This window comes from Leucoraja erinacea, chromosome 14, assembly GCF_028641065.1.
Source record: "Leucoraja erinacea ecotype New England chromosome 14, Leri_hhj_1, whole genome shotgun sequence".
Taxonomy (NCBI): domain Eukaryota; kingdom Metazoa; phylum Chordata; class Chondrichthyes; order Rajiformes; family Rajidae; genus Leucoraja; species Leucoraja erinaceus.
In genome coordinates, this window is record NC_073390.1 from 15,477,147 (window position 1) to 15,600,565 (window position 123,419).

Sequence of the window (123,419 nt, forward strand, 5' to 3'; positions counted from 1 at the left end):
TTATAAATTCCTGAACATAGGAACACAAGTGGCTGCAGAGAGTGGTGAACGTCAGCATTTCTCTTTATATAATGGCAAGCATGGATGTGAAAATTGTAAAAAATATCTGGAATCTGTGACTACAATTTCTTTCTACCATGCAAAACGGTGGTCAAAATTGTGACACCTCTTGGAAACAGCAGGATATAGTGCACACCACACGTGTGGGAGTTTCATCAAAGACATTTAGAACTGTTTTGAAATCCTTTTTCTACATTGCCTTTTAAAACTTACACTTTTCAGCACTTCGTCAGTTTTGTTTTCCCCATTGTTTTTGGTTGGGCAGAATGGGAGAGAAGGAATGAAAGGAGAGAGAATGGAGGGCGGAACGAGGAAGAGATAATTGTCAAAATGGAAAGAATGATGATAAGGATGAAACGATAAAGAGGAAATAAATAAAGGGATGGGTGGATAAAAGAACGAGCGCTACAATGCAGAGAGAAGGCCAGGCAGGATGATCATGCGCACAGGGCGCTGGAGCCGTCACTACCACTGCCACTGCTTGGTGTGTTGAGAGAGAGAAGGGCTGATCTTGCAGCTGCCGGGCTGCTCCGCTACCGGGGGACAAGGGACAGATGCGGGGACCGCGGCGCGGCTGAGGGCGCCGACATGCACCGCTGAAGGGGGCAGCTCCGCTCGCCATGGCCAGCCTGTACCAGAGCACCGAGGCCGCCGCCGCCTCCCCCAACAGGTTCCTCACCTTAAAGGACGTGCGCGAAGTCAAGGAGGAGACCACCATGGACGAGAAGCTATTCATGCTGGCGTGCGAGAAAGGTCATCGCACTGCAGCCTCGGGGGAGGGAGGGAGGGAGATAGGGGGAGAAATGGAGGAGAGAGAGATAGGGGAGGAGAGGGAGAGCTGTGGGAGGGATGGGGATGGGAGGGAGAGATGATGGGAGAAGGGGGGGGGGGGGGGGTGAGAAATATGGGGAGAGAGAGATTGGGGAGGGGTGTGATTGTGGGGGGGGGGGGGGGGGAAGAGGTGATGTGGAGGGAGAAAGATGGGGCGAGAGAAACAGAAAGGGGAGAGGGTGAGATGATGGGGCAGATATGGAGGGGGGGGGGGGGAGAGGGCTGGTTGGTGGGATTGGCTCTGGCAGATGGGGAGAGGAAAGGATGGGGGGTGGATCATGAGCTGGTCTTGATGAGCATGGAGATCTGCTTTTGTCAAAATATGTAAACTTGCTATTCCTACATTTATGATGACTTATTTTAAATCAATGGGGACAAAAATCAGCATTTACGATTTGAACCTTCACATTTCCCCTTAATAACTTATTGCATTCTCTGATGGGATGCTCATGCTAAATATGGTGTGCAATAGCATGCATTATTTGGAATAGCATAACCTAATTCCAGTATATGTGTGCTGCCAGCAGTAAAATGGGATTTTGTAATATGAATAGTTAGTGCAAAATTACATTTTTATCCAGCAGACAGTGCATAATCCAGAGACAGTGCATAATAGCTAAAGCAAAACAGATAATTGTAATATGTTATCCCCTCCTCTCTACCCAGTACACCACCATAGGTGCACCTGTTTCTTCTCCTCACTCCCCCCACCTATCTCACCCAGTTCCTTTCCCCTCATCTCCCAATTGTCACTGATTTGGATCCGCCACTTTCATCCGCCACGTTCCACATTTTCTTTCACCCATGTCCCCTTTTCCTTTCATCCCCCTCCCCTTTCCCTTTCACCCCATTCCCCGACCCTTTCACCACCATCCTTCCTCTTATTCTACATTTCAACCCCTGCCTTTTTTCCACCGATTGCATCCTTTTGTCTTCTTCACTTATCACCTCCAGCAGTGGTTATTATGACCGTCCATCTCTCCTCCGCTTGACTAATCTACCATTCAACCACACCTCACCCGAATTCACCCTTTCTATCCTTCCCCTCTCTCTATCAACAAACTTCCTTCTATTCCTTATATCCAGAGATGCTGTCTGTCCTGCTGAGTTATTCTAGCACTCTGTGTCTGTCTCCCTTCTATCAGGTTGAAGAAGGGTCCCGACCTAAAACATCACGTTCATTTCCCTCCACGGATGTTGCCTGACCTTCTGTTCCTCCAGCAATTTGCTAGTTTACTCAATATTTCTGAAATTTCAGCATCTTGTGTCTCAAAGACAGTTTATCAACAATATTTAATGTACCTGATAGCTTTTAATGAATAACAATACCCAATCCTACTGAGAAATTTAGATAACATCACGACTTGGAAAAACAAATCATAACGGGTCCTTTTCAGAATGGCAGGCAGTGCCGAGTGGAGTGCCGCGAGGATCGGTGTTGGGGCCGCAACTATTTACTATATATATTAATGATTTGGAAGAGGGATTTAGGCGCAACACTGGCAAGTTTGCGGATGACACAAAGCTGGGTGGCAGTGTGAACTGTGAAGAGGATGTTAGGAGGTTGCAGGGTTACTTGGACAGGTTGAGTGAGTGGGCAGATGCGCGGCAGATGCAGTATAATATAGATAAATGTGAGGTTATCCACTTTTGCGGAAAAAACAAGGGGGCAGATTATTATCTCAATGGGGTTAGGTTAGGTAAGGGGGAGGTGCAGCGAGACCTGGGTGTCCTTGAACATCGGTCACTGAAAGTTGGCTTACAGGTACAGCAGGCAGTGAAGAAAGCTAATGGAATGTTAGCCTTCGTAACAAGAGGATTTCAGTATAGGAGTAAAGAGGTTCTTCTGCAGTTGTATAGGGCTCTGGTGAGATCACATCTGGAGTATTGTGTACAGTTTTGGTCTCCTAATTTGAGGAAGGACATCCTTGTGATTGAAGCAGTGCAGCATAGGTTCACGAGATCGATCCCTGGGATGGCGGGACTGTCATATGAGGAAAGATTGAAAAGACTTGGCTTGTATTCATTGGAGTTTAGAAGGATGAGGGGGTGTCTTATAGAAACATATAAAATTATAAAAGGACTGGACAAGCCAGATACAGGAAATATGTTCCCAATGTTGGGTGAGTCCAGAACCAGGGGCCACAGTCTTAGAATAAAGGGGAGGTCATTTAAGACTGAGGTGAGAAAAAGCTTTTTCAGCCAGAGAGTTGTGAATTTATGGAATTCCCTGCCACAGAGGGCAGTGGAGGTCAAGTCACTGGATGGATTTAAGAGAGAGTTAGATAGAGCTCTAGGGGCTAGTGGAGTCGAGGGATATGGGGAGAAGGCAGGCATGGGTTATTGATAGGGGATGATCAGCCATGATCACAATGAATGGCGGTGCTGGCTCGAAGGGCCGAATGGCCTCCTCCTGCATCTATTTTCTATGTTTCTATAACCCAGTTTACTATAAACTAAATTTCGATTTTAGATTATTATCTATAATTTATAGTGAGCCGGCGTTATTATCGAGAATACTCTGAAAGTGGATTGTCTTTTTCATAATTGACATTGATAGCTGCCAGATTTAATTTTACAAGTGCTCTTATTAAATAATTTGAGCTGTCAAAGGTGGATTTACTTATCAGAATCTGACCATTCAAAAAAGTTATACACAGAATTGTTTAATATGGATTGTAAATTCACTTTCCCGTTTATGTCATTTTTAACAAGCAAATTAAAATTTGAACGAAACTGAGTACTGGAAACCTGAAATGGAAATTGCAGGAAATAGTTGTGCAGGCAGCAGCTATAGGGAAAGAGGAATTAACAGCTTGGAGAATGGAGTCTGTGTGACCATCAGCAATGGTGGGCAGCACTGAAGATGTTGTGACTGTGACAGGGCCGTGCCGTATTTTGCAGTAGAACATATTTGTTCATTGCGACCGTCATGGAGTGTTGGTATTCTTTCGCTCTATTTGTGCCCAGGTGCCTTGACGTCAGTGACAAAGTGACAACAGTGGGAATTTCTAGAGGATTAGGGAGTCCAGATCAGGAAATCTTGGATTGAGGCATGTGGAGAGTTGAATCAGATCATCTGACTGGAGGTTCTGATGTATGTTGAGAGGGGGCAGTTGGCATCGTGTGGGGGGGTGCATAGGGTATGGTTGGTAATTAGGGTTGGGATGATATAGATTCATGATCAGCTACTAGGAGGAGGATACAAGTGGAAATCTGACAGGTAGAATGTATTTGGGGTTGGTGGTTCAATGCTACTTTATGGTTCAATGGTACTTTATTTGTTACCTGTACCGAGGTACAGTGACGTCATTTTTGTATGCAATTCAGCGCAAGTATCACTATATATAAGCACTTAGATACATCTTGATGCTGATAGTCAGAAGTTTTAGAACAAAGGCCTTGTTGAGTGAGAATGAGAGGCATATGGTGGCGGTGAAGATTAGTTCAATGCCCAATTCAGTTTCGATACAAATCCAAGTGGAAAATCCTGCCCTGTGTGGGAGTGCTTTCCAGCTTTACGGTTGTTCTGGACTGGCTTCCAACCTATTGACAGCCACTCAAAGAACGACACGATTCAATTTACTACATATTGTTACAAATATTAGTTACAAGATTGGCACAGCAGTGAAGTACCCAGTTGAATTTCTGTTGCAGTATTAAGTTTAACAAAAAAAAATTCCTGCTGCTATTTTGGCAAATTATTGATTTTTCTTGGATTTGATTACAGTTTAAAACAAAAACACCTAGGCCGATCCAAATTCTTGGCCTTCGTCTCACATTGATGAACATTTGTGATAAATGAACACTTGCAATGACGTTGTTGCGTACATCTTTGTGCTAGTTGGTTCAGCTGAACTGAAGGAACAATAAGACTCCAGGTCAACAACAAGATTCCACCAGCTCCTGCTAATGGTTTATTTTTGTCGCTTTTTTTGCTCCCTTTGAATTTTTGTAATACCTTCCCCTTTCAATCAACTTTTGCTGAGCAGATTTACCTCCCAGCAAGTACTGGGAGATGGGATTAATACAGAAGGGTCCTCATTGGTCAGTGTGGATGAGTTAAGTTGAATGAGCTGTTTCCATGCTGCACAGCTCAGTACAGGTATTTCTATTTAGGAACATTTTTGATTTAGGAGTTGATTATGAGTAATAATTCCACCTCTGTTATTCTTATCTGATCCAAAGAAACTGTTCTGTTAATTGTCCAAACATATTCAACAGATAGAGTCTGAGGAAGGGTTCCGATCCAAAATGTCACCTATTCCTTTTCTCCAGAGGTGCTGCCTGACCCTCTGAGTCACTCCAGTATTTTGCAATTGCATCTGCAGTTCCATCCTCTTACATATTTTGCCGTTATTGACTTGAATTCAATTGAAAGGTAGAGCATGGAAACAGGCCCTTCTTCCCACCGGGTCAATATAAACCATCGATCATCCATTCACATTCGTTCTAAGTGATATCTTTCCAATCCACTCCCTACACACAATTTTTCAGAGGCCAATTAACCTGCACATTTATGGGATGTTGATGAAAATCCATGTGGTTACAGGGAGAATGTGCAAACTCCACATGATGGCACCTGAGGTTAGGAGTGAACCTGGGTGTCTGGTGCTGTGAGGCAGCAGCTAGCTCTACCATCTGCATCACTGTGCTGCCTTTTCCCCTACGCTGATTTGCTCCAATTTTGAACAGCTCTCTCACCTCTCTATGTATTTCAGTACATTTTGTTCCAGCCATTTCCCTGCCCTGTCTAATTTCATTTTTGTATCTTTCACCCTCCCTTCTTTGCTCTGTTGCCTCGATCAGTTGTCTTTCTCGTCTAATGCTATGGTAGCACGGAAAGCAGTTGAATGTTTTCTTTTGCGAAAGTCTTGCCAATTGATTGTGCATCATCTGAAGGCCAAAGTACATGACAGCTAATTCGGCTCCATCTTGTGCTCTGAACATGACATTTATGGCTTGCAACTATTAAAGTGTACCATCATTCTGCAGTCTCTCTGACCTGCATTGGGGAGTCAAGCATAGTACATTAATAACATGCAAACATTCATCTACATAACCACTTCAGATGCGTCATAGAGTCATAATAGGACAAGAATTGATACGGAGCCAAAAAAGTTCAAAACAGCAAGTTTGACATTGCAAAGATTTATTCTTTGCTGGAAATGTTTGAAGATATTGAGAGCCTTGTGGTATAGGAAGGGAATTAGGCTCTGGATGGTGAAAGCCAAGAATAGCACTGCTGGAGCAGAGGAGTCGGAGGTGGGTTCATGTGGCAAGACTGGGAACAACACTGAGTTGTTGCAGCTTGAGGAAGGTGCAAAGAAAGCAGGAGAGAAGATCATGACTGGATTGGAACACGGGGATGAGAATTTTTTAATTTGCATTGATAAATCAGGAACCTGTGTAGGCAGAAACGGCAGGTGTTTTTTTATTAATTCAAGGGACGTGGCCTTCTCAGGCTGAGCCAGCATGCAATTTCCAGTCCCTAATTCCCTTGAGAATGTGGTAGTGAGCAGCCTTCTTGTACTGCTGATGTATGTAAGGCACAAGTGTACCCAAAATGCTGTTAAGGCGGTAGTTCCTGGATTTTGCTACGGCAACACTGAAGGAACGGAGATATATTTCCAGGTCAAGGTGGTGTGTGCCCTGGAGGGCATCGTCTAGGCGATCGTGTTCCCATGCATTTGCTGACTGTCCTTCAAGCTGGTAGAGGTTGTGGATTTGGAAGGTGCTGTCTAAGGAGACTCGTGAGCTGCTAAATTGCATCCTGTAGATGGTCCAGACAGCAGCGACTGCTTCAATGGTGGAGTGAGTAAACGGTGGATGGGGTGCCTATCAAGCAGGTTCCTGGATGGTGTTGAGCTCCTTGAAGCTGCACTCTTCCAACCAAGTGGAGAATACTCCCACTCATTCGCACAACTGACGTGCTTTGTAGATTGTGGACATGATTTGGAGATATACGAGATGAGTGTTTTACAGGAAGATTCCTTTTAGATAGTCAGTCTTTTCCAAGGATGCATTTGTAAAATGCGAGAGGGCATAGGTTTAAGGTGAGAGGAGGAAAGTTTAAAAGAAGTTTGCAAAGGAAGTTTTTTTTACACAGTGGGATGCAGGTGCCTGGAATGCCTTGCCAGGGAGAAGTGGCGGAAACAGATACGATAGCAGCATTTTAAGAGGCACGGGATTAGAGTGATGAAGGCAGGTGAGACTAGGTTAATGTGGCATCAACCAAATGAACGATCATTAACCTGAAATCTGAACACCATTTCTCTGTCCACAGATGCTGTCCAACTGCTATTTTTGATTTTGATTTTAGATTTCCAATGCCTGCTATTTTTGATTTTGATTTTAGATTTCCAATGCCTTTCAGAGGCTGCTGCAGTTTGAATCAATAGATTTTTAATGAGTTTTGGTTTTAAATGGGAAAGGACAAGCAGTGCAGTGTATCATGTGCGCTGCAGATTTTTCCTGTCAGAAATTCACGTGCCATATTGACCGTACAAAGTCCACCCCACTACAATCACACATTCCTACATCTCACTGTTACTGATGTTGCTGCATTTGCCTTTTGATTACGTCTATTTTAAAAATGAAAAAGGACAACACTTAGAAAGACATGGAGGCGGAGTGGATGTGCCTGGAAACAATAGTCACAAATAAAATCATGGATATATATTGCTTCAAAAAAGCAACCTCAGATGCATTACAGCTGAAAAACCTTATGTATTACTGCAATGATCTGAAGGATCATTGCAGTAACAAAAGATTGTCCTAGAGGTCCTTCCAGTTCTTCAAGTTTCTACCTGTGTAATTTCATATCTCGTAACATATGCTTTTTACTGCAACCATTCTACTTTTTGTTTCAATTGGAAACATGAAAGGTTGTATTGTAAAATATGTGCGCACACAGATCATTATTTAATTCTCAAGGTAGACACAAAATGCTTGAGTAACTCAACGAGACGGGCAGCATCTCTGGAGAGAAGGAATGAGTAACGTTTTGGGTCAAGACCCTTCTTCAGACTGACGGTCAGAAGAAGGGTCTTGACCTGAAATTGCAGCCATTCCTTCTCTCCAGGGATACTGCCTGTCCCGCTGAGTTACTCCAGCATTTTGTCCATCTTTGGTATAAGCCAGCATCTGAAGTTCCTTCCTACACATGATTTAATTCATCCTCTTATTAAATGTTGTGACTTTCAGACTAACCATCAATTGAAATAGCCATTGCAATGGATTTAAGCACATTACTCTTTTTAAACAAATTCTATGTCTCTTCTGAATTCCTTGTATATTTTTTTAAGCAATGCTCATGTATCAAATTCCAAGTAAAATGGCAACAATCTGAATTTTTCATCTTTTTAAACTAATAAAACTTCTAAGATGCCTCACAGGAAGATCATGTAGTGTGCTGTGGTCTCAGTATCTGCAGGCACTGATTCAGCAGTTGGGCAGGGGGAATTAGAGATTGATCAAGAGGTCGTGGAGGTCAGAAATGATTGACGCCACAGAAATAGATGAAAACAATGAAATTAGTAAATTTGTGGTATTGTGGAAATCAAACGTTACCTGAGTCTGGGTGAGTGAGTCTGTATCATTTTTGTATTAATAGAAAACATTTGCACAATTTCTATATGTGTGCCACTTTGTGCTTTAAACATTCAAGTACATGACTGATTCCTTCTTCACTGGTAACCTTGTTCAGAGGGGTCAAAAGGGCATGAAAACAACAGGAGAATCGAGGACTCGGAGAGCATGAATCATTGACACACAAAGCTGATCTCTAAGTAATTATTGTACAAAAGATTTAGCAATTTATTTTCAAGTAATTTCCTTTCTCCAGAGGCTGTTGCTGATGACATCATCTAACTGGCTTTGTATCTAATGAATTTTTAAAAAGAATTCTGATAGCAAACTTGGCAGAAAGCTAATTTTTAATAACATAGATCTTTTGCAGAATGCTAAATATGATTGAAATGTGCACCAGTGGTGTTGATGGAGATGTTGAAATAGCAAGACTGTTTATGAAACTAATTTATCTTAAAAAACCCTTAATGTGAAATTTAATGTGAGAACGTATGAATTGGATCAAAGTTTTTTTTGTGCCAGTTTGTTGGGTAAACGAGTCATTTAAAAACCACATTCTGGTAGCTATTTGTATTTAGTTATTTTACAGCTGGGCTAATTATAAAGTAACATAAATTTTCAATGGTTTGTGTGATTTCCATTGAATGCACTGGAAAAGAGGAAAGTAGTGTAGCCCATGCAAGAGGTTTTAGTGGCCGGTGGTAAATTTGATTTCTGAGATAAATGACATATTGGCTCAGTGGTAGAGTTGCTGCCTCACAGTGCAAGAGACCCGGGTTTGATTCTGACTTCGGGTGCTGTCTGTGTGGATTTGTGCGCTCTTCCTGTGACCACGTGGGTGTTTCCGGATGCTCCGGTTTCCTCCCACACTCCAAAGACGCACAGGTTTGTAGGTTAATGCTTTGGTAAAATTGTAAATTGTCCCTACTGTGGATCGCTGATCGGTGTGGATACGGTGGGTCCAGACTCCCGGAGAGCAATGAGCATGAGCATGGCAGTGTCTAAAGAAGGGTCCTGACCAGAAACATCAATCATTCATTTCCTCCAGAGATGCTGGCTGACCAGCTGAGCTACTTCAGCACCTTCTGTCTATCTTCAGAGTTAATGTCCTGTTGTTGCATTACCGTTAACTTTTATTGTTTTGAACATTACAGGAGACAATTACATGGTCAAAAAGCTCCTTGATGAGAAGTTCAGTGAGCTGAATATAAACTGTGTGGACGTGCTGGGGAGGAATGCAGTAACCATTGCAATTGAAAATGAGAATCTGGAGATCCTAAAGCTACTACTGGAGCGGGGTTGTCAGGTGCCAGTGTTCATTATTGCTAAACTCTTTGTAAAATGGTTACTTCAGATATAATGTTGCAGTGTCGTGAAGCGTCTTCTTCCCATTTGTTTTAGACTACGGATGCACTGCTGGTGGCTATTGGCTCTGAAGTTGTCGGTGCTGTGGATATTCTTCTAAACCATCGCCCCAGACGGACATCCAAACCAACTATAGCAGTTAGTAAACCTTGGTTCCTTTTACATTCAGTGTAAATTTCATTCCCACTATGAACCCTCCAGCATTTTCCAGCGGTGAGATAGGTGGAGGTGATGTGAGAATCACTGCTTTGGATACCATCTTTTTATAGCCATGGCAAATATAAAAGGATCCAAGTTTGCTAACCATTCAAGTAGCAAGCTGGTTAAATCCAAAAGCTGGTAAGTCGCAGATAGAAAATATCTAAAGGGGTTGTCCCACTGCGGCGACCTAATCCGCGAGTTAAGACGAGTGTCTTCGACCTTCAAACTCGAGGGCACACGCCTAGAAAACCTTGAGCTGGATCGACCGTCAGCGTTGAAACAGCGAGCTGGGTCGACCGACCACACACATACACACACACACACACACACACACACACACACACACACACACACACACACACACACACACACACACACACACACACACACACACACACACACACACACACATCGCAAAGGTGGGGGCCAGGGAAAGCGGGGGAGCGCTGTCTGAAATTCACACCCACGATGAAGAGGAAGGAAAGACAGCTGCACAGTGTACGGTAAGTCCTTTAGAGAGCGCGGAAGGGAGGGGGGGGGGGCGAGAAGGGGAGAGAAAGGGGGGAGAAGGGGTGGAGACACTTTTAAGAAGTATATATTAAGTTTAGCGGGCATTTTACCTACCGGTTGGTTTTCCTGGGTTCTGAAAACTCCAATGAGCCAATAAAAATGTCCAGTCAGCAAATGATATTGCCTACGGCTGCCCTCGACTTCCTGTAACTAAATAACGACCCCACTCCACTGAACTACGAGTTAAAAAGAACCATGCCAACCAAATTTTACTCGCCGAAAGATTTTCAACATGTTGAAAATATTTCCGTGACCTAGCTGAGGCTGCAAGTATTCGGGAACTTCCCTCGAGCATGAAAGAGAGTTCCAGTGGCCTCGTAGGACCTCCTAGGACCATGTGTCGACCATGCTGCGAGTTTGAGTCGAGGGAAAACTCATGTAAACTTGCAGATTAGGTCGCCGCAGTGGGACAACCCCTTAACTCCACCTTAGCAAAAGTATGGAACAGGAGATTTTTGAAGTGAATGCGGCTCATTAATGTTGATATTCAGAAGAACGTTTGTACCCAAATCACTATAGACAATAGGTGCAGGGATAGGCCATTCGGCCCTGAGAGCCAGCACCACCATTCAATGTGATCATGGCTGATCATCCCCAATCAGTACCCTGTTCCTGCCTTCTCCCCATATCCCCTGACTCCGCTATTTTTAATAGTCCTCTCTAGCTCTCTCTTGAAAGTATCCAGAGAACCGGCCTCCACCGCCCTCTGAGGCAGAGAAATCCACAGACTCACAACTATGTTTCCGCATCTCCATTCTAAATGGCTTACCCCTTATTCTTAAACTGTGGTTCTGGATTCCCCCAACATTGGGAACATTTCCTGCCTCTAGCGTGTCCAAACCCTGAATAATCTTATATGTTTCAATAAGATATCCTCTCATCCTTCTAAACTGAGTATACAAGCCCAGCCGCTCCATTCTCTCAGCATATGACAGTCCTGCCAACACAAGGTTAATGTAATGGTACAGCAGGTAATTAAATGTGTGGGAAGGAACTGCAGATGCTGGTTTCAACCAAAGATAGACACAAAAAGCTGGAATAACCCAACGGGACAGGCAGCGTCTCGGGCGAGAAGGGATGGGTGACATTTCGGGTTGAGACTCTTCTTCCGACTGACTGACTGACTGACTGATGGGAAATAATATGGTAGTTGGTAGTACAAGGGGTTTGGAGAGTAACAGTTCATCACTATTATACTCGAACCTTCATCTACAATATAGTCTCCAGCCTCAGAGTGACATGATGGTGCAACCAGACAAGCTGCTGCCTCATGGTTCCAATGATTCTAGTTCAATCATAAACTCTAGCACTGTCAGTGTGGAGTTTGCATCCTTCGATGATGTGTTCTTCTGGGTGCCCAAGTTTCCTCCCTCATCTCAAAGATCCTCATCCCTCATCCCAAAGACGTGTGGATTGCTAAATTAATTGGTCATTCTTGGTGAGAGGGGGGATTGATGTACATTTCATGTAAATGAGTGTGTGATGATTGGCGTGGACTTGGTGGGCATGGGGCCTGCTTCTTTGCTGTATAACACGTAATGCAGTATTGTGCATTTGAAACACTGTACTTTTTTGATTTCCTTGCCTGAGAATCTCCTGAATGAGAAAGGATATATTTGCATAAGAGGGTTAAAGGCCTGTCTCACTTAGGCGTTTTTTCAGCGGACTGCCGGCGATTGTCAAGTTGCCGGCAGTCGCCTGAAAAACCGGCAACTGGAACGGCGACTCTCAGAGTGGAACACGCACTCACATACATCGCTTCCTTCACCAGCCCGTTATGCAGGTTGGGGACAGAGCAAGCTGGGGGAGTGCAGTCTAAAACATTCACACAGTGCAAAGTCAGGGTGAAAGACACATATGAATAGGAAGGTTGGCGCTGTAAAAAGATGGCTAAAGCACAGTGTACGGTAAATCCTTTCAAAGAGGGAGGGAGAAGGGGGGAGAAGGAGTGGAGACAACTTTTAACAAGCCAGAGATACACGGGTGTGAAGCTCCGCGGACATTTAACATTACCGGTCGGTTACCCTTGGTTCTGAAAACAACTGCTTACCTTTTTTCTCCCAACGAGCCAATGAAATTCACCGGTCAGCACCGGCCACAACCTACGAAAACCTCAGAGAACCTTCGACCTCCTGGCAACCCATCAGGACCTACCTTCTGGCGACCAACCCACGGCTCGAGAATTCTCGTTACTCTCCATGGTGGCTTCTTTCTGGTCGCTGCTAATTTTTCAACATTTTGAAAAATTCACGCTGATCATAATGAGGCCGCGACTAGTTCACAGAATGCGGGAACACCTCACGACCATGAGGGTGACTCCCCGGCAACCACCCGCGAACATGTGAGGACTGCATAGTCTCCTGCAATCGCCTAAAAAGTTGCCTAAGTGGGACAGGCCCATTACTATATCGATTCCTTGGACCAGAAGTGTATCTTACAAGAGTTAACTAAGGGTGGACCATTTATGCTTGAGATGAGGGAATGTATCTTTGTTTAGAGATTTGTGAATCCATGGCATTCTCCTAAACACTGTTGATGCTCAATCATTGCAAGTTTGTGAGACTGAGAATGCTAATTGAGAATGCAATAACGAAAAGAGGATGAGGCTGAAAATGTTGAGGCTGTAGACATTATTGGATAGCAGACATTGCTCAATCGGCTTTGTCCTATTTATACCTCCTTTATTCTCCTGTCCCTCTTCTGTTGATTCTCTTGTGAATCTTTGACCATCAATTAACTTTGCTTATTTTCACAAGGTGGATCATTTAAAGAGTGGTTTTAATTACAAGGCATGAGAACGTTTGATCCAGCGTATTAAACCATGCGTGCTGTTACTGTGCTGCCTGTGCTCATCTATAACAGTTATGACTGCCTCCTCATGCTTCACTGTAAAATATGGCATTTAAAACCATGTATAGATGAGAAAATAAGCTGGCTAAATATTCATATTGGAATAAGTCTCGTAGATTGCTTTTTAAAATAGATTTGCAAATGTTTCTGGTAAATTGAAATCCAATTTTGTGGGAAAAATTACCATGGCAAAGGAAATGACACCTGGCCAATTCTATAAAATCACGTTTAAATTAAAAGGGGAAAACTTTCATCTCTGAACTAGTGAGCCATGGTGACCCATGCAGCCGATGCTGCACATATAATTATGAACTAACAAACAGTGAAAGGTCTATTTGTATTACTAACTTAATAGAATTTTCCACATCACTTTTTTTCTGTAACAAATTAAAATAAGCTAGAATTCGTGGAAATTTCTTACTTATTTAATTTGGCTCAAGTTCCAGATGTTTATCGAAAAATCAATGTAGATTTTGTGTGACATTAGCAAGTACAGTCCATTGATTAATCAGCAAACACATGCAGTTAGCACAATAAATACTATCTCAAGCACTTGAACCCTTACTTTATTGGATAAACACACTCTTGGACTGTTACATAACGAGTACTTCTTTTAGCCATTTGCAACACTGACTAAATAGAAATTCTGTACTATTAATTGCACTAATAAATCTACATAGATTTTTTCCAAAACAACTGTCATCATTGCTAATGTAATCAGTTTGCTGAGTAAACAGGGACTCCATGCCCTCTCGTATATAAGAAGCCCTGTGTATTAACTGCAATGACAACAAACAGGTAAACTCTGTCAAGTCATACAAAAAATGATGATTCAATTGGTTTAATCCTTCTATTAATTTGAAGTCCATCAATTTTTTGCCATTCATTTAAAAAAAACCTTTCGCGCACAGATATTTTGTGAAATGATCTACTTTATTAATTTAACTCTGGGGAAGGTTCCCATTCACCTGACGCCTTCCATTTTATTTGCTTAAACAGAAATTAATGCAGAGAATTCAGAATCCCGAATACTCCACCACAATGGACGTGGCTCCTGTGATTCTTGCTGCTCACCGCAATAATTATGAGATCCTTACCATGCTTCTCAAACAGGATCTCTCATTGCCAAGACCTCATGCTGTAGGGTGTGAGTGCACCCTATGCAATGCTAAGAACAAGAAAGATAGCCTGCGGCATTCGAGGTATGTATTTTACATTATAATATAGAAAATATGTTAACAAATGATATTTATAAATCTGACTGTGAGAAGTTAGCTCTTTGTAACCCATATCATGTAGATTCCATGGTTCCAATTTATTTGAATTAAAGACACATATTGCATGATTTATATTGCCTAGAATTTTTTTATTTTACCTTTGTGCTTACTGAAAAAGTGAAGTCTTTTGAGACAATATTTTGATACCAAATTAGATTTATTCAGATCCACAACAATTGATTTTAAAATTTGGGAAAGTAATTCACTATCTAATCAAATGTACAATTCTGTTCCCTAACAATTTGAACATTTTAAAGCGTCATTTTTTTTATTTGACCATTTCACTCCAAAACTCATCTGTGACTTTTCCATTGATTGATTGAAATGTACAGTGTGGAAAAAGCCCCTTCGGCCCTTGATCACCGACCATTGATCACCTGTTCACACAAGTTCTATGTTATTCCAACTTTATGCATCCACTCCCAACACAGCAGGGGCAATTTACATAGGCCAATTAACTTAATAAACCCAGGTGTCTTTGGAATATGTGAGGAAACCGGAGCAGTCGGAGGAAACCCTCGCGGTCACACGGAGAACATACAAACTCCACACAAACAGCACCCAGAGGTCAAGATTAAACCTGGGTCTCTGGTGCTGAGAGGCCAGCAGTTCCATCAGCTCAACCACTGTAATGCCCTAACTTGAAATTGCGAAGCGCAATTAGTTTAACTCACAGGGCTGTATAGGTAGAGCATGTTTGAGCTTAAAATAACATTTCCTTGATTACTGTATCAGCTAGTGTGAACACTGGATCAAATTCCGTTAATTTTACTTTTGAAGATTTATGGCAAAAGATGGATCTGAGTTGAGTGAAGGATGGAATTTTCTTTTTGCAGGTTTCGTCTTGACATCTATCGCTGCCTGTCCAGTCCATCACTGATCATGCTTACAGAGGAGGATCCTATCCTCAGGGCCTTTGAACTCAGTGCCGATCTGAAGGAATTGAGTCTGGTGGAAGTGGAGTTTAGGTACATGTGATGCTTCTCTTGCACGTAACACAGCCAAGAAATGTATCAAAGGGCAATTACACTTTGACAACAAATATGCAATGGATACAGGGCTGCAGTGTGGGATCCCTTAATTGAACTGAACTGTTGCTTCACTGCAGCTCTGACGTATTTGCTCTCTAACCTTTTATTGCTCGATGAACCAGTTAATGGAGCAGAACACTAACAAATGAGAATGAAAAACACTCAAATATTTAACAAAATAAACTTGGGTGACATTCTGCTGTACTGGAACATGGCAGTAAGAATTTTTATTTTGTTTTCCTATATTGTATGCACTCAAAATTAGAATAACTGTGATCTTGTCCTAGTTATAAGGCAGTGAGTGCACGAGCTTACAAAGTAAGCTATAGCACAATTTTGTACTTGACCAGTTAATTGTTTTCTATGGTTGGTTGAGAAATTAATGTTGATTGTAACAGTGGAAGAACCCCTACTCTTGATGGTTTGAATCAGATGGTTGTTTATTCTAATGTATAATCAGAAGAAAAAAAATCCCCAGCTACACTAGACCCACTTGCCTGCGCTTGGTCCATATCCCTCCAAACCTGTCCTGTCTATGTACCTGTATAACTGTTTCTTAAACGATGGGATAGTCCCAGCCTCAACTACCTCCTCTGGCAACTTGTTCCATACAGCCACCACCCTTTGTGTGAAAATATTCCCCCTCGGATTCCTATTAAATCTTTTCCCCTTCAGCTTAAACCTATGTCCTCTGGTCCTCGATTCACTTACTCTGGGCAATAGACTCTGTGCACCTACCTGCCTGCAAGCCACTGTATAAGCAGGAGGAGGTGTTAGAGGTCCTGTAACTCTTAAAGGTGAGTAAATCCTTGGGGCCATATTAGGATGTTATGGGAAGCAAGGGAGGAGATTTTTTAAACCTTATTAACCACATGCGAGGCACTAGAAGACTGGAGGAAAGCTAATCATGTACATTTATTTAAGAAGGGCAGCAGAGATAAGACAGGGAACTGAAGACGGGTGAGTCTTGGACTAACGGTGAAACGAGTTTTGGAAAAGATTCTGAGAGATATGATTTGTTTGTATTTGGAAAGGCAAGGACTAATCAGGGATAGCCAGCATGGCTTTATACATGGGAAATCGTCTGAAATATTTGAGTGTTTTTGAAGAGGTGTCCAAGTGGTTGAAGATGGCTGGTCAATAGATATTGGCTAAATATGTTTTTGACTGCCTTTGACATCATCCTGCATGGTAGGCTGGTGCTGAAGGTTAGAACACATGGGGTCCAGGGCGAGCTAGTCAATTGAATAGAATATTGGAGAAATCTTTCTGGAGGAAAGATAGAGGATAATAGAAGAATGTGTGCTGCAGAGCCTGGTGCTGGATCCACTGTTGTTCGTCATATAAATGATATGGATGTAGTTGGCTTGATTAGTCGGTTTGCAGATGACACCAAATTTGCTGGTAGTGGAAACCGTGAAGGAGGTTGTCTAAGGGTTCAACATGGTCTAGATCAATTGAAAAAGCGGGCAAAGGAATGGCAGATGAAGTTTAACTTGTGCAAGGGCAAAGTGATAAATTTGGGAAGTTAAACCCAAATTAAACCCAGGTTAATCCAGGACAGGACTTGCATAGTGAATGTCAGGGCCGGCCACTGAGTGCAAGTACATAGTTCCCTGAATGTGGCAACACAGGTAGTTTTAGTTTGATTTATTATTGTCACGTGTATCGAGGTACAGTGAAAAGCTTTTTGTTGCATGTTAACCAGTCAGCGAAAGGCGATACATGACTACAATCAAGCAGCCCACAGTGCACAAGGTGAAGGGCATGAAGTTAGAGCAAGATACAGTCCAGTAAAGACTGATTAAAGATAGTTTGGTCTCCAATAAAGTAGATGAGAGGTCAGGAACACACACTAGTTGGTGGGAGGATGGTTCAGTTGCCTGATAACAGCTGGGAAGAAACTGCCCTGAATCTGGAGTTACAAACCTCACCATAATGTTTGGGACAAAGACCCATCATTTATTTATTTGCCTCTGTACTCCACAATTTGAGATTTGTAATAGAAAAAAAAAATCACATGTGCTAAAAGTGCACATTGTCAGATTTTAATAAAGGCCATTTTTATACATTTTGGTTTGCACCATGTGGAAATTACAGCAGTGTTTATATGTAGTCCCCCCCATTTCAGAGCACCATAATGTTTGGGACACAGAAATGTCATGTAAATGAAAGTAGTCATGTTTAGTTTTTTGTTGCATATCCTTTGCATGCAATCACTGCTTGAAATTTGCGATTCATGGACATCACCAGTTGCTGGGTGTCTTCTCTTGTGATGCTATGCCAGGCCTGTATTGCAGCCATCTTTAGCTTAAACTTGTTTTGGGGGCTAGTCCCCTTCAGATTTCTCTTCAGCAAATAAAAGGCATGCTCAATTAGGTTTAGATCGGGTGATTGACTTGGCCACTCAAGAATTGACCATTTTTTTAGCTTTGAAAAACTCCTTTGTTGCTTTAGCAGTATGTTTGGAATCATTGTCTTGCTGTAGAATGAACCGCCGACCAATGAGTTTTGAGGCATTTGTTTGAACTTGAGTAGATAGGATGTGTCTGTACACTTCATAATTCATTATGCTATTACCATCAGCAGTTGTATCATCAATGAAGATAAGTGAGCCAGTACCTACAACCAGGCCATAACACCCCCACCACCATGTTTCACAGATTATGTGGTATGCTTTGGATCTTGGGCAGTTCCTGCTCTCCTCCATACTTTGCTCTTGCCATCACTCTGATATAAGTTAATCTTCATCTCCATCACTCTGATCCAGAATTGTGGTAATCTTTAAATACCTCATGGCAAACTGTAACACAAGCCATCCTATTTTTTCGGCTAAGAATGGTTTGTACAGTGTAGCCTAGTATTTCTGTAAATGCCTCTTTTCAGTGGACACTGGTCATTGACCTAGCCACACCTGACTATTTTTTGCGGCTAACCAATGGGGATTTTTCTTCTTATAGTGTAGCCTTAGTATAGACATTCTGTTCATTCGGCCCTTCGAGCCTGAAGTTTTCAGTGGACAGTGGTCAGTATCCCGTGACAAATCCACACCTGACTCATGGCCAGAGTAACTCCCTTCTGATCTGAAGTGGCCTCAACTACCCTCTTGGGGATTTTTCAGAGATTCATTATCTGGGAAGAAGTTCTTCTCATTCTGTTTTCAGGAAGCTCACCAGCTGACCCCTTGTCCTTTCTTCCTAATCGGGAACAATCTTCCAAACAGTTGATTTTGGTAAGAATTTTGTAATTTTATGATCCCCTCTCAATCTTCTCTAACAGAGCTCTCAAGTCTATCCAGTCTTTCTTCATAAGACAGTCCTTCATTGGCACAAATGTTTGGTGAACCTCCTGTTGATAAACAGCAATAAAGGTTCAGATTTGGGAAAGACTGGAGCAATAGTAAGCTACTGTAAGCTGACTGTAAGCTCTCAGTTATCTCTTGCTTCTTAAGGAGGGAAGTTGATTTTGGTAAGCCTAATGTTTGAGCTAATTACAAATGATAAACAGCCTGTGACTGGAGGAAAGACTAGGTGCTGAGAGCTCTCTTATACCTGCATTAAGAAGGGAATTAAACATACCTGAGCAATTACAAATGCCTGTGAAGCCATGTGTTCCAAACATTATGGTGCCCTGAAATTGGGGGACTATGTATAAACACAGCTGCAATTTCTACATGGTGAAACCAAAATGTATAAAAATGGACTTTAATAAAATGTGACAATGTGCACTTGAACCACATGTGATTTTTGTCTATTACAGATCTCAAATTGTGGAGTACAGGGGCAAATAAATAAATTATGGGTTTTTGTCCCAAACATTATGGAAGGCACTGTAGTTGGGCCTCTTAGTACTGGGCAATGTCAAGCTCCTTCAGTGAGTACAAAATGCATACCATGTGCTGTCTAATTTGACAACACCTCTCAAACCCTTGCACTCTACTACCAAGAAAAACAAAGGCAGCAACTGTTGGAGAACAGCAGCAGGAGCAACTCTAAATTTCTGCCCCTGACTTGGGAAAATATCACTTTTCCTTATGTTGCTTGAGTCCAAATTACTCACCCATCTGCCTTGCAGACATAGCTGTACCTGAAGCACTGTAGCTTTACAAGAAAGTGACTCATTATCTTGCAAACAGGGATGGGCGTGCCAGCAACGATCACATTGAGAAAAATAAATAACTAAGTCCATGATTCTTCCTGGTTTAAATTCTTCCCTCAACCAGTACAATTGAAATCAACTCTTGTCATTATTTATTCCATTGTTAATTTATGGAATGCTTGTTTTTATCTATATCGTTAATTTTAAATAAACCATTGGTTTAAGTACTTTGTGAAGTCCTGAGAATACAAAAAATATGACTGGAATACATGCATTTTACTTCTATCTGATACAAATCTTAAACATTTTCAGGAATGACTATGAAGAACTAGCACAGCAGTGCAAGACCTTTGCCAAAGATCTCCTGGCACAGGCCCGGAATTCCCGAGAACTGGAGGTTATTTTAAATCACACGTCAAGTGACGAACCAATTGATAAAAGAGGATTGCTTGAGGAGAGGATGAATCTAAGTCGACTTAAACTAGCAATTAAATACAACCAGAAGGAGGTACATGAACTGTCACTATATCGTTGCTATCTCAGTCTGGTGTGAAACTATGAATATTGATAAATGTGAGATGAGTATAAGCTGGAAAAACAATCAATCTTTGAGATGTATGATCAAATTGTTAGCGTATCAGGTGCTATGTTGCCTGTTAAGGCCTTCATTTTTTTAACTGTTATCAATATAAGCCTTCGAAAAGCAGCAGTAAGTCCTAATTGGGCAATCTTTGCTTTCACCAATAAAACTCTGCTGGCAATAAATATCAACCATGCAAAAGTCAAATTTTCATCCATTTTGTTTTAAGAAAGCCACAGGTAACTTTCACAATGCCCACATAGGCCATTAACCAACAGCACTTATTTGTGGGACAAGTTGGTTGGCAGGTGGCATAAGTAAAGAAAAAACAAAAAAGAGAATGTCATCTGAAAACAAAACATACACAATTATGTGAAAGAAAATGATGACTTTATTGAGAAATAATTAAAGACTGAATTTGTTTATCAATGTTATTTATGTTAACAGATTTATTATGTAATTGAGACCAAAATTTGATGGAAGTTTTGACTAGTTTCTTAATATTCAAAAATTATCTATTTCATGGTCGAGGTCAAAGTATTCTATATGGATGTGCGAAGTATAAGAAATGAAGTGGATGAGCTTGAGGCTCAGTTAGAAATTGGCAAGTATGTTGTTGTGGGAATTACGGAGACATGGCTGCAAAAGGACCAGGGCTGGGAACTGAATATTCAAGGGTATACCTCCTATTGAAAAGACAGACAGGTGGGCAGAGGGGGTGGGGTAACTCTATTGGTGAGGAATGAAATTCAGTCTCTTGCAAGGGGTGACATTGAAACAGGAGATGTGGAGTCAGTTTGGATAGAACTAAGGAATTATAAGGGTAAAAAGACCCTAATGGGACTTATCTACAGGCCCCCAAACAGTAGTTTGGATATAGGGTGCGTTGAATCAGGAGTTAAAATTGGCATGTAGTAAAGGTAATGATACGGTTGTTATGGGAGATTTCAACATGCAGGTAGACTGGGAAAATCAGGTTGGTACTGGACCCCAAGAAAGGGAGTTTGTGGAGTGCCTCCGTGATGGATAGAGCAGCTTGTACTGGAGCCTACCAGGGAGAAGGCGATTCTGGATTTAGTGTTATGTAATGAACCGGATTTGATAAAGGAACTTGAGGTTAAGGAGCCATTAGGAGGTAGTGACTATAATGTGGTCATGTTTAATCTACAATTGGAGAGGGAGAAGGATAAATTGGAGGTGTCAGTGTTAGAGTTGAATAAAGGGGAATATGGAGCCATGAGGGAGGAGCTGGCCAAAGTTGACTGGAAAGATACCTTAGCAGGGTTGCCAGTGGAACAACAATGGCAGGTATTTCTGGGAATAATACAGAAAGTGCAGGATCAGTTCATTCCAAAGAGGAAGAAAGATTCCAAGGGGAGTAAGGGGCGACCGTGGTTGACAAGGGATGTCAGGGACAGTATAAAAATAAAAGAGAAGTACAACGTAGCAAAGATGTGCGGGAAACAAGAGGATTGGGTAATGTTCAAAGAGCAACAGAAGATAACTAAAAAGGCATTACGGGGATAAAAGATGAGGTGCGAAGGTAAGACAAGAATATAAAGGAGGCTAGTAAAAGCTTCTTTAGGTATGTGAAGAGGAAAAAATTAGTTAAGACCAAAGTTGGATCCTTGAAGACTGAAAAAGGTGACTTTATTATGGGGAACAAGGAAATGGCAGATGAGTTGAACGAGTACTTTGGATCCGTCTTCACTAAGGAGGACACAAACAATCTTCCTAGTGACCAGAGGATCTGGGGTGACAAAGTAACTAAAGGAAATCCACATTAGGCGGGAAATGGTGTTGGGTAGACTGATGGGACTGAAGGCTGATAAATCCCAAGGGCCTGATGGTTTGCATCCCAGGGTACTTAAGGAAGTGGCTCTAGAAATAGTGGACGCATTGGTGATCATTTTCCAATGTTCTATAGATTCACGATCAGTTCCTGTGGATTGGAGGGTAGTTAATGTTATCCCACTTTTGAAGAAAGGCGGGAGAGAGAAAACAGGGAATTATAGATCAGTTAGCCTGACGTCGGTGGTGGGGAAGATGTTGGAGTCAATTATAAAAGATGAAATAGCAGCATATTTGGATAGCAGTAACAGGATCAGTCTGAGTCAGCATGGATTTACGAAGGGGAAATCATACTTGACTAATCTTCTGGAATTTTTTGAGGATGTAACTAGGAAAATGGACAAGGGAGAGCCAGTGGATGTGGCGTATCTGGACTTTCAGAAAGCATTTGATAAGGTCCCACATAGGAGATCAGTGGACAAAATTAGGTCACATGGTATTGGGGTTAGGGTATTGCCATGGATAGAGAACTGGCAATAAGAAGCAAAGAGTAGGAATTAACGGGTCCTTTTCAGAATGGCAGGCAGTGTCCAGTGGGGTGCCACAAGGCTCGGTGCTGAGACCCCAGCTATTTATAATGTACATCAATTATTTAGATGAAGAGATTCAAAATAACATTAGCATATTTGCAGAAGACACAAAGCTGGGTGGCAGTGTGAACTGTGAGGAGGATGCTATGAGAATGCAGGGTGACTTGGACAGGTTGGGTGAGTGGGCAGATGCATGGCAGATGCAGTTTAATGTGGATAAATGTAAGGTTATCCACTTTGGTAACAAAAAGAGGAAGGCAGATTACTATCTAAATGGTGTCTTTGGGGAAAAGGGGAAGTACAACGGGATCTGGGGGTCCTTGTTCATCAGTCACTGAATGTAAGCATGCAGGTACAGCAGGCAGTGAAGAAAGCGAATGACATGTTGGCGTTTATAACAAGAGGAGTTGAGTATAGTGCAGTTTTGGGCCTCTAATTTAAGGAAGGACATTCTTGCTATTGAGGGAGTGCAGCGTAGGTTTACAAGGTTAATTCCCGGGGTGGCGGGTCTGACATATGCTGAGAGAATGGAGCGGCTGGGCTTGTATACTCTGGGGTTTAGAAGGATGAGAGGATATATAAGATTACTAAGGGTTGGACAGGGTAGAGGCAGGAAACATGTTCCCGATGTTGGAGTCCAGAACCAGGGGCCACAGTTTAAAAATAAGGAGTAAGACATTTAGAACAGAGACGAGGAAACATTTTTTCTCTCAGAGAGTTGTGAGTCTGTGGAATTCTCTGCTTCAGAGGGCGGTGGAGGCCAGTTCTCTGGATACTTTCAAGAAAGAGCTAGATAAGGCTCTTAAAGATAGCGGAGTCAGGGGGTATGGGGAGAAGGCAGGAACGGGGTACTGATTGGGGATGATCAGCCATGATCACATTGAATATGGGGTATTCATGGGAATAAGGGGTACTCCTTAGAGGGAGTACAGAGAAGGTTCACCATTCCTGGGATGTCAGGACTTTCATATGAAGAAAGACTGGATAGACTCGACTTGTATTCGCTAGAATTTAGAAGATTGAGGGGGGATCTTATAGAAACTTACAAAATTATTTGGGGGGTTGGATAGGCTAGATGCAGGAAGATTGTTCCCGATGTTGGGGAAGTCCAGGACAAGGGGTTACAGTTTAAGGATAAAGGGGAAATCCTTTAGGACCGAGATGAGAAAAACATTTTTCACACAGAGAGTGGCGAGTCTCTGGAACTCTCTGCCACAGAAGGTAGTTGAGGCCAGTTCATTGGCTATATTTAAGAGGGAGTTAGATGTGGCCCTTGCGGATAAAGGGATCAGGGGGTATTGGAGAGAAGGCAGGTACGGGATACTGAGTTGGATGATCAGCCATGATCATATTGAATGGCGGTGCAGGCTTGAAGGGCCGAATGGCCTACTCCTGCACCTATTTTCTATGTTTCTATGTTTCTATGAATGGCTGGCTCGATGGGCTGAATGGCCTCCTCCTGTACCTATTGTCTATTGTCATTCAACACTTAAAATACAAAATAAAAAGTATTATGTGGAAATGTAACTCCATTGTTAACTACACCCTTCCACTTTTCTGTGTCTCCTACAGTTTGTGGCTCAGTCAAATTGCCAGCAGTTTTTGAACACGGTCTGGTTTGGGCAGATGGCAGGCTACAGACGGAAGCACACCTGTAAGAAGATTCTGACTGTTCTATCAGTTGTTGCCTTGTGGCCAGTACTGTCCCTTTGTTACCTGCTGGCACCAAAGTCTCGAGTGGGAAGAGTCATTCACACTCCGTTCATGAAATTCATCATTCACACTGCATCATATTTCACATTTCTACTGTTATTGAACTTGTACTCACTGGTGTACAATGAAGACAGGAAAAACACCATGGGTCCGGCACTAGAGATGATCGATTACCTCCTGATCATATGGATAATTGGTAAATCAAGTTGTTATTTTCCATTTTATAATGTTATCTCTTATTCTCTGTTCCTTGTTCTTTGTATGAGACTGGTGAATGGTGGCAGATGCAAAACGGGCTATTTGTTCTATATTACCTACTGGAATTTAAATTATGTTTCACATAGGTTGGCTGCAACTTCTTAAATTGATGAATGCATCAGTTCCAGAATCAATGAAATGACCTCGGGTAATTTTCAGACTGTCGATTGTTTGGGGGAATTTGTGTTGAGTCTAGTTGAACGTACTTGCATCTGGTATTACAAATGGTATGAAATAATTGAAAGGGAGAGAAATGGGACCATTTTAGGATTGGATAATATAGAAATGCATTACTGACTGCAACTTCCTTCCAGTTATTTAGTTGTGGGTGCTTTTCATACTTGAAGATTGCTTTGCATTTCTTAATAGATATATAGTTAGCAATCTGCTTGAGCTGAAAAGATTACAATGTCTTAAAACTGAGATGAAAAGATCAACTTTCAAAAACTAAGTTGGAAAGAGATATAGAAAGTGTAATCAATAAAAATGCAAGTGGGCAGAGAGTGAGACAACTTGGATTGGCTTTCAAAGAGTTAGCTCTGGTACAAGAGGCAAAATACTTTTTATGCTGTACAGTTTTATAATAACCTATTGAACATGTGTTGATACGAGAAGCAAAGTTTGATGATACCTCCCTTGTTATTAACATTTAGTGATGGGTTGTATCTACCAAGAATTGTTTGGCTGGGAGAGTGTCGGAGAGTAGAATGGAAAAATAATCTCACTGGATCAGGAATCTAGACCAAAACACCAAACTGCATCTGTGGAAAGAAATGGACAGACAATGCTTCAGGACAGGAACCATCTGCTCCCCCCAGATGCTGCCTGACTCATTGAGTTCCTCCATTTTTTTGCTCAATATTACAGCATCTGCAGTCTCCTGTGTCTCCATCATCAGGAACCAAACCGCCCTTAAAGATGCACAATTCCAGCTTGTTGATTTTAACTGCAGGCATCTGGGTTTCCCAAACCTGAAGGGAGACTTGGCACCAGGACAAAGATTAAATCAATGAGCACAGTCAGGAGAAACGGTAGAGTATCCTCCAGATTCAAAAATACCACCCTAGATATATGATATATTACCCTAGCATATGATGAAATTTCCTGGAAATGGTGAATTGCCTGCCTATTATGAAGCCAGTTGTAAATCCCATAGAAAGGCTTTGACAGGTGGTTAAGCCATGGGCTGCCTAGCTGAAAGGTCAATCAAAAAGCTGGAATTTCTGAATGTCTCTAACATTAATATACATTTAAAATCTATCAAAATATTAAACATGCTATTAAAATGAATACATAAATAATTGGACACATTTGAATTGTTTTTGCTGGAACATCGGAGGCTGAGGGAGGACCTCAAAGAAATGAGGACCTCAAAGAAGTAAAATTATGAGGGGAATAGATAGGGATTTCCAAGGTGGAAATGCCAAAGATTAGAGGGTATAGCTTTAAGTTTAAGTTTAAGGGGGAATGTTTAAAGGAGACTATTTTGAGGAATGACATTGAGGGAGTCATATGCTGAGAGAATGGAGCGGCTGGGCTTGTATACTCCAGTTTAGAAGGATGAGAGGGTATCTTATTGAAACATATAAGATTATTAAGGATTTGGACACGCTAGAGGCAGGAAACGTGTTCCCAATGTTGGGGAAGTCCAGAACCAGGGGCCACAGTTTATGAATAAGGAGTAAACCATTTGGTATGGAGATGAGGAAACACTTTTTCTTACAGAGAGTTGCTCATCAGCCACACTCAATGTGGCTGATGAGCAAGATCTCAGTGTCTTTTACAGGGAGCCCAAAGTTGTTATGAGAATCCCTCATAAATGCATTATGGAATTAGAATGAATTCTGTAACTATGAATGAATTGAATGCGAGGCGGAATATAGTGGAGGTGAGATGGCAGTCTTTAAGGAAAAGCTGGATAAAAGACAAAATGGGTGGATATACTGAAGGTAGACAAAATGCTGAACTCAGCGGGACAGGCAGCATCTCTGGAGAGTAATAATAATAATAATAAATTTTATTTATGGGCGCCTTTCAAGAGTCTCAAGGACACCTTACAAGAAATTAGCAGGTAGAGGAAAAACATGTAAGGGGAATGAAATAAATAGTAGAGACATGACTAGTACACAAAGTAAAGACAGAATTCAATTCAAAACAAAATATGAGGCAATTAATGCACAGATGAAAAGGGAGGGGGACGTGGGGCTAAGGATAGGCAGAGGTGAAGAGATGGGTCTTGAGGCGGGACTGGAAGATGGTGAGGGACACGGAATTGCGGATCAGTTGGGGGAGGAAGTTCCAGAGCCTGGGAGCTGCCCTGGAGAAGGCTCTGTCCCCAAAACTGCGGAGGTTGGACTTGGAGAGGAGACTGGCTGATGTGGATCTGAGGGACCGTGAGGGTTGGTAGGGGGAGAGGAGGTCAGTGAGATATGGGTGAGCCAGATGGTGGAGGGCTTTGTAGGTGAGGATAAGGATTTTGTAGGTGATCCGGTGGGAGATGGGAAGCCAGTGAAGTTGTTTGAGGACTGGAGTGATGTGATGCCAGGATTTGGTGTGGGTGATGAGTCGGGCGGCTGCGTTCTGGACCAGTTGGAGTCGGTTGATGTAGGTGGAGCTGATTCCAAGGAGAAGTGAGTTGCAATAGTCCAGTCGGGAGTAGAATGGGTGACGTTTCGGGTTGAGACCCTTCTTGGTTTAGATGAAGCAAGGTAGGAGGGTTGGATGATGGAGAACGCAAGGAGATTAACTTTGAGCATTAGCTCTGACAGTTTTTGGAGAGGCATGTTAGAGATGCAGCCCGTTACATGGAAGCATATCATCAAAAAGGCAGGTAGAAAGAAATGCTGGAGAAACTCAGCGTGTGAGACAGCATCTATGGAGCGAAGGAATAGGCAACGTCTTCAGACTGATGTGGGGGTGGGGGAAAGAAACAAAGAGTTAGAGACAGTAGGCTGGGGAGAGCTGGGAAGCAAGGACTACCTGAAATTGGATAAGTCGATGTTTATACCGCTGGGGTGTAAACTACCCAAGCAAAATACGAGGTGCTGCTCCTCCAATTTGTGGTGGGAAAAAGGCATTGTGTTCTTGTTGAATTTTTCACCCTTAATAATGGGCATTGGGCAAAAGCCTTATTACTCTGCTGTAAAATCTGTGTAACCTCCAGCAGGGCTGGCTGTTGGTGCAGCCTAGATTATGTGATTGCATTCCTAAAAAGGGATTCAACTTTTTAGTTGTCAGGAGTTCTGGACCTTTGATTCGGAGACACAAGTTCATACCCCTTCTTGCCAGATGAAGAATTTAAATTCAACTGGAGAATTAAATTCTAGTACTTAAAAGGATATGGGTTTTAAAAAAAAAGTTAGATTGAGTCATGGTGACAATAAAATTGATGCATTGCCATAAAACCCAATAATAATAATAATAATAATAATAATAATAATAATAATATATTTTATTATCATTGCACATCAATGCAACGAGATTTAGGATGCAGCTTCCAACCGATGTAAAAAAATAAATGGCCAAGATTTTTACAATTTCTTGGCCATTGGACATATTGGGAATATAGAACCCAGCAGGTGGAGATCACAGCATGTTCACAGACATTGAAACGTGACAATTCTGTTGGCCAAGGTACGTTTCTTTTGAAAAATGCTGTTGAGCTAAACTACTTACTTCAGATAGATTTAGATTCCAGAACTCAAACCTTAATTTTTTTTTATTGTTTGGAGATTTTCTGGAAGAAAGGAACACGAGGAGAAGAATAGCCTGAGTAAACATAGTAAATTATGGAAACATTATTTAAAAAATAATTTGACAGCATTGAAATGCTTCTAACCATGGTAACGTTATGCAAAGTTAACCAGCCGTCCAATTTGACAAGTTAGTAGATATTTATTATGTTATTCTTTTGAATCAAATTTCTGTATCACTGATGTAGTTTCTTAACAATTCTAGAATATAGTCCTGACATTTTACATTTGGTCGATTTTCTATTGAAAAGTTATTTTTTAGTTAGCATAAACATGGTGGGCCGAAGGGCTTATTCCTGTGCTGTACTGTTCTGGGTAGTGCTGTATAATTCTCCAAGTAACTAAGTGTGGTATTTAGTTTATCCTTTTAGCATTGTCGAGCTGAACATCAGTGCCCAATTTAGTGCCCAAGTGAATCTTATGTACAGAGAAGGCAGGGTTCAATCCTTTGCAGGTATCAGCTGGGCGAATGTCAAAACCCCTGCAGTTGCTCCTGGTGTGTCTCACACAAAGGAACATAATATCTATCAAAGGATTTCTGCTGCAAAGGATACATTTGCAGATGTTAAGTACTAAGAATGGACTTCACTCCCATTTCGTTGATCCTGAATTGGATCAGGAAACACTTCTTCACAAAGGATTACAATGGATTGTGCAGAAACAAGTTATTCAGCCAACCAGTCCTTTCTTCAATCAAGCCCTCTCCAGTCTGAATTTAACTTTGTCAGCCAGACCATTTATTCTGTTCTCCCTCACTTGCTTCTTCAGCATCTTCTTAAATGCATCCACACTTATTGTAAACACTGATCCCCGTGGTGAAGAGTTCCACATTCTCACAATACTTTGGAATTCCCAATTGGATCTCAAGGGTGTTCAAAATACGTAACACTTTTCCCACAAAAGCTTGGGAATGATAGGGATAAACTGAATATTTACAATGTGATTGATAGAATTTTAGAGTAGGAACAAGGAAGAGTGGATGCTGGTTTACCAAGGAAAGACACAAAATGCTGGAGTAACTGGCTCGATCGTCCGTCCGCACGCGTGTCAGTCGATGTTGGCTTCTGAAGTTGTGCAACATGTTGACAGAACTGTCGCCCGACGTGTCACAGAGTGCATTGCGTCGTTGCATCCAGGGATCGCCACAAAGAGGAGGCTTCTGTCATGATCCCCCAAAACTCAGTAACTCAGCTGGTAACACACCATCCTTGGACCCAGTGAGTTACTCCACATTTTGTGTCTTTCCATTCACGGAATTTTATTAGGTTAGAACAGTGGGTAAGGAAGTGGCTCCAGAAATCGTGGACGCATTGGTGAAATCGTGGAAGCATTGGTGATCATTTTCCAATGTTCTATAGATTCAGGGAGCAGTGACCTGAAAAAGTTTGGAGGGTCGCTAATGTTATCCCACTTTTTAAGAAAGGCGGGAGAGAGAAAACAGGGAATTCTAGACCAGTTAGCCTGACATCGGTGGTGGGGAAGGTGCTGGAGGCAATTATAAAACATGAAATAGTGGCACATTTGGATAGCAGTAACAGGATCGGTTCGAGTCAGCATGGGTTTACCAAGGGAAAATCACATGTAGAAGGATGAGAGGTGATCTTATTGAAACATATAAGATTATTAAGGGTTTCGACACGCAAGAGGCAGGAAACATGTGCCTGATGTTGGGGAAGTCCAGAATAGGGGCCACAGTTTAAGAATAAGGGATAAGCCATTTAGAACGGAGACGAGGAAACACTTTTTCTCACAGAGAGTTGTGAGTCTGTGGAATTCGCTGCCTCAGAAGGCGGTGGAGGCCAGTTCGCTGGATATTTTCAAGAGAGAGCTAGATAGGGCTCTTAAAGATAGCGGAGTCAGAGGATATGGGGAGAAGGCAGGAACGGGGCACTGATTGGGGATGATCAGAAAAGATCACATTGAATGGCAGTGCTGGCTCGAAGGGCTGAATGGCCTACTCCTGCACCTATTGTTTATTGTCTATTGTTCTCAAACTTTTTCAGGTCACTGCTCCCTTGGCTCCGTAAAGTCACCCCTGCCCCCTCTGTGCCCCCTACCCTGCCCTGTAAAAGCATTATTCAGAATAGCGGTATGCTCATCCCACTAAGGAGGATGATAACACGATAAAATTCAGAACACTAATCATTAATCGAACATTTATTCAAAATCCAACTACAAGTTCTTAGTTTAATTAATTTATCATAATTGATTAACTGGATCCAGTAATAATTTTCAAAGTATGATTATTATTTACCAAGTCCTAGATCCGTTTACTATTAGCAAAACAGTGCGTGCTTTTAGAGGGAGGATCGGTGAAGTGTACGGCAGAACAACCACTCTCTACACATGTCCTGTGTATACAGGCACCTCTCTTCCCCAATGCCCCGGCCACCTCCCTGCCACCACCCCCCTGCCTCTTAGTAGCCCCCCTAGGTAAATCCACAGTCCCCCTGTGGGCAGTTGGGCCAACTTTGGGAACCTCTGGGCTAGAATATGAAAATGATTTGTATATATATGTATTTGTAGACGGTTAGAATCATTTGTCGCAGGTGGAAATGTCCAACACTGGAGGGCATGGCCATAGGCTAAGAGGTGGAACGTTTAATGGAGATGTGCAGGGCAAGTATTTCACACAGAGAGGAGTGGGGACCTTGAACACATTGTCAGGGGTGGTGGTGGAGGCAAGTACGATAATGGTGTTTTAGAAGCTTTTGGATAGGCACATGGAGGTGCAGGTAATAGAGGGATATAGATCATGTACGGGCAGATGAGATCAATTCAGCTTGACATCATGTTCAGCACAATAATTGTGGGCCGAAGGGTCTTTTCCTGTGCTGTACTGTTCTATGTTCTTGATATGTAACAACAGCACATAACCAAATGATGATGCAGATCTGTGGTGATTACTTGTAAAATAGAACATACTTTGGGGGGTAAATGGCCCTTCTCATGGTCCAAGGATTCTGCATTCAGGTTTTCAGATAAATATCACCACAATCCAGTGCGATGGGAGGTTAAATGTTTGACTCTGAGAGAGAAGTTTACATTTTTGAACTGTGCACCGTGGCACCACTCTGACATGTCGTAACACCCAGTAAAGAGCCTTTAAAGAATCATGTTTTAGGAATGTCATAAAGCAGACTTGACTCCATCAGCATCAGGTACAGCACGGTGGCACAGCAGTACATTTGCTGCCTTACAGCGCCAGAGACCCGGGTTCAATCCTGACTACATGTGCTGTCTGTATGGAGCTTGTTTATTCTCTCTGAGACAGCGTGAGTTTTCTTCAGGTGCTCTGGTTTCCTCCCACACTCGGTAAAAATTGATTGGCCTCTGTAAAAATGGTAAATTGTCCTAGTATGTTGGATAGTGCTAGTGTGCGGGGGGATTGCTGGTCGGCATGGACTTGTTGAAGGGCCTGTTTCCACGCTGTGTCTAAACAAAACTAAACTAAATGTACTATACATGGAATTATTTAATGAGCTTGGGGGGGGGGACACTGGTGGAATAGTAGTATTTTTTGCATAATGCACAACATTGCTGTGGTAAAGCAGATGTTTTTTTTGTCAAAGAGTGGCGATGATGTATGGTACAAGGAGGAAGGCAAGGTGGTGGCAAAAACTGATGACAGAGTACTGGCAGAAACAGTGATGCCACAGTGGGAGGTCTAATCGGTTTGGCAGTATTTAAATGACACTTTTTTTTCTGTATGGCTGTTCCGATGTTTATTCACTGTTTTTTTTATTAGGTAAAAGTGATTACATGAGAAATAGAGATTTCAAAGGAAACTAATGACTAGATGATTCATATTTTTTATCAATGATGTGCAGTATGTTGGATGAGATAAAGTGTTACATTTTGTTGATAATGGATGCACTGGAGTTAGTGCAGCTTTCCCTCTTTGCTGACCTTTCATGCCAATTTGATTTGCCATACAGTCATACCAATAAAAAGCAACAAAACACATAAAATATTTGAACATAAACATCCACCACAGTGACTCCTCCACATTCCTCACTGATGGAAGGCGAAAAAAAGTTCAATCTCTTCCCTTCTTTGTTCTCCCACAGTCGGGGGCCTTGAGCCTTCTGTTGACGGGACGATCTTGGTTCCGGTAGCCAGTGGTCAGGGCCTCCGCGTCTGGGCGATCAAGCTCCCACATCGGGGGGGTTCTCAGCTCCCCCCGCGCCGGGCGATCGGACCCCGGGTCTGGGCTGGTCGAACCTCCTGCGCCTTTGGAGCTTCCCGACATCAGTCTCTACCCGAGACTGCGAGCTCCTCGATGTTGAAATCCGCAGGCCATTGTTGGAGCATTGATCCCAAGCAAAGGTTCGCAGCCTCCGATGGTAAGCCCATGGCCCCGTGGTGGGGCTCAAAGCCAGTCTCGAGCCGTCAGCTCCATGTTGTTAGGCTGCAGAGTGATCGGAGATACGATCCTGAATAAAATCGCATCTCCGGCAAGGTAAGAGATTGAGAAAAATGTTCCCCCCCGGCCCCCTCCCCCACATAAAACAAACCAGAGAACATTAACACATACTTTTAAAAACATACTTAAAATAACAAAAAAGATGAAAAGACAGACTGACCATTGGCGAGGCTGCCATAATCACTACTGTATTACTCTTAAGAAAAACATTTGAAGCAATGTCTTGAATAACATCTACAGGGTTGCCTAGAGCTGAGACTGTTTACGTACATAGAGCCATCTTTATGCAAGGATAACCCAAGCCAGCAGTGAGTTTCCTTCGGTGTTGCCAGTGCTTGTTGATGCCAGATGGTAGACACAAAATGGCTTTTTGATGCCACACTGGGTCAAACCTTGATCGTGTCCAGGCAGCCACTCTGCTCACTTTATGCTTGCAGAACGCCGGCTGATCAATACGATCAATATTAGTGGGTGAACTGTATTTGACAGCTGTGTTAATAGTGTCCCTTATACCATTAGATTGAAGCTTGTGATTTTTATCAGCGCACTAGGTTTTTTGTTGTGAAGATAGACACAAAATGCTCGAGTGGAAGGAATGGGCGATGTTTCGGTGACATTTTTTGTTGTCTTTGCTTACTCAGAAAATGTAATTTGTTTGATTGGCTTAGATGATTGTGTGCTGCTTACACTAATTATATGTGTTGTTGGATGAGCAGGTGCTTATGAATTGATCACTTTGGTATATCCAAAAAACAGTTCCAGTGCCCTGGAGACTAATTGAGCAGCAGTGTTTCCTGGCAATTTATTTAAAGGCTGCCTGGAAAATGCAACCTCTCTCCACACAGTGAATACATACTGAGTGAATCAGCATTGAGTGAATTTAGACCACAGTTGTAATTCCAGAACATTTTGCATCACTTTACCCACTATGCTTCAATTATATTTTACTTTTAGTCTTTCACTAAATGCAAAGGTTCTTTCATATTTCCGGACTAATTATGGGGGAACTTCTTTACTCAGAGAGTGGTAGCTGTGTGGAATGAGCTTCCAGTGAAGGTGGTGGAGGCAGGTTCGATTTTATCATTTAAAAATAAATTGGATAGTTATATGGACGGGAAAGGAATGGAGGGTTATGGTCTGAGTGCAGGTAGATGGGACTAGGGGAGAATACGTGTTCGGCATAGACTAGAAGGGTCGAGATGGCCTGTTTCCGTGCTGTAATTGTTATATGGTTATATGTGGTAATTTAGCCCTCTTGTGGAATCAGTTAAAATTGTTCAAAATGATGCAGTTATCACCCTAAAGCTGTGTCATTTGAGAAATGGTTCTTGAGTGTCCAGTTCTCTGAATTTTACTGTTGAATATAATGCAAAAAATAATTTATTTTCTCAGTGCCAGGAAGCTGCCTTATTATAGGGTGCAGCATTTTTTTAGTTTAGTTTAGAGATACAGTGTGGAAACAAGCCCTTCGGCCCACCGAGTCCATGCCGACCAGTGATCCCCTTTACACAGGCGCACATTACACACCAGGGACAATTTACAATTTTTGCTGATGCCAAGTCATACCTGTACATCTTTGGAATGTGCGAAGAAACCAGAGCACCCATGGAAAACCCACGTGGTCAGAGGGAGAACGTACAAACTCCGTACAGAGAGCACCCATACTCGGGATCGAACCCGTGTCTCTGCCGCTGTAAGGCAGTAACTCTACCGCTGCATCACTGTGCTGCCCGAATTGTCGATATTGTAAACAAATTCACTTTTTTCTTTCCAATTTATCATGTTTATATTTTAGTGTTTAGCAAGTTGTAGAGTTAGAGAGCATGGGAACATGCCTTTTGGTCCATCATGTCCATTTTAACCATAAAGTACCCATCTACACTAATTTCATTGACCAACACTTTGGGTTTTATGCCTTAAGGATTAATCTGCTCATCCAGGTATGAAATGTTAACACTTTACGTTCATCATTTTCAAATTCAAATTCAAGTTCAAGTTAGCATTTATTGTCACTTAACCAACTAAGGTACAATGAAATTTGAGTTGCCATACTAAGTGAAAGAACACAATACACACATAAAATCAATTTAACATAAACATCAACTACAGTGGACTCAACATTCCCTACTGTGATGGAAGGCAATAACCCACTGGGTGGAAACAAATCCCTCAGATCCCTTCTGATCTTTCTCTATGCACCTTAACCCCAAGCCTTCTAGTTTTGGATGTCTCAGCTCAGGGGAAATGTTTCTTGCTATCTATCCTATTTATGCCCCTCATAATTGTCTACTGTAAAGCTACCGCTCAGTCTCCTGCACTTCAGTGAGAACAGTCCCAGCCAATCCAATCTCTCATTCTAACTAAAGCCTTCCATTCCAGGCGACATCCTGGTGAATCTCCTTCTAGTGTTTTCACATCCTTTCTATACTGCGGTGACCAGTCACATTATTCCATATGTGGACTAGTAGGAGGACTACGGTCGAGGAGGGACGGAGAGAGAGGGAATGCCAGTCCCTTTCGCGATTAGTAAGCTCACCAGTGCTCTCTTTCTTCTTAATGATGTTCCAAGCAGTTGATTTTGGTAAGCCTAAGGTTTGGCTGATGTCTCTTGTATTCTTGTTTCTCAGTCACATAATGGCTCCTTTGACTTTCATTGGCACAACTTTGGTCATAATGTTGATAAACTGTAACAAACGTTTCCAAAGGAGATGGAAAGACAAGGCGCTGAGAGCTCTCTTATACCTGCATTAAAGGAGGAAATTAAACACACCTGAGCAATTACTAACACCTGTGAAGCCATGTATCACAAACATTATGGTGCCCTGAAATGAGGGGGGACTATGTATAAACACAGCTGTAATTTTTATATGGTGAAACAAAAATGTTTAAAAATACCCTTTAATAAAATCTGACAATGTGCACTTTAACCACATGTGATTTTTTTTCTATTACAAATCACAAATTGTGGAGTACAGAGGCAAATGAATAATATTCAGATGGGGGACGGAGGGTGGAGGTTGCAGCAGGGGGGTAGGAACTAGAATAAAGGTCCGCCAGTCATCAGCCTCAAGTGGTCAGGGATAACCGAGCCCCAGCAGTCCCCTTCCTTGCTACCCATAATAGACAGTGATAAATCGCATCAAGTCCTGGCAATTTAAGACATTGAATACCACAAATGTCTAAAATGAAGGGTAATAGAACAATTAATCACCATGGTGGGTTGCAGTCTGGCACCATATGTGGAAAGGTATCATGGAGAATCTAAAATAACATTGTGGTTAAGTTACTAAATTAGGAGCCAGAGCCCTGAATATTTGATCAGGAGACCAGGCTCAAATTAGAAGATGGTCAACTTCGAAACTTTAAATTAAAGTAATTAAATAAATTTAGGGGAACAAAAATAGTCTCAGTAATGGTGACATGAAACTACTGGATTGTTGGTTTTAAAAAATACCTCGCCATTTTAATGGGTCTGGTTTAGATGTGACTCTAGACCCACCAGTTTAGTTGACTCAGTTGGGGGCAATAAATATTAGTTGTATTTCATAGTTTATTTTACATGACACATTGAATAGAAGAATATCATGCATGAAGGCGGTTCCTTTCAGGGAGAAGTTAAAGTTATACTTTGGGCTCAAGATTTTATTGCGAACATTTGGAAGAACGGAAGGATTTGTAATGGGCAGCCACTTGCAAAGAAATGCCAAAGGGCCAAAACCAGTGGGAAAGGAAAATCATCTGGGGAAAAAAACATGCGAAGATGGAGCTAAACTTGTGGCTTGTCAGAATAATATTAAAAACAACCATTTTGAGCCATTACTGAGACACTAGGGCCCTTGAGTGATGCAAGAAACCAGATTCAGTTCCAAGTCTTTCTGCATGAACAGAAACAAATACCCTGGATGGTCCCAATCTGCCAAATAATATTTATATTCACTGAGTGTAAATATTCGCTGGATACGGATAATTTCATTTCGATGGAATTTTGAACATTAAAATGTGTAATTTCCATAATCTTAAAGCTGACGTTATATTTGTCCGGCAAGCCTAGTTTCTGCTTCCACTGGACAAACCCAGACATTGTTTTGATTATGACAATTTTCTCGAGAACATGCTAATGTGTAATTTGTCTCTAGGAATGGTGTGGTCAGATGTGAAGAGACTGTGGTATGATGGGCTTGAAGACTTTCTGGAAGCGTCTCGAAATCAGCTCAGTTTTGTCATGAACTCCTTGTATTTAGCAACTTTTGCTCTCAAGGTTGTGGCTCATCATAAGGTAAACAAGACATGTGGCGAGAAGGGCGAGTTTATAGTTCTGTCGGGATGTGAGAATTGCTGCTGTGTTGCAAAAATGAGAAGCTGGTACAGAACTTGATTGAAAATACAGTCATTCAATTTACAAAAGGGATGCATCTCTGGAAACTGTACTATTAAGCAAAATTTCATAAATAAAAGATACTGTGCAAAGTGCACAATATTTTGATACAGTGCGTTCCAGTGGGCAGAGAGTGATGTGCTGTGAGTCATAGCAAAACATAAATTCATAATCCGAAGACATGTCCATAAAAGATCAATGGCATTACAGTGAAAATTCATAAATTAAACAATTGCAAATTGTGCAGTACTTTTTATGGATTAGTAGATGACAAATTAACAATTAATTAATATGCGATGTGTGTTTGGATATCAAAATAATATGTTTTGAAGAACCAAAATGGGTTGTTCTTGTTGTTTAACTAGATTTTTTAGGGTTATTCATTCCCCTGGAGTGAGGGCTAGTGGCTTGTTTGTGAGCTCTCTGTCAAACACTAATGGGCCTGTTCCACTTCGGCGATTTTTTTTGGGCTACTACAGGCGACTGCCGCAAATTTTTCAACATGTTGAGAAATTTTCGCCGACAGTGGCGACAATTTTTGCTGTCGTAGGTTGTCATGGTTTGACGTAGGTGATGTCGTAGATTGTCGTGGGTGTTGCCGTGGATTGTCGCCAGGTGTCGTTGGTGAATTCCATTACTAGTCCCTGGCAGTGGCCTAAGTGGGACAGGCCCATAATTGCTGGAAAAATGAAGCAGCTGCTCGTGATTTTAATTAGATTTATTTGCTCCACCTTTGAAAATTTCCTTTGTGGCTTTGGCCCTTTCTTGGGTTGTGCACCTTGACTGGAAGGCAAATGGAAGAGGAGAAAGTTCTTCTCGTTCCTGAAAGTGGGTAGAAATCCAAGTCACCTCTGCACCCTTTTCAAAGCCTCCACAACTTTCCTGTAATGGAGCGACCAGAACTGCGTACAAAGCTCCAAATGCGGCCTAACCAAAGTCCTATAAAGATGCATCATGACTTCCTGACTCTTATACTCAGAGCCCTGACGAATGAAGGCAAGCATATAATTTGCCTTCTTTACTACTTGTTTTGCCACCTGCAGGAAGTTATGGCCTTGGATCCCAAGATCCCTCTATACATCAATGCTATTAAGGGCTTTACTATTAATTGTATATTTTCCCCTTACACTCAACCCCCCACACTGTAAGACATCACAATTGCTCAGATTAAAATCCATCTACCATTTTTGATTTTTCTGTCATTGATCTATATCCAACAGTAAACTTTGCCAGTCGTTCTCACAGTCCACGACCCCAGCAATCTTGGGGTCAGCTGCAAATTTACCAACCAACCTCCAGCCTGAATATTGTCCTTCCACCACGACTCTGACTTCCATCAGTAAGCCATTTATGAATCCATACGACCAAGCCACCGTTAATCTTGTGCATCTTAATCTTCTGGATCAGACTACCAAGGGGGACTTTATCAATTGCCTTGTTAAAATCCATGTCGCCAACATCCATCGCCCCCCCCCCCCCCTCCCATTGATCATCTTCATCACCTCCTCAAAAAGCTCCAGTAAGTTAGTAAGACATGACCTGCCACGTGCAGTCACACTGACTGCCCCTAATTAACCCATTCTCTTTCAAATGGGAGTAAATCCTATCTCGAAGAATTCTCTCCAACAGGACATTTTTAGGAGGCTGGAGATTGAGATGTCGGAATTGGAGTGCCTAATGGCACCTGATCACTGTCAGTATTACAGTGGTGGTAAAGGAGTTCAAAATATAGAAACAAGAAACTGCAGATGCTGGACTACAAAGTGCTGGAGTAAGTCAGTGGGTCAGGCAACATCTCTGGAGAACCTGCCCCTGTTTTCAAGGGCTAACATTGTTCTCTGCCCTCAACACATGTCTGCAGAGACAGATTGAAAGCTGGGTGCTACACAATAACGTCTTGAGCATGGACCTATCTTAGCAATTTAGTTGAATTTCACTGTTATTTGCTTATGCATGCCCTGATCTGGTATGTAAATTTTAGGCGTGATAATTTCTAGCTTTTTTTTGCATAGAAATTGCTGTACCTTGAAGTTTGCGCTTTCAGTGTTCTTAGTATATATGGTTTGTTCCTTTCTGTGATTCATAATTTTTTGTTGAGAATGACTTGCTCAAAAATAACACATCTGCAGTACAGAGAGCTTCTGTTTGCTTTTCGCTTTTCAGATTGGGCACCAGCGTAATATTGCACCAAATCCCTTTAAGGTATCTTTTAAGAATCAGAATGGGTGTCTTAAATAAACAAGATCTATAAATCATGTTGTCCTTCATCAAGCACAAAACTTTACTCCCATTATCCTGTATCTGTACACAGTGGATGGCTCCATTGTAATCATGTGTAGTCTTTCTGCTGACTGGTTAGCATGCAACAAAAGCTTTTCACTGTTCCTTGATACATGTGACAATAAACTAAGCTAAACTTATTTAATATCTCTCTAGTTTCATGCCAATGGAGATCGGAAGGTTTGGGACGCTTTTCATCCCACTTTAGTGGCAGAGGGTCTCTTTGCTTTTGGGAATATTCTCAGTTATCTGCGGCTTTTCTTCATGTACACAACCAGTTCCATCCTGGGACCACTGCAGGTAATGAATGCATACTTATTAGTCTATTTATTTGAAACCAAAGAGTAGATGTCTCTCTTTAAGCACAACAGAATGTGCAGGGCACGGCAGTACGGCCACAGTCAGGCGGAGGCCGAAGCTGGTTGATATAAAAGTCTTCCATTCATCATGGGAAACAGAAATTCTCTTGGAGACCCTCTGAATGAAATCTCCCAAACTTAAAATACATTACGTTTTTACACTATCTTAAGATCAACGTAAACAGCAGATGATTCAAAACAATTTCAATTTCAAACAATTTAGTTGACTTGGATATTTTAAGTCTGACAAAAGATTCAATGGAATTGCTCATTTAAAGCTGACAAAACATCCCAACGAAGGTTGACACTAAAAGCTGGAATAACTCAGCGGGACAGGCAGCATCTCTGGAGAGAAGGAATGGGTGACGTTTCGGGTCGGGACCCTTCTTCAGACTCGACCCAAAATATCACTCATTCCTTCTCTCCAGAGATGCTGCTTGTCTCGCTGAGTTACTCCAGCTCTTGTTCTCAGTGTAAACCAGCATCTGCAGTTCCTTCTTACAGAAAACATTCCAACACCCTTGCTGGTTCAAAGTACTTCCTACGGATGGTCAAAAAGCCTCTAAGGACAGGGAACCCTTGCACCCATAATTAGTGTTGTGAGGGCTAATTTTCCTTCACAAGTATCCTATTATTGATAGACGGACAAATATCCTCATGACCATACTTGATGTGCCAAGTGACAAATAAGTCGGGACCCGAAGCTTCCTTCATCTCTATCACACAGGTGTGAAATAACTTGAGCTGAAGATTTCTAGCATGATATAGGCCAATTGATATACTCTATTGTCTTGCATTTGGCGGATGCACATGACAAGAAGTCACAGTTATGTGAGTCGGCCGTCTGTCTCGTTACAAAGCTGTCCTTTTAATTTCAAGCTGATTACTGCTTTCTGTGTACTTTAGAACAGATATTTTGAAAATCAGTTCCTGTTGTGAATTAATAACTGCTGCTTCCAAATGATTTTATAAGCCTTGAATTATCCCTTACAGGCAGGTGGTTAGCACCAGATCTCAATTAAGGGTACCCCAAAATGGACCTGACGTATCTGAGTGTCAGTGGGGTGGGTCCGCTTTCCTTCTCTTTGTGTCAGTAAATGGAGTGGCCTGCCTTGCTTCACCTAGTAGCATACACAAAACATTGTATGTATCTTCCTTTTCCCAGCATCTCCAATGCTGTCTGTTTTTCCACATGCTACAGTTTATTATTTTCCCCCCATAGTTATCTTGTATAATTAAAAGTTTTTTATTAAATTAAGAAAACGTTCTCCATTTTATTTCCTCTGTACCATACATTTCACACATTCCAAACACGTGCAGGTTTGTAGGCTAATTGGCTTTGGTAAAAATTGTAAATTGTCCCTAGTGTGTAGGATAATGCTAGTGTACGGGGATTTCTGGTTGGTGCAGACTGGGTGGACTGAATGGCCTGGTTCCGTGCTGTATCTCTATACCAAACTAAAACATTAGGAAATATGACAGAAACAGATATAAACATATTCTATGATAAATTTTAATAAACTGCAAAATGGTTTTAATGGGAAGGACTTTACAAGCCGAGACACTTTCTACTCCGCAATATACAAGTTTTTGAGTGATTTTTGAAAGAACGTTGATTGCCTTATCTCGATTGTGACATTCAAGCTGAGTCTTCCTGCCTGCTGTGCCACTCCAATAGTGTCATTCTTGTAGAACGTTCTCAGGTATTCTGGAATGGCTCTGTCAGAAAAATCGCTCTGTCAGTCAATTTGTAGATCAATTTTCTGTTTGACCTCTCCGACGATGTTTGCACTGAACACAATGCCAAATTAAATTGATCTCTTCTGCCTGTACGTGATCCATATCCCTCTATTCCTTGCACTTCCATGTGCCCGTCTAAAAGCCTCTTAAACGCCGCATTCGTATCTGCCTCCACCACTAACCCAGGCAGTGTGTTCCAGGCCCTCACCACTCTCTGCGTAGAAAACAACTTGCCCCCGCATCTCCATTGAACTTTCCCCCTCCTGCCTGAGAGCTATGCCCCTCTAGTGTTGGACATTTTCACCCTGGAGAAAAGGTTCTGACTGTCTATCCTATCTATGCCTCTCTTCATTTTATATGCTTTATGAACATCATCCATCTAGGGCACCATTTGACGAGAGAGTTGTCCGTGTACTTTGTGCTATAATTTTCCTTTAATTAACATCATAAAAAAAAATTATCCCCGCATATTCTTCTGTGATCAGCACTGAACAGGTACATTCACTTTAATGGTAATGATAAAGAGGGAGGAATGTTTGTGAGGTTTCAGTGTCTATTCTGTAGCCAATCTGCTCAATCATTTCCTGATATCAGTAAGATCATAACAGTAGAAATGAGAAACCACAACACAGTGTTCCCTGCATACAAGGCAGAGATGTTATCAAGGATGAGATGGAACTAAATGACCCACTCCCTCTCCCTCCCCCCCCCCCCCCCCCCCCCCCCCCCCCCCCCCCCCCCCCCCCCCCCCACACACACCCCCCACACCCCTCACATCCTGGAACTCTGCAGTCTCCCTGTATCATGTCATGAACGATGGTGGACAATTATATTACTGACAGAAGATCCCTATTCTCCATAATTGGGGAGCCCAGGTTTTGAGTAGAGAGCTATCTCTGCCATTGGACAGTGGTGACTGCTCTTGGATTTTGCTCACACCATGCACTTCCAGTCTTCATTAAAGAATGAATGTTGGAAGAAGACTGAATTTATGAGGTGAAGTGAGGAAAAAACATTCTTTATGTTAAGGCTGCGTGTAACCAAATTTGGCATCAAAAATCCAAAATAAAATTGAAATGATAGGATTAGAGGGAAAAAACTCAAATAGCCAGAGTGATATTTTACAGGCCACTGATTTTAGAATTCTTGTGTAGAATCTTCCAAACCTGCATTTTCTTTCATGTAGAAGGATGAGGTCAGCTTGTGCATGTAACCATCATCAATAACAAGTTCTTTCACAAATCTTGGTTGGGAAGCATTTTCATTACTTCATTGTTACCAGGTTGAAATCCTGGAACTCTAAGGAATGAAACAAGAGAAAACTGAGGAGAAAAACATCTTCTCCTAAATTGGCAGCACAGTGGTGCAGCGGTAGAGTTGCTGCCTTACAGCACCAGAGACCCTCGGTTTGATCCTGCCTACGGGTGCTGTCTGTGCGGAGTTTGTACGTTCTCCCTGTGGCCGCATCGATTTTCTCCGGTGTAGGATAGTGCTAGTGTACGGGGGTGATCGCTGGTCGTGGTGGGACTTGGTAGGCTGAAGAGCCTCTTTCCATGTTGCATTTAAAGTCTAAAGAACCTTCACACAATAGTTCAAGATGGTAGTTCGCCTTCACTTTCTCAAATGTAATTCGAAATGATGAATAAATGTTCCCTTTGCAACAATCCTGTGATTGCAAAAGAACAGAATAATGCTAACTTTATTCTAGACAACATGGAGAAGGTAGGCAGTGGAATTAAGATTCCAATAGATAACCCGCCACATCTGCTGAGGACTGCAGGCACAGGGGAGGTGGACTGGGTACATGCCAAAGCAATATTGTGAATGTCATTGAAAATTGCATATTGACACATTTAGTGGTGCAACCAGAGATGCTGCCTCACCCGCTGAGTTACTCCAGCATTTTGTATCTACCTTCGATTTAAACCAGCATCTGCAGTTCTTTCTTACACATAGATATTTGAATTATCGTAACCACTCATCTTCCCCTTTTAATTTCCAATACTGACGACATTGTCGTTCTTCAATATTTATTTTCAGTTTGCTTTAAAGAAGAGAAAGATGTGGCACTCTCTGGCAGATCTGTGAAGATTCCAATAATTGTATAGTGCAGTTATAATTCACAATGACTAAAATCGCTAGGAACACTGCCATAATGAACATGAAGCACCAGACCACAGACTAGTTTCTGATTTTAGAATTCTAAAAATAAATAGGCACCAGATGGCTGAGTTCCAGTTGGCTTATGCGCTTGTAAAATATTCAAAGATCTGCGCATTTTTTTAAAATTTCAGGCAACTTCTTTCACAGTCGAAATATCCCATTTAAGATGTTATTAGTTGCATAGTAACCACTATTCACGAACCCTCTACCATCAATCACCACATCCTCCCTTTTAAATACTGTCAAGAAATAATCAAGGGCTCACCATAAAATGATTGGCTCACACATTCATGTTTTATCATCGGTTCAATATAAAATGCTCATTGGGATTGAGTTAAGGTAAACCAGACCATCACAATTAGTAAATAAGAGATTTGACATTCACTTTCAAAATAGCAAATAAATATAGGTCCAAATCTGTCGTGCACGGTTTTGACATCTGTCTTGCTGGTAATTTAACATTGTTTGGAAATCAAACTGTTTATACCCAAAAATATTCATAGTGGCCCTGTTAGATTTATGCTTCTTACCAAATTTGGGTTGATGAGGCTTTGTAAGTTTACTATTGCTAATTTCATTCAATTATTATTGGCAGATAGAGCTCATCAGCAAATTAACAAAACCCTCACATTTGCTTGACATAAACAACATGTAGGTCAGTCTGTAACAATGACACCTTATAGTGAGATGAATAGCAATCAATATGTGACACAAAGTCGTGGAGTAACTCAGCGGGTCAGGAGCATCTCTGGAGAACATGGGAGGTAACGTTTTGGGTTTGGACCCAAAACGTCACCTCCCAGTCTTCAGACTGTCACTTAACCATGATCTCCTGAGATACTGCCTGACCCGCTGAGTTACTCCAGCACTTTGTGTCTTTTTTTGTAAACCAGCATCTGCAGTTCTTTGTTTCTACATTCTTCAGCAATCAATGCATTACTTGTATTATTGAGAGAGGATTGTTTTCCTGAACATGTGGAGAAATCCCTGCACTGCTTCAGATAACATTATAAGAACTTTAGCATTGGCTTGCTGAATTGGGGATCTCTGTTTAATGTTTCTTGTTTGATTGCTCCAGTAGAGTCAGTAGAATTAAGAATCCAAGTCTTTCTCTGTCTCCCCACAGTAATTTCTTAACCTTGGTCAAAGAAGTAAAAGAAGATCTCAAGGAAGATTCAAGCTTGCTCTCTTTGTTCTCAGTTGTGTTGTTAACTTTCTGAGATTTGGCTGACTGTTCATCCCTTCCTTACCCCTAATCGGGAAATGTAGCATAACACATGACTGGTTAAGAAGAAAGCTTGATGACACACAGCTAGAAGGCACAAGAGATTGCAGATGCTGGAATCTGGAGCAAAGAAAGGAGAGCTGTTGGAGGAACTCCATAGGTCAGGCAGCATCTGTGGGGGGAAATGGTCAGTTGGAGTTTTGGGTTGAAGGGTCTCGACCTGAAACATTGACTTCTCGTTTCCTTCCACAGATGCAAACTGACCCACTGAGATCCTCCGTGACACTTGCTTCTTTATTTTCCAGACCCTGCTCCTTCATTGTCCTGTGCTGGTTGCTTTTGCATAACCCAGAGCTCTGCTCATTTATTAAAAAGCATGAAAAAGTTACCTGGGTACACTATCAGAAGGGAGTTCTGGTCTCCATTTGATAACCAGCATGCAGCGTGTGAGATTGAATACTCCTTGTGGATTGAATAGTGAGAAACCACATCCATCAGTCTTTCCAGAGAATCTTATCCTAACACATCAAGCGCCATTATATTCTCCAACATTAAACAGATATTACGTTGGTTTGGCAATAAGTATTGCATTTTCCGAATTTGTGCGTCCAACTTTAAACAAAAGAGACAAACTGCACATAAAATTGTTTTTTTATTTACTGTATCACACTAAGATGCTGGCTGGAATTTCAAAACATGTTACCAGTGTATGCCTTGGAAGCAACTCATTTAACAAATGAATCAGAACACTGCATGAGGAATAATTGATACCCAAGTTTAAATTAAAGACGCTTCATCAAGAATAATTTCATTTGGGAAAATAAACGTTTGCTGTCTCTTTATCAGGGCGAGTGTCCTGATATCTAACTAAATTAGTTAAAATGTCGTGCAACACGAAATATGGTCTTGGATATGGACATCCTCTATATTTTCTTAATGTTAATATTGAAAAATGCTAAAATGATTTATAGGTTTTCTGGAGCTATTGACATGTTTAAATAAAACCAAAACATTATGCAAATATAGTTAAAAGTATAGAATTAATCTTGGAGTATTGGAACAATGATGTCTTTCAGGGCCTCTGGCTAATGTATGGAAAATGTGGTTGGCATCTGGCTTGAAAACACGGGTGGTTTTGTTACATTTCCTGGTAATTACTTGAAACACTGTTATGAAGAAAATAAAGCAAAACTAACGGAAATAGAGCCCCTGGCAGATCAAAGTGAGAGTATTACTGTCCTCTACTTATTTCTTGAGGTTCATGTTGGTTTGCTAAAGTTTACTAGATCTTTTGAGCAAAGCGGAGATTTGTATTTGCACCACCAGGCTGACCTGGTGGTTCATACGTTGAGACAGCAGGATTTAGTTATATAGTACAGAGTTGTGTCAGTGTGGCCATAATGGCACATAGTGGATGCAAATAGCAAAGCTGCCAGGTCTAGAGCTGAAAAACAAAATCTTAAGTAAACAATCCCATCTGGTTTTGCAAAGATCTAGTTATACATTAAATCTGTTCTTTCCTCACAAACAGGCCAATACAGGCCAAAAAGTCATCATTTAATTTCTGTTTTTTTTTTTAAATTTTCTCCAGAGGGATAACAATTCTGAGAAACAAAACAATTCCTCCATCTTTCAAACTGCATTTATACTTTTCATATTTCCATCCCCCAGGATTCCTGAAAAAACAATACAATCATCCAATTTTCGAATGCACAGCCTAATTTTGTCAGCGATCGTATCAGTTTAATTTTGTAGCTCGGTAGAAGAGGCACATAAACCATCCCGTTTTTATTTGGTACACGTACATGCTCTAGGCTCCATCTCACGTTACATTTTTATGTTAGTGTGAGATCCTCATCTGCAAGTGGATATGTCCTCATTTTTAGACCTGAGATGTAAACATTTAAAATTCTAAGAAAGCCTTAAGAGCAAATACTAAACTGTACAGAAATGTTGCCAATTCATCCATTTTGATTATTCTTTGGACTCATTGCTGGGACATTGCTACCTTTTTGGATCTATTGTTAGAACTGAGCACATGTCCTGTGACTAGATTCAAAGTAAATCTCTGATTTGCAAAAAGTGCTATAGCGCAGTCTTGCCGTAATTTCTTCCCCCCCTATGGCAGGTCTTTTAATTAGTATTCAATTATGGAGAAGTTCATGCCTTGGCCTGTACTAATTATGAACTAAACCAAGAACCAAATCATATTTTTTCAGCCTTCTCTGTTCAGCATTCACTGACTGGTAACCATTATTCTCTAAATATGACCAATGTTGTATATAAACTGTAACATGTAATAATTTGGTGCCAATATTTGTGATTAGATGTCCATGGGACAAATGCTGCAAGACTTTGGGAAATTCCTGGGAATGTTCCTGCTTGTACTGTTCTCATTCACCATCGGACTGACTCAGTTATACGATAAGGAGTTTACAACAATGGAAGGCGAGAATTGTACCGGAATCTTCTGTGATCAACAGAGCAATATCACATTCGACTCGTAAGTTCATTTGCAACTATATGCCAAATATTCTGATTCCTCTCTTGCTTGTCTGTTCAGTTCAGTTTATTGTCACGTGTACCGAGGTACAATGAAAAGGCGAGGCTACCACGTTGTTTCAGTTCCATTATGCAAAGCAGAGCTGCTGGATCTGAGCATCTTTGTCACTTAACATAGTTAGTACCAATTCCTGTTTGTTTTTCCCCAATCCAAGGGATTACCTTTCACTAAACTACCCGACCATCTGCATGCTATTCCCAAATTATACAACAATTGTGCATGGTTTGTATGTGATTTTGTTTTGTGGATTACCATAAGATTTCAGCAAAGAGTCATAGAGTGATACAGTGTGGAAACGGGCCCGTCGGCCCATCTCGCCCACACCGGCCAACAATGTCCCAGCTACAGTAGTCCCACTTGCCTGCGCTTGGTACAGATCCTTCCAAACCTGTCCTATCCATGTACCTGTCCAATTGTTTCTTAAACGATGTGATAGTCACAGCCTCAACTACTTCCTATAGCAGCTTGTTCCATACGCCCACCACCCTTTGTGTGAAAATGTTACCCCTCGGATTCATATTAAATCTTTTTCCCTTCGCTTGAACCTATGTCCTCTGGTCCTCGATTCCCCTACTCTGGGCAAAAGACTCTGTGCATCTACCCGATCTATTCCTCTCATGATTTTGTATACCTCTATAAGATCCCCCCCTCATCCTCCTGCACTCCATGGAATAGAGACCCAGCCTACGCAACCTCTCCCTATAGCTCACATCCTCTTGTCCTGGCAACATCCTTGTAAATCTTTTCTGAACCCTTTCAAACTTGACAATATCTTTCCTATGACATGGCGCCCAGAACTGAAGCAATGTTCTAAATGCAGTCTCGCCAACGTCTTATACAACTGCAACATGACCTCCCAACTTCTATACTCAATCCTCTGCCTGATGAAGGCCAAAGTGCCAAAAGCCTTTTTGACCATCTTATCTACCTGTGACTCGACCTTTAAGGAACCATGCATCTGTACTCCTAGATCCCTCTACAACACTACCCAGGGGCCTATCAATTACCGTGTAGGTCCTGCCCTTGTTCGACGTCTCAAATTGCAACACCTCACACTTTTCTGCATTAAATTCCATCAACCATTCCTCCGCCCACCTGGCCAATCGATCCAGATCCAGCTGCAATATTTGACAACCATCTTCACTATCGGCAAAACCACTCACTTTTGTATCATCAGTAAAATTGCTAACCTTGCCCTGTATGTTCTCATCCAAATCATTGATGTAGATGACAAACAGTAAGGGGCCCAGCACCGAACCCTGAAGCACACCACTAGTCACAGTCCGAGAAGCAACCTTCCACCATCACCCTCTACTTCCTTCAAAGGAGCCAATTTGCTATCCATTCAGCTGTCTCTTTGGATCCCATGCAATCTAACTTACCAGAGCAGCCTACCATGAGGAACCTTGTCGAATGCATTACTGAAGTCCATGTACACATCTACAGCTCTGCCCTCATCAACCTTTTTGGTCACGTCTTAAAAAAAATCAATCAGATTTGTGAGACACGACCTCCCACGTACAAAACCATGCTGACTATCCCTAATCAGCTCTTGCCCATCCAAATCCCTGTATAACCTATCCCGAAGAATACTCTCCAGTAACTGTCTAACCGGCCTATAATTCCCAGCATTTTACCTACAGCACATTTGCCACCCTCCAGTCTTCTGGCACCTCTCCGACAACTTGTAAATTTCAACCAGGGCTCCTGCAATTTCCCCTCTAGTTTCCTGCAATGTCCTCGGATATATCTGATCAGGCCATGGAGATTTGTCTGTCTTCATACACGACAGTACCTTCGGTACTTCTTCGACGGTAACCCTGACGCTTTCAAGCCACTTCCAGTAATTGCTCCAATTTCCTCCGTCCTACTGTCTTTCTCCTCGTTGAATAGAGAGGAGAAATACTCATTTCGTACCTTGCCCAGCTCCTGTGGCTCCACACAGAGGTGACCGCTTTGATTCCAGAGAGATCCCACTCTCTCTAGTTACCCTTTTCCCCCTTATGTATTCATAAAATCTTTTGGGATTGTCCTTAATGCTACCTGCCAGAGCTATCTCCTGGCCCCTTTTTGCCCATCTGATTTCTTTTTTAGTTTACTCCTCAGTACTCAAAACTCCTCCAGGGATGCACTTAATCCCAGTTGCCTATACCTGTCCCATGCATCCCTCTTGTTTTTGGCTAACGTCTCAAGATCCCTCGTTAGCCAGGCATCTTAACGTTTGCCTGCTTTGCCCTTCACTCTAATGGGGACGTACACATCCTGAACTTTCTTCAGTACTCTTTTAAAAACATCCCACTTGCCCAATGTTCCTTTCCCCACAAATAACCTGCTCCAGTCAACTTGAGCGAGAACTTCTCTCATACCCTCAAAGTTGGCCTTACTCCAGTTGACCATTTTAACACGTGGACCCGAACTGCCAGTCCTGCCCGTCCCATAACCAGGTTTCAGTCATGGCTACAATGTCCCAGTCGCTCGTACCTATTCATGCCCTAAGCTCATCCGCCTTACCTGTCAGGCCCCTTGCCTTTTGTGTTTCCCACAATTCTTACATTAGAGTTTCAACTTCTGGTGTCTCGTCAACTTGCTTAATCTTTAATGAGGGGTGTGTGCAGGCAGGAGAAAACTAGGGTTATATATGAGGAGAAGAGAGGAAATCAGTTGGGTATTTTAAACGCTGGAATCGAAGAATCAGATTTTGCTTTTGTTAGATTCTCTATGCAGCACAACATGTGTGAAAAACCTGAGGTGTGAGTGATTTAGGAAACTGCCAAGTGTTGTACTTTAGTGAGGTTAAACATGGGAGTTCACATTATGGCTGAGATGCATTCTCTTGGAAAGATGTGCAATCACTTTTAATCTACATGTTACTATGAAGACGTGCCAGAGATTAATTACTTCCCCAAAGAGAAGGGAGGAAATGTTAGGAAAAGTAATGACTGTGCTTTTTAAGTGACTAGTTTAAAGTTGCACTGATAGAGATTACGTTGCTGACTGCAGATAGTGTGGACCATGAAAGTTGCAACACTATTAGGATCTCCTGCCTCTCTCTGTCCCCGATGTAGACTTCACATGGTTGTTTAGGTACAACTACACCATCTAATCTGCCAACATAGTTGCTAATGTTGCCTCCTGTACATTGGCGAGACCAAGCGTAGACTCGGCGACCTTCTCGCTGAACCCTTGCACTCAATCCGCCAAGGCCTACTGGATATCCTGCTTGCTGACCATTTTAACTCCTCTTCCCATTCCCACACTGACCTTTCGGATCTGTGCCTCCGCCATTACCAGAGTCAGGCCACACACAAATTGAAGGAACAGCACCTCTTATTCCGGTTGGGTGGTTTGGTAGCACAGTGGCACAGTGGGTAGAGGTGCTGCCTCATTACCAGAGACGCAGGTTCGATCCTGACTTTGGGTGCTTCTTGCCTTTGTGCATACTCTCTGTGACAGTGTGGGTTTTCCTCTGGGTGCCCTGGTTTTCTCCCACATCCCAAACGTGCATAGGTCGGTAGGTTAATTGGCCTCTTGTAAATTGCCCTGTGTGTGTGTAGGCAGAAGATGAGAAGATGGGATAACATAGAACTAGTGTGAATGGGTGATCGATAGCTGGCGTGGACTCGCTGGGCCAAAGGGTCTGTTTCCATGGTGTATCTCTGACCTCTAAATCCTATGGTATGAACATAGAATTCTCCAATTTTAGGGGTAAACCTTCCCCCTTCTTCCCCCCTCCTCCCCTGGGAGTTGGCGGCCCACAGCGTGCCAACACCCCCTCCCCCCCCCCCCACCAATATTACCCCTTCACAACTCGCAAATCTTCAATCCTTTTGTCTCCCATCTCTGGCCTTTGTCCAATCATCTGCCTATTCAAAGTCCCCCCCCCCACCTTGGATGTTGAAACATATAAGATTGTTAAGGGTTTGGACACGCTAGAGGCAGGAAACATGTTCCCAATGTTGTGGGAGTCCAGAACCAGGGGCCACAGTTTAAGAATAAGGAGTAAGCCATTTAGAACGGAGATGAGGAAACACTTTTTCTCACAGAGAGTGGTGAGTCTGTGGAATTCCCTGCCTCAGAGGGCGGTGGAGGCAGGTTCTCTGGATGCTTTCAAGAGAGAGCTAGATAGGGCTCTTAAAAATAGCGGAGTCAGGGGATATGGGGAGAAGGCAGGAATGGGGTACTGATTGGGGATGATCAGCCATGCTCGAAGGGTCGAATAGCCTACTCCTGCACCTATTGTCTATTGTCTATTGTCAACTATAGCCACCTATTACCTGCCAGGCTTTCTCCTGCTCTCCTCATTTCTAGCTTTCACTCTCCCCCCCCGCCCTCCAATCAATTTGAAGTAGGGTCCTGACCCAAAATGTCATCTAAGCATGTTTTCCCGAGATGCTGCCTGACTTGCTGAGTTACACAAGTACTTTGTGTCATTTTGTAAACCAGCATCTGCAGTTCTTTGTTTCTAGACTCTGTTAGTGGATATTGTTTTATAGCAATGCGATTTCTCTTTTGTAAATCCTTTTGGAAATGGCAGGTCAGGATTTAATTGTCCGTTCTTTGTTCCTTCAGGTTCATTGGGACTTGCTACGCCCTATTCTGGTACATTTTTTCCCTGGCACACGTGGCACTATTTGTCACCAGATTCACGTACGCGGATGACTTGCAGTCATTTGTTGGGGCGCTCATCATTGGCACGTATAATGTGGTGGTTGTCATTGTCCTGACTAAGCTCCTGGTGGCCATGGTGCACAAAAGCTTCCAGATGATAGCTGTAAGTAGTATGATCATTGAGAATTTGAAAAAAATCTGTGGTGGTACGCCATGTCAAGAGTCAAGAGTATTTTATTGTCATATGTCCCAGATAGGACAATGAAATTCTTAATTGCAGCAGCACAACAGAATATGTAAACATAGTACACTGTAAACAATATAATAAATGAGAAAAAAAAAGTTCATTGTGTGTACACACATACACACACGCATACATACACAAGAAAACAAACAGACAATAATAGTCTATGTAGTTCGGAGCTTATTTGAGGTTGTAGTGTTTAATAGCCTAATAATGGCTGGATGGAAGAAGCTGTTCCTGAACCTGGTTGTTATAGTTCTCAGGCTCCTGTACCTTCTCCCTGGTAGCAGTGGTGATAATAAGTATGTGGCCAGGGTGGTGTGGGTCTCTGATGATGCTGACTGCCTTTTTGAGGCAGCGACTCTGGTAAATCCCTTCTATGATGGTGAGGTCAGAACTCGTGATGAACTGCATAGTTTTCACAACTTTTTGCAGCCTTCTTCTCTCCTGGGCATGTTAAAGTCGAAGAGCATTTACATGGCAGACATACAGTCCATTATGTCTGTGACTATAATTATGCTCCAAATAAACCCCCTCACAATTTTACTACAGTTCATATTATCACCATAATTATTATTTTCCTCACTCCTCCACATATTTATTAGCCTCCTTTTAAATACGCCTGTGCTTTTTCTTTAATCACTCATTAGGTGGTTTTTCTACATCACGCCACTCTGTGTAGTTTTATTTCTGTCTCCTTTGAAGATTTATTTTTTTAAACATCCAGCATCAGAGAGAAAACAAAACAGAAACACTCAATAGGTCAAACAGTATCTGTGGAATGAGAAACTGAGTTGATGTTTCAGGTCACAGACCCTTCATCAGAACCTTCATTTTAAAAAAAACTGCAAAGTCAGATTTAATAGTGACTAACATTCTTGTCATTTAATTTTTAAAGATAATATTCTGTCTTCTGTTGAGTTGAAGTAAATGTGTCTGGAAGAAAGTGATCCATTGATCATATTGACAGACGCTTATAAAACGGAGTTTACAAAATGTATTTTAGTCAGTGTAATGGTGTTATACAAGCAAAGACGCACGGCTGCCACTAGACCATAGCAGAAAACAGAAGTCTCTTTTACATTACACAGCTGAATATATGCCAGTTTCTCAAGTTCAGGATGGATCACCTCATTGGACTACTGTACTGAAACACAGACCTTGGTCAAATTTCAAAATTTGACCCTTGAGATCAAAATATTTGATTAATACATTTTAAAGTGTACAATCATGCATGTGGGTGTCTTAGTTCCAGAGTTCATTGTTTGATTCCATAAAGTGAAGCATCAACAACAGTCACGGAGGAAATAAATGTGCATCAAAGTTTATGTTAATTGTACTGATTTGTGAATTCCTAAGTAGATTACAGAATATATTTTGCCAGCAGAATTCAAAATTCACTATGTCTAGCATTCTAGAATAAATTTCCCGTTATTTACTTCTCATGAAAAGTGTTGTTTCATCTTCACCCATCTCTGATGTACGCACTCACTTTCCATTGTCAGTGCCGTTCCGGACTCAGCTTCACCCATCTCTGATGTACGCACCCACTTTCCATTGTCAGTGCCGTGCCGGACTCAGCTTCAGCTTTCAAAGGTTGAAAGAGTGTGGGGAGCTCACGTGTTGCAGCAAGGAGACAAACATTCTGCTGGACAATTGGTCAACATGACCTCTCTGAGGCAGCCTTTGCAATGCTGCAAAGTTGAGGTCAAAATGAAGTTAAGTGAAATTAGCTTATGGATCGGAAAAATTTGAGAGGGATATTTGAGAGGTGCAGGTAAATGGGATTAGCTTGGATGGAGCACCTTGGCCGGCATGGACAAGTTGAGCCGAAGGGCATGTTTGACTCTACGACTCTATGTTTGGAATTGGTCTCTGTAATAACGCATCCTGATCCCCTCCCGCTTATGGGTATGATGAATCACGTCAGTGGTTTTTATACAGAATTTTATAAGTTGTTATAAGACTAAAGGGAACTATTTGGTCCATTAAGGCCATGCTGACTCCTCTGGGGGGCAATTCCGCCATTTGTCCCATTCCCCATCTCTTTCCTGAGAGATGCAATAAAGCACAAGATCCAAGAATAGTAAAGGAGAAAATTCTCTTGAATATTCTTCTTACGTCTACACTCAGGTGATCAAGACCAATCCAAGAGAGTGAAGAGCGTTTTATTGTCGTATATCCCAGACAGAACAATGAAATTCTCACTGCAATACACTGACTGTACGTTAGCAATAAAGCCATTTCCAGAAATAGTTAATTTAGGATTTCCACAATAGTAAAGGTTACATTCTCCATCGGCGTGGAAGATAGACTTGATATTGAAATATTTAATGTATATCCTCCCTTTAACCATAAAATATTGTAGATGAATTGAAGAATCAAATTGACTTTCAGTTTTCGAGATGTACTTGCCTCTGAGCAAATATGTGAGAAGTAAGAGAATCACATTCATCAAACTGTCGACTCCCATGAGATTGTTTGTTTTGACAATGATTGCTTATTTTTACAGGTCCTGTTTTCCCAGTTCATTGCCCTCCCAAGAGAATTTTGAGAGGAAAATGTTGTGTAATTTCTTCCCGCAATTGAACAAACCCCTCCAGGTTCTCATCTAAATAATATAATCTGTGATTAGTGGTCAACTGTGACCTGTTGCATTCCCCACATGACATTCAAATCACATCAACAGAGCTGCAGCTGAAGTGTTCCTGAAGAATGTCATCATTTGTTTAAATTCCTACAGTCTCCCCAGTCCCTACATAAACAATTGATGGAGACACAAGGAACAGCAGATGTTGGAATCTTGCCTAAAACACAAAGTGCCGGGCGGGGCGAGCTCGACTAAGGACGGCACAGAGGAGCAGCAGTAGAGTTGCTGCCCACAGCGTTAGAGACCTGGTATCGATCGTGACCATGAGTGCTGTCTGCATGGAATTTGTACATTCTCCCTGTGACCGTGTGGGTTTTCACCCGGTGCTCCGGTTTGCTCCCATATTCCAAAGACATGCAGGTTTCTAGTTTGATTGGCTTCTATAAATTGTCCCTACTGTGTAGGAGAGAAAAGCAGTGTATGGGGGATCGTTGGGTCTGTATGGACTTGGTGGGCTGATGGGTCTGTTTCCATGCTGTGTCACTAAACTAAGCTAAGTTACTCCAACATTTTGAGTTATTAACAGAGTGTTTTAATTCAATATAAGTGACTGACTTTGACTGTTATCCTATGATCCAACTACCTTTTTCTGAAAACTACTTGCTTAATATTACACAAAGTGCTTAGCAACTCAGCGTGTCCGGCAGCATCTCTGGAGAACACGGATAGGTGATATCAGGTATTTCCATAACCTCCAGCATTCCAGAGAAAACAATCCAAGTATGTCATAGAAACATAGAAACTTAGAAAATAGGTGCAGGAGGAGGCCATTCGGCTCTTCGAGCCAGCACCGCCATTCATTGTGATCATGGCTGATCGTCTCCAACCTCTCCCTGGGGCTAATGCCTCCTAATTAAGGCAACATTCAGGTAAACCTCTTCTGCACCCTTTCCAAAGCCTCCACATCTTTACTGTAATTTGGGGACCAGAGCTCTACGTAATATTCCAAAAATGGCCTAACCAAAGTCCTGCATCATGACATCCGGACTCTTATATAATGCCCTGATCTATGAAGGCAAGTTTACTATATGCTTTCTTACTACTCCTAAGACTGAAGAAGAGTCCCGACCTGAAACGTCACCTATCCATGTTCAGATGTGCTGCCTGACCTGCTGAGTTACTCCAGCACATTGAGTCAACTTTTGTAAACCAGCATCTGCAGTTCCTTGTTTCTGCTTAATATTACTTTTTTTGACAGATCTTTGTGGTTGCGAATGATTTGCATCTGGTCCGTTTATGTGGGTACTGAGGTGATTACAATGCCCTTTGAAGGTGAACAAGCCAGGAAATCAGTGTTCCTTCCATTGAGTGGTTCGCAAAGAGACTCTGTGTTTGTTTCCTTCCCTTGTGCATCAATGGTTGAGTGGTCTTGGGTCAGAGATTCCCATGAGTCAGTGAGGATGTAGTTCCAGTAGTTTATCAGTCCCCTGAAAGTCATTTGTCATGACAGTTTGGACCAGAGCACTTGCTTTAGACGTTTTGTATCAGATATGTGGACATCATGGCCCTACCATTGGAGCTTGTGAAGTGTCATCTGATGTTGGTCAGGGAAAGGATGCTGTCATTTCTTACAGCAATCTATTGTGCTGCTGCTGCAAGGAAGAATTTAGTTGTTCTTGTTCTGTACATATGACAATAAAACACTCCTGATTCTTGATGATATCATTTCAGTGTTTCTATGCCAATGGATCTGTTTGGTGTCTTAATGTTTTGATGAATTATAGTGTTTAATGTTTCTTTTCATTGCATTTCCTTCCTCCCCCCCCCCCCCCCCCCCCCCCCCCCCCCCCCCCCCCTCCATCATCCCCCTCCCAAACAAGAATCACGAGGACAAGGAGTGGAAGTTTGCCCGTGCAAAGTTGTGGCTGAGCTACTTTGATGACAAATGTACTTTGCCCCCACCATTCAACATCATCCCTTCTCCAAAAAACATTTGCTATCTCTTTACGAGTCTCAATAAATGGATCTGCTCTCATACCAGCACTGGAAAGGTGAAAAGACAAAACAGCCTTAAAGTAAGTAAACATTTTGCAAATTATGAATGCTGAATGTTAGGAAAGAATGATGCTTGGATGGCATTGAGAAAATATGTGCCTAATAATGTGAAGCTCACCCCTGTGTTAACTGAATACCCTAGACATTGTAACATCTGTAGAGTTGTGTTTAATTTTTTGCTGTATTTAAATATTTCTAGCAAAAAAACCTCTATCTCTACACTGCTAGGGATATATACAAAGTGAGCTGATATTTAAATAGTATTTTGACCTAACCAAGTCATCATGTAGCCTGCAGGTGTATAGATATCCTTGTGGTTCATACCATACACTTACATTCATTATATTTGGCAGTACTAAGACGGCTGCTAAATCCTAAGTTAATCATTTATCTTTTAACATAAAATTTGACCAGTTGGGTTTAATGGGATAGAATAACATTTTTTAGTATTGAGGCGCTGTTTATCTATAAACTTTATTTCTATTTCACAAAAGAAAAAGCAGGTCGAGTTGATTGCTAAGCTCCAAGGAATCCAACGGATGTGAGACGCTTTATGTTGTCTATTTACAGCAAAGCATTTATTAAGTTAGCCAAATCATACAGTGCCCTCCATAATGTTTGTGACAAAGACCCATCATTTATTTTATAAAAGTTTCCAAATGTGTTGGAAACTGGAGAAAAGACGAGGTGCTGAGAGCTCTCTTACACCAGCATTAAGGAGGCAATTAAACACACCTGAGCAATTACAAATGCCTGTGAAGCCATGTGTCCCAAACATGATGGTGCCCTGAAATGTGTATAAACACAGTTGTAATTCCTACATGGTGAAAACAAAATGTATGAAAATGCCCTTTAATACAATCTGACAATGTGCACTTTAACCACATGTAATTTTTTTCTATTAAAATTCTCAAATTGCAGAGTACAGAGGCAAATAAATAAGTGATGGGTCTTTGTTCCAAACATTATGGAGGGCACTGTATGTATCATGCTCAGCAAACAAGGGTAGATTACTCCATTCCCCATCAGAAACAATGTAATTACTATCACCAATAACAGCGTGAGTTTTGGAGTATCTTTAACATTACAAAACCTTCCAACGTTCTGCACCGGAGCAAAATCGGGTGGAATTTGAGACTCGGTCAAAAGAAGTTTAAGAATAAATATCCAAAAGCTTTGTTAAGGATTTGGGCTTTGAGCATCTTGAATGGTTTCTACATGTATTTATTCATCACTGTTGAAAGATAACTGCCTTTAACTAATTTAAAAATCTAATCAGGAATGGAAGACCCTCAAGCATAAGCGAGATTCAAATTACCAAAAGGTAATGTGTTGCTTGGTTCATCGTTACCTTACTGCTATGAGACAGAAGATGCACAGCACAGACCAGGCCACTGAAGAGAACCTGAATGAACTACGACAAGACCTTTCCAAATTCCGCAATGAAATGAGAGACATTCTTGGTTTCAGGACAGCAAAATACGCCATGTTCTATTCACGGAACTAAGATGTATTCCGGCTTTCAATGGACTTGATACTGATGTATATTGTCATAATATTCTGAGCATTGTATCATGTAAAAGAGCTTCTTTGGTCTTCATCATTCATGCCAATTGCTTTTTATTTAATCAAGTTCCTGTTTAATCAATATCTTATTTAACACAATTTATAAGTGAACATTTTGGAACAATTACCATCTGTCTGGTTTCTGCTGAAATAAAAAGCAGCAATACAATGGTAAATCACTTCTCATAAATAGATACTGTCACTTTGCCATTTTGGAGATGACTTCTGATATTTATTTCCTTTAGAAGAAACTTTGGTTAGATGGGACATTCTAAAAATGCATTGCAATCCCACGTTGGTCAGGTAGTTGAAGGTTATGGGGGTGAAATTGGCCTTTATATTGGCAACTGATATATTATCAGGTTTCCATGCCATAGGTTAGCTGTTTTAACAAAGACGAGTTAATTTGACAGAAAGTTAATATTTTCATTAAAATTGGTGACAAAAATTGCAAATGCTGGAAAGCCTTTATTGTCTTAGATGATGCAATTTGAACCTTATCTTATGTATAGTTACCAAACAGCAGCGTTCTACACGTGTGCACTAATATGGTAGGTGTGCTCAATGCTGTTAAGTAAGATATTTTATTTAACGTGCTTTATTTATATGTAATGCATATTTTAACTTAATTTCCCACTGTCGAGAGTGAGAGATCGAAGTCCTCATTAAGCAGTACCTTTCTCAGGTGAAGTTTAAAATGTGATCTCTTAAAAACAAACTTAAAATGGATCTTCGTAGTTGATCTATGCAGCTGACCCTTCTCTAATATGTTAGCATAATAGGTATAGTGTTTGGGTATCACGGCAAGTTGACTTAACTTGAACATTATAGGAGTTGTATTTTGGATGTTGATGTAAATAATGCATCTGGTCTGAAAACTTAAGAAGGTTCAGTTATGATTGGTTGTTAAACTAAGAAGCTTTATACTAAGTTTTTAATACAGCAGCGTTTACGAAAAACGTGGAACTGGTCTGATATCTTGTTTTTATGATGTTTTATGTTTTTATGATGTTTTGCGTGGCAGGTACTTGTCTGTTCAAGTAGCAGTAGTGTGTGAAATTTAGCCAGCGCAGTGTCAAAGCATTAGTATCACATAGAAACATAGAAAATAGGTGCAGGAGTAGGCCCTTCGAGCCTGTACCGCCATTCAATATGATCATGGCTGATCATCCAACTCAGTATCCTGTACCTGCCTTCTCTCCATACTCCCTGATCCTTTTAGCCACAAGGGCCACATTAAATATAGCCAATGAACTGGCCTCAACTACTTTCTGTGGCAGAGAATTCCACAGATTCACCACTGTCTGTGTGACTTTTTTTTCTCATCTCGGTCCTAAAAGACTTCCCCCTTATCCTTAATCTGTGACCCCTTTTTCTGGACTTCCCCAACATCGGGAACAATCTTCCTGCATCTAGCCTGTCCAACCCCTTAAGAATTTTGTAAGTTTCTATAAGATCCCCCCCCCTCAATCTTCTAAATTCTAGCGAGTACAAGCCGAGTCTATCCAGTCTTTCTTCATACGAAAGTCCTGCTATCCCAGGAATCAGTCTGGTGAACCTTCTCTGTACTCCCTCTATAGCAAGAATGTCTTTCCTCAGATTAGGAGACCAAAATTGTACACAATACTCCAGGTGTGGTATCACCAAGGCCCTGTACAACTGCAGTAGAACCTCCCTGCTCCTATACTCAAATCCTTTTGCTATGAATGCTAACATACCATTTGCTTTCTTCACTGCCTGCTGCACCTGCATGCCTACTTTCAGTGACTGGTGTACCATGACACCCAGGTCTCGTTGCATCTCCCCTTTTCCTAATCGGCAACAATTTAGATTATAGTCTACTTTCCTGTTTTTGCCACCAAAGTGGATAACCTCACATTTATCCACATCATACTGCATCTGCCATGCATTTGCCCACTCCCAGCACTGAGCCTTGCAGTACCCCACTAGTCACTCCCTGCCATTCTGAAAAGGACGCGTTTACTCCTACTCTTTGCTTCCTGTTTGCCAGCCAGTTCACATATCTATAAAAGCTTTTGCAGTCAGTTTTTATGTCCCCTGCCAGTTTTCTTTCATAATCCATTTTCCCTTTCTTAATTAAGCCCTTTGTCCTCCTCTGCTGGACTCTGAATTTCTCCGTCCTCTGGTAGGCTGCTTTTTCTGGCTAATTTGTATGCTTCATCTTTTGTTTTGATACTACCCCTGGTTTCCCTTGTCATCCACGGATGCACAACCTTCCCTGATTTATTATTTTGCCAAACTGCGATGAACAATTGTTGTAGTTCATCCATGCAGTCTTTAAATGCCTTCCATTACATATCCACCGTCAACCCTTTAAAAATCAATTGCCAGTCTAACTTGGACAATTCACGTCTCATACCCTCAGTTACCTTTCTTTAAGTTCAGAACCCTTGTTTCTGAATTAACTATGTCACTCTCCATCCTAATGAAGAACTCAACCATATTATGGTCACTCTTGCCCAAGGGGCCACACACAAGACTGCTAACTAACCCTTCCTCATTACTCAATACCCAGTCTAGAATAGCGTGCTCTCTCGTTGGTTCCTCTACATGTTGGTTTAGAAAACTATCCCGCATACCATCCAAGAAATCCTCTTCCTCAGCACCCCTGCCAATTTGATTCACCTAATCTATATGTGGATTGAAGTCACCAATTATAACTGCTTTACCTTTGTTGCACACATTTCTAATTTCCTGTTTGATACCATCCCCAACTGTTAGGTGGCCTGTACACAACTCCCACTAGCATTTTCTGCCCCTTAGTGTTTCGCAGCTCTGCCCATATCGATTCTACATCCTCCAAGCTAGTGTCCTTCCTTTCTATTGCGTCACACCTGCTGCTGATTACATGTTCCATCTGTTCAGTTACTTTCTTTACTCAGTTACTCCCATGTCCAAAGTCAAGATTCACCCATTTAAAATTTAAATCACATTTATAATATCTAAAGAAGGGTCTTGGCTCAAAACATCACCTTATCCATGTTTACTACTACCATTTTGTGCCCATTTAAAAGTCATTATAGATTCACCCATCTTTTAAAATTTAAATCACATTTAAATGTCTAAAGAAGGGTCTTGGCTCATAAAAACATCACCTTATCCATGGTTATTTCAGAGATTGAATGGGAGACTCTACTGTTATACATTTTTGTCAGAATGTTCTTTAACCCATGTTGCAAAATCTGACGAGGATTATTATTTTTGAAGCTGCAGCTTATAGACATCATGTGGGAAATAGATAGGCCATATAGAATTGTATATTAAGAAAACAAGGAATTTGTTTCACAAAAATGTATAGATTGATGATCTTTCACATGGTGGTTCTGGAAAATTGAAGATAGTTTTATTATACCAACCATTTACCATAGATAGGAAGGTTTAGAGTATGGCTACTTTCATTGATTTTGGGTAATCATTAAGAGTTCATGATGCAGTAAAAGACTCTACATTTTACTGTGTCAAATACCCCATTCTCTTCTTGACAACTTTACCTTTACTTCACAAGCGGAGAACTACTTTATACTGTTGTTAGGTGAGATCTCAAAACAACCCACAAAGTATCAACGGTTTCATCACGCAATGATGTGCGCAATTTCGTGACAAGGAGGCCAGCAGCACTCAAACATCTTTCAGATTCAACTGAGCTATGAGGAATTGTCACGAGTGCTCTGTACACTTTTTCAAGTGTGCTTGGGCATTTCGACGTGCTTTCCAAGGCAGCCATTTTTCTCGCTTCAGTATATTCAAAATGTCTTACAGGTTTGAATATGATTCCATTAGCTTCCGGTTCTTGATTTTTTTTATGCCACCGCTTTTGGCCAAAGTTGCAAAAGAAATTCTGTCTCAAGCTGTCAAACGTGCAATGACAAACTCGGGTGTTTCTGATGATTTCTTATTGAAAAGCGCAAGAATTGTTCTCCGATTTGTGCAGGATGGAATGCCAACAGACTTGTTTGAAGACACTTGGTCAAATCTGAAGGCAGCATCTCTGGAGAGAAGGAATGGGTGACGTTTTGGGTCCAGACCCTTATTCAGACTGGTTAAGTGAAACGAGAGATAGAGAGATAAAGAACAATGAATGAAAGATATGCAATAAAGTAACGATGATGAAGGAAACAGGCCATTGTTAGCTGTTTGGTGGGTGAAAACGAGAAGCTAGTGCGACTTGGGTGGGAGAGGGATGGAGAGGGTTCGCTTGGGTAGCTAACATAAACACAAATTGGAGGTACAGCATCTCATATTTTGCTTCGGCAGTTTACAGCCCAGTGGTATTAATCTGGATTTCTCTCATTCCAGCGCAATGTGTAAAACGGGACACAGCTGAGGATGCACCAATGTTTTAGCAAAGTTTAGTATAAACTTTGCTTTTGTCGTCCATGCAGTCTTCACACCGTGACACGAAGCCTCTTAGACATGGCGGAATGAATTCTCTTTAGAACTCAGGTTATATTACTTCTCTATTTTTCCTACCAAAATGTATCACTTTACATTTCTCTGCATTAAATGTTATTAGATGCATGTGTGGCCATTTGACAAGACTATATTTGCCGAAGTCTTGGTGAATTAACAACTGAAATGAGAAAAGGCCTGTGTAACAAGATAATACTCTGGCATCTGTACTGACTTGCTGGCAAATGTTCCTTTGTTTTCTTCATGTTGGAGTGGAGAGGAGAAATGGAGCACAAGAACTTTAATCCTTTCAAGTCACGAACACATGAAACATTTATCCTTGGCGGTTTTGAAATGTTGACATTTGGGGATTCAACAGTTCCAAATACAACTTTTTTTTATTAAGCAGCCGATATTATGCAAACAGTGACAGTTGAAGAAACAGAATCAAATAATTAAAGATGAATACAAATTAATCTCAATACATCACATATTTGCTGCTGTACATTGTTATTGCACTTTCAACCATCTATTATGATATAGATATATAAGATAAACATTGGATCAATCTCTGTCATCATTGTTATAAATAGACTGTTCCAAAGCCAAGCTGAATTTGGGGATATTCTTTCTGTCCAGACTTTTTCTCTACTCGTTCAAGGATTAAAATAGCTAGAGCAAACATCCAAACTCCAGGGAGCACTTTAATTAGACATATTCCAGACTTGAATACTTCTATTTGCCAACAGTATGTCCCTTATAGATTAGGAAGAGCACTTTGTAACAAATTAATGGAAAAATCAGGAAGGTTTCTTGCATCATAAATAGAAAATAAAGTCACTGTTCACATAGTGTGTTTAGCATCGTCTGTTTTTCAAGATGTTGAGGAACCTTTGATTCTTTGATCTATAGGGCACGACAAAGCTATTGGGAAGCACTGTGCCTCGACCTGCTTCATCCACCTGTCCCATGAAAATGTAGTTCAGTCCTGAGAACAACACAAAATTAGTTAAAAAGCAGAACCTTATCTTTGAGTAGTTTGAGGTATTAAGAATTAATAGACAATAGACAGTAGGCCATTCGGCCCTTCGAGCCAGCACCGCCATTCAATGCGATCATGGCTGATTATCCCCAATCAGTTCCCCGTTCCTGCCTTCTCCCCATATTCCCTGACTCCGCTATCTTTAGGAGCCCTATCTTGCTCTCTCTTGAAAGCATCCAGAGAACCTGCTTCCACCGCCCTCTGAGGCAGAGAATTCCACAGACTCCCAACTCTCTGTGAGAAAAAGTGTTTCCTCGTCTCCATTCTAAATGTCTTGCCCCATATTCTTAAACTATGGCCCCTGGTTCTGGACTCCCCCAACATTGGGAACTATGATTCCTGCCTCTAGCGTGTCCAAACCCTTAATAATCTTGTATATTTCAATAAAATTCCCTCTTATCCTTCTAAATTCCAGAGTAAACAAGCCCAGCCCCTCCAATCAATCAACATATGACAGTCCCGCCATCCTGGGAATTAACCTTGTGAATCTCAATGACAACAACAGCAACACAAGTATTGACTTGGGCTGTATTTTGACTACACAGAATAATACTATCCAATTGGAGGAATGGGGGTGTGAGGGGAAGTACAGTACTCAGTTCTGGGGTTGTGTTATCTCTCTTGTTGCAACAGAAATGTTTGATTTATTTTCAGGAAAAGTAACTGAATAATTAGAAAATAACCAACAGGTGTATCATTAGTGTGAAGGCAAAATGATCAAGAATTTTCAAGGGAGGTAATTCTGGATGTTGGGGGATGGAGTCAAAGTTTAATGAAATAAACGGTTGCCCGAGACATTTTAACTAAAGTTATCAAACAGGGCCACCATGCTTAAGACAATCATTGGGAATATAAAAAAATGTGGTGAAAGTGTTACGGTAAAATCATTTAAGCATTTAAACTTGGAAAGAGAACAGTGGTAGGGTTGGGGACTATCTCTGCATTAAATAGAAGTTTTGTCTTAAGATGTTGGAACTACAATCTTGACTCTTACTGTTCATACATGGGTAGAAACTGATAATGAGCAAGAAGTGTGATTACTTCAGGAACACGTTAAATAGGCTAATAGTGGTTAATGCAATTTAATGTATAATGGAATATGGGATAAATAATGGAATATATGAAATAAATCAAATGTTTGGATGCTCCATTTGAATGAAAAGGAAGATATCAATGGATCTGACCTTAAAGCAATGCTGATTGAAGTTTGAGTTTATAAATAAGCCCCTACTTTGGAGAGTCATGGAGCCACGATAAATGTATACAAGACACATTTACTCTGTGCAGTTTTCAATATCCGTTAAAACTAGAGCATGTAGGATTATAATTCTAATTAAAATGTGTTTAAACTGAAGAGCGAAAGTGAAAAAGCTCAGTAATGCCCCTGTCCCACTTAGAAAACATGAACGGAAACCTCTGGTGACCTTGTGCCCCACCCAAGGTTTCCATGAGTTGCCAGAGGTTTTGGTCACTTGCCTGGAAAGCCTCGACTGAAGCGTGAGCTGCATCTACTGACCAAAGATCCTACAGGATCGTTACTACCGACCACACACACACACACACACACATCGCAAAGATGGGGGCCAGGGACAGCGGGGGAGCGCTATCTGCGTGATGAAGAGGAAGGTAAACGGCTGCCACAGAACATGGTAAGTCCTTTAGAGAGCGCAGGAGGGGGGGAGACAGTTTTAAAAAGTTTAATAAAGTTAGCGGGCATTTTACCTTCCGGGGGATCTTCTAGGTCCTGAAAACCAAAGATCCTACGGGATCTTTGCTGAAAACTCCAATGAGCCAATCAAAATGGCTGGTCAGTGAAGGAGATTGCCTTCGACTGCCTGTGAGTCGAGGCCGTTTTTTGTTTTTTTTTAATAATCGCAGGAACATAGAAGAAGCCTCGACTACACGGAAACCACTTTCCACCATTAGGGAGAGTGACCGGAACCTCCGGGAAACTCACGGAAACCTTGGGTGGGGCGCAAGGTCTACAGAGGTTTCCATTCAGGTTTCCTAATTGGGACAGGGGCATAAGTTTAAACTGATGATTAAAACAGTAAGGAGAGGTTTGGAGATACTTTTCATAATTTTTCCTTTTTTGGTCAGGACAGAAACAGGCCCTTCTGCCGGCTGTGTCCATACTACCTTACCTATCGACACTAATCCTATTTGCCTGCATCATTTTCCTTAACACCTTCAATCTTTCCTGTTTACGGCAGTCAAGGTGATTTTAAGAGCCAAAACTACTGCCCCGATGAATATTCCTCTTTGTTCCCTCAAGCATTTAAGCTCTGATTGGGGCTATTCAGGAACAAATGCAGGGCATTGCTCTTTGCAAAAGGTCTTCCAAATGGCAAACTTACCTCGTTTAATAATTGGACATTTTTTGCAGATTGCAATTATTTTGACACTCATGTTCTTCCCTGCCTGTTGAATTGCCAATGTCCCTTCTTTATAAATATTTATAATAGAGATAGTTGCATGGATACTGCCATTGCGGTTCACAGCATTTATAACCGTCCCAGTCAACACTGTAAGAAACAAGAACAATTCAATATTTTAAAAATCTATTTTCAAATCACCTGATAATAAAAAAGATAGAAAGATCTTAGTTCCATGTTTTCATGCCTAATAAGGCCGCCTGAATAGTTCTAAGCACCATGTCACAGGATGTGAAATAGCATAAGAGAGTCATAAAGGCTATTGAAAAAGATGTTGCTAACCTGGAGAATTGTAACACAAAGGGATTAGTTAGGCTCTTTTTGTTTTGAGCTGAATAGACCAGGTGAAATGAGAACCATTTTCCTCAGCAGATAGTTCATTAACTAGAAGCCATTAATTTAAGCTCAGGTGGAAGGGTTTGGGAAGAATTATTTTTTTCTTTTCACTGAATGTTCTTGAATTCTCTGCTTGAAAGGGAGAAGGTGTAAGAACATTATATTACAATAGCTTTTAAGTGTCCGAACCCATAACTACAGACCAACAACTAGAATTGGGTTTATACAGGTTATCTATTTTTTGGTCAGTAAGGACCCAAATAATCTCCTCAGTGTGCCATATATTTCCATAGATGGGAAGAATGTGAAGAAGCAATTAATGAGCATTATCAACATGACCCACATTCCAACAACACATATAAAATGAATTGCTAAATGCATAAGAGCAGCTAATTTGGAATAAACTGAACAGACTTGTATTCGTATAGCTTACAGCATGATGTTTTTAGCAACTAAGTGATCACAATATGACAAGCGCACCATTATATCTTGTAGGCAGGGGGACAACATGCCAAAAACTGAAACTCAATAAACACTTCTCAAATACTGACAATTCAGCCTATGTTTCATGCCTTGTGTTTACCCTATGGAGCCGGACTTGTTTTTGATACACAAATTCACTGTTTCACCAGCAAGGCTTTCTGTGAAGCCGGTATATTTTATGTACATTGAGGTGGATCTTAAAAATGATGAAAGATATTGACATTTGCATTCATAGATATATTTTAAAAAAATACTTAAAAAGGGGAAAGCCTGAGGTCCTCACCAAAGTCACTGGTACAGAAATTGCTTCCCATTGTACTGCTTCTTTTGCATTTCAGTTGGCAAGGAGGTACAGTAGGTTTCAAGGCTTTAAAACAGAATTCAAGTAACAATCAAAAATCATTCATTCTAACAACACAACAAAAAACACACATTTCATTACTTTTCAGAAGAAACCTTTATTGAGGTTTGCCTATCGTCGTAACTATTTTCAGAAGTAACATTTCCTTCCTGTACAGTAACTATAATGATTTAGCACTCAAAAACTCAAATATTTTCGATTTCAAGGTGTATAATGGTAACTTAAATCAATTTGTATGGATGTCCATGATCAAATTATGCAAACAACCCAATATGCAGAACTATTAGAAGCTCCAGTTAGCATTACTCATAATATTTCACAGCAAGTACAAACATGTCATATTTTACATATTACCTCAGCTCAGAATGTTCATAGATTATAAGTAGCTGTTAGGAAAAGGAATATTAGTAAACATCATAAACCCAAGTTTTCATGGCTAGTCTAATAATTCAGTCTATCTGAAGAATCACTGTGTTAGACAACTATAGACCCAGACTGCCTGACCACAGTCTGTGCTTATCTAAAATATCAAGGCAGGATTCATGCTGCAATAGTCCTTGCACTCCTTGTCTCAATGTGCAGGGAGAGGCAGAAACTGCCTACATAGTGGAAAGGCTTGTCCAGTTAGAGGTGGTGAAAGGAAAAACATGCCAAGGAGAGATTTTATTTTAAGCAACACCACTTTCTAAACATCAAGATACTGACAGACAGGTTCCTTACAGCAATCCAAAATATCGGGCTGTGAGACAATTTATCTTTGCACTAAATGTTGTACCCTCTATCCTTTATCTTTGTTCTGTGGATGACTGATTGTATTCATGTAGTGGTCTTTTTGTTGAATGGCACACAACAAAAAGCATTCCACTATATACACGTGACAATAATTCACTAAATTAAACTATGTCTAAATTTAAACTAGTAAATTTCCTCTGAAGAAAACTTTTATGTATGCTAGTCAATGTACAAATAATACATTCTCCACTCTAGTGTTTTGAGTTATAATTAATTTGTTCATTATGTTGAGAGGGACAAAGTTTAAAGGAGATGTGCTGGGCAAGTTGTTTTTTTACACAGGGTGGGGGGGCACCTATAACCCTCCACCAGTGGTGGTGGTGGAGGCAGATATGATAGTCACATTTAAGAGGCTTTTGGATAGGCAGCTGGATATGCAGGGAATTGATGGATATGGATCAGGAGCAGGCAGAGAAGTTTAATTTAAGATGGCATCATGTTCGTCATGGGCATTGTGGGCTGAAGAGCCTGCTCCTGTGCTGTACTGTTCTCATTTAAAAACATTGTTGATCTTTATATCAGAAAAAGCTGCCAGTATACCACTAAAAGTTTTCATGAGTATTTATCAATTTTGAAGCCAACATTTCTCTCTTTTATTTGATCTCTACATGAAGTAGATGAAGTAGCCAATGTAACTCCACTTTTTAAGAGGGTAGCCAATGTAACTCCACTTTTTAAGAAAGGAGGGAGAGAGAAAGCGGGGAATTATAGAACAGTTAGTCTTACATCGGTAGTGGGGAAGATGCTCGAGTCGATGATTAAATATGTTGTAGCAGCGCATTTGGAAAGCAGTGACAGGATCGGTCAAAGTCAGCATGGATTTATGAAGGGGAAATCATGCTTGACTAATCTTCTGGAAGGGTGACTTGGAGAGGTTGGGCGAGTGGGCAGATGCATGGCAGATGCAGTATAATGTGGATAAATGTGACGTTGTCCACTTTGGTGGCAAGAACAAGGAGGCAGATTATCTGAATGGTGTCAGATTAGGATAGGGGAGGTGCAACGAGACCTGGGTGTGCATGTACATCAGTCACTGAAAGTAAGCATGCAGGTACAGCAGGCAGTGAAGAATCCTAATGGCATGTTGGCCTTCATTGCGAGAGGATTTGAGTTTAGCAGCAAGAAGGACCTACTGCAGTTGTACAGGGCCCTGGTGAGACCACACCTGGAGTATTGTGTGCAATCTTGGTCTCCTAATTTGAGGAAGGACATTATTGCTATAGAGGGAGTGCAGCAAAGGTTCACCACGTTAATTCCCGGGATGGTGGGACTGACATATGATGAAAGAATGGGTCCACTGGGCTTGAATTCACTGGAATTTAGAAGGATGAGAGGGATTCTTATAGAAACATATAAAATTCTTAAACGGGTTGGACAGGCTAGATTTTCTATGTTTCTAGACGAAGTAAAAGTGAGAGGGTTGAATTGCAAATGTTATGTTTGTACGGATTTCTTATTAATGAGGGAAACATTTAGAAAATCTTTAAGGAAATGACAAGCAATGTATATTGAGAATCATCTATTGTGAGCAACCTGTTTTCAAGATGACTTTCTTTATTAGAGGGAAGATCCATTAATGTTAACTCCAGAAGGGATTATGATTTATTTAGATACTATTTAGAAGGCTTTTAGATAGACACATGATTAAGTATTCATAAGTTCTCAGAATAAGTTCATAAGTTCTAATTTCTAGCAGCAAAATCAAGTTTACTCTGCCATTCAATTATGGCTAATCAATTTTTCCCTCTCAGCCCCATTCTCCTGCCTTCTCCCCTTAACCCACTGACACCCTTACTAATCAATAGAGGGATATGGATCACAAGGGGATTGAAAATGGATGAAGAGAATAGAGAGATACGGATCGAGAGATGTGCAGGCAGAGGAATTTAGTTTAACTTGGTATCATGTTTTGCACAGGATAGTGGGCTGAAGGTCCAGTACTGTACTGTACTGTTCTATGTTTTTTAAGGTGCTGTACATGCAACCCACAAGTAACATTTAACTGGGTATTATATAGGGGTGGATGAATTTACCAAAGGATTTAAAGGTGAAAGAGCAGAACAGTGTTCCAGAGCTCGGTGAAAAGCAGTTAGATATATTTAAACACTTTTTGTTCTTCAATATTACCATTCGCTAAACTTACTTGTTACGGGAGGTACTGTGACTGGTGCTGCTGTGCTGACAAACTTCTTTGATCTGAATTTGTAGTGAGCCAGAAACCCATCCGCCGTGACACTCAGGTCCGAGAGGAATTGCACCACTATTTCATTCTCTTGTGACAGAACTGGCCTGCAAACACCAACACAAACACAACACAAACAAGATCACAGCAAATTGAAGTGGGCATGAACAGAGCCATTCACGTACCATAATAATGAATACATATTAGAAGGAGATGAAAACTATGATGCTGCATAATTAGATAAAAATGGCAGAAATTTGGCAAAACAGTATTATGAAATAGTGGGATGCAGGTTAGAAGTACAGCTGTATTTATTTTCCCTATCACAAACATGCTGATGTGGAGAGTCACCTGAGAGACAGGGGACACTGGGCTGTTCCTACTTGCCTTCTGACCTCAGCACTCAGCCTCACAGTGGCACCAAATGCAAGCCCAGCAAGACTAGCCGGGGGGGACAGGTGGTGCAAAATGAAAAATCGTAACAGCTATAATTATCTATGGAACATAATGGTCCTCATTTCAACATGCAATTTTGTTTGGTAAATTGCTTTTGTCAGAAGCTGTAATGTTCCTGTATTTTAAGAACTTATATTCAGCATCTCATCTTTCACAATCATTTTCCAAATGAAGGGACACCAGACTGGTTTGTTGCCAGTTAAGTGGAACTAATGATATAAAGGCAATGCCTATAAATAGCACGGTAATGAGGTGGATGGTTAACATGAACCAGGGAATTCTAAAACAGTAAAAAATATACTCTTCACCACCCACTGAGTGAAGGGACTTCATTTCTATCTCTAAACTCTGATGTTTCATTCCCCACATGATTGGAAGGGACTTTATGATTTCTATCTACCACAATAAACTCTGATGTTTCATGTTTTTCCCCAGTTGTCAAGGCAATAAAATATAACATAATTGGCTCAGGGGCCCTACAAGTCCGTTCTGCCATTTTTTGTAGTTTATGATTGTCATAATCCATTCCCTACTCATCCAAGATCTCGTGATAAATTATACCAATGAATGCCTATTATGTTTTTTTCTCTGCAAAGAACGAGGACCCCTAAACTTTGTCCCTTTTAAGTCATGTTCGACTCCTCCCTATTCCATTACATTTGTGCTTGGCTTCCCTGATATTCCTGGCATGAACCTCAAGGAAACCTGTGGGTAGCACAGCTGGTACAGCTGTTAGCGCACAGCTCCATGACACAGGTTCAATCCTGCGCTGTCTCTTTCAGTGCTTTGGTACTAAAACAGTGATAGCATGATGTATCCATAAGTGGCAATGAACCACTGTTGAAGGGGCACCGACATTCCCCACACACTTGTACTTGGTGCAATCATTGTTCTTTAAGTAAATACTAAGCAAATGGAAAATAATACGTAGTAGCTGTTTGCAAAATTCAGGACAAAGGACAACATCAGGGAGAACAAATTTCTCATAAGAAGTTTGCATGCTCTCCTTGTGACGAGACAGGTTTCCTCTAGGTGTTCTAGTTTACTCCTACACTCCAAGGTTGTGTGAGTTATCAGGTTAATTAACCACTGTAAGTCGCCCATAATGTATAGGTGAGTGTAGAATCTGGGGAGATTACATTTAGCGATTTAATAACATTATTAATTAATTGTAGGATTAGATTAAATGGATACTCATTGGTTGGCATGGATTCAGCTAGTTTCCATCTATGATTAAATTGCAGTCCCTACACAGCAAATCAAGTAAGAATTGTTGCATCTAAAATCTTCAACTGGATACTTTTGGGTTTTCAACTATACACTAATCTGTATGAATGCATGATCCAAATATAATCATTCAAAAAAAGACACAAAGTCGACGTGTCAGCAGCATTTCAGGACAGCATGGATAGGTGCCGTTTCGGGTCAGCACCCTTCTTCAGACTGATTGTGGCAGTGAGAGATAGGGGGGGGGGGGGGGGGGGGGGGGGGGGGGTTACTCCAGCACTTTATTTTTTTTGTGGTCCAATATCTGCAGATACTTGTTAATATTACAACCATTCACTCTTTCTCTGTTTTTTTACTGCACTTGCTAAATTGACAGCTCTCTAATATTTCATACAGCAATGTTGAAGTAATTTTCCAACATCTGAACTACCTCTCCAAATGAGATTTCCACTGCTTTATGTAAAGTTACAGTGCATGGACAATACATGTTGGAGCCAATTTCCATAAGTAATATTGTTCTTTGCATTCTCTCACAGTAGCATTCAATGCCTGTCTGTTCTTAACACTTGCAGCACAAGATTATTATTGATGTTGATGGACATTTCCATCTTCTCATACACTGACCTTGCTATCCAATCCCACTGTCAGTGAAGCCTGATTATGTATGACCTGCCATATTCTGTCACTTGATTCCAGTGTCTCAGTACTCAAACCCCCTGTTCAGTTCCCACTTCTACTTGCACATTGTTTCACTAACACAACCGTTCTCACTTTTAACAGCTTCAGAAACGAGTTGGAGCAATTGGAGCTCTCCCCTTCACCCTTTGCTATGACTAGCAAAACCCACATAAAACGCACTTTACTCGGGTTGCAGTTGGATGATTGAACTTTCAACCCCATTTACTGCCTGCATGGGAAGTCCACAAGTCAAAAGCTCAGCTTTAAAAGTTTGGATTCAAAGTTACTTTCCTGATTCTTTTCCCATTTTATTTTAAATTTTTCGATCACCATATTGTTAATGTTTTCCTATACCGTTGAAGTTCCTATGTTCCATTTATAGTGATTGCTACAGAATCTAGGAATTTGGAATAAGTGTGTTTATTCTACATAAAACAGCATGGAACTCCCAACAGGCATTGGCTACATCAAAACATGCAATGATATGATTGTCTTCTGATCACATAATGGATATCCATAATAGATACAAATAAACCACAGCCATGTTTGATTTTCTTCACCTATCCAGAGTAATTATTAGACCATAAGATCATAAGGCATCGGAGCAGAATTAGGCAATTTGGCCCATTAATCTGCTCCCCCATTCAATCATGCCTGATCTATTTTTCCCTCTTGACCCCATTCTCCTGCCTTCTCCCTGTCACTTTTTACACCCTATTCTGGTGCTTTTATTTTAAAAACAAATATAATTATAACTTTAGCAGCAAGATACAAGTTTTTTATTACATACCAGAGTGATGACTGATAGCTTGGGCTGTACAGTCAGAGTTTAGACAGCAGGAAAACAAACCGCAGTGATGATTTTCTACTCAACAGCTGGATCATCAGAGGGCTTGTCAGTATAATTCTGAATAAGAAGAGTTCCCTCACTGACAAAGTATGTTTTGATCATTAAAAATGGTGGGTCGGGGTATGTTGCAGAGGAGAGAAATCAAGAGATGATTCACCACAAGGAGAACGGCAAAGAAAACCAGAGTCTGAAGAAGGGTTCCAAACCAAAACGTCACCTATTCCTTTCTCCAGAGATGCTACCTGACCCGCTGAGTTACTCCAGCTTTTTGTATTTCCCTTCGGTACCTACTTTTGTACATACTCTTGTTTTGTCTATCTCTTATAGGGTAACCTCCCCTTGTCTGTACACCTCATATACCTCAAACATGCCCCATCTAAATCTCCTCCACTGCAAAAGAACAGACCTGGGTTCCCCAGTCTCCACTCATAAACTGACATGCTCCATCCCAGAAAACTTCCTGGTGAATCTCCTCCACGCCCTCTCTAGTACCAGCACATCCTTCCTACAGGATGCTCGGAAGTGCTAGCTCGATTGTATTCATGTATTGTCTTTCCGCTGACTGGTTGGTACAAAAGCTTTTCACTGTACCTCGGTACAAATGACAATCAACTAAACTAACTGACTTAACTAAGTACTACTAAAAAGCATTAATTAGGGACCATTCCTATATCTTCAGGCTCGATCCCCAGTTTGCCGGCCCTAATAGATCCTATTATTTCTGTACAGCCCAGACAAAGAACAGTAACTCCTAGAAATGAATTGAAGAATAAAAATAACAATTCAAAAAATATTATCAAGATCACTTACGCTGGAGGGCTGTCTCCACAGAACTTGCCAATTCGTTTGGCATCATTGTTCTCACCACCGTTATATATAGAAACATAATCGTATCGACAGTAGTTGTCTCTTTCGACATCAAACTTCTCGAATTTTAACTCAATAATCTGTTGAAGAGGGAAACTAAGATGCACTAGTTGTTGGATAGAGACATTGCTTCAGATAAAGTCAATAGCTAGTTATTGTTCTCCAAAGATTACAGCTTTTGAACTTCCCATGTGAATAACATGCTTGCCCCATGGAATGTCTCATCAGACCGTACCCAGTACAAATCCCTCCCTGCCCCTGCTTCTCCCCAGTGCTGTAAACTCAGTTTAAGTTTGGACGATCTACATTCCTCCAATTGTAGCTCTATTAGAACACTTGGTTATAATCATTCCATTATTGTGACCTTGCCTTTCACTTTAGAATAAATGTTTTCAAAAAGGTTTTAATGCTTCTTTCTTCCACTTTCCCTCTTTCCTTCTCTATGACCCTCCTTATCTTTGGACCAAATAAATAATGATTTACTCTGATGTTTTCAATTTCTAATCAGATTTTGTTTGATGATATAATTGTGAAACATTTTGGGAAATTTTACTAAGCCAATGGCATTTTTTAAATACAAGTAGTTAGTGTTAATCAAAATACAGGAAAGTCATTAATATACAAAAATGCAGAGCATAATCAACTCTACTGTAGCATATAATCAATAAAATTATTTTTTTAATGAATGCATAATGAACAGTGAACTAGATCATGTAATCCTCCAGGCTGTGCATGAAAGTATTTTAAAAGAGTAAAACTTGAAACGTATATCTGTTCTTTGGCATTCTGCATTGATCTCTTTAAGTGCCACCAAATAGAGTCATTTTATATCAGTATCGGTCTGGATCAGATAATCATAAATTAGTCAATGTGTATAGTACTAACTCGCACAATTTGACAGAATTTGCAGATTCCGCAAACTGTAGCCTCTGCTGCCATTTGGCTTGGACCATCATTGGTGAGTTCTGCTCAGCCAATAATACACTTTTTGTATTTCTTCTCTGCTCCAGTTGCCAGACAGGTAAAGTGGAAACATAGCATAGTGAAAACATAGCACAGGGATAGCATCGCTGTCGTGGATGAGGGAGGAGCACTCAGAGGGTACAGGCGGCATTAGGGCTAAGGGAGAAGCATGCAGAGGGAAGAGACAGTGTCTGGGATGAAGGAGGAGATGCAGAAGATAGTGATAGTCTCGGACGAGGGGAGGAGAGACAGAGGTTAGACACAGTGTTGGGGGCGAGGGAACAGATGCAGAGGGTAGAGACGGTGTCAGTGATGAGGGAGGAGAAATAAAGGGGGGAGACAGTGGTGAGTGTGAGGAAGGAGTATGCAGAGGGTCGAGGCAGGGGTGAAGTTGAGGGAAGAGCATGTAATGGGATCAGTATATGTGTGCCCAGATTGGAGGGCAGCTACTGCGAGGCATTGGGGGAAATGACAAGTATGGTTTGAGGGGGATCAACCCAAACAGTAGAGGGCAGTCAGGTCTGTGATTTCCGAGGCAGGATCGGGTTGTTGAAGCCCACATTCACCTAACCCAGGTATAATATGATGAGGCATCATCAATCCTTGGGCTATTTGTACCCAGTACCAAATATTCTCACCCAAGTCCTCCCTTAAGAATGATAACTAATGACAGAGGAGGCGGGAAGTCAGAAGATTTCAAGGTTCAAGGCACCTATACTGGAAATATAAAAAAGTGTTTATGCAGCTCATGGTGTTTTGTCCCCGCGGAAGTGAGAGCCCACTGACCTGCAAATTACTACTATTAAAGAAACATCAATATTACTTTTCCGCAAAAAAACAATTTTGCCTGCCTTGTACACAGGCCAGACACAATTTTTTTTTTGAAGTTAAGTGGAGCCTTGGCAATGTGGCGTCTGCCAGGAATACAGGAATCAATGTGTATATTGCTTGGTCACAAACAAGCTGCACAAGCAGTGACTGAATTCTTTCTTGCAGAAATAGATGGGATTGTTGACAGGAGCATGTATGGTAACAGGAAGGTAATCAATGACTCTTTATAATTTAGTGAATGCTCCCCCTTTGTAGAACTTCAGTGCCCTGCCATGCTGGTGATGAGGGTCCATGGGGAAGTTGGTGTACTGGCTAGCTCCAGGAATAGCTTGGCTGGTGAATGTGTGCACAGCAGACTGGTCAATCATAGAACCATGCAACACAGAAGGAAGTCGTTTAATTCAACCAGCCTCTGCCAACCTATTGACAAAGCTATCTAATTAGTCCTTTTCCCCTACTTTGTTCCGATTTTTTATTCCTTTTCCAAGAATATATGCAATTTCTTTTTAAGAGTTATTCTTGGATATAATTTCATCTGCACTTTAGGGAGTGCATCCAGTTGATTGTGAATCACAGTGCTAAAGCTTGTCCATATTTTGCCAGCCTCAGCCAGTTAACTTATTTACAGCAGAGGAAGTGACATTATCAGTGGTTTTCCAATAAAAGGGCATGCTCTGTAAGTCGTGGTGCAACATCATTAAGTCTGAAGAAGGGCCTCGAAACGTCACCTACTACTTTTCTCCAGGGATGCTGCCTGACCCTCTGAGTTATTCCAGCATTTTGGTCTATCTTCAGCGTAAACCAGCATCTGCAGTTCCTTCCTACACATCATTAAGTAGGATTGCTTGGGCTTGATTAGCACAATGCCTTAAGTCTCCTCCACACCCTTGCTTCCTCATAGAAACATAGAAATTAGGTGCAGGAGTAGGCCATTCGGCCCTTCGAGCCTGCACCGCCATTCAATATGATCATGGCTGATCATCCAACTCAGTATCCCATACCTGCCTTCTCTCCATACCCTCTGATCCCCTTAGCCACAAGGGCCACATCTAACTCCCTCTTAAATACAGCCAATGAACTGACCTCAACTACCCTCTGTGGCAGAGAGTTCCAGAGATTCACCACTCTCTGTGTGAAAAAAGTTCTTCTCATCTCATCTTCATTTTCATACGAGTTACAAGGGTAGAGAGATATTCCCCCAGAAAATATCTCCTGTGTAGAATGGGTGGGGGGCAAAAATAGCAGGCCCAATGCAGGTCAACAAGCACAAGATGAAATAATCAAATTCACTGGATGTTTTCAAGAGAGAGTTAGATTTAGATCGTGGGGATGAAGGAATCAAGGGATATGGGGAAAAAGAAGAAACGTGGTATTGACTTTAGATGATCAACCATGATCATATTGAATGGCAGTGCTGGCTTGAAGGTCCTATTCCTGCATATCTTTTTTTTATGTTTCTATATTTCTAAATCAAACAAAGGCTTCAGAGTTGTTGTTACATTCCTTAAATTCACTTTCACTTCCATCTGAGATGGGAAACTTTCTTGTAAGGAAGAACTACGCTTGATGTTTACAGCCATGAATATTCATTGTGACTAAGGACTCATTCCAGCAGCCTGCAAAGGTGTCAAATCAAGGAACAAGTCGTTGGCTTAAGGCTGCAACAAACTGTTGATGTTCACACATCACCTTGAAGGAGCAGCACCTCATATTTTGCTTGGGCAGTTTGCACCCCAGTGGTATGAACATCGACTTCTCTAATTTCAGGTAGTCCTTACTTTCACCTCCTTTCTGTGTTGTATGACTCTATGATATTTAGCACGATGAGATGCAAAATATATCACCCTCTTCTCTCCCAAATAATATGCACCACGTGCAATTTCTGGAGAGCTCCATCGTCTCTGTGTAAAATTTCTTCTATCACTAACAATTGCCGTCCTGCAGCCTTTCTACATACTAGTAACATTATATTTGTGAGAGTTTTGTGCATCAAGAACATGTAGTGCAGAATTGGACTGAAGCATTACAGCAAAATACAGATGAGAGGCACATCCATCATTCTGGATATAAACCATGGTATTAGAAGGAAGTCAGTGTCAGACCACAAAGCAGTGTGGATGGCCGTTGGCTCGCTAGAAGCGCATCCGCCCTTTGTCAGGATTTTGGTCCTGCTGGGGGTCCACAGCCCCCTCCTCACCTGGCAAACCAGGTGGGGAGACGGTTTAGTCACCGACTATCCGACCATGGAGCAGGTAGCACGGGATTACATGGTACTCGTGGCAGGGGGAACTCTCCCCGACCCGAGGAGAGGGCTTTTTTTGCACTAGTAATGTGTTCATAAATAGTTTAATTTTTGTTTATTATATATTATCTATCTGCATTGTGTTTACAGGCTTGTTATGCTGCTGCGAATAAGTATTTCATTTTTCTGTTGTGGGTACATATGATAATTAAACACTCTTGACTATTGTAATAAGATTGGGTGCAATGGCATCTTGGCTTCGAAGACCTAGACATCTAAGCAGATATTTCAAGATACCATCAAAGCTATCCTGGCAAAATCCTCCTAATTCACCAGAAGAATAAATAAATCAATGTCAATGAGTTGGATGATCAGCCATGATCATATTGAATGGTGGTGCAGGATCGAAGGGCCGAATGGCCTACTCCTGCACCTATTTTCTATGTTTCTATGTCAGTATCCACACTCAGGCCTAACATTCTCAGTTTCTGCACTGGGCTTGCCATTTCACTCATATGCCTGATACTCCTGAAACATACACTCTATTTTAAGTCGTGTCCCAGGAAGCAGACGTGGGCAGAGAAGATGATTCAAGGATGTGTCAGAGCCTCTTTGAAACATGCGATATCCTCTTTGACTGCTATTCCATGATGGTTCAATATTGAAAAGAAGCATTTGGAATGGTATTGTGAGCCTTGAATACTGATTCATTAGAAGCACACAGAAGCCGTGGGTAAGTGATGGACGGACCTGATAAACAATCCACCCTCTCCATTATGGAATTCCCACATTGGCCTCATTAGCCACCTCAAAACTCACAAAACCAGAGTTAAAGCAAGTTCTCAATGAGGGATGCCCAAGGTGGCAGTGAAGCTGAACACTGGTTACTGATACCTGATGTTTGGGCGCCACAATGTGCCACGAGCAGGAGACTCCCGCTGGGTAGTCATAATCTGGCCAGTTGGGTGTTTGGAAGGAGCCAGATGATTTTTCCAGACGACCACCACAAAACTGATCATCTGTGGAGATGAATACAACTCTAATTATCAGTTTGGCAGCAAGCATTTAAAGTGAAATATACATATATAAAACTAAGATACAGCAGATAGTGGAAATCTGAAATAATACAGACAATGTTAGAAGTACTCAGCTGGTCAAACAGCACCTATGGGGGTGAGACAGAAACATGAACTTCCATTATGAAAATGTATTGACTTGAACTGTGAGTTCAGTTTCTCTCGCCTTAGATTCTGACAGACCTGTTGAGTATTTCCATCATTTTCTATTATATTTGTAGCATTCATGTGTTGTAATAAGATTCAGGATCAGTTCCTGGGGATTGGCGGGTCATTTTCCAAGCTAATGTTATCCCACTTTTTAAGAAAGGCGGAAGAGAGAAAAGAGGGAATTATAGACCAGTTAGCCTGTCATCCGTGTTTGGGAAGATGCTGGAGTCAATTATAAAAGATGAAATAGAGACACATTTGGATAGCAGTAGCAGGATCGGTCCGAGTCAGCATGGATTTACGAAGGGGAAATCATGCTTGACTAACCTTCTGGAATGTTTTGGGGATGTAACTAGGAAAATGGACAAGGGAGAGCCAGTGGATGTAGTGTACCTGGACTTTCAGAAAGCCTTTGATAAGGTCCCACATAGGAGATTAGTGGGCAAAATTAGGGCACATAGTATTGGGGGTAGAGTGCTGACATGGATAGAAAATTAGTTGGCAGACAGGAAACAAAGAGTAGGGATTAACAGGTCCCTTTTAGAATGGCAGGCAGTGACTAGTGGGGCACCGCAAGGCTCAGTGCTGGGACCGCAGCTATTTACAATATATACATAAATGATTTAGATGAAGGGATTACAAGACACATTAGCAAATTTGCAGATGACACAAAGCTGGGTGGCAGTGGAACTGTGAAGAGGATGCTATGAGAATGTAGGGTGACTTGGACAGGTTTGGTGAGTGGGCAGATGCATAGCAGATGCAGTTTCATGTGGATAAATGTGAGGTTGTCCACTTTGGTAGCAAAAACAGGAAGGCAGATTATTATCTAAGTGGTGTCAAGTTTGGAAAAGGGGAAGTACAACGGGATCTGGGGGTCCTTATTCAATAGTCAATGAAAGTAAGCATGGAAGTACAGCAGACAGTGAAGAAAGCGAATGGCATGTTGGCCTTCATAACAAGAGGAGTTGATCATAGGAGAAAAAAGGTCCTTCTGCAGTTGTACAGGGCCCTAGTGAGACCACACCTGGAGTATTGTGTGCAGTTTTGGTCTCCAAATTTGAGGAAGAACATTCTTGCTATTGAGGGAGTGCAGCGTAGGTTTACAAGGTTAATTCCCGGGATGGCGGGACTGTCATGTGCTGAGAGAATGGAGGGGTTGGGCTTGTATACTCAGGAATTTAGGATGAGAGGAGATCTTATTGATTATAAGACATATAAGATTATTAAGGGTTTGGACATGCTCGAGGCAGGAAACATGTTCCCGATCTTGGGAGAGTCCAGAATCAGGGGCCACAGTTTAAGAATAAGGGGTAAGCCATTTAGAACAGAGATGAGGAAACACTTTTTCACACAGAGAGTTGTGAGTCTGTGGAATTTTCTGCCTCAGTGGGCAGTGGAGGCCGGTTCTCTGGATACTTTCAAGAGAGAGCTAGATAGGGCTCATAAAGATAGCGAGTCAGGGGATACGGGGAGAAGGCAGGAACGGAATACTGATTGTGGATGATCAGCCATGATCGCATTGAATGGCGGTGCTGGTTCGAAAGGCCGAACGGCTGACTCCTGCACCTATTATTGTCTATTGTTTCTGTATTAATTTTAAGTTGCAAATAACATGTTGTAACTTTGATTCATATTTTTGCAATTTTGGATGTCTGTAGTCCTTTAAGAGAGAAGTAGAACCAAATAACTGCAGATGCTGGTTTATACCAAAGACAGACACAAAGTGCTGGAGTAACTCTGCAGGTCAGGCAGCATCTCTGGAAAAAAGGATTGGTGATGTTTTGGGTCAGAACCTTTCTTCAGACACTGTTCTTTCACGATGTGTAGGAAGGAACTGCAGGTGCTGGATTATACTGAAGATAGACACAAAAGGACAGTAGATAGACACAAAATGCTGGAGTAACTCAGCGGGTAAGGCAGCATCTCTGGTGAAAAGGAATAAGTGATGTTTTGGGATGGAATCCTTCTTGCTGAAGAAGGGTTCCGATCGGAAACATCACCTATTCTTTTTCACCAGAGATGCTGCCTTACCCGCTGAGTTACTCCAGCATTTTGTGTCTATCTACAGTCCTTTCATATTTGGTTGATGGCAGTGGCCACTGAATGAGATGGTTTCATCTGTGATGGCAGTGGCCACTGAATTAGATGGTTTCATCTGTACAAGACTTCTCCCCGGTCACCAGAAAAGCAGCAACTGTTTAGAAGTGAGCTGAAGTCCTTACGTATTTTTTTCCTTTTAAGTCCATCTTATAAAGTCAATTCACTTTTCAGTGAATGCATCTGGCAATCTTATCAGGGTGCTGACAGCTGATATCTGAGAACCAGCTCTGCCAGCAATCCCAATAAAAGTATTACATGTCAATGCCTTAACTTCAGCAACTAAAATCTACACAGTACACTTCGTAACAGTACTCTCTTCTATGTGCTGCTTACATCTTATAAGTACCATGTTTTATTTTTGATTTCTAAAATCCTAACATCTGAGACTTAACACCAAAAAAATCTATGCATAGTTATTGTAGCAGATCTATTTAATTTTAAGAAACGGTTCTTAATTACGTATTGTGCCAACTTGAAATTTAAGTCTTGGCATTACTAACTTGTGAATCTAACCTTCACATAAAACTGCTCATAAACAACTTGATTCGATTACATCTCCACTTGCATGGAGCCTCCTCCAATGTCTCACCTGAATGAACGCTGCGAGTGTTTTTGGAAGTTTAATTGGGTTAATGGAATTTCACAGGAGCAGTAAGTGTTAGTTTCGTGTTTTCAATTAATGTGCAAGAACTGTAAAGCTTTTGTGTTGCATCTACAAACTGTGGTATTATAAACTGGGAGAATACAAGACCAGTGCAGATCAGGAATGTTCCAGTTTCAATACCAGTTTACCTTGCATGCAGTTATTTCAATGGGACATTAAGAAGTCGATAGGCATTGGCAGCAGGGTGGCGCTGGGGTAGAGTTGCTGCCTTGGCGCCAGAGACCCGGGTTCGATCCTGACTACAGGTGCTGTCTTTAGGGTGTTTGTACGTTCACCCCGTAACCGCGTGGGTTTTCTCAGGGTGCTCCGGTTTTGTTGCACACTCCAAAGACGTGCAGGATTGTAGGTTAATTGGTTTTGGTAAAAATTGCTAATTCTCCCTAGTGTGTAGGATAGTCTTGGCTAATGTATGGGGATCTCTGGTTGGCATGGACTCGAAGGGCCTGTTTGCGATTATCATCAGAACAACCATCCGAGGAACTGATCCGTGTCCTAACAGGAGAGCTTACCACCTCTGAAGTGGAATTTTAATTCATATATGAGGAAGAATGGCACCTCTTATTTGGCTTTTGTAGCTTACAACCAAACGGTGAACATCAAATTCTCCAATTCTAGGTTATTACAAAACCCTCCCCCTCCTGTGTCCCACCTTCACTTGCACCTATTTCTCACCTTCCACTTACATTCCTTCCTCTAGCTTTACTATTCGCCACTTCAATCCTTTTGCCTCATACCTTCTGTATTTTCATCTTTGCCCTTTGTCCCTCAAACCCCCCTCACCTGTATCGACCTACGGTATTTCCTGCCAAGCTTTGTCCTGCCCTTCTCTTTCCTCCACCCTCTCCACACTCAGTCTGAAGTGTCCCGACACAAAACATTACCTATTCATGCTCTACACAGAGATGCTGCCTGACCTGCTAAATTACACCAATATTGTGCCTTCTTTGTAAACCAGCATCTGCAGTTCCTTGTATCCACAATAAGAATTCAGTGAAGTATTTGAATAATTGATTTTAACTAATACACTGATTGTATTACTTCATCAAACAGCATTTTGGATTTTTAATTTCTGAGCTTTAGCTAAAAAGACTCCGCCAAAATGCTCACCAAATGTGTGTTGTGGGCGACTGAAGCTGCGCTGAATCTCACAACCTTTTACCACAAAGGTGAGAATGCCACCATGAGGTGGATTTACATTTGATTTATAGATACTTATGGTTTCATGTTCAGTTAATAAGGTACTTCTGGCAGTAGGAATGAAATGAACTTACTTCTCTGGTTTGGCCGAGTTGCAGAATACATAGCGACAAAACCATTTCCTGCAGTGTTGGCATCGGATACCATCTGGACCAACATTTTGTTGCCAGTTGAGATGATGGCGCCAGGCTTTGATGTACCACAAAATCTGCCCAACCGCTGGCCATTGACATGACCATCGTAAACATCAACGTAATCGTATCGACAGAGTGTGTCACGTTCCAGATCGAGGAACCGGAAATTGAGAGCAACCACCCGACCTTTTGGTACCTGTGCATGATAACATTAAAAGGCAAAATTCAGTGCTTGACACCATTCCTGGAATAAGGTTAAAAGGGACAACTGGTCTGTTTCACCAAAGCACACTAAAGATATCAATGCACAGAGCTACGCTTGAACCATACTCACTTACTTAAATTTGTATTTAGAAGTTGTAGGAGTTTCTTAATTACTAATGAAGAGGCAAGCAAACAAAATAGAGTTACTTGTACCATTGTACCTCTACCACACACTTGAACCAACTCTAGACCCATTCTCCTGAAGATTTGAATTTAATATTCATGCATGTTTTTTTTAAAAGCATTTATGGATTCTACTTCCATAATTGTTTACACATCCTTTCATATCCCAGTGAACCTCTATGAACAAAATATTCCTCATTACTTTACAATTTTGTCACAATAATACTGACTCAGTAATTTGTGGAAATCTCTCCATTTGTTTTCTTAAAACCCCCAAATTTTAAACAACTCTAATGCGCCGTTTCTCTACTCAAATGAAGCAATCTCAGGTACTTTTGCAAGTGTATATACTTGAAAATCACCTTTATAAAGAATAATTTGTGGATCCATTATAAATATCGAGTAGTTACTTAGATTTACTTTAAACTTTAATTGTTTTTTAGATTTGAGACGTTTGCTTAATTTGTGAATGTTTATATAATCTGGAAGCAGAGAATAATAAATTGATAAATGACCATCAACGTCATGTAATAATTCAGAAGTTTGCTGAAGGCCAGCACCCATATAGAAAGTCAAGGATGACCAATGAATCTTCCACAACAGTGTAACCCATTAAGGCAAAGGGTTGGGTGCCATTGATTCCTGCCAGTATTTCGAGATAGAATTGCTGGGATTCAGCCACTGAAATGGCACTAAGTCAAGGAGCCGTGTGTGTACACAGTGGAAGGCGGCAGTCTAGGGCTTTCCGACAGACATGAGGCAGTTTGCTTCACTGCTGGACTCCACACAGCCCAGACTTGACACAGGACTGACTAGAGACTCTAAGATGTGTTAGGTACAGGGAGTGTACAGTGGAAATGTGGTGTTTGAGGTCAGTGTAGGATTATGCATGATCTTACTGAATCGTTTTGAGAAGCTAACTGACCAATTCCCGCATGTGGCTCTTATGTTTTTCATCAATACATAAAAGACAAAGGGAGCAGATATGTGATCTTCTCATTTTACTTATAAATCCATGTCTAAAAATATTTTCACAAGGCATTTAGATAAAATTTACGATGGATTAAAAACAGTCTATTGTGGAGTTTGGCCTCAAACCATGCATTAACCATGGGGAATTCATCTGAGTCCTCGCATTGGAATTTCTCTGGCCTATAATTAATCATAGGCATAACGTATGCAAACGTGGCAATATTCCAATTTTGAATAATGATTTATTTTGTCCATATCAAATGAGTGTTGTGTTTGAAATCATATCACAGAAACATAGAATCAAAGAAATGTTGGACAAAGTGTGGGTATTTGGTCTATTCATTATAAACGAGTTGACAAAATGTGTAGGAAAGAACTGCAGATGCTGGTTTATTTCGAAGATAAACACAAAATGCTGGAGTAGCTCAGCGGGCCAGGCAGCAACTCTGAAGAAAAAGAATGGGTGATGTTTCGGGGTCGGAACCCTAGTTAGGATCCGAGCAACGGTGATGAAATGAGATGACTTGCAAAGTGTTTTCATTTAATGAATGACAAAAGATGAGCATGCAGGTGAGCAATTAGGAAAGCTGACAGAATGTTATCATTATTACAAAGGGAATTGAATACAAAAATAATAAGGTTATCCTTCAGTTATATTGGTGAAGCTGGAATACTGTACAATTTTGGTCTGCTTATTTGAAGAAAGATGCAAAATCATGTGTTTGCAGTTCAGAGAAGGTTTACAGATACCTCAAATTGATGGGTTGTATTACAAGGATGGGTTGGACAGGCTAGGCTTGTATCCATTGGTATTTAGAAACTTGCGAAAGGACTTGTTTGAAACACATTAGATCCTGAAAGTCTTGGCAGGAAGAAGTGGGTGGGGGAGGTATTTTTTCTTTAGTTTAGTTTAGAGATACAGTGTGGAAACATATACGTGACCCACCCAGACCACGTCAACCAGCGATCGCCATCAAATCAGTCACAAACCTACTGAATAGCAGAGTAAGCTCGAGGGGTCAGTAGCCTACTGCTCATGATTTATATGTTAATGTCTGTATTTCAAAAGATATTGTGGGACAATTTCCTTGCTTTTTTTAATATTTTAATTTATATACATTTCTAAAAATCAACTTTTTGTTTTTGTTAAATTACGTGTTTTATTGCTTTAAAAGTCAATGGCACCTCTTATAACTGGCTGAGACCTGACTCCAAGCTTGCACGCTGTCAAAGGCTGTCAGGGACATTCTAAGGATGAGGCCTACTCATCTGGCCGTTGGTTTATTGTCAGGTGTACTGTGAAAAGCTTTGCTTGTGGTTATCCATGAGTACAATCAAGCCATTGGAGAGGTACAAGATGTAGTGCAAAGAGAAAAATACCATAGTGAAGAACATTAGTGTTACAATGTTATAGCGTTGCAGCTACAGAAAAAGCGCAGATTTTAAAAAGTGCGAGAGCCACAATGAGGTAGGTTGGGAGATTAGGACTATACCCTGAGTTTATAGAAACATAGAAACACATAGAAAAATAGATGCAGGGGTAGGCCATTCGGCCTTTCGAGCCAGCACCGGAATTCAATATGATCATAGCTGATCATCTAAAATCAGTAACCCATTCCTGCTTTTTCCACACATCCCTTGATTCTTTTAGCCTTAAGAGCTAAATCTAACTCTCTCTTGAAAACTTGTAAACCCCTCCTATGGGGGGGGGGGGGGGGGGGGGGGGGGGGGGGGGGTCATTCAGTAATCTGACAACAGCGGGGAAGATGCTGTTCTGAATCTGGTAGTACATTCTTTCAAGCTTCAGTCTCTTCTGCCTGGTGGGAGAGGGGAGAAGACAGAATAACCGGGATGTAAATGGTCCTTGATAATGGTAGCTTCTTTCCTAAGAACACATCACAATTACTTTGCATTACTTTGCTGTTGCCAAACCAAGTGTTGATGCATCTCCTTTCTACAGTGCGTCTTTAGAAGTTGGTAACAGTTGTTGGAGACATGGCAAACTTCTGTCATCTACTGGGAAAGTAGAGGCGTTGATGTATCTTTCTTTGCCAAAGCTTCAATATGGTTGTTGGAGGACAAATTGTTGGCAATTTTTACGCCTAGGATTTTGAAGCTTTTGACCAAGTCTACTTTGGCACCATTGATGCTTACTGGGGTGTGTACATAACCTTGTTTCCCAATAACTAGCCCTTCATCTTGCTGACAGTGAGGGAGAGGTTGTTGGCTTGACACCATGTTACTAAGCTCTTTATCGCCTTCCTATACTTCATTTTGTCATTGTTCAAGATCCAGCCCACTACAGTGGTGTCATCTGGAAACTTGCACATGGAGTTAGAACAGAATTTGGGCACAGAATCATGAGGGTATATGGCTTATGGTAAGGGGCTGATAATGCATCCTTGGTGCTGAGGATTATCATGGAGGATGTTTGTCGGGTTTCACTACTGCTTGTAGTCTATTGTCAAGAACCCGAGGATGGCGGTGGAGGGCCAAAAAAATAGGATCAGGTAAGCGCAAGTGTGGAAATAAACCAGCACAATCCTCCCAATATTTACAGTTAGCCAATTATCCAATCTATAGAAACCAAAGTCAGAAAGACAAGTATATTAAATATTACTGCTATTCTATATTCTGGACAACAGTGACAACATTTCAAAATTCACTTCATTGGCTGTAATGCATTTCAGGATGTCTCATGACTCCAACCATAAAGGTCTCTTAATTTATCCAAGTAAAGATTACTTGATTACAAGTTAGAACAATGAAAAACAATAAAAAGCTCTCAATGCCATAAGTTGCTGTCAATCCCTTCCCTCAGCTAACTTCCCATACCGTTCTACTCCTTTAAGATGTGGCATTAGACCTACTTCTTTGATTACATTTTTGCAGTGCTTTGCTTGTAGACAAAAAGGCACCAGTCACACACCTTTAATAAGCATGCGAGTCATGTGGCCAAAAGATGAAATAATGAAGTCAAACATTTTAAAGGTGCTTGCATGCCATATCAGGGTGTTCCATCACAAAAAAAGTACTGTATTCCTGACATCTGCAAAAACATCTCCTTTTATGGCTCATCATGAAACCCATGTTGATAGCACTTGTGTGAATCTCTGAGAGTTGTTAATTTTAAGTGAATTTAGAAATACAAAATACTGTTTGCAACATCATCGTGAGCATACTGGGCATCACATCCAAACATCATTTCAGATGTGTCCTAAATAGAAAAATACTCAAAAGTACCCAACGCAGAATTTGAAGCAGTATTTCAGTGCACTGTTTTTTGTTGCGTTTCTGGTTCATTAATTTAGTTGGAATGTTATGTTCAAGCATTGCCATAGACAGGATATTTTCTAACAAGCAGTCTCTTTTCTTTTGTTTTGCAGAGATATATTGTACAGATATCACACAGCCTGGTAGATACCTAAAGTATGTTCTCACCTGCCAGTCCCTGTCCCTCTGCCCTATCCCCATATTCAACAATAGACCTGCCATATGTACCTCTAAGCATCTCCAGTTATGTACATAGGCTTTGGGTTAATAAATAATACAATCTAGAGCCATGCCGATATACTGCAGAAATACTCTATTATGGCTTGTCTTTTACCCACGCCTCCTTTCACTCTGCCTACAATGTTGTCCTACGCAAAGCATGGCTGAAATGACAAACAGTAAACCTTCCTGCACATCATTCTGCAACATCCCCACCACCAGGAGTGGGCTAGAGATCTTCATCAATGATTCTCTTGGCAGTGGTTCACATTTCTACTTCATTTGTCATGCTAACCATTAAATTTAGAACATTATTTTGTTATCAAAACATTGTTTTCAGACTTGAAATATGTTATATAAGTAATTGTTAAAAATCTATTTACATTGTCATGTGTAAGCACTTACACTTATGCATTTACAAGCTTTCATACTTAACTCACTTGCAACTGCTTAAAAGTGATCATTGTTTTCCTCTGGTAAACACTAAATGCTAGACATGAGATAACTCTGCTCAGGCGATGGATCAACGCACAGATCTTCTGTACATATATAGCTCAGCTAATCAATGTACATGAACTCTCACATTAAATACATGATCTAAAAAGTGTAATCTATTGCTACTTCTCAATAACTATTCCAGTTTCTACAAATGGTTTGAAATAAATCAGAAAAAAAGTCAACTTTGTTATTCTGTACATTTCATAACTAATTGTTTTTATTTCTACAAAAATATAATAAACCATGAGATCGGGTAGATTTTGGTTTTGAGCATGATTTTGTTTTGCCCTTGTTATTATTACGCTTCTGTGAAGATCATTACTGAGTTACTTAAGAAACATTGTATGGGCAAGGAACCAAAGGGCTGTGAATGTCCTTGGAAACAAATCTTTAACATGAGTCATTGGTAAAGAAAAAGAACTGGAGACGAACAAGATTGTTTGCTAACTTTTTAGATGGAAATGAATGCTTATTCAAAATGTAATGGTGGAAAGAAAAGGAAAAACGTATCAATAAAATACCGGGTCACAGCTTTCCATTGCTTTAAACTGTTTCCCTTGCCCATGGAGATCTGCTATGTCTTAATTTGTAGTATTACTGAATCAAATCCCATTTTGGACATTTCAGCACAAAAAAAAACTTATGCTTACATACCAGTACAGTACTGAGGGAATTCTACATTCTCATTCGGTGAGATTTCAGTTAAAGTCCTGCCTGCTCTCTCAATTAGACTTAAAAGATCCCAAAGCACTATTTTGAAAAAGAGATGGAGAGTTTTCAAAAAGCTGAATACAAATTAGCTGTACATTTCCTGTTGCAGAGAGAGTAAAATATCAATTTAGTATCCAAAGCTTTTGACAATTGATATGGAAATGTGAGAATTTAAATCCCAGCACAACAGATGAGAAATTTAAAATAGTTAAAATAAATTTGGAGTACAAGGCATAATACTGATCATAAAACTTGATATATCATAAAAACCCATCTGGTTCATGAATTTCTTCAGGGAATGAAATCTGTCTTTTCACACAGTCTGAGCTGTATGTGTAGGAAAGAACTGCAGATGCTGGTTTAGATCGAAGGTAGACACAAAATGCTGGAGTAATTCAGCGGGACAGGCAGCATCTCTGGAGAGAGGAATGGGTGACGTTTCGGGTCGAGACCCTTCTTCAGACCGATGTCAGGGGAGTGGGCGGAGCAGAGATAGAATGTAGTCGGAGAACTGGGAAGGGGGAGAGAGAGAGAGAGAGAGAGGATTTCCCTCTCCATCCCCTCCCCCATCCCAGTTTGTCCACCAGTCTTAATGTCTCCGACTACATTCTATCTATGTCCCGCCCACTCCCCTGACGTCAGTCTGAAGAAGGGTCTCAACCTGAAACGTCACCCATTCCTTCTCTCCAGAGAAGCTGCTTGTCCCGCTGCGTTACTCCAACATTTTGTGTCTACCCGAGCTGTTTGTAATTCCTTTCAGGGACAGATAAGGGTGGGACAATGTCCACATTCCATGAATACAAGAAAAAAAGTTACAACAGAACAGCAATTCAAAAAAGGCACTACCTTGCTGTGAAATACTTCAGGACAACTTCTGGTTGGGAAAAAAACATTGAAGTCCTTCTCTCTGTAAATATGCATTATTGGTGGTCATTCTGTAGACTGGTATCCTGGCTGAAAAGATTACCAGGTTGGAAGAAAGTTGCAAATACGGACAATGCTTAATTATTTACAATCAATGTATTAACGTAGCAATGTATTAATGTAGCTTTTACACCCAAACACAACGCTTATACTGTTGCTGTATTCAATCTATAGTGTATTTCCAGCAGTTTCTGATTTGTACCATACAGAGGCAATGAAGTGCATGTTGAATTTAAAGTACTCCTCAATTTATACAGTGAAAAAAAATGTGAGTATCAAATGTACATCTCGGCATGTACAGGATGCTGCTGAAGTTCTGACAGTGAGTCACTGAACTAACCTCGGAGTACTGGTTCCTTTCTACTGTGATTTTCTACCACATGTCCTGACAGAAATTATATTTTTTGGTGCCTCTAATCTTTGCTCTTAGAATTTGTAAGAAATGGTATAGAATTTGAAAGCAGCAAAGGCTTATAAAAACCTTGAAAACCCCAGGAGAACAAACACCATCTATGGAGAAACAGAAGTCAGTCAGTCAATGGTTCAGGGTTCAGGTTTGTTCCCTGGGACTGGAATTTGTACCTTCCACCAGCTACTTCTTATCAGACATTTCCTTCAAGAGTGAATGCACAGATCCCAATCTTTCCAAGGCAAAAAATGCCTTGCAATAAGGGGAACACTGAGTGGGTCATTATTTTAGCGCTCATTCGACTGTCAGGGAGGCAGTGAAGAGAAGCCTGCTTGTCATTTGCTGATGAAGAGAAAGTTAGTGGGCAAGTTACCCCAGGCCACTTTTGCATACCTCCTAGCTGATCAAAAGCGGCTTTGGCAGGGAAGAGGAACCAGGCCTCCTGCTCACTCTTTTGCCTTGGAATGGTACATGGTGTGGAAGAACCTATAGAGGGGGAGAAAATTAAATGGTTTAAAAATAGAGTGGATGGAAAATAAAAGCTAATGAATGTACATGCAGTGCTCAGTTTTCAGGCTATGCCACTTAGCTGCTGTTGACAGAACAAGGAGGAGGAGGATGACTCAAGGTGCCTTTTTTCTATTGAGTTAACAGTCTTCCAATTACAACATCTTGAAACAGTTGGGTGTGTTGAACCGTTTTCAAGAGCTGCTTTATTTTTCGTCTGACCAACAAGTCATTGGTGACCAACAGACAGTGGACTTGGCAATCAGATTCTACTGTTACTCACCTATAGTTAAAGGCTGTGTGACTTCAGGTCTGGTCAGCCCAATGAGTTTACCTATAGCTAGTTAGAAAACAGCTGGGAATTGTCACATATTCTTCCTCATCAGTCTAAAATCATCATATATTTGTAGGCAAATTGAGTGAAATTGGATTATATTCATGGTAAAGGGCCTGTCCCACGAGCATGCGACTGCATGCGGCGAGCGTGACCTAATGTGGTCGCTTGAGCCGTACGGCCTCGCGGGGACGGTCCCACTTCGATCGCCGGAGCCATATGGAGTTGTGTGGAGCTGGTCCCGACATCGCGCAGGGCTCAGAAAAACTGACACTGTCCAAACATTCCGCGTGGCAATGGCCTGCCGGCCCGCAGTCGCATTGCCATACGCACCGCCTCGACGGGCGTGCACAGCGTCTCCACGCCGTACGCAGCATCTCAATGGCGTACGCAGCGCCTTGACGCCGTACGTCACGCGCGAACTTCCCGCGGACTTCGCTCGAACTTCACGTCAACTCGTACGGGATCACTCGACCTCCGCGCACGGCCCCCGCTTCCGGTTTGGTCGCGCTTGCCGCATGCAGTCGCATGCCCGTGGGACAGGCCCTTAAGGGTTCCACCCATTCTCAGAATAACCTATTGCAGTCAAACAGAAGTGTTTAAAAGGGATGCCAAAAGGATTTTGATAGTCAAGAATGATTGAGAGAATAAATGGTGAATGATATTTTCTCCTGTTTGGTGAGTCAGCCACAGGGTTGCAATATCTGAATAAGGACAAGGGAAACTTAGAATATTTTCACCTACAGGACAATTGTATCCTTTCGCACAAATGGAGATTGTGCTAGAGATTATTAACACCATCTGAAAATGTATTTATTGAAGGATGCTCAAAATAGGAGTCATGGTATAGTCAGTTCCACTTTAGTCCGGAACACCCAGAGGATAAATGGCTTCCTATTTCGCTATTATTTATATGATTCTGTTTCCATTCCATACCTTAAACGTGGGAAACGCTTTAACTAAATAACAGCTTCACAGCTCGTCAACGGGTGGAACGACTGTCACGAATTATTATTTATATTACTTACTATAAAATATTTAATGTTTTAACTAATCTTCTCACATTCATCAATGGCGTGACTTTTGCCAAACGTGTTCTTTTTAAACGGTTAAATACATTGCGACTTAAAAAAAAAATAAAGTTATGCTCGTTTTAATAAAATCGAATTCATACCGTGATTTTCCATGAGCATTTGCTGTTGGGCGGGTAGAGTCCAGGGAATCCGTCACTTCCAATGAAACCTGACACTCCGCTTTGAATTCCTCCACATTTAAAGTTCCTGGAAATGGCAACAAGACAGGCAGCAGATTTACAAATCGCACGCTTCATCACCAGCGCCACACGGGAGCACGCAAATAGCCCCATCTATTGCTATCCGAACGTAACGCATTCCTTTCAAATTCCGAACACGGTTACTTTCAACAAAAAATGTTAACTTAGTAAACCGGTTCATGCTCCCGTTAAAATGGTGGACACAGGGATATAAAATAGATAGTTAATCAATCACTGTATTAATCCTTAAAATAGATTTTTTGCATTACAGTTACTGATCTAACTGAGAGTTTAATTTCATTAACCAGTTGGTTCTCAATATTTGAAACCTAAATTTAAATTAATCCCCAAACTCTCTGGAATCCATTTGTGTAAGGACGGTGATTATTGATCCAAATATGCATGAGAAAGATATTACTGGGTCTCTGTATTTGCCAGCAGCATGAATAGCAACTCTCGGTTTGATCCGCTTCCTTCGTGCACTATCAAGATTGACCGCAGCCGATTTTGTGGCATAATTACAACGTTATTCTCCAAAGTTATCTGCTACCGATTAGCAGCGAATCCTTGTCTGATAAAATACTGTTGACCCATGATACAAAAGCATGAAAAACACACTGGGCACATTGTGTACATATCCACATATCCAGCTTTATGCATCGTTTCAAAGTTGTTACTAAATGACATATTTTAAACATTCATTCTCCTTTGACGTAATCCGCGCTCAAATATTGAAAATCTGACCAGTATTTACACATATTAAAACGTTTCTTTAGCTCTCACAGGGGTTTTCTAAACCTCTACCCGAAACGTCACCTATTCTTTTTCTCCACAGATACCGCCTGTCCCGCTGAGTTACTCCACCTTATTGTGTCTATCTTCTTTTCTAAACCTTTGTTCTTTTTATGATCGTCGACCTCTACCAAGAACAGGCCGCGGAGACACGATGTCAACCTCTTTTTAAGGAAGACGGACTGTAAAAGCAGCTCTGTCCGTGTGGGAGTAGTGGCGTTGGTTACCTGCAGTACATCGCTTCCCAGTACGTTTAACAGTCGCCAGGTTTATTGAGTGCAAGGGCCATCTATTAACTCCGACACCGCTGGATGACAGGATACACCTTTTTCGGGAACGTAACCCTAGTTGATAAGAACAATCGCCGGCGTCTATCCAACGCTGCGCGCAGACACCACGGGCAGAAGCAATGTTCGAGAGCGGATGAAAGGTGAGCAACTTTTACACAGTTTTGATTTACCTTTTTCCAAGGGGCAGCTGGCATGAGACCAGACTCGCGAACGAAAGGCAGAGCAGGTAAGCCGCGAGTTGCATGGTTCTCGACGTGGAGCAGGTCAGGAGGGAGAGTTCGGGACGCAGTCAGACTTGGTCTGGGTCGTCTCCGGTGCCGCCCTCTGCGATTCCCTGTAGGAAGGCAGCTGATGTCTGCACATGAATATCGCGTTTTGACTTCGGGGGAGGAGGCAACCGTCTTCGCAAGCCAGCCGCCTTCTCAAAAAACTGCTTTTGATTAAGGTTTAAAAACTAAAGAGCGGGATTAAACTTTATTTATGTGTATTTTCAAAGAAAGAAAATCGTGCCCAAATTAAACGCCCGAGTAAAACAAGATGTGCCAATCCCTCTGATTCACAGTGCAACGATGAACAGCTCGTTCAGCGGCAGAGGGTGACCGAGTCAGTGACTTTTATACAGGAGGCTGACATTAGCGATGCGAATTGCAGTGTTTTTCCGTCAACATTTGGAGACATCCGTTTGCAGACTTCGAGGAACCAACTTTGGCTCAACCCCAAACTCAGGAGAGTCGGGAACAGAGACACCTGTTGGCTTCAATTCCGACCCTTCTTGTGAGAAGAAATCCGTTGAGAACCTTAACTCTATTGACGCCAGCAGTACATCCTGCATTGGGACTGAACTGCAGAGCAGAAAGTAAATAGTAAGATCATGCAAAAAAAACACACAGGTTTCCTTTGGCCTTGATACTTTTTTTTATTGCCTACGTCCCATTACACTGATACTCCGTTTAAACACTCCACACAACATAAAATGACCCAAAGTGCTGGAGTAACTCGGCGGGTCAGGCTGAATCTCTGGAGAACACGGATAAGTGATGTTTCGGGTCGGGACACTTCTTCAGCCAACACACAGGGTATTGGTAATGGATGGATGGTATCCTACACAACATTAGCTGTTTCAAGGAACTTTTTTTTTGTGGCCAGATTTTATTTTGATCAGAGTGCATTCAACAGCCCAGTTTCCGAAGTGCTTGTACTCAGTAGGTTTCATAGTTTTGGAAAGATAAGAGTGATCTATGCGGATTAATATTGGGAACCCATTCAAGATGACCAGTTAATGTATATGTAATTTCTGCTCTACTGGAACATCTGTAAACCTATACAGAAGTAAGTCAAGTCAACTTTATTTGTCACATACACATACAAGATGTGCAGTGGAATGAAAATGGCAATGCCTGCGGATTGTGCATAAACAACAGAACAGAAGTGAACAGAATCGGTATTTACATGTTAGAATTTTTGTTGTTTAAAGACACAACGCAACAATAAATTAGTCCCTGGTGAGATAAGAGTTTACAGTCCTGACTGCCGATGGGAAGAAGCTCCATCTCATCCTCTCTGAATCTGCACCTCCTGATGTATAGGTCTTGCAGGGGGGGGGGGGGGGGGGGGGGGGGGGGGGCGAGTGTAGTTCCCATAGTGCGTTCGGCTGAACGCACTACTCTCTGCAGAGCCTTCCTGTCCTGGCCAGAGGTGTTCCCAAAACAGATTGTGATGTTCTGGATCATGTACCGTGGATGCTCCTGAATATCTCAAGCATGCTCTGTTTGATTTCAGATTTTCAACATCTTTTTTGTTTGCAGGATGTCTCTGAACAATTTGGTTCGGTATAATATGCACTCAGCAAACTTGTTTCCGGAGTTTTTATTTAAAGTGTGGTGCACCACAGAAAATAACCACCGCTCCAATGCGAAAATAGGTTTCCTCATTCTCCGTGGTGCTTAACACTTCCACCATGTTCAGAATCCCATGGATTGTAAACAAACAACATGGTTTATATAATAATACATGGTTTATATAATAAACATATCCAAAGGAGCATAGCGCACAGATATTTCAACTTTGGCAAAATGTTGGGAGGATAATTTTGCATACTCTAAATGTCATGAGAAGAATCTGAATTATTGTGATTGTTTCTCATTTACCTCTGGTTATTAAGCTTTATGTTTTTAAACAAAAATTATGTTTTTAAACAAAAATTTAAAAAAGCCCAATGCACCTCGTTTTCTCGTTCTTCCATCCTTTGGGAGATTAAGGAAGTTGCACTTCTTTTGAAAAGGCAATATTAAAGGAAAGACGATGCAAATATTTTAAGTTATTCATTGGTGAGAGTGAGATGAAAAGATTTTATGCAAATCAGAAGGAGCATATCATTCAACCCCTCCTGGCTGCTCCAGCATTCAATCCTGAGATATCAGCAAAGCTCCATTCTCTTGCATTCACCCAATGTCCTATGATTCCCTCAACATACTAAAATATATTAAGTTTATCTTTGAATGTACTCCTCTTGCGTCCTAAATGGCCAATTACATATTTTGAGATTGTGACTCCTTTTTCTAGATCCTCGACCAGGGGAAACATAACTCCTGCATTTATCCTGTCATGACTCCCAAGAACTTGAATGTTTCAATGAAATCACTTCTTATTCTTTCAAATTCATGAGAGTATAAATCCAGTCTGCTTAATCGCTCTTTATAGGTCAAAGCCAACATCCCAGAAATCAATCTGGTGAATCGGGTCTGTAGAAGGATCTCTATCGGAAACGTCACCCATTCCTTCTATCCAGAGATGCTGCCTATCCTTCGGAGCTACTCCAGCATTTTATGTCTATCTTCGAATCTTTCATGCTGGTATTGGCACTGGTTATTATTGTCACTGTACTGAGATACACTGAAACACTTTGCTTTGCATGCTATCCATATATTAATACATCGGGCAGTGCAAAAGAGAAAGTAAACTGAGTGTAAAATATAGTATTCCAGCTAAAGAGAATGTGCTGATGAAAAAAGTACAAGGGTTGTCCCAAGGTATGTTGGAGGGTTGGGAAATCCATCCGTAGCATATGAGTGTCCTTTCAAGAATATGATAAGAGCAGGGAAGAAGCTGTACTTTAATCTGGTTAAAAAATTAAAGCGGATGTCACAGTCTGCCCTCTCCTCATTCTCACCCACTTCACCTCCCAGTACTTTTCCACCGGTCCCTCCTTCTCCTCACCTGCCTGCCTGCCACTCCCCTCTCATCAGCCCAACTCTCCTCACCTGTTGCACTCAGTTGCCTCTGATCACCAATTAACCCGGTATATAGACTCTCCTCACCGTTCACACAGTGCCAGATTGTTCTCAGCATTCATGCAAGACTCTCCAGCGACTTCTCGACTTCCTGCCTGGCTTCGACTCTCCTTTCGTCTGTCCCTCGTTGGTTTGTTTGCATCGTGTGTTGGATCTCCTGGTTACCGGACTTTCCGCTACCCCGAATACGTCTCCTGCCTGCCCCTCTTCGGAACCCTCGCTCAATCCTGAGCCTCTGTGTGAGTACGGTGTACCCATTCCTGTGTTACCACTCTGTGTTACAGTTTCGTAATAAGGTTCATTACCAACTATACCTGCCTGATTCTGTGCTGCTATTGGGTCCAAGCTATATCCGTTACACCGGATTAATTCTTTAACCAGAATTTAAAATATTCTTATTAATTTGCAAGCACTATCATGCTTATCAATATATCCATCCTTGGTAAGGAGAACAGAGCTCTACATAAAATTCCAGCTGGGTCCAGCTGGGATCCCATATTTTATTGCAGTAAGACCGCTTGTACTCAAATCCTCCTATAACAAAGGCCTTCCTAACTATATACTGTTTCTATATGCCAGCTAAACACCAACACCTTTCACACTACTTAAAAAATGCTCTACTTTTCCATTTTATGTAAATACTAAGGATGGGTACAGCAACTTTTGTTTTAGAACACCACTGAGTCTAATGGTACCAGTAGCACTCAATATGACAAATTCCAGACTCCGATTGGAAGCGAGGGATTGCTAACATGGTCAGATTTACAGCCAGGCTCATCAATGCCTCTAATTCCTCAGATGATAAATTTGACCTTTCCAATGATTACCAATTTCTACAGATGCACTATAGAAAGATCTATCAGGATGCAACATAGCTTGGTTCGGCAACTGTTCTATCCTAGACTACAAGAAATTGCATAGAGAGTCACACAAACTATTCCATCGACTCCATCTACACTTCACAGTACTGTACTTCAGAAAGCAGGCAACATAATCAAAGACCAGTTACACCTGATATTCCTTTTTCTCCTCTCTCCTTTTAAGCAGCAGATAAAACATTTGAAAACACTTCCCACCAGATTCAGGAATAGTTTCTTCCCTATTGTTATCAAACCAAGGAACGGTCTTTCCCTAAGCTAAACGTGAAGTCCTGATCTCCCAATCTACCTCATTGTGGGTCTTGAACATTTTTATTCCTCTGCACCTTCTCTATAGCTGTAATGCTGTATGCATGGCAGATGCAGTATAATGTGGATAAATGTGAGGTTATCCATTTTGGTGGCAAGAACAGGAAAGTAGACTATTATCTGAATGGAGGCCTATTAGGAAAAGGGGAGATGCAACAAGACCTGGGTGTCATGGTACACCAGTCATTGAAAGTAGGCATGCAGGTGCAGCAGGCAGTGAAGAAAGCGAATGGTATGTTAGCATTCATAACAAAAGTATTTGAGTATAGGAGCAGGCAGTGCCGGATTTAGATGAAGAGGCCCTAAGCTGTTCCACTTGTGAGGCCCCCAACGACCGGACAGCCATGGCGGCCAAATCTCCCACAATTCAAAGCGAGGGAGAAAGTGCCCAGCGCCGACCAGTTGCCGTTGCAGTGCGCATGCGCAGGGCGGCCGATGATGTGCTGGTCATGGTTGTGTGCATGTGCAAGGCGGCCTTCCGTGCCGGCAGATGAGGAGCGAGCGGAGGGCGGCGGCCCGGACACGGATAGCGGGGGGAGATGGAGATAGAGAGGGGGGCCGCCCAGAGTTGAACGGTAGGTGTTCTGCCTTGGCCGGAGGCCCCCCTAGACCTCGAGCCCATCAATTTTTTCGAGGGGCCCCCTAGAAAGTGGGGGCCCTGAGCTATAGCTTGTTTAGCATATACGTAAATCCGGCACTGGGAGCAGGGTGGTTCTACTGCAGTTGTACAGGGTCTTGGTGAGACCACACCTGGAGTATTGCGTACAGTTTTGGTCTCCTAATCTGAGGAAAGACATTCTTGCCATAGAGGGAGTACAGAGAAGGTTCACCAGACTGATTCCTGGGATGTCAGGACTTTCATATGAAGAAAGACTGGATAGACTCGGCTTGTACTCGCTAGAATTTACAAGATTGAGGGGGGATCTTATAGAAACTTACAAAATTCTTAAAGGGTTGGATAGGCTAGATTCAGGAAGATTGTTCCCGATGTTGGGAAAGTCCAGAACAAGGGGTCACAGTTTAAGGATAAGGGGGAAATCTTTTAGGACTGAGATGAGAAAAACATTTTTCACACAGTGGTGAATCTCTGGAATTCTCTGCCGCAGAAGGTAGTTGAGGCCAGTTCATTGGCTATATTTAAGAGGGAGTTAGATGTGGCCCTTGTGGCTAAAGGGATCGGGGGGTATGGAGAGAAGGCAGGTACAGGATACTGAGTTGGTTGATCAGCCATGTTCATATTGAATGGCGGTGCAGGCTCGAAGGGCCGAAGGGCCTACTCCTGCACCTATTTTCTATGTTTCTATGATAGCACAATCAAGGACAATCATAACAGACCTTCTGGCCTTCCTTTTTGGTTTTTCATTTTATTATACCCACATTACAGCAATCTAATACATAGATCATTTTAGGTGTTACATAATATGATTCCCCAAGGTTGTAAATCTTACTATGTAAATAGCTGCTAAATGGGGACAATGAAAAGATAATATTGATGAAGAACTATATGAAAGTATATTTTACTTTATAAAGTGGGAATGGAGGGATAGGGATCATGTGCAGACAGATGCTATTGACTTGTCTTGGCATCATGGTTGACACGGGCATTGTGGGCCTGAGGGGCCTGTTCCTGTGCAGTTGTTTTCTATGTACTGTTTTATTGGCAGCTGCTAGTAAATCCCTGACTTCTCCCAAGAACAGAAAAAATACTAGGGAATGATAACCATCCTTCATTTTATATATATATTTTTTCTAACATATTTTGCATCAAAAATTCAATGCTTGGAAATTTGATGTTGAAATTACCAAGCCTGACATGAAATGAATACTTATTAGGGAGTAAATGACACCATTCAAGATATCGTTGATGTATCTCATGTGACAATGAAGTCCCTGATCAATGTCAAAAGAAAAAAAAATCCAAGTTAAAATATATTCCATGTATTTGTATTGGGGAAGAATTGGGAAGCTAAAGCAAAAATAATAGGAAAGATTTGCAGCTTCAACACCAGCAGAATACTAGGATTTACCCACAGTCCTGGTTTGCAACTTGGCCTGGGCCTAATTTGTAATTGTCTGTTAAGTTCATAGTTCATAAGTTTTAGGAGCAGAATAAGTCCATCCGGTCCATGAAGTCTAGTCCATCATTCAATCATTGCTGACCTGTCTTTTCCACATATTCCCCTGCCTTCTCCCCATAACCCTCAACACTCTTACTAATCAAGAATCTGTCAAGTCACATTTATTTATATTGCACATTTAAAAAAAAAACAACTCTCGTTGGCCAAAGTGCTTTCTCCAATCTCCACCTTAGAAATATCCATTGACTTGGCCTCCAAAACCATCTGTGGCAATGATTTCCACAGATTCACCACTCTCTGACTAAAGAAATCCCTCTTCATCTCCTTTCTAAAGGTACGCTGTTTTATTCTGAGGCTATGGCCTCTCGTCCTGGATTCTCCCACTAGTGGAACCATCCTCTCCACATCAACTCTATCCAGGCCTTTCACTAAGTTTCAGTGAGGTCCCCACTCATCTTTCATAACTCCCGCGACTACAGGCCCAGTGTCGTCAAACGCTCAACATATGTTAACCCAATCATTCCCTGGGCCCCTCAGATATGGGGCCCAACACTGCTCACAATACACCAAATGCGGTCTGACCAGGACCTTATGAAGCCTCAGCATTACACCCCTGTTTCTGTACTTTAGACTTCTCAAAATAAATGCTAGCATTGCATTTGCTTTCCTTACTACTTATTCGACTTGCAAATTACATTTTTGGGAATCTTTCACCACAAAGCATTCAATTCCCTCATCCAAATCATTAATATACAATGTGAACAGTAGCGGCTCCAACACTGACTCCAGTGGAACACCGCTAGCCACTGGCAGCCAACGAGAAAAAGCCTCCTTTATTACTACTCTTTGCCTTCTGCCATTCAGCCAACCTGCTATCCAAGCTAATATTTTCCCTTTAATACCATGTGCTCTTGTCTTCTTCAGCAGCCTCATGTGTTGCACCATATCAAAGGCCTTCTGAAAATCTATCTGGATCCAACGAAATCCAACTTCTCAAGCACCTTCTTAGTATTAGCCCTCCCACTAACTTCCACCGCCTGACTAGGGCACATTGCAGGTGTCTTTCACTATGAAGACTGATGCTACCACTTTTTACTTAATTTCTAAATATAAAAGTTGTTGGTTTATTGTCAAATGATGCATTGAAAAAAATTAATGGATAATTTCTGGGAATAAATGGTTTTTAATGTATGTGTCTTAGAAAGCTCAGCTTGAGATGAAATGGTAGATTGCTCTTTGGCATATGAGCTGTTCTCTCCAAACCACTGGACTGATCATTGAAATGTCCAAGGTATTCTTACTGGCTTGGAGTATGAACACTATGATGGAAAGTTGGCCAGTGTAGTTTGCACATTGACACAATTTATCACACTATCAATAAATTGTACACTGAAGCAGTCTTTGGAGAGTCAAAGACCATTTGAGTATTACTCGGAGCTTATGAATGTTGTGATCATTGGCCCAGATCATTGCTGGAGTACTCGGCCGTGTGGGTTATGCAATGAGGACTGACTCTCACACCAGGATTAGAAATAACTACTTGGCATAACAGGAAAGCAAAGTATGAGTATACTCAATGAAATCAGGGAACTAAATCCAAGCTGTATCATCTAACATGAACACAAAGAATGGCAAAGTCTGTAGCCGCCATCCCAAGCAGCCACAGAGTAAATACCTGCTTTCAGGATAACTTAAATTTTGAGGAGCGAACAATTGCTAAAAGGGGCATCATCCATGACTACGGTGAAGAAATTAACATAATTGAAAATTAAACCCCAGAAATGATTAAAATACATCTTGAATGAGCCAATATGCAATTTCATATATTTAAAAAATCAGGGTGAAAAATATTGTTATAGAGGAGCCATAATTTTGACAGAAAGAACCATTGGTGCGCTATCTAGGAAAATGGTACATTAATAATAAAATCATGTTACACAAAAAAGCTTGCAGCAGCATCTATATAGGCAACGTTTTTCAGTTCAGACTGATCGGGGGCGGGGGTTTAGCCAAATTGGGAGGAGACAGCAGGGGGGGCTGAGGAAGGGGAGGAGACAGCAAGGAAACAAAATTGATAAAATCATGTTTGATTATAAACTTCAGTTTATGTTTAAAATTCTTAACCTGCAAATCTTCATTGTTAATGATTGTGCTACAATGGCTAATTAAAATCAATTCATACAAAGTCATTGACCCGAAACATCACCCATTCCTTCTCTCCAGAGATGCTTCCTGTCCCACTAAGTCACTCCAGCTTTTGTGTCTATCTTAGGTTTAAACCAACATCTGCGGTTCCTTCCTACACTTTGCTCAATAGGGTGTATTCTTCAATACATTTCTGGGGAAGAGATGGGATGTGGAGCATTTCAGGGTCAAGATGGCATTCAGTTGACACAAATGCATGCTCAAATTACTGACTTCAACGTAGCCTATTCATATTAATATATTTTGCATTACTCTCTACACTGGTTAAAAATAATCTTGGAGGATTTAACTGGTAACTGTACTGCACACTGTAAAAAGAGTAGCTGTCATTTTAAGCTCTGATTATCAAAAACTATTCAATTTCTGTTTCCGTTTATCGTATCCTTTTTGACCTAATTGCTCACCTATTTCCCACATTCTCTGGTGAAATCATGAATGAATACCTCGGCTAAGAAAAAGGACATAGTAGATAGAAAATTTGGGGAAGGGGAGGTGAAATTCGAGAACAAGCTACCTTTAAAAAGAGGAGGTATTAGATGTATTAGCTGGTTAAGGATTGTCCCCAGGTCCTGATGAGATCCATTGCAGCTTGGTGTGGGTGGCAAGAGAAAGAATTGTGGAGGTCCTGATAGAGTTTTTAATCCTTCCTTGCCAAAGGTGAGATGATTAGAGGACAGTAAATGTGGTAGCTTTACAAAAGATGAATGGTAAAGATAACCCAGGTATTTACAGTATAGGCCAATGAGTCAATTGATAGTGGTGAGGAAGTTATTGGAAATAATTCTGAGGAACAGGATTGATACTTGGTAAGGCAAGGAATAATCAAAGATAATCATGGTTTGTTTGGGGAGATTCTGTATGACTGGTTGGATTGAATGTTTCAAAGAGATAACAAGTATGTTGATGAGCGCAGTATAATTGATGGGGGAGGGCTGTTTTTTTAAATGAAAGCCTGTGACCAGTGGTGTGGGATCCTTACATTTTATTGGATGTGAATTGAGAGGTTTGATTAGCAATTTTGCAATGACACAAAGATTAGTGGTACAGTTGATAGTGACGAGGGTGATGGGCACTAGATGGTTGGAATAGATGTGTTGTGCCAAAAAAAGCCTGTTTCAATGTTGTATGATTCTATGACTGACTAAAAGTAGGAATGAAGTAGAGGATGTTCCAGACTATAATTGAAATTGAAAAAACAGAGATGAGATGCTGCCTGTCCCGTTGAGTTAATCCAGCTTTTTGTGTCTATCTTCGCTTCAAACCAGCATCTGCAGTTCCTTCCTACACATTGAAACTGGAAATTTGTTGTCTGCAAAACTACACCGAAAACAGGATCTGCAACTTAGTACAAGTTATAGGAGTTTTAAGGAAATTAAGTTTTATTTGAAGAAATTAATAGATTCATTTGAAACCAAACATTGGAAACAAATAAAAGTATCCTTGAAATTAAATAATTTATCAGTACTAACCCCACTATTGAACAACCCCACATTCAAACCTTCTCTCATCGATAACACATATCAACAATGGGATAGACTGGGGATTAGGAAAGTAGGGGATATGTATGAAGTGGGCAAACTGTTATCATTTCAACAATTAAAATTTAAATTGAAGGATAATCAATATTTTAAATATATACAGGTATGTGACTTTATGAAGAAATATACACATAGATTTCAAACTATATTTTTAGATCTTTTAGAAGAAGCAATGAATATTAAGGCTGATTCACAAAAATTAATATCATACTTTTATAATAATATATTAAATAGAGAATCACCCTCAACAGAAGCATTAAGGGAAGATGAGCTAATGATAAAGATCTCGAAGGATCCACAGTATTTGATGAATACACATAACTGTGCGATTAGTGCAAGACATAATTTAATTCAATTCAAATTATTACATAGACTATATTATTCAGAGGTTGAATAAATTTTATCCAAACGTCTCTCCCAGATGCGATAAATGTTTGTTTCAAAACGCTAAATAACACATTCATTTGTAGGATGTACAAAGTTTAAATTTTGGAGTGATATATTTGATATATTTACAAAGATTTTCAAGTCAAGAATAGAACCCAAAATGGAATGGATTATATTTGGAATAATAGGAGAAGATACCAATTTAAATAAAGATCCCATTGGAAAGAAATTGATACTTAAATTTTGGAAAAATACAACCCACACCAACTGTTAAAATGTATATGATGGACTAGCACGCCTTGAAGAATGAGACTCCGACTAATAGATAAATATGACCAATTTTAAGGAGTTGGTCTCCTTTCATCGACTTTTTGGAATCATGTGATGCAGCGGTACCGTAAGGATTGCTGATTTCAGTTCATGACGCGGATAGATCTACATCTCCGAATACAGATTTGAAAAATTCTCTTTTAAGGGGCCTTCTCTTCTATTTCTACTTTCCACTTTCACTCTTCCTTTTTTTATTTTTTATATACACACTTCACGTTTTTCTACTCTCTACCATCTATTTTTCCACTTTTTCCCCTTTTATTGTTTTCTTTTTCTTGTCCTGCTTACTTCCTTATAACATAAAACTAGAGGTTGTACATAGAATGGATTACGGTATTACATAGTTGGCACCTAAAATTAGGTTCCACTGTACTGTTTTGTGCTGTATTAACTTCTAATAAAATAAACAAAAAAAAAAAACAAAAAAGAAACCAAACATGACTATTTCCACAAAATGTCTGGATTTTTTTTTAAAAAAGAGGAATTTGTTGTGGAAACACAAGTGAGAAAAACATTTTTCTAAAGTGTAGGCAATAGTATGGTATTCAGTAGTAAATGTCAGAGGGCAAATCAGACGTGTGGAATAGCCTTGCAGCACCTTGGAAAGAGACTGCAAAGAGGACGGTGATAACTACAAAAAAACACACTGCTACCAATGAAAATATCAATCATGATATGATTTTGTGTATGGTCACTCACAACAGTGTATGAGTAAATCACTCATGTTAAACAGAGAAACAAACAAATGTGTAACTGTGCTGTTAAACACAATCTTACTCTTACTCCTTGTGATACCTCGCATGACAATATCAAGCCCTTTCTTCATATCTGCTGTCAACTAATTGTTGAGATCCGTCACAACAATAAAACATGGGAAAAGTGCGAAGGGTGCTCTCAAAGCCTATTTGTAAAAGAAAAACATCCCCACTGATTCTTGGGAATTCCTGGCCCATGATTGCTCAAAGTGGTTAAGGAGCACCTTGGATGGTGATAGACTCCAATCCATTTCAAAGAGTGCATTGTAAACAATGGAAGAACAACACTTCTCAAACTACCCAACAAACTACCTCATCAATAACTCGCTGCCCCACCTATTGTAGAGTCAGCAGGTCCCAAGTTGGCATTAGCAGCCACCTCAGTACCCACAAAACTGGAGATGAAGGAAGCCATCCTCTATCCTAAGAGATGACCTAAGAATAAAAATCTGTCTATTTATAGATTTTTCTTTCTTTTTAAATCAGATGAATTATTTTCCAACTGATTGATTGGTCAATTCTGCTTAAGTTACTCTGCATTTCTACATCAGTTTTATTATTTTACATCCATGTGTTCAGGGTGGTTAGTTTTCCAACCGAACCAAAACCTCAAATCTTTTATCACCGCATTTGATTTTTTTTTGTCAAATGTCCACATCTCAGTGTCAACTGGCAAATCTTTGGAATGCAGCAGCTTTTTTTTTTAAATAGGAATTTTACATTCTTCAGTGTTTTGCTATTTTTCACACAGCTGCACAAAATATTCAATACTACTGATATTCCCCCCCCCCCCCCCCCCCCCCCCCCCCCCCCCAATCAAATATAAGGCTGTTTGTAAGGGTGTTGTAATGTTCTATTTTTGTGGAATGCAATTATGATACTGGATATATGTTTGTTTGAATAGGCATCCAATATACGTCAGGGTGCTTTGAGAAATGCAGAGAGAATTACCTGAATTGTTTGCTTATTTTATGCAGTTTTACCTAGTTCTATTTTCTATCAGTGGAAGTGTGTGCTGAAGGGGAACAGCTGGCATGTTATCTGGTTTGTTCATCTGAGTACAGGAGTGTCTTGACCATCTGTGTCTTCTTCAAGAGGCCCCTGTTAGTCCAGTCAGTAATGTACTGATTCCTCCCATCTCAATGTTTTGGCAGACAGATTTAAGAAGTAAAACTGAGAGGTTTTATCCAAAATACATGTAATATTTTTCCACCCTGTTCATAACTAAAATCTTACACAATTCTACAGCTGAAAAAACCCATATTTCACAATAATAGAAAAGTTAGTGTGCTCTTACACAGCTCCTAAAGCGAATATTGTTAACTGATGTTAATTGATGTTTTTATGAATAATTAAACACTACTGACTCATTGTGTAACTTAGCTTGTATGTATGGTCTGGTTACCTAGTATAACTGAAAATTTATTATATAATTGTTTATTGTATGTTTATTCGTCATGTTGTGATATTAATGTGCATGTAAAAGCTACAGCAAATAACAATTTCCTTGTTCCATTCCTGGTGCACATGACAATTAAACACTCTTGACTTTACTTAACCAACCTAACTCCATCCCACCACCCTTCTATGTACTGCTCTATACAGTTATATATGGCAATGTTTCACGTTCCCTCTTAATGCTGGTGCAGTCTTGACACAAAACATCAACTTCCATTTTTTTACTCCACTGAGTTTGTCCAGCATTCTGTTTTTGTTTTGGATTCCAGTTCTACAGTTTTGTTGTGTAAGAAGAATCTGCAGATGCTGGTTTAAACCGAAGATAGAAAAAAAAATGGAGTAACTCAGCGGGACAGACAGCATCACTGGAGAGAAAGAATGGGTGACATTTCGGGTCAATACCCTTCTTCAGACTGGTTAGGGATAAGGGGGGGGAGGGGTGGAAGATTGCAACCTTCACATGGTCCACCCTATTTCGACTAATGCAATCAACTTGATGTGCACAAAGAGAAGATCAAATAGAACAAGTTGTCCTACAACTTTAGGCTGTGCACGCCACACAAAAGAAGAAGGGCTAAGGGAATCGAGAGATATAGAATAATTAATAAGGGATATGCAAAAAAGTAATGATGTTAAAAGAAACAGGCCATTGTTAGTTATTTGTTGGGTGAAAACAAGAAGCTAATGCGACATGGGTGGGGGAGGGATAGAGAGAGGGAATGCTTACCTGAAGTGAGAGAAATCAATATTCATACCACTGGGCTGCAAACTGCCCAAGCAAAATATGAGATGCTGTTCCTCCAATTTGCGTTTAGCCTCACTCTCACAAAGGAGGAGACCGAGGACAGAAAGATCTGTGTAGGATTGGGAAGGAGAATTAAAGTGTCCAGCAACCGGGAGATCAGGTTGGTTCAGGTGGGCTAAGCGAAGGTGTTCCGCAAAACGATCGTCCAGTCTGCGTTTGGTCTCGCCGATGTATAGGAGTCAACATCTTGAACAACGGATCCAGTAGATGAGTGGAGGAGGTGCAAGTGAACCTCTGCCTAACATGAAAAGACTATCGGGGTCCCTGGACAGTCGAGGGAGGAGGCATTGCATATTCTGCAGTTGCAGATGTTGCAACTTCTGCGGTTGCAGGAGAAGGTACCTGGGGAGGGGGTTGTTTGGGTGGGAAGGGATGAGTTAACCAGGGAGTTGGGGTGGGAGATTGCAACCTTCACGTGGTCCGCCCTGTTTCGACGAATGCAATCAACCTGGTGTGCACAATCAAATAAGATCAAATAGAACCAGTTGTCCTACAACTTTAGGCTGTGCACGCCATACGCAAGAAGAAGACCAGGGAGTTGCGGAGGGAACGGTCTCTTCGGAAGGTGGAAAGGGGTGGTGATGGGAAAATGTGGCTAGTGGTGGGATCCCATTGAAGGTGACGGAAATTTTGGAGGATTATGTGTTGTAGGCGATGGCTGATGGGGTGAATGGTAAGGACTAGGGGGACTCTGTCTCTGTTGCAACTAGGGTGAGGAAGGGCAGAGCTGCAGGGTACCGAGGAGCCACAGGTGAGGGCCTCATCTATGATAGGAGTGGGGAACCCTCCTTCCCTAACGAAAGAGGACACCTCAGATGTTCTAGTGTGGAACACCCCATCTTGGGCGTAGATTCGGTGTAGACGGAGGAATTGGGACTAGGGGATAGTCTTTGCATGAAGCACGGTGGGAAGACAGGTAGTCGAGATAGTTGTGGGAGTTAGTGAGTTTGTAATAGACGTCAGTCAATAGTCTATTTCCTGTGGTAACTCAGCGGGTGCAGCAGCATCTATGGAGTGAAGGAAATAGGCAACGTTTCGGGCCGAAACCCTTCTTCAGACTGATTGGGGGCAGGGGTGGGCGGGGACAAGAAAGGGAAAAGGAGGAGGAGCCCGAAGGCTGGGGGATGGGAGGAGACAGCAGGGGGGCTGAGGAGGGGGAGGAGACAGCAAGGACTAACAAAATTGGGAGAATTCGATGTTCATGCCCCCGGGATGCAGACTCCCCAAACGGAATATGAGGTGCTGTTCCTCCAATTTCCGGTGCTGCTCGCTGTGGCCATGGAGGAGACCCAGGACAGAGAGATCGGAGACGGAGTGTGTAACCTTCGATTCTCCAGCATCTGCAGTTCCCTCTTAAACACTAAGTCTATTTCCTGTGATGGAGACTGTGAGATCAAGAAAGGGGAAGGAGCTGTCGGAGATGGTCGAAGAAAATTTGAGTGCAGGATGAAAACTGGTGGTGGAGTTTGAGTCCATGCGTTCTGCATCCATGGTTAGGCCGCAATGGATGCAGAACTCATGGAGTACTGCGTGGAGCACTGGTCATCACACTATAAGGAGGTGCGATTCTGCACAGTACCCTCTCCTGTAAGAATGTTAAGAGGGGGCAAGATTGAGGTTCATAAAATGATGGTGTCTGGATAGGGTATGCTGCAAGATTTTTTCCCCATTTCAGAGGAAGATAAAATCAGAGGACAGATTTAGACCAAGGGGTAAGAGATCACGAGGGAATTTGACAGGATCTTTTTTTAATCCAGAGATTGGCAAGTACTTGGCATACACTGCCTGAGGAAGTGGTGCAAGCAGTGTTGTTAAGAAGCACTTTAATTGCTTAAACATTGATGCTATGCGCCAGACCGGGAGATCAGAGAGTTTCAGGCGGGCTGAGCGAAGTTGTTCCGCGAAACGATCGCCCAGTCTGCGTTTGGTCTCGCCAATGTATAAGAGTCCACATCTTGAACGACGGATAGTCTTTTTTTTATCTGGTGATGTTATCTGGTCTCACATAAATGCCATAGATTTATTATGATTGACAATCAAACATCACAAAGTCTTACCTACATGGATTGCATTTCAAGTATGTACAGCTATTTCTATTCCTTCACTGTCTTAATGGTGCATCAGCATTTTTACATAGCTGTTTTGGCCAATGGTTGATAGGAGAATGAGGAAGTGATTGCAAGGTTTAGATGTGCCATCTAGTGGTAATTCTGCAACGGGCAGTAGGGTAGAACAATTCACTGTGGATGGCAACAAACCCTGGGTATACTACAATTTTACCATCATTTGCTGTTTCTATTTCTGTTCTTTCAATAACTCATCTCTCAATATTTTGCTAAAGCTCTCATCTTGTTTGTTTCTATGCGTACGTGCGTGCGTGTCTGTTCAAGTGATCCCGGAACTACGCCAAAACGGTACACGATAGCGCTAACAGTTTTGCAGCACCTTACTCACAATTGTCCTGTTGTGGTTTGTGTCGTTTTGTTCAGACTGATGTTATATTTCACATTATTGACATTTAAAACTTTACAACATCCCACTTTGAGAACAATATGCTGTGGCAATTGCTAGCAGATTCTGGCAGTTTGCAGCTATGACGGCACGATGGGATCTCATTTACATAAGCTGCCAATTAATAGTGTTCCACTCAGTGCATTGAGAGATTTGTTGCATTGTTGTAAGGGGAGGGAGGGAAGGGGAGGAGAAACATTTTAAACATTGTGTTTAGTGGGGGAGTGCAATAGGGGAGAGGGGAGGGAGGGAGTGACTGACTGAGGGTAGGGAAAAGGAGAGTGATGGAGAGTGCGAAAGGAAGGGGGGGGGGAGGAGGAGAGGGGAGAGAAGAGGGAATGTGAAGGGGAGGGAGTGTATGAGCCGCGCCTGAGCAGTTGGGGACTATGGGTGAGTGGTGGAATATTGCATTGGGGGCACGGGTTACGTTGGGGGAACGGGTGAGTGATGGAAACGGGTTGCATTGAGGAAATGGGTGAGTGGTGGAATATTGTGTTGGGGGAACGAGGCACAACCGGTCAGGGGGCAGGGTGGGGAGAGGGGTTATGGAGGTTGGCAGGGAGTGACTGAGGATAGGGGAAAGGAGAGGGAGGGGAGGAGGAAAGGGGAGAGAAGAGGGAGAGTGAAGAGGAGGGGGAGGGAGTGTATGAGCCGCGCCTGCGTGAGTTGAACATAGTTACGCGTATTACATGTACAGCGGTTGAAAGGCACGGGAGAATTATGCCTACCTAAGATTGATTATTCCTCTCCTGGACTGTAACCTTGACGCGGAGGAGAGGCTTGTGCACTCCAGTGATCCTGAGAGCTATGTCGGATGGGGTTTCATATCCCTGGCAGGTTCAACCAAACCGGACAGGTCTCGGGTGAGGAGGCAGATGGTCCTCCAGGTTGGGGGTTGGGCGTGGGGTTAACTACACCACCCTGGAAAAAAGTGTGAGTTACAGAAATATTGACGAATGAAAACTAAATTACACACTTGGTTGAAGACGGTGCCCCAGCGATGTGGAACATGACGCTTCTCAGCCAAACCCGCATGGACGCTGGGAAGCTGACACACCTTCTGACGCCAAAGAAATCCTTGTGGGTTACTTACTTACTGCAAATAGGGGCGTGGGTGCATTGGCTTGAAGTTGAAAGGCACTAACTGCAAATTGTGGCTTGAAGTTGAAAGCGCTACTTACTGCAAATGGTGGCTTGGGAGCTTTGGTTTGAAGTTGAAATACACTACTTACTGCAAATGATGGCTTGGGTGTGGCTTGAAGTTGAAAGGCACTATTACTGCAAATGGTGGCTTGGTTGCTTTGGCTTGAAGTTGAAAGGCATTACTTACTGCAAATGGTGGCTTGGGTGTGGCTTGAAGTTGAAAGACACCACTTACTGCAAATGGTGGCATGAAGTTGAAAGGCACTACTCACTGCAAATGGTGGCTTGGGAGCTTTGGTTTGAAGTTGAAATACACTACTTACTGCAAATGATGGCTTGGGTGTGGCTTGAAGTTGAAAGGCACTATTACTGCAAATGGTGGCTAGGTTGCTTTGGCTTGAAGTTGAAAGGCACTACTTACTGCAAATGGTGGCTTGGGTGTGGCTTGAAGTTGAAAGACACCACTTACTGCAAATGGTGGCATGAAGTTGAAAGGCACTACTCACTGCAAATGGTGGCTTGGTTGCTTTGGCTTGAAGTTGAAAGGCACTACTTACTGCAAATGGTGGGTGGGAGCTTTGACTTGAAGTTGAAAGACACTACTTCCTGCAAATGGTGATTGGGTGTGGCTTGAAGTTGAAAGGCACTAACTGCAAATTGTGGCTTGAAGTTGAAAGGCACTTCTTACTGCAAATGGTGGCTTGGGAGCTTTGGTTTGAAGTTGAAAGGCACTACTTACTGCAAATGGTGGCTTGGGTGCTTAGGCTTGAAGTAGAAAAGGCACTATTACTGCAAATGGTGGCTTGGGTGCTTTGGCTTGAAGCTGAAAGGCACAACTTACTGCAAATGGTGGCATTAGGTTGACAGGCACTACTTACTACAAATGGTGGCTTGGGTGCATTGGCTTGAAGTTGAAAGGCACTATTTACTGCTAATGGTAGCATGGTTGAAAGGCACTATTACTGCAAATGGTGGCTTGGTTGCTTTGGCTTTAAGTTGAAAGGCACCTCTTACTGTTAATGGTGGCTTGGGTGTGGCTTGAAGTTGAAAGGCACTACTTACTGCAAATGACGGTTTGGATGCAATGGCATGAAGTTGAAAGGCACTACTTACTGCAAATGGTGGCTTGGGTGCTTTGGCTGGAAGTTAAAAGGTACTACTGCAAATACACTTCCTGTTTACACTGTATATTGATTTTAGATAAAACGCTACCACTTTCGGCTGTGATTTTTCGCCATCGTACTCAGTCCCCCTCCGCTGAGCAGGTGCAGAGAATTCTTCCCATCAATGAAAAATAAAAGTGTTATTAGTTTAAAAAAAAATGTGGAGAATCTCTCTCATGTCAATCACGCCACGAAAGCCACACCTTTTCCGGTGGGGGGGAGAGGGGTTATAAAACCCGGAAGTGTGGGTGTGGCTCAGTCTCTGCATGATGGGGGAGGGAGAGGTCACGACTCTGTCTGAGCTGTGAATCAACTGAACACACTGAATGTCTACTGAAGTGTGAATTTGGTGTTTTGTGTGGTTTTATGGTGGTTTCACCCTGCATGAAATGGTATGAAGCTGCATTTGAATTTGGTGGCCTTGCACCGTGCTTTAAATGGAATAAAACTGTACTTGAATTTGGTGGCCTGGCACCCTGCTTGAAGTGGAATGAAACTGCACTTGAATTTAGCGGCATTGCGTCCTGCTTGAAGTGGTATGAAACTGCACTGAATTTGGTGGCCTTACACCCTGCTGAAAGTGGTATGAAACTGCACTTGTCAGTGGCCTTGCACCCTGCTTGAAGTGGTTGGAAACTGCACTTGAATTTGGTGGCCTTGCACCCTGCTCAAAGTGGTAAGAAATTGCACTTGAATTTGGTGGCCTTGCACCCTGCTTGAAATGGTAGGAACATGGATTTGAATTTGGTGCTCTTGCACTCTGCTTGAAAAGGAATTTCAAGGAATAGTCATGAGTCAACTGCCAGCCCACCAGCCGTGAGTGAGCTGCCAGCAGATCAGGCTTGAGGGACTGAGCTGCCACCCCAAGAACCCATACCAGCACTCCAGAAAGCCCCCCTACTGGCCACCAATATTGGAATTGGTGGAGAGGTGGAATATTGCGTTGGGGGACCAGCCCTCCCGTGTGAATATGGGACCCAACGGGTCCCTCTTAGTCTAGTATATTACTTAAATCTCATTTTGTTTGTTTCTATGCATGCGTACGTGTGAGCGTGCGTGCATGTCTGTTTGAGTGATGGGTTGTGTTGGCGGAACGGGTGAGTGATGGAATATAAACGGGTCCCACTTGGTCTAGTCTCCTTTAAAATCTTCTTGGAGCAATGTTTTAGCTTTGAATTTATATGTTTCTTTTTCAAGCCTCATTAACCATTTTGGGAATTATTTTTACGGTTAACAGTAAACTTGATCATCACTACTACAATTGGGGGAGTTATCCCCCAAACTCAAATCTGTCGATCTCCCTTATGTATTTTCTCACATCTTCCAATAAACATGATGTTCTCAAGTTTTGCTGTACTAACAAAGTCTATGTTTTGGACATAAACAGCTGCAAAAAATGTATGAAGTAACATTTAAAATATGTTACAAAATAAACTGAAAATTACCGTCTCCATCACAGGAGATAGACTATCGACTGATGTCTATTATAAACCTGTAGGTAGGAACTGCAGATGCTGGTTTAAACCGAAGATAGACACAAAATGCTGAAGTAACTCAGCAGGCCAGGCAGCATCTCTGGAGAGAAGGAATGGGTGATGTTTCGGGTCTAGACCCTTCTTTAGACTGAGGAAGGGTCTCGACCCAAAACGATACCCATTACTTCTCTCCAGAGATGCTGCCTGTCCCGCTGCGTTCATCCAGCATTTTGTGTTTCTTTAACTTTTACCCCATTCCAGAATGAAGATCACCCATGCATTGATACACAAAACACAGACAATGTTATGTTTACATTCTGAGACTGTTCCAAGTTGACTCCTTCACTGAAGTACCTTACACTGAACATCAAGAACATTGATGGCGCGACTCGCCTGTTGCAGCGGCCCCTACAGCCTGTCTGTCTTTTTAAAAAAAAAAATTTTTGTCTAGTTAAATGTAGTGTTGGTGTTTTTTTAATACTGGTTTTAAATGTGTATATGTGGGGGGCGGGGGGGGGGATGGGGAAACTGTTTAAAATCTCTTCCCTGTCCGGGAGACCCGACCTTTTCCCTGTCGGGTCTCTATTGTCTTTGGGGCCTAGCACCGTGGAGCGGCCTCAAAGCTGAACGACCCGGGGGCTCGGGAGACTGTGGAGCTGCAGACTACTCACCATCGTGGGGCTGGCCGGTCTCGGAGCGTGGGGAACGGTGGTGACTCGCTGCTGCGACTCGACTCCTGGGGCTCAGAGGCTCCAGCAACGCAGCCGCAGGTCCGGTGGACTGGGACATCGGGAGCTCGCGGGTCCGGATGGAGAGACCACTTCCCGGAGCTCCCGCAACGCGACTTCTCCAGCCCGTGTCGCGGGGTTGGAACGACCCGGAGCGGGGACTTATATCGCCCGGCACGGCTTCATGGCCATGGGCATGGCCTAAAATGGCCGTGGGACTTATCAGCGCCCGCCGGGGTTTGGACATCGGGAGAGAAATGGAGAACAGGGGAGAGAAAAGACTTTACCTTCCATCACAGTGGGTTCACTGTGATGGATGTTTGTGTGAATTAAATTGTGTGTATGTCTGTAGGAAATTGTCTTTGTTTGTATGGCTGTGGAAACTGAATTTCGTTTGAGCCTCAGAGGCTCAAATGACAATAAATGGTATTGTATTGTATTGTTGTATTGTAAGAAGACAAAGACCATCTACCAACACTCCCACCATCAATCCCATCTGAATAATCGAAAACAAATAAGTCCCTGGAAAATGTAGATCATGTAATCTTACAGAAAAGCAGAAGGGGAAGAGCTTCACTACCATTTCCAGTGTACTAGAGGTGTCTTCAGTCAACTGAGGAAATAGGTATAAGCAGGACAAAACCCCAAATCTGGCAGCAAGCATAATTCTGGACCTGTGTGCCCTGTAGAGATGTGATAGTTACAGAAGGTACCTCAAAACATGCTATAAGTACCATTAAAAATTTCCTCCACAAATCCTAAAACTAGCAGCTGAACCAATGTCACCTTCTCTCCTTGGTCAACATTTCCTATAGGGTCTCGACCCAAAACGTCACTTTTCTCAAGAGATGCTGCCTGACCCGCTGAGATACACCAGCATGTTGTGTCTATCTTTGGTGTAAACTACCATTTGCAGTTACTTCCTACACATCTATATCACTAAAAGTCTCATCTTGACCACTTCCTGTTGCACTGTATATTGATTTTAGAAAAAACTTACGGCTGTGATTTTTGGCTATCTTGCGCAGGACAAGAGGATTTTTCCCATCGATTAAAAATAAAATAGTTATTAATGTTTAAAAAATGTTAAAATTCTCTCTCCTGAAGGCCATGCCCCTTCCAGAGGGACTATAAAGCCTGGAAGTGTGGAGGTGCCTCAATTCTCTGCAAGATGGGGGAGCGAGAGGTCGCAATTCTCAGTCTGAGCTGTGAATAACACTGAACACATGTTTACTAAACTGAGTGGTTTTACTGACCAGTCAATGCCCTTAATGTGGTTTGAAAATGTAGTTTGAAAATGCAAAAGTGTGTTTTGGTTTGAAAGTGTCAAAGCTGTGCTGCCTTTGGTTTGAAAGTGCTAAAGCTGTGTTGCCTTTGGTTTGCAAGTGCTAAAGGTGTGTTGCCTTTGGTTTGCAAGTGCTAAAGCTGTGTTGCCTTTGGTTTGAAAGTGCTAAAGCTGCCCTGCCTAAATAAAGCTGCCCTGCCTAAATAAAGCTGCCCTGCCTAAATAAAGCTGCCCTGCCTAAATAAAGCTGCCCTGCCTAAATAAAGCTGCCCTGCCTAAATAAAGCTGCCCTGCCTAAATAAAGCTGCCCTGCCTAAATAAAGCTGCCCTGCCTAAATAAAGCTGCCCTGCCTAAATAAAGCTGCCCTGCCTAAATAAAGCTGCCCTGCCTAAATAAAGCTGCCCTGCCTAAATAAAGCTGCCCTGCCTTCCATATAATTAAAAGTCTAATCTTGACCACTTCCTGTTTGCGCTTTATATTGATTTTAGAAAAAAACGCTACCATGTACGGCCTTGATTTTTGGCCATCTTACTCAGTCCCCCTCCGCTGATCAGGTGCCGAGGATTTTTACCATCAATGAAAAATAAAAGAGTTATTAGTATTTTAAAAATGTTGAGATTCTCTCTCCTGAAGGCCACGGCCCTTCTGGTGGGAGGGTGAGGGACTATAAAACAGGGAAGTGTGGGAATGGCTCAGTCTCTGCAAGATGGGGGAGGGAGAGGTCACGACTCGCTGTGTTTAGTGGCGTTGCTTGAAATGGAATTTCAAGGAATAGCCGTGAGTCAACTGCGAGCCCACCAACTGCGAGTGAGTGAGCTGCCAGCACAACAGGCTTGAGTGACTGAGCCGCCAGCCCAAGAATCCATTCGGCCCACAATGTCCATAGTAGCCCCCCCCCCCCCCAATGGCCCCCAATATTGGAATTGGTGGAGAGGTGGAATATTGTGTTGGGGGACCAGCCCTCCCGTGTGATGCTGGGACCCAACAGGTCCCTCTTAGTCTAGTTCCCTATAAAGGCTTTGATCACAATTAACCAGCTCTGATGGGTGGAGGCTTTGATCACAATTAACCAGCTCTGACAGGCATACCAAATTATCCACACGCCTGGGTTCAGGCTCCTAAACCAAACACTGGGCTGTCACCTCTCAGGATGGAGAATAAAGATCCTGGAAAGTGCTGAGCATCTCGAGCCTCTACATTTGGAGCATGTACACACAAAGGAAGGGGTGAAACTCATCACAATCAACCCTCGTGCAAGCCTGCCCTTCAACTACCATCTGTCCTACGTTTCAGTGTTGGCTATTCCCAAATAGGGCTCCTCAGGACTCATAGAACTGGGGTGGAAGCAAAGTATCCTTGATTTTGGGAGACTGCTCAAGAGGGCATGCAGAGAGGTAAGTTGAAGTGATAAAGGTTTATCGTTTTTTAAATTATTACTTTTAAATGATTAACATTTTTCTAGCACAAATGTGAATAGGTCAGTAAAAAGAAGGGAATCCTGAAACGTCAGTATAAAGAAGGGTCCTGACCCGAAACGTCGCCTATGAGAAAAAAATATTTGCGAGGACTCTGAACAATTGTCCTGCTGTTGTGAACAATTCAGTGATGAAAATGGGGGGGTACGCAGGGGGGCGGCGTTCCCCTAGTTTTCAGTTTCCAGTTTCCATCCTGTGCGTGAATTCGCAGCTTTATCCTGTGCTACTTAATCCAAGGGCAAACGAACAGACGGACGAAAGCAATGATCATAGAGTGGAATATATGACATTTCGGGTCGAGACCCTTCTTCAGACTGAGTCGGGGGAAAGAGGAACATGAGATGGACGGTACTAAGGACAAATGATTGGAAGATTTGCCTATACCTCCCATTTCCCTTCCCCTTGACTGTCAATCTGCAGAAGGGTCACGACCCGAAATGTTACCTATTCCGCTCTATAATCATTGCTTTCGTCCGTTTGTTCACGCACTCGCTCGCTCTTGGTGCCGGCGCTTCTCCTCTCACACTCCGCCAATCACACAGCGCGCACACACACACAGCATGTCCGGCAGATCGGTGCGGGCCGAGACCAGGATCAGGGCGAAGGGTGACATCAAACGGGTCATGGTAGCTATCGAAAAAGTATGGAAATGGTAAGGGGGGAATAAAAAACACCCGAAGGAAATAGATGTTTAACAAAAAAAAGGGGGCCGGCGATCGCTCCGTGTCCGTGTCGGAGGGAAGGAGGGCAGGGCCGGCATTAAGCCTAGGGGGCCCCGCACTATAGTAATCTACTCTCGGCTCGGGTAGATCTACCCCGGTGAAGGGGATGGAGGGAAGTGGAGAGAGAGTAGAGGGGTGGAGGGGGAAGAAAGGGATAGACTGGGAGGGGGAATGGAGAAGGGGGAGGTGGGTCGTTCCCTCTTGGTCCCGGGGCAGCGCTCCCGCCCCTCCAGTCGCCGTGCTTCACGCACACAGCCCCGGCTCTACCCCTCTCTCTCCCCGGGGAGACGCGGTGGACAATACACGGAGGGCCGGGCCAGGGGTTGGAGCAACGTTTACAAACCTCGGCCTCAGCTCACACCCGTCCGCCCGGACCCCGGCATCCACTCCCGCCGCAGGCCCTCTCCCTCCCTTCCCTCCTTCCCTTCCCCACCTCCCCTTCTCCCCTTCCCTCCCTCATTCCTCTCTCTCTTTTCCCTTCTCTCCTTCCCTCCCTCCCTTCTTTCTCTCCTTCCCTCCCTTCTTTTTCTCCTTCCCTCCGTCCCTTCTTTCTCTACTTCCCTCACTCCCTTCTCCCATTCCTCCCTTCACTCTCTCCCTCCCTTCTCCTCTTCCCCCCCCACCCACACATAACGCACAGACAACTCACACACACACACACACACACACACACACACACATCATGCACAGCCAACTAACACCCACACACACAACACTAAGTTAGGATGGGGTAGAAGCCCAAAGGGTAGGATAATAATAATAATAACTTTATTTGGTAAGCACCTTAAAAAACAACCAAAGCTGACCAAAGTGCTGTACAGAAAAAGAAAATAAGCAAGACATCATAAAACAGGCAGAACATACAGCTAACTCGAGGCGCATAAATTACATACGAAAATCCAAACAATAAATTAAAAGACATAAAACATGAGTACGAACCACGCAGCGAAAACCAAGCAAATAAAGTAAATAAATAAGTCGACACCTTACTGGTCTACAAAGGCCACGGAGAATAGATATGTCTTCAGGATGCGGCTGATGTCCAAAATTTAATGCCTGGACTGGCTTTTCCCCAATAGTTATTGGTTTTCCAGGATCTAGTTAATATATATTTTTTTCATTTCAGTCACTAAAACAAGTGGTATTGTAACTATGTACTTTTCAGAGGTGATCTACACATTTTGTTTGCTATTTGTAGGCTTACATGGATGCAATTTTATATTAAAAATGTAGCTTGCATCTGTTTGGTCCATTAACTCACAGGCACTTTTTAAGCGCACATTTTGATTACTTTCCATTCGACCATAGAGATATAAAGTCTATAATAGACTTTATTTGTATTTCTATGATTCTACAGGCCTTGGCTGGGAACCTGGTGTTCACCAAAATTGTTCCCAATTAGGCCGACAATCACAAGTTCCTTCACCGACAATTCCCAATTCTGCAGACAATCACAAGTACTCTCACCGACGATAGTTCAGTTTAGTCTGAAGAAGGGTCTTCTCTCCAGAGTCGCTGCCTGTCCCGCTGAGTTACTCCAGCTTTATGTCCAACTTCAATTTCAAGAGTTAAATTAAAAACTCAGAGTGCTGGAGGAACTCAGCGGGCTAGGCGGCGTCTGTGGAGGGAATGGATTAGGAGTTCTTTTGGGCCAGGCTTCTTCAATAGGAAGGAACTGCAGATCAAAGATAGAGCAGATACTAGTATCTTTGCTGCAGATCAGGCATGATATTCTTCCGATTTAAATCGTAATTCCGATTTTATTGTTTCCCTATCTTCAATTTTTTGTGCCAGATTATTTGGCAGCCAATCAACCGCTGTCACTAAGGGGGGTTGCGTCCAATCACCGACCAGATTCCCTTAAAATGGTGGAGAGGGTTAAGAGCTTCAAATTCCTGGGCGTGCATATCTCTGAAGATCTCTCCTGGTCCGAGAACACTGATGCAATTATAAAGAAAGCACATCTGCACTTTTACTTCCTGAGAAGATTACGGAGAATTGGTATGTCAAGGAGGACTCTCTCGAACTTTTACAGGTGCACAGTAGAGAGCATGCTGACCAGTTGCATCGTGGCTTGGTTCGGCAACTTGAGCGCCCAGGAGGGTTCGGCAACTTGAGCGCCCGGGAGCGGAAAAGACTGCAAACATTTGTAAACACTGCCCAGTCCATTATCGGCTCTGACCTCCCTACCATTGAAGGGATCTATCGTAGTCGCTGCCTCAAAAAGGCTGACAGCATCATCAAGGATCCGCACCATCCTGGCCACACATTCATCTCCCCGCTGTCTTCAGGTCGAAGGTACAAGAGCCTGAAATCTGCAACATCCTGGTTCAGGAACAACCTCTTCCCCACAGCCATCAGGCTATTAAACTCAACAAAACTCTGAACATTAACAGCCCATTGCACTTTATCTGCTTATTTATGTATATATAATTGAATATATATCTATATTACTAAATCTCTGTTCTTGACCGCTTTTGGCCTGTGCTGCGATTTCCGAGAGAACGCCACCACCTACGTCCGTCATTTTTGATGAAATATGACAGAGATATTAATGATTTTACAATATTCCCCATTCTCTCTGCTGCCCCTGCTGGAGGGAGGGGGAGGGACTATAAAACCAGGTAGTGGTGTGCCTCAATCCATCTCTCATCAAGATGGAGCTCTGTCAATTAGTCTCTGTCACTCTGAGCGACACTGAACAAATTTCTTCACACCTGTGAGTAAGTACCCTTAATGTGGTTTGAAAATGAAAATATGGTTAGTTTGAAATTAAAAAAAGCACTGCCTGCAAGTGGTTGTTTGGGGGGTTTGGGTTGAAGTAACAAGGCACTCTCTTTCTCTCTCTCCTCCTCTCTCTCTCCCCACCACCTCCCCCCCCCCCCCCCCCCCCCGTCTCTCCCTTTCTCCTCTCTCCTCTCTCTCTCCCCCCCCATCCCCCCCCCTCTCTCTATTCTCCCCCTCTTTCCCCTCCCCCTTTCCCTCTCCCCCTTTGCCCCTTTCCCCCCCCCCCTCTCCCCTCCCTCTCCTCCTCTCTCCTCCCTCTCTCTCCCCCCCCTCTCTCTCCCCCCCCCTCTCTTCCCCCCCCCCTCCTCTTCCCCCTCCCCCCCCTCTCCTCCCCCCCCCCCCTCGCCTCCCCTCTCCCTCTCCCCCCCCCCCCCCTCTCCCCCTCTCTCTCTGCAAGTTGGGGGCTATGCGTCAGTAGATAATGTGGTTATGGGGTAAAAGGAGCAAATTAATAATATTAATATAATATCAAGGGGGTAATTAGCGTGAGTGCGGCGGGGGGGGGGTGATAGTTAGTGTGTGTGACGCTGCATGCCACCTCCCCCCCACCCACAGCCGCACGTTGGGGGAACAGACCCAACGGGTCTGCACTTGGTCTAGTATATATATATATATATATATGGTTATACTGATCTGTTCTGAATTTATTTCTGCCTACTATATTCTGTTGTGCTGAAGCAAAGCAAGAATTTAATTGTCCTATCTGGGACACATGACAATAAACTCTCTTGAATCTTGCTGTTCTTCAAAATATTCCAAGGTGATTAAAAAAAATAAGAAAGTCGAGAGAATGGGCAGTTTACTTTCAAAAAGGCAAGCCATGATGACAGTACTGCCAGTCTAGACTCCAGGAGACACAAGGAACTGCAGATTCTGGAATCTTGAGTAAAACTGAATGTTGGAGTAACTCGAAGGTTGGGCAGCATCTCTGGAGGACACGGATAGGTCTGAAGAAGGGTCCCGACCCGAAATGGGGCATTCTTTTTCCACTATCACTCGGATTATGAATGTTTTTTTTAAATACATTATCCACGTGTATTGTGTTACAGGCCTGTTATGCTGCAGTAAGTAACAGTGTCATTGTTCCCTTGAACAATATGACAGAAGGTGCGACAAACACCGGCGGGTCAGACATCATCTCTGGAGAAACGGAATAGATGACATTTCGGGTTGACACCCTTCTTCAGCCAGCTTTTGGCGTCTTATCTTCGGTTTAAACCAGCATCTGCAGTTCCTTCCTTCCTGCACATGAACAATACATGACTGTCTTGACTCTT

The 123,419-nt window shown here is 41.8% G+C and overlaps 2 protein-coding genes across 4 annotated transcripts; one reads left to right on the plus strand and one right to left on the minus strand.

The window, feature by feature from the left end:
- Window positions 1-376: 376 nt before the first annotated feature.
- Window positions 377-59,199, plus strand: trpc1 (transient receptor potential cation channel, subfamily C, member 1). The gene is made up of 13 exons (XM_055645673.1): window positions 377-813; window positions 9,636-9,787; window positions 9,883-9,984; window positions 14,467-14,669; window positions 15,581-15,712; window positions 20,186-20,381; window positions 24,407-24,743; window positions 37,120-37,259; window positions 39,795-39,938; window positions 47,453-47,628; window positions 52,258-52,459; window positions 57,011-57,205; window positions 58,465-59,199. The coding sequence occupies exons 1-13, from the start codon at window positions 681-683 to the stop codon at window positions 58,690-58,692; spliced, it is 2,340 nt and encodes a 779-aa protein (XP_055501648.1). The 5' UTR covers window positions 377-680; the 3' UTR covers window positions 58,693-59,199.
- A 4,341-nt stretch (window positions 59,200-63,540) lies between these two features.
- On the minus strand, window positions 63,541-95,389 carry pcolce2b (procollagen C-endopeptidase enhancer 2b). Of its 3 annotated transcripts, none has more exons than XM_055645674.1 (9): window positions 94,990-95,389; window positions 93,639-93,744; window positions 84,171-84,426; window positions 79,801-79,925; window positions 74,814-74,950; window positions 70,754-70,899; window positions 67,741-67,824; window positions 66,561-66,728; window positions 63,541-64,149 (listed from the first exon to the last, which is right to left on the minus strand). In XM_055645674.1, the coding sequence occupies exons 1-9, from the start codon at window positions 95,061-95,063 to the stop codon at window positions 64,019-64,021; spliced, it is 1,227 nt and encodes a 408-aa protein (XP_055501649.1). In that variant the 5' UTR covers window positions 95,064-95,389; the 3' UTR covers window positions 63,541-64,018. The 3 variants fall into 3 exon arrangements, with proteins under 3 accessions (XP_055501649.1, XP_055501651.1, XP_055501652.1); XM_055645676.1 differs by lacking the exon at window positions 94,990-95,389 and adding an exon at window positions 94,757-94,868; XM_055645677.1 differs by lacking the exons at window positions 93,639-93,744; window positions 94,990-95,389 and adding an exon at window positions 91,137-91,235.
- Window positions 95,390-123,419: the final 28,030 nt, after the last annotated feature.

Excerpts from the sequence above, each read along its gene's own strand:
- trpc1 (XM_055645673.1), top strand. The coding sequence starts at position 681 with ATGGCCAGCCTGTACCAGAGCACCGAGGCCGCCGCCGCCTCCCCCAAC. Across the intron at positions 814-9,635 it reads CATGCTGGCGTGCGAGAAAG|GAGACAATTACATGGTCAAA; the intron begins GTCATCGCACTG and ends TGAACATTACAG. Across the intron at positions 57,206-58,464 it reads AAAGACAAAACAGCCTTAAA|GAATGGAAGACCCTCAAGCA; the intron begins GTAAGTAAACAT and ends AAATCTAATCAG.
- pcolce2b (XM_055645674.1), bottom strand. The coding sequence starts at position 95,063 with ATGCAACTCGCGGCTTACCTGCTCTGCCTTTCGTTCGCGAGTCTGGTC. Across the intron at positions 93,745-94,989 it reads CAGCTGCCCCTTGGAAAAAG|GAACTTTAAATGTGGAGGAA; the intron begins GTAAATCAAAAC and ends TGCCATTTCCAG. Across the intron at positions 70,900-74,813 it reads TGTGGAGACAGCCCTCCAGC|GCCAGTTCTGTCACAAGAGA; the intron begins GTAAGTGATCTT and ends TGGTGTTTGCAG.